The sequence below is a fragment of the Arachis ipaensis genome, chromosome B8, assembly GCF_059453495.1.
Source record: "Arachis ipaensis isolate K30076 ecotype BB chromosome B8, ASM5945349v1, whole genome shotgun sequence".
Classification (NCBI taxonomy): domain Eukaryota; kingdom Viridiplantae; phylum Streptophyta; class Magnoliopsida; order Fabales; family Fabaceae; genus Arachis; species Arachis ipaensis.
In genome coordinates, this window is record NC_142443.1 from 121,550,801 (window position 1) to 121,694,979 (window position 144,179).

Sequence of the window (144,179 nt, forward strand, 5' to 3'; positions counted from 1 at the left end):
ATGATGATAATTGTTGGCAAAGCCTGTAAAAGTTGTATGTGATATGGAGTGATATGTTTAATGGATGATAAGGTTGAGGCTCTTGTTGATGAGCATGAGTTGAAGTGTGATATTGATATATGTGTATGTATATGGTGATTGATGAATTGAATATTTGTTTGGAAATTGAGATATGAAATGTTGATTATGATGTGAGATTTGTTAAATTGAGATTTGGATAAATATGGTAGAATTGGTGGGTTGATGAATGAATGAGGGTTTGGAAATGATTGATGTTGGAAGGGTGAGTTTTGACTGGTTTTAAATGAGAATTGGAAGTGTATGTTTTAAAATTTGGGAGTTTATGAGTTTTGGTAAAAATGGAATTTTGATGAACTTCAACGGATCATATCTTGAGCTATTGTTTTCAGAATTTGATGATTTTTATATTAATTGAAAGATAATTTCATAAACTTTAAAATGGTTTAAATTTGGTAGAAATTTGAATTTTGTGGAAGGAGATATGATCATTGGAAGTTTAGGCCCAAAATCTAAATTCTACAAATTCTACAGAATTTGTGATTTCTGGTTTGTGTGTGCACGCACAGCCCTGTGCGCACGCACACCCCGCGGAATTTTGAACCTGTGCGCACGCACAGCCTTGTGCGTACGCACACGCGGGAACAGGGCTACTGATTGGAGCGTTAGCACGCCCTGTGTGCACACACAACCAACGAAGGTTTGCGAGCTGTGCGTACGCACAGCCCTATGCGCACGCACACATTGGGAATGGCATTTGGTTGATGGTGCTAGCACATTTTGTGCGCGCACTCAACCCTGGAAATTTAACTTTCTGTGCGTACACATAAGCCTGTGCACACGCACACTTTCTGAAAATGCTTCTGGGCATGCGCACGCACACCCCTGTGCGTACGCACGCGACCCTGTTCTTTCCAAAGCTTTTGTTTTCAAGTCTTTCAGGTAGCGTTTGGTGAAGAGACAGAGACGAAAAGACTGAGACTGAGAGACAGAGACTAAGAGACAGAGATTGAAATAAATCTCAGTATTCTGTTTGGTGCAAAATGGGAGACATGAATTAAAACAAGAATGAAACTCTAATTTAATTTGCACAAAAGGTAAAATTGGAATTAATTAATTGAAATAAGAGTATTTTAGGTATAAAATATTATTAAAGTTTCAGTCTCCATTTCTAAAAATTTTAGTCCCCTGTGTCCCTACTTTTTTGAGGTACTGAAATACTGAAATTTTGGAGATAGAGACAGAAATTTTAGTACCAGTCTCTGAACCAACAAACACGACTAAGTCTCAGTCTCTCAGTCTCTGTCTCAGTATCTCAAAACAAACGCTACCTCACATTCCCAACAAGCTTGCGACCTTCCGAGATATTGTTTCATGCTTATAAAATCCCAATTTCATCCTTTAAATCTTAAATCAATGTGAATGCCTAGTAGTTGAGAGGAAGCTAGGGAAGGGGTGACTTGTGAATGAAGAAAGGGGATATTATGATGAGTATGATTAATAATGATGATATGAGTTGTTGAGGAGGATGTTGGAGTGCTGTATATGATATGAGCCAAATGGCTGAGTGAGATATGAGTCGAATGGCTGTGTGCGTGATGATGGTTATGGCTGATTATGAATTATGAGTTGTAAGCCGGATGGCTGAGATGAATGTTAATGTATGGCTGTGATTAAATGCATATATGTTGAATTGTTGATTATTGTGATTATTGCACTCCACCTACCTGAGACACGAGTTTCCTTGGGTGAAAGCAGTGGCTAGCCACCACGTGCTCAGGTGGAGACTCGATACTCTGCTGACCCTATATCGTAAGTGTGGCCGGACACTGTGAAAATTCCGGATGAGCTCGCCCCCGTGAATATACACCAGTGAGGGTGTTAGATATGAATTATGTTTATGTTATGAGATAACTCAAGTTGGAGATGCACGATAGAGGGACAGTCCAATGGTTAGCTACCAGGACTTATCGGGCTGGCTTTATAACCGACAGATGAGACTCATCAGCCACTAGGACAGGCATGCATCATATGCATTATATGTGAATTGTTTGGAATGCCTAATTGATTGCATCATTACTGGCTACTTGCCTAATTGTCTTACTTGCTTCCTACTTGTGCACTCCTTGGGTGATATACTTGTGTTTGCATACCTTTACTCTTGGTGGTTGGGAGGTTTGTAGGATTTGAAAAGGGGATATCTAGTTAGTCTGAAGATCCTTAAGTTAGTCACCTATTTACATTTCTCATGGTTTAGCATGTATATGCACTTTGATTATAATTGGGAGTTCTAGGATTGCCTTCGGTTTTCCCAAGACATTACATGTTAGATATATTTGGGCACTGTTACCATGCTGAGAACCTCCGGTTCTCACCCATGCGGATTTTGTGATTTTCAGATGCAGGACGTGAGGCTCCTCGCTGAGGCATGCCGGAGACTTCTATTTTGGCGAAGATCCTTAGCTCTCGGGAGTGTATTTTGGTTTATATACTTGTTTAGATACTTATATTCTCCATTGTATATGTATATTTTGTACTAACTCCTCTTAGAGGTTATTTTGGAGAAACAGGTCTTGTATCTTGTGTTTGGGCTTTATTTTGGGTAGTTCCTCTATATATGTATGTATACTTATATGCTCGGACCGGTTATCTTCACAAACCGAGTCCTGAGCCTCGATATCTGTATTTTGGTATTCTTGTATATCTTATCATGTTAGCTTATTCTATATTTGTTTCGTTCACGTTATCGATCAGAATGTTGCGCTTTTCGGTTTAACGGTTTTGATTTACCCCTTTTTCTTCAAAGGCTCCTAGTTATAAACATTCTTGCAATACTACATGTACTAAATTTTTTTTAGAGGTCGTAATACCTCGCCACCTCTGTTTTATGACTTAAGCATAAGACTCTGTGTGGTAGGGTGTTACAGCTTTTATTTTGGAGAAAAAACGAATTCATGAAGAATTGACACCTCACTTTCATTAATTGATAATGCATTAAATATTGATTTTATATAATTATAATAAAAATATTTTTCTAAATTAGTATAATCACATTATTCATTAAATGCTAAATTGTAATATAATTATAATAAAAATATTTTTCTAAAATAAATTTAAAAGAGTGAATAGTGCTTTCATTTTGGAGGAAAAATGAATTCATGAGAAATTGACACCTCACTTTTATTAGTTAAGAGAAAACCCAATTTTAGTATATTAAGTAGATAGTAATAGATAGGAGTGAGAATGTTATTCAACGTCTATTGTTTTTTAATTATTTCCATTCAAATTCAATATTGGAGGAACAAAAAATGTGATATATAATTAGTTTTCAAAACTGTGCCTTTCAGTCACTCTCACCAAGACCCTGAGACCCTATTACCCCACTCCTACCCTCTGTTTAGACATGTGCTACTCAGCTACGTAGAGAGTAGAGACTGCTCACCACTGCCCGCCCTTAGCTCATCGTGGTTCAACTTCCTCCATGTCACTCTTCTCTTCGATTTCACTGATTGCTTCTTTCATTCTTGGCGTTCCTCTCTTCGTGTTGTCTTTCTCTTATGTCGTCGCGTTGCTTCCCCACCAAATTTAGCATCTATTCTTGCCTTATCGCGCTTCTCTTATTGCCTAAATGTTTTCGTTGTTATTGTTGCATTGCTGTATGTTTGCTATTACTATCGCTTCGCTGAAGCTACTTGTGTCTTCTGTTCCCCTCTCTTGTGGTGTGTCCTATTCCTACATTGCTTCATTTATGAGGGATTTTTATTTAAATTTAGATATAAAAGAGATTATACTGGAAAAAATAATTACTAATTTAGTTGTTTATATTGCACTGCAATTATTTTTTTAAAAAATAATAAATTTCAATAATTTTAGAGATAAGGAGTAAACAAAGAATTTATTTGGTATATTATAATTTTGTGGTATTGTTCAAAGGTAAAAAAAATTGAAAAAAATAGTGAATTTGATTAATATTACGGACATATTGAGGGGCAACTAACATAGGAAGCAAATTAGGGAATTAAGACTATTTTCATGGTATTGGAAAGAGGAACTAACACAAAGAGAAAAAAAGTAGAAAGAGGAACCAACACAAAAAAATTCAAAAGTGAGAAAAGATATATATAAATGTATTTGTCTCACATACTTAAAGAAAATTTATTTATGTGAGATAAAAAAATATATTATAAAATATCAACATAATGATAAAAATTTATTGTATATAAATTTAATCTGTTGAGATTCAAAAAATCAAATATACTCAAATCAAAAAATAAAAAAATAAATATTACTAATAATCCAACTATTCAAAGCAAAGTGTTGTCTCTCAAATATAAATGATACTATTAGTATTTAATAGTTTTTTTAAAAATTGAATGAGATAACTTTTATATATATATATATATATATATATATATATATATATATATATCAATTTATTTATTTTAATTATTTTATGTAATTTAATTTGAATTTAGTCTTATATATCTAATAATGAGTTCTGTAAAAAAAAACATTTTTAGCAAAATATTATAAAGTATCAATTGTACTATGCGACTAAATGGTGAAAATTTGTTGAATAGTTACTCAATAAAAAGAGAAATATTATTTATACCTATATATAAAGAAAATTGGAATAGTTTCATTTGAAATTTTGTTGCTTTTTTTTTTCCTCAATTTTTTGTCCCTCTCACACAATTATAGTAAAAAATTGAAGTTGATCTATTAGAACTATACTCATTATCGATTCTTTAACGATTAAGCTATAAATTTTTTTTGTATTGAATAAAAAATAATAAATAAAATGTGATTAGACAGATACAGTACTTGAAAAAAAAGCCAATATTAAAAATAAATATTTTAAATATTATCAAAATATTAAAATAAAAAAAATACTCTTAAGTTAATATACTTTTGATATGGTAATTATATTATTAGAAACTTGGTTAATATGTTTTAAATTTTTAATATTTTTTATTATTCTCTTGTAAAATATTTTATGTGTGTCAAAATTAAACTCAAAATAAATATAAAAGAATATGTTGAAATATAGTTTATATTTAATAAAATAATATTCTAGTGGTATAAAAGGGCCCTTAGTAATTAACTTGGTGCAATGCACCTTTCCCTTGATATCATTTGCTATGACCTTGAATTTCAATTTTTTTGCCAGCTATCATGCCTAAATCTCGTGACTTCTATAGCCCCAACCATAAAAATGGCATCGGTGATGGTGGTGCTATCAAGAGCTTTAATATTAGTCTTTCACCTCTTTCTTCACTAAATTTTGCTTGTGATGACACTACCACCAGCATCACTGATTCGCATCACCCATTAATAATCATTGATAGTAATAATAGTGAACCAATGAGTGAAACTAACCAACTTGACCTGAATCAAAAGTTGAAAGAGAAGAGAACAGGAGGATATGATAATAATGATGATCTGAATCCTAATTTCATTCATCATGCATCATCATCATCATCATCATCCACATGTGCAAGTATGAGTGATCATGCAGCAAAAGAGATGCTAAAAACCCATCAAGTTGAACATGCATGTCCAACGAAAGAGAATCTGATTTGGACACAACAAAATCTCAAAAGGTATGATAATGATTTTCTCTTTAAAACAATTGATAGGTCTTCTGTTTATGAAAATTTCTTTTAAAAAGTAGTGTTAAAGCCACAAGAAGGAATATGAAGAGGAATAATAATAGTTAATCACAATAATAACAATAACAATGAACTAATTAGAAACAACATCAATTAGTAGCACCATCACCACGATGATCCAAATAATAATAATCAAAAGAAGGTAATTGACGATGTTATTGTTAACAATGGTGAGTATGGAAGAATCCAGAGCCTTTCTTACAAGAAAAATAGGCCATACACGTGTTCAAGGTGTATGGCGGTGTTCGAAACATCACAAAAGTTTGCGACTCATATAAGTTCTCCCTACAAGCATAAGAGTAAGGCTGAGAGAATGAAGAGACAAATGGCCAAAATGATGCGTAGAAGCAAAACAATGACCGTCCTTGAACATCAGCAACAACATATCAAGATTTTTAGAGGTGGAGGAGGATCTGCTTTGCAGGTGAACGTGGAAGATCAAGCCCATCATAATAATAATTATGATGCTCCTGGTTTTGATGTTCGTTTTAGCATTGGCAAGATCAAGATGGAGCATTTTCCATAGATGTTATTATGTTATGTTCTTCATTTTCTGTTCGCTATTTGAATTCACAGGTTCATTAGTGTTTAGTTATGGGTTCTAATTGTCATGGAGTTATTAATATTATTATTAATTATGTTATATTTTGTTGAATTGTGTGGTTTTACTGATATTATGCATGTATTTGGACATTGGTCTTTTATATGAATTATTTTATTGTGGGTGTGTGCTACTTTATCGTGGATTCGAGTTATGTTTATATGAATGATCAGAATGATATTGATGATATTAATTTTGTTCTTTTGTAACTCTTTAATGGCAAAAATATTGATAGTAGTTTACAGGCTAATAAATGGTAATAATATTGTTATCTCATTAAATTCTCGGTCTTCTTAAAAGATTTATTACCATTTATTAGCTTGTAAACTACTATCAATATTTTCACCATTAAAGAGTTACAAAAGAACAAAATTAGTATCATGATTATTATTCTAATCATTCATATAAACATAGCTCGAATCCACGATTTAGTAGCACACACCCACAACAAAATAATTCATATGAAAGACCAATGTCCAAATACATACATAACATCACTAAAATCACACAATTAAACAAAATATAACATAATTAATAATACAGATATATAACTCCATAACCATGACAATTAGAACCCATAACTAAACACTAATGAACCTGTGAATTCAAATAGCAAACAGGAACTGAAGAATATAACATAATAACATCTATAGGAAAGGCTCCATCTTGATCTTGCCAACACAAACAAACATCAAAATCAGGAGGAGCATCATAATTATTATTATGATGGGCTTGACCTTCCACATTCACCTGCAAAGCAGATCCTCCTCCTCTTCCTCTAAAAATTTTGATATGTTGTTGCTGATGTTCAAGGATGGCTATTTTTTTGCTTCTACATATCATTTTGGCCATTTGTCTCTTCATTTTCTCAACCTTACTCTTATGCTTGTAGTGAAAACTTATATGAGCCGCAAACTTTTGTGATGTTTCAAACACCACCATACACTTTGAACATGTGTACGGCCTATTTTTCTTGTAAGGAAGGCTCTGGATTCTTCCATCCTCACCATCGTTAACAATAACATCGTCAATTACCTTCTTTTGATTATTATTATCTGGATCATCGTGGTGATGGTGCTGCTGATTGATGTTGTTTCTAATTAGTTCATTGTTATTATTATTGTGATTAACTATTATTATTCCTCTTCCTATTCTTTCTTGTGGCTTTAACACTACTTTCTAAAAGAATTTTTCATAAATAGAAGACCTATCAATTGTTTTAAAGAGAAAATCATTATCATACCTTTTGAGATTTTGTTGTGTCCAAATCAGATTCTCTTTTATTGGACATGCATGTTCAACTTGATGGGTTTTTAGCATCTCTTTTGCTGCATGATCACTCATATTTGCACCTGTGGATGATGATGATGATGATTCATGATGAATGAAATTAGGATTCAGATCATCATTATTATCATATCCACCTGTTCTCTTCTCTTTCAACTTTTGATTCAGGTCAAGTTGGTTAGTTTCACTCATTGGTTCACTCTTATTACTATCAATGATTGTTAATGGGTGATGCAGATCAGTGATTGTGGTGGTAATGTCATCACGAGTAGAATTGGGTGAAGAAAGAGGTGAAAGGGTAAAGTTAAAGCTCTTAATAGCACCACCATCACCAATGCCATTTCCATGGTTGGGGATATAAAAGTCACGAGATTTGGGCATGATAGCTGGAGAAAAAATTGAAATTCAGGGTCAAAGCAAATGGTATCAAGGGAAAGGTGCATTGCACCAAGTTAATTACTAAGAGCCCTTTTATACCCCTAGAATATTATTTTGTTAAATATAAACTATGTTCACACATATTCTTTTATATTTAGTTTGTGCTTAATTTTGATACACATAAAATATTTTACAAGAGAATAATACAAAATATTAATATATTAAAAATTTAAAACATATTAATCAAGTTTCTAATAATTTAATTAACATATCAAAAGTATATTAAGTTAAGAGTATTTTTTCTTATTTTAATATTTTGGAAATGTTTAATATATTTATTTTTAATATTGGCTTTTTTCAGATACTATATCTGTCAAATCACATTTTATTTATTATTTTTTATTCAATACAAAAATATTTATAGCTTAATCGTTAAAGAATTGATAACGAGTATAGTTCTAATGGATCAACTTCAATTCTTTACTATAATTGTGTGAGAGTAACAAAAAATTGAGAGAAAAAAGCAAAAGAATTTCAAATGAAACCATCCCAATTCTCTTTATATATAGGTATAAATAATGTTTCTCTTTTTATTGAGTAATTATTCAACAAATTTTCACATTTAATCGTATAGTACAATTGATATTCTATAATATTTTGTGAAAAATTTTTTTTTATAGAACTCATAATTAGATATATAAGACTAAATACAAACTAAATTACATAAAATAATTAAAATAAATAAATGATATATATATATATATATATATATATATATATAAAAGTTATCTCAATCAATAAAAAACTATTAAATACTAATAGTATCATTTATATTTGAGAGACAAAACTTTGTTTTGGATAGTTGGATTATTATTTATTTATTTGTTTATTAATTTGAATATATTTGATTTTTTTAATCTCAACAGATTAAATTTATATACAATATATTTTTATCATTATGTTGATATTTAATAATATATTTTTTTATCTCACATAAATAAATTTTCTTTAAGTATGTGAGACAAATACATTTATATATATTTTCTCTCACTTTTGTATTTCTTTGTGTAGGTTCCTTTTTCTACTATTTTTCTCCTTGTGTTAGTTCCTCTTTCCAATACCATGAAAATTGTTTCAATTCCTTAATTTACTTCCTATGTTAGTTGTCCCTCAATATGTTCGTACCATTAATCGAATTCACTATTTTTTTTCAATATTTTTTTTACCTCTGAACAACACCACAAAATTATAATATGCCAAATGAATTATTTGCTGACACCTTATTTCTAAAATGATTGAAATTTATTATTTTTTAAAAAAATTATTGTAGTGCAATATAAACAATTGAATCAATAATTATTTTTTCCAGTATAATCTCTTTTATATCTAAATTTAAATAAAAAAACCATCATGAATGAAGCAATGTAGGAATAGAGCACACCACAAAAGAGGGGAACAGAAGACACAAGTAGCTCTAGTGATGCAGCAGTAATAGCAAACGACAATGCAACAATAATAACGGCCACATTTAGGGGAGAAGAGAAGCGCGATAAGGCGAGAACATATGCAAAATTCGGTAGCAACGCAACGACATAAGTGAAAGACGCCACGATGGCCCACAGCGATGGACGAAGAAAGGAACGTTAGGAACAAAAGAAGCAATCAATGACATCGAAGAGAGGAGTGACATGGAGGAAGTTGAACCACAATGAGCTAAGGGCAGTGTAACATCCTACCACACAGAGCTTTACGCTTAAGTTGTAAAACAGAGGTGGTGTGGTATTATGACCTCTAAAATAATATATATATATATATAATTGAAAGAACATAGTATATGAGGAGTCTTGAAGAATAGGTAAAGCAAAAATTGTAAAATTAAAAGCACAACGCTCATGAACATATATGTATAGAAAGCAAGAACAGAAGGTCAAGGGTACAGAATAAACAAGCTCCTAACTCAGCCTGCGAAGCTAAGGCTGGCCGGAGAATATTTATATACATACATATAGAAATTCATAACCCAAAATACATAAAGAGACCCTAAGGTTTTCTATTTAATGCTTTAAGGCTTTTTAATCTGAGTGTCGGCGTTCTAGGATTGCCTCTAGCATTCCCAGTACCTTATGTATTATATGTGTGGCACCTTTACCATGCTGAGAACCTCCGGTTCTCACCCTATACTGTGTTGTTGTTTTCAGATGCAGGTCAAGAGGCTCCTCGCTAGGCATCTGGATTCCTGAAGTGGAGTGGTTCCTGGGTTCTTTTGATATTCAGTTTGTGTGTATATGTACTTAGCTTTCTCTCCAAGAAACTTGTTTATTTTGTCCCTCCTAGAGGGTTGAGGAGAGTTAAGTTTTCAGTCATGTATTTTGGCTTTGCGGGATATGTATATATATGTAAATATTCTCCGACCAGCTTTAGCTTCGCAGGCCGAGTTAGGAGCTTGTTATTCTGTACTTTTGACCCTCCATTCCTGCTTTCTACTTAGTTACACCTTTGATCCCTAGGTTTCTTAGCACGCAAGTAATCTCGTTTTCTGAGCGATGCGCTTTTTATTTTGCGATTTTGTTTTACCTATTTTCCAAGACTCCTCGTATATTACTCTTTTTCAGTTACTATTATGTATATATTTTGTTTTAGAGGTCGTAATACCACACCACCTCTATTTTGCGGCTTAAGCATAAAGCTTTGTGTGGTAGGTGTTACAAATTTGATTTTAATTTTTAATTGACTCAATTTGTATCGTAAAATTTTAAGACGAGACTTAAATTTGATTCCAACATATTAAGGCTTTTATAAAAGTCTAAATCAGTGTCTATTTTATAATAGGTTAGGCCAGATCAGACTAAATACAGACCATGTTATTGGCTCCTGATAAGCCGCCTAACCTATTTTCCATCCCTGATGAGGAGGCCTAACATTGAGGAGTTCCTCTATCCACTCCCACGTCGAGTGTTAGTACCATGTCTAAAAGTCCTTAAGCAACCACTCAATGACTCTCCATTGATGCGTAACCTAAAGTGGTACGCCACATTCTACAGAGTGATGGTACACTCATCCTAAGACAAATAGAAATTGTGGGTCTCCGAATACCAACGCTTCACAACTGCAGAAATCAGAGTGTTGTTAAACACAAAGTCTTTGAATTGCACTGTGTCACCAAATTCATCCTCCCTCAAATAAAGAATAATGACATCTAGTGGTGTAAAATTGTGGCTAACTCGTCTAGAAAATAGGAGGCGAGGTCTCTGTTAAAATAAAATAAAAAGATTATTTAATAACATATTTAAAAAATAATTTTTTTATAAATAGATTTATATTATAATATTATTTACAATAACATCTCCATTAAAATGATATTTATAAAATTTAATAGCAAATTTTGAAGTTCATTAATAGTAAATTTAAAGTTTGTTCATTAGTAGTAAATTTAATTCTTAAAAATAGGTAAAAGGGTTACAAAACTAAACTACGAAAGAAAGTTGATCCTAAATTTAATTCCTAAAAGCTCACCCTAACATACATATTACAATAAAATTTATTAAACAATTATTTCAAATATAATAAATCTATTGACATACATTTATTTTTTGAATAAAATATTTAAAATTTATTTAAAAAAAATCCTCCTAATACTCAGTAACACAAGTTTCTAAAAATAGATATCAACAACTAATAGAAACTAAACTAACACCTAATCTTATTATGTTCTTAACACAACATCTATTTTAGTTATATATATTAGAGTAAAACGAATCAAACTATCCAAACTATATGCTTCTTTATTAAAAGAAGAAAATAACAACACTATCTTTAAAGTCGATCCCTCCAGCGATATACTACATCACGTTCAACCTATTAATATTGTCTTCACGTATATTTGCACACACCATAATGTCTAATGAACTCAAATATCGTAAAACAAAAGCCTCTAAGAAGGAGAAGAGAAATGAAAAGTGGTAAAAAAATGACATTTATGCAATGTTGTGGACAAATTCTATAAAAAATGACTCGTTTGAGCATATCTCATTTATAATGTATCCGCAATACGTTCATAGGTGTATATATCTTATCTCGTAATTAAAACATTTATAGTGTAAACGAGATAAATAATAAGATACAAAAATATAAATTAAATCTAAATTACTTATATCCATAAATAAAATATTTATTTAAAAAAATTTGTTATTGTTGGCCAAATTTATTTCAATATTTTAGTCTTATTTTTATTTGTTCAAAAACTTGTTTCAATTTCTATATTCAATCAAGTTCAATTTGTAAATGAGTCTTTCTTTAGTGGAATTAAACATTAGAATAATTTAATTGGGAGATATTTAAACTTCTAAACGTAATAAATTTCAGATTGAATGGATTAAAATTTGTTAGTTTCTTAGAGTAGTGTGTTCACATGAGATTTAACCGTCCTATTATTGTTGCATCATGAAATTAAATAGAAAATAGAGTAATTGAGTTGCATTAACTTCAATCCTTTGTTCCCTTTCCAGCATCACCAAGACACCAGGAAAGTGATGGAGTTCCTTCCTCTGTTTATATGCCCATTAAACATATTTCAGTTATAACTGCCAACAAGGAAAAAGGGGGGAAAGGATATTAAGAAAGAAATGATCTCATTGACACAGGTAACTAACTACCACATATGCTTGGGTAAAGAAGTCCAAGCGAAATAGGCACAAACTAGCTTTTGAGATATATACACATAAACAGCAAAAGATAAACTCATAAGCAACAAGTCTTTCCAATCTCCCTTTTGCTGTGGACTCAAATTTTGCTTCAGATTCTTCCCAAGCTTCTCAAAACCATTGACTAGCTTCAAAAGGATCATCTTTCCTCTTATGTCTTTCTTTTCTCCATGGGTAGAATTGTTGACAGGTCCTCTTCCTTGGGAAGATAGTAGAATAAGAACCCTGGGGTTGTTCCTGTTTCTGAGCTCATTGCTTGGTGCTTGTTTGATACGGCAACATTGCCCAAGAGAAAGAGTTGCCATGGTAATTAATAAAGATCTTTTTGCTCAAATAGATAAATGGTAGTGTGATGAAGTAGTTGCATTAATCTGACACAGTGAAGGAAAAGCAATTTAGTGACTAAATGAGTTGTCTCTTCATGCTAGTGTATAATAATTAATTTTTGTTCAATATTTGTATATAATTTGCATCAGATATTTTTATTTTTCCAAAAGGGGCAATGGTATATGAGTATAGCATGGATAAGGGGATAATGACAAGGTCATTATTGTGTGGAGGAGGCAAACAAGAGGCCCACGTGGAAAGAACATTTCAAAAACAAAATATGTAGGGCAGAAAAAAAAAGATATTTTGTGTATAAAGAGTCCCTGTACCTTTGCCTTTTTGGCTTATGTTTAAATAAATAATAAAAATATATATTTCCGATAAAAACAAAAGTGATATTTTCCATAAATGTGAAACCGTTGTTATTTTTTACTTGTTACGAATTGTTTATAATATTTGACTACAACTGCTTTTGCTATATTATGCATGTTTGAAAATAAAATTAATTTAGTTCATTTTTCTTAAATGCTATGCAAGCTTGTGTTTTGCTACATCTTTTTTTTTTTTCAATTACTTTCTCTTGTTTAGAATGAAGAATATTGTGCACTATTTTCTTATACCTTCACTACGTATTTTATTAAAAAAAAAAAAACATAAATAGTGTTTACGAGCTAGATTATTGTACTAGTCCCTAAAATATAATTTTGTAAACTAAAATTCTTTTTTGAATATAGGTAGCTCAACACAGTAAAGTGGAGCAAAAAAAACTAAGAACAACAAAAAATAAACCATAAATATAAAGGAAAGTTGTAATCCGTTGTCATCTCCGGCATTGCCATCAACAACCAAACGGATCCACTCCACACCATTCCTTATAGCTCAAGAAGGACAGAATCTTAACTCCTTCAACACTTGTCTCTACTCTCTGGAAAACTCTGCTATTTCGCTCCAACCAGATGTTCCAAATAACTGCACAGAATCCTATCAGCCATTTCTTTTGCTCAGACTTCCCACCTGTTACTCCAGTCCAACTCTCAAAGAACTCTTTAACGGTTCCCGGGGTGATCCAAGCTCTATCAGTGAACGTCAACCATGCACACCACACCTGCCACGTAAACTCACAAGCAAAAAATAAATGATGTACAAATTCTATGTCCTTTTTACACAACACACACATATTGTCATGATGATTAATAATGCCAAGTCTACTCAGCCTCTCCTTCGTGTTGACACTGCCTACTAGCACAAACCATGCAAATAGCTCAACTCTTGGAGGAACCAAGCCTCTCCAAATGGAGCTTGTGAAGTTGTAACTCATGATGTCAGTTGAGAGAGTCTCCTGCTGTAGCACCTGCACAAAAGAACTAGTAGAAAAAACACCATTTTTATCAAATTTCCATACAATTGAATTCTCTCTATCAACCGATAATCTCACAACTCGTAACCAGTCCTGAAGTTGATTGAGCAGCTCTAACTCCCATTGGAAGAGTTCTCTCCTCCATTGGAAGTCCCATACCCACTCTAGCCCATCCCAAAACCCACAGTCCCCTATTACAGATCCTTGTTGATTTGAAACAGAGAAGAGTCTCAGAAAACAATCTCTCAAAGAGCCACCTTGTAACCAAGTATCCTCCAAAAAATGAATGTTTCTGCCATTTCCAACCTCCATGGACAGACCCCTGATCATCATATCTCTTGCCTGTTGCTCCTTAATATTAAGCTGGCAGATATCTTTCCATGGCCCCCTCTTGATGGCAGAGGTTGGCTTGATAACATTACAGTTAGGTCCAACTGATTACAAGAGCAAACAACCTTCTTCCAAAGTGGGCAATCCTCCTTTGAAAAGCGCCACCACCATTTGAACAGAAGCGAGGCATTCCTAATTAGAGCATCTCCTACCCCCAAGCCACCTAGCTTTTTCGGCGCTTGAACTACCTCTCATTTCACCAATGGTATCTCGTTATTCCCATCTTCTTTACTCCACAAGAACCTTCTTTGAAGTCCAATGATCTTTTCTGCAACCTCCTTTGGCATCTTGTACAAGCTTAAGTAGTAAACCGGCAGGCTATTTAGAACAGATTTTATGAGGACCAACTTACCCGCTTTGTTGAGAGATCTAGCTTTCCATAAGCTCAGCTTGTCTTTCACCTTGTCTAGGATTGGTTTTCAGGTCTTCACCAACCGAGGATTAGCACCAAGAGAAATTCCTAAATACCTGACAGGTAAAATCGCTTCGGCACATCCCAACAGACCACACATATTCGTCACCCATTCCTTCTCACAGTTGACTGAAATTAGGCTCAACTTCTCAAAGTTGATACTCAGGCCAGACATTAACTCAAAACAACGCAGGAGCCTCTTATAATTCACTAGCATCTCCGTTTCCTGTGGACAAAAAAGAATTGTGTCGTCTGCAAATTGGAGATGCGACAATTCTATGTTGTCCCTTCCCACCAGCAGTGGAGAAATTCTGTCATTTCTAACCGCCTCCCCCACCATTCTGTGCAGAACATCAACAACAAGAACAAACAAGAAAGGGGAGAGTGGATCGCCTTGCCTGAGGCCCCTCTCCATCTTGAACGGCTTGGTTAGTGACCCATTGATTAACAATGACATTGATGCTGTAGTCACACATTCCTTCACCCAGGTCCTCCATTGAAGACCAAAACCCATCTTCTGTAGTACTATATCCACAAAGCTCCATCTCACTCTGTCATAGGCTTTCTGAAAGTCCAGTTTAACAATTGCTGCTTGTTTCTTTCGCAGCTTAAGCCATTGGATTGTCTCACAGGCAATGAGGGCACCATCATGTATTTTGCGACCCTTTACAAATGCAGACTGAGTCTCCCTCACTAGATGTGGCATCACTGATCGCATTCTTCTTACTAGCACTTTGGATATCACCTTATAGACACAGCCAACCATACTAATCGGTCTTAAGTCTTTGATTTTCTTGGCCCCCTCAAAATGATATAATAATTAATGTAGTCACAGTGTAACTGGAATCCTCTCTAATTAAAAAAGAATGTATTATAGTTGATTGGAATCCTCTCTAAAAAAAGGATGTATTACAGTTGATTGGATTTTCAAAAAATTTTGCTTTTATTCAACAAAATAAGAAACAATTTTAAACAAGATTGAAAAGCAAGTAAAGAAGAAAAGAAAAGAAAAAAAAGGAGATAATTCAAAAATTCTTAAGAAATCCTAAATTGGCATTCAACAAACATGGATTGCACAATTATATTAATAATTTTCAATCAAATAATACTATGTAACTAACTTTTTGCGATAAATATCAGTTAACTTTTTAAAATTTATTTTATTTATCTTAAATTCTAAATCCTAATTTATAAATATTTAATCCTAAATTCTAAATTATAACCTAAACACTAAAATTGGCTAATACTAGCTAACTAAAAATTAATTTTCTATACTTTCTCTTTTCAATCAAGAATTATCCTTCATCGTTCACTAAACATATAATAATTGAAAATAAATATTATCACTCATATTAATAATGACAGTTTTTTATTAAATTCTTGAAAATATACAATACAAAAAAATTATATTTACAATGATATTATCAAAAAAAGAAGTGAAATTATCATTTTTCTAATAATTAATCAATAAATATATACCTAATAATTAATTTATCATGCATAAATATCCATAATCATAAATAATCACACACAATAAGCTTACTCTACTTAGATGCCCATATTATTCAATATAAACATACAAGTAAAGGTGAAGAAAGAAAGTGAAAAAAATAATGACGCATTATAATAAAATGAGTTTCAAAGCATCTTCATTGTAACACCACAAATAGAGGTGGCGAGATATTACGACCTCTAAAAATAAAATTTAGTATATATAGTAGTGTGAAAATGTTTATAACTAGGAACCTTTGAAGAAAAATGGGTAAATCAAAACTGTTAAATCAAAAAGCGCAACACTCCGATCGATAACGTAAACGAAACAGATAAGGATAAGCTAACGCGAGAAGAGATACAAAAGAGTGCCAAAAATACATATACAAAGGTTCAAGACTCGGCTTGCGAAGATAACCGGTCCGAGCATAGAAGTATACATACATATATAAAGAAACTACCCAAAAAAATCCAAAAGACAAGCTACAAAACCTGTTTCTCCAAAATAACCTCTAAAAGGAGTCAATACAGTGTATATATATACAGTGGAGAATATAAGTATCTAAACAAGTACATAAAATCAAATAAAGTCCCGAGAACTAAGGATCTTCGCTAAAATAGAAGTCTCCAGCATGCCTCAGCGAGGAGCCTGACGTCCTACATCTGAAAATCACAAAATCCGCATGGGTGAGAACCGAAGGTTCTCAACATGGTAACAGTGCCCGAATATCTAACATGTAATATCTTGGGAAAGCCGAAGGCAATCCTAGAACTCCCAATTCGTAATCAAAGCATATAAATATACTAAACCATGAGACATGAAAATAGGCGACTAACTTAAGGACCTTCAGTCTAACTAAATATCCCCTTTCCAAATCCTTCGAACCTCCCGACCGCCAACAGTAACTTGACATGCAAACACAATTATTTCACACAAGGAAATGCACAAGTAGGAAGCAAATATGACAGTTAGGCAATTAGCAAGTAATGATGCAATCAATTAGGCATTCCAAACAAATCACATATAATGCAAATGATGTATGCATGTCCTAGTGGCTGCTGAGTCTCATCTGTCGGGTCATAAAGCCAACCCGACAAGTCCTGGTAGCTAAACATTGGACTGTCCATTTGTCGTGCAACCCCAACTTGAGTTATCCACAATATAATCATAATTCACATCCAACACCCTCACTGGTGTATATTCAGGGGGACGAGCTCATCCAGAACTTTCACAGTGTCTGGCTACACTTACGACATAGGGTCAGCAGAGTATCGAGTCTCCACCTGGACCACGTGGTGGCTAGCCATTGCTTTCACCCAGGGAAACTCGTATCTCAGATAGGTGGAGTGCAACAATAACAATATCAATAATTCAGCATATATGCATTTATTTTCAGCCATACATTATCATTCATCTCAGCCATCTGGCTTAAAATCATAATTCATAATCAGCCACAAACCATCATCTCATGCACAGCCATTTGGCTCATCTTATACGCAGCCATTCGGCTCATATCATACACAGCACTCCACCATCCTCCTCAACAACTCATAACCTCATCATTAGTCATAACTTCTCATTATATCCCCTTTCTTCAAACACAAGTTACCCCCTTCCCGAGCTTCTTCTCAATCATTAGGCATTTTATATTGATTTAAGATTTAAAGGATGAAAATCGTGTTTTATAAGCTTGAAACAGTGTCTCAGAAGGTTACAAGCTTGTTGGGAAAGTGAAATACTCGAAAACAAAAGCTTTATAAAAGAACAGGGTCGTGTGCATACGCATAGGGGTATGCATGCGTACGTCCAGAAGTATTTTCAGAAAGTGTGCGTGCGCACAGGCTTGTGCGTACGCACAGAAAGTGAAATTCCCATTGTTGAGTGCGCACACGGGGCGTGCTAGCGCCATCAATAGAACGTCCTTCCCAACGTGTGCGTGCGCACAAGGCTGTGTGTACGCACAGCTTGTAAAACTTCATTGGTTATGTGTGTGCACACAGGGCGTGCTAGCGCTCCCATCAGTAGCCCTTTTCCCGTGTGTGCGTACGCACAAGGCTGTGCATGCGCACAAAGCTGTGCGTGCGCACAGGTTCAAAAATCCACGGGGTGTGCGTACGCACAGGGCTGTGCGTGCACACACAAACCATAAATCACAAATTCTATAGAATTCACAGAATTCAGATTTTAATCCCCAACTTTCAACAATCATATCTCCTTCCACAAAATTCATATTTCCACCAAATTTAACCCATTTTAAAGCTTGTAAAATCATCTTTCATTTGATATAAAAAGCATCAAATTCCAAAAAACAATAGTTTGAGATATGATCCGTTGAAGTTCATCAAAATTTTATTTTTACCAAAGTTCATAAACTCCCAATTTCCAAAACATATACTTCCGAATTCATTCCAAACCAACCAAAACTCAACCATTCAACATCAAGCATCTCCAACCTCTCATTCAATCCTCAACCCACCAATTATCCACTTTTAACCAGATCTCAATTCAATAAATTCAATTTATAATCAACATTCCATATCTCAATTTCCCAAACAATTATTCAAGTTCATCAACAAGAGCCTCAACCTTGTCATCAATTAAACATATCAATCCATATCACATACAACTTTACATGCTTTGCCAATAATTATCACCATTCACAATCATCCTATCATTATCCACATATTTTCAACTTAATCCACGTATTCCAACAATCACCTCAACATCCCACAATCCACTAAACACATGCATAACAACACAATTTATCTCAATCAATCAATAACATCAATAGTTCAAATCCTATCTTAGGGTCTCTAGCCTAAGTTTTCACACCACATTACATTTGAGATACAGGAAACCGAAATCATACCTTGGCTGATTCCGGTTCAACTTGGAACATTTCCGAATTCAACTTTCAGGGTCTCAAAGCTTCCAAGATCAGATTTCAGGTTAATGCTCCATTCCAAAGCTTTCTAAAATCATCAATTAAGTCCCAATACACATGTATACACTACCTAAGCCACAATATCACACCGAAACACAATAACTCAACCTCCAAATTACAAAATTCCAAGTATTTATCTTAGGCTTGAGAACCTCACTTTACACAAGGATCAAGGAGGCAAGACTAAGCCTTTCCTTCAAGTTAATTGGATCCTATAACATCAAAACTCAAAAATCTCAACACTTTTCATCCAAAATTTTTGATACTAAGGTCTGGGAATTCGAAGAAGAAAACTTGACTTACCTCAAGAATAAAGTAATGGATTTTGTAGAGCTCGACGCTGCGGTCACGTGGCTGCAAACGGTGCGTCAATCGGAGCTCGAAGCGAAGAGTTATGATCAATTGAAGATTGAAATGATTTGGAACAAGGGTTTTAAGTTTCCCTCATTCCCTTTCAGCATGTGTGTTTGTTTGAGGGAGAGATATTTCTGAACTCTCTTAATCAAGTGAGGTTTGGTTGGGCCTTGGGCCTAACATGGGTCCGGTTGGTCCGGTTTGGCCCGTTCGGCCAATCTTGGGCCGATTTCTTTAAAATTGGTGTCAAAATTCTCGTTTTAATTTTCTCTATCATATTAAACCATAAAAATCTCATTTCTTATTTTCTAGAATATATTTTAATTTATGGGTTAATTAGTCATCAATTAACCGAGTTTTACATTCTACCCACCTAATTGGGAAATTTGCCCACAAAATTCGATTTCAGTTACCTGAGAATAGGTGTGGGTAGTCTGCTCGCATCTCTGACTCAAGTTCTCAAGTGTGCTCCTCAATACCGGCCCAACTCCATGCCACTTTGACTAATGAAACCTTTTTTCCGTGCGACCGTTTAATGCTCGTGTCATCAATCCTGACCGGAGTCACCGGCAGAGTCAAATCTTCATTTAACTGGACCGATTCAGGTTCTAACACATGGCTAGCATCAGGAGTATACTTTCAAAGCTGCGACACGTGAAATACGTCGTGCAGGTTCGAAAGGTGAGGCGGTAGAGCCATTCGATACGCCACCGGTCCAACCCTCTCAAGAATCTGAAATGGACCGATGTATCAAGGATTCAACTTTTTCGTCTTAATCACTCTACCTACTCCTGTTGTTGGAGTAACCTTAAGGAAATCATGGTCTCCTTCCTCAAACTCTAAGGGTTTCCGCCTCTAATTGGCGTAACTCTTCTGACGGCTCTGAGCAATGAGCATCCTATCTCTGATTTTCTTAACTTGTCCAGTAGTTTCGGCTATCATCTCAGGCCCCCAACAAGCTTTTCTCCCCAGCTTCATACCGGCATAGCAGAGATTGACATTTTCTCCCATACAGAGCCTCATACGGAGCCATTCTGATGCTCGCATGGTAGCTATTATTGTATGCAAACTCCACTAGCGGCATGTACCGATCCTAGCTCGCCGGCTGGTCCAAAACATAAGCCCTCGACATGTCTTCTAGGGTTTGGATCATCCTCTCCGATTGACCATCTGTTTGAGGATGGTAAGTTGTACTCAAGCTCAAATGGGGTTCCAAAAGCTCTCTGAAATGCACCCCAGAATCTTGAAGTGAAACGGGGATCTCTGTTAGAAATTATAGTAGTAGGCACCTCATGAAGTCTCACAACCTCTTTTATGTATAAGCGTGCTAACTCCTCAAGAGTATAGTTCATCCGAATGGGTAGAAAGTGAGCCGACTTTGTCAGCTGGTCCACAATTACCCAGGCAGCATCAAAACCGGTCCTAGTCCTCGGCAATCCCGACACAAAATCCATCGCAATACTCTCCCACTTCCATTGCAGAACCTCCAAGGGTTGCAACGTCCCAGAAGGTCTCTGATGTTCAATCTTCACCTTTTGACAAGTTAAGCACTTTGAGACATATTCTGCCACATCATTCTTCATACCAGGCCACCAGAACATAGCCTTTAGATAATTGTACATCTTAGTACTCCCCGGGTGAATAGAGAATCCGGTTTTGTGTGCTTCCTTTAAGATATCTTGCCGCAAAGTCCCAACATCTGGCACAATGATCATACCCTTGAATCTCCACAACCCGTCTTGATCCCATGACACTCTCCACTACTTTCCTTGCTCAATAGCTGGCAACACCTTCGGTAGCACGTCATCGTTTTGATGAGCCTTTAGGAGTTCGGATCTGAAATTGCTTGAGATTTGTAATCGATTCAAACATAGAGTTTCAGACACTTCTTGAACACCAATCTTCAGACTCTCGAATGCCTTGAGCAACTCCTCTTCTCAAAGCATCATCCAAGCAGCATACAACGACTTTCGACATAACGCATCCGCCACAACATTCGCTTTTCCCGAATGGTAATTCAATTCAAAGTCGTAGTCCTTCAGTAACTCCATCCACCTCCTCTGCCTCATATTAAGCTCTTTCTGATCAAAGACGTATTTCAAGATCTTGTGATCAGAGAAAACTCGGAAGTTAACCCCATAGAGGTAATGCCTCCACGCCTTTAGTGCAAACACAACCGCAACAAGTTCCAGATCGTGCGTCAGGTAACCCCAACACAGGTGCGGTAGTCAACTTGTGCTTCAACGCTTGAAAGCTCTCTTCACACTCAGAAGTCCAAACAAATGGTGCGTCCTTGCAGGTTAACTTTGTCAACGGCAAAGCTATTTGCGAAAAGCCTTTGATAAATCTCCGATAGTAGCCAGCTAAGCCTAGAAAACTCCTTATCTCCGTTACTGAGGTCGGTCGCCCCCAATCCATTACCGCTTCCACTTTAGAAGGATCTACTGCTATCCCTTGTTTACTTACCACATGGCCAAGAAACTTCACCTCACTCTTCCAGAACTCGCATTTGGATAGTTTCGCATAGAGTTTCCTTTCCTTTAGTATCTGCAACACGGTCTTCAAGTGTTCTGCATGCTCTTCTTCAGTCTTGGAATAAATCAGTATGTTATCAATGAAGACAACAACAAATTTATCCAAAAATGGATGGAAAATTCTGTTCATATAATCTATAAATACTGTAGGAGCGTTTGTCAAACCAAAAGACATTACAGTATACTCGTAATGACCATAACGAGTCCTGAAAGCAGTCTTAGGGATGTCCTCATCTCTCACCCTTATCTGGTGATAATCGGATCGCAAATCAATCTTAGAGAAAACCCCGGCTCCTTGTAGCTGATCCATGAGATCTTCAATCCTCGGCAGCGGGTACTTATTCTTTATTGTGACCTTATTCAGTTGCCTGTAATCCACGCAAAGCCACATACTCCCGTCTTTCTTCTTCACCAATAACATCGGCACTCCCCACGGAGAAATACTAGGGCGGATAAAGCATTTACTCATTAAGTCTTCCAACTGAGCCTTGAGTTCAGTCATTTCTAAAGGCGACATTTGGTAAGGGGCAATCGAGATTGGCCCCGTTCCAGGTACCAATTCAATTGCAAATTCCACCTCTCGACTAGGAGGGAATTCCTCAATGTCATCCAGAAACACCTCAGGAAATTCACAAACAACTAGGATTTGCTCTAAGTTTTGTTCCTCACCCGACACACTCACAGCTAATAGCATAACACCTTAACATTCTTGCTCCAAACAATTTACTACGACGTAGTTCAAGTAATAGCCATTCACCACAACTAGTCCTTCCGATCCTTCTGGCATGAAATGCAACGATTTCTCAAAATAGTTCAATAAGACATGATTCTTAGACAACCAGTCCAATCCCAAGATAAGATCAAGACCAGTCATCGGCAAGCAAATTAAATCATGGACAAAATCATGCCACTTCACCCTAAATGAAACTTGCGGACATCCTAACCTAGTCACCATGGCTTCATGAGTGGCATTATACACCTTCAGATCGTAGCCCAAGACCACAATCTTCAATCCTAACTCACTAGCTTTTTCAAATACAATGAATGAATACGATGCTCCAAAATCAAACAAAGCATTTAAAGTTTGTCCAGCCATATCACATTTACCTCAGATAAGCGTATCAGACCCTTCGGCACCCACGGCTGAGGTAGTGAACACCCGACCAAGCTGCTATGCTCTCCCAGCACCCTGCCTCAGCTTCTCTGGATAGTTGGAGGCTTTATGCCCCGGCTTACCACATGAGTAGCATAAGCCCCAACCGGCTTTACACGAAACACCAGGATGGTAACTCCCACATCTAGCACAAGCCTGCTCATTCAGAGGCTGCTTCCCAAATCTCCTCCCCGGGACATTATTGTTGTTAGGCCTTCTGAAGTTATTCTGACCCTGAGTCCGCTGTGGTCCAAAGCCTCCTCGCTTGAAAAGTGGGGACCTCTAGGAGCAAAGCTCTTCTTCCCTCAGCTTTGTGGGGATGGTCCCCTATGACTCCCTCTCTCTGTAGGTGCCTTTTTCACACACTCTTCAGCAACCCTGCTCTTATTCACCAACTCGGAGAAGGTCCTGATCTCCATAGGCCCTACCGAACTGAAGATGTCGCTTCGAAGCCCTCCGTCATACTTGATGCACTTCCACTCCTCGAAGTCTCCTGGAGCTCCCTGACACATGCGAGAAAACCTGAATAGCTCCTCAAACTTGTCTATATACTCAGATACAGACATAGCACCCTGCTTCAGCTGCAGTAACTGCCGTCCTGGAAGAATTCGAAAAATACTTCTTATAAAATTCCACCTAGAAGGCATCCCAGGTGATAGGTTTATCATCCTACTGCAGGAGACGTTGGGCTCCCTGCCACCAATGCGATGCTTCCCCAGTGAGTAGATAAGTAGCAAACTCGACACATTGCTCCTCAAATACCAACTGCGCTTGTAGTGCTCGCTCCATAGCCTAAAACCAGGTATCGGCTTTAGTCAGATTGGTGGTCCCCTAGAACTTTGGTGGGTTAACCTATAAGAAGGTCGCTAACATCATCGGACTCTGAGCTCCATTAACGCCATTTCCCCCTATTATTATTATTGTTCATCTGCTGCCCAAGTGCCTCCGCAGTGGCCTGCATAGCAGCAGCCATATTTTGCAACACCGCCATAAAGTCCACCGGGTTATTCTGGTTGGTTTCCAGCCCTTGAGTACCAGTACAACCTCTCCCACTACCTCGACTGCGTCCACGAGGTGCCATCTGGTTCCTATACACACCAAACAATCGATATCAAGTTGATCAGTCTCAATATCGGAAGTCTAGTGCTCAAAGTCCCAAATGCATGCTCATGAACGTTTATGCCAGTTATATCAATCAGATATCCTAATAGCACATAAACACATACATAGAGAATGCATAGAAGCATAGTCAGTCCGTCCCACAGGCTCTACAGGAACGAACTACTCTGATACCATAATGTAACACCACAAACAGAGATGGCAAGGTATTACGACCTCTAAAAATAAAATTTAGTATATATAGTAGTGTGAAAATGTTTATAACTAGGAGCCTTTGAAGAAAAAAGGGTAAATCAAAACCGTTAAACCGAAAAGCGCAACACTCCGATCGATAACGTAAACGAAACAGATCAGGATAAGCTAACACGAGAAGAGATACAGGAGAGTGCCAAAAATACATATATCAAGGCTCAAGACTCGACTTGCAAAGATAACCGGTCCAAGCATAGAAGTATACATACATATATAAAGAAACTACCCAAAAGACAAGCTACAAAACCTGTTTCTCCAAAATAACCTCTAAGAGGAGTCAATACATTATATATATAAACAGTGGAGAATATAAGTATCTAAACAAGTACATAAAATCAAATAACATCCCGAGAGATAAGGATCTTCGCCAAAATAGAAGTCTCCAGCATGCCTCAGCGAGGATCCTCACGTCTTGCATCCGAAAACCACAAAATCTGCATGGGTGAGAACCAGAGGTTCTCAGCATGGTAACAATGCCCAAATATCTAACATGTAATGTCCTGAAAAAGCCAAAGGCAATCCTAGAACTCACAATTCATAATCAAAGCATATAAATATACTAAACCATGAGAAATGAAAATAGGCGACTAACTTAAGGACCTTCAGTCTAACTAAATATCCCCTTTCCAAATCCTTCAAACCTCCCGACCGCCAACAGTAAATTGACATGCAAATACAATTATTTCACACAAGAAAATGCACAAGTAGGAAGCAGATATGACAGTTAGGCAATTAGCAAGTAATGATGCAATCAATTAGGCATTCCAAACAAATCACATATAATGCAAATGATGTATGCCTGTCCTAGTGGCTGATGAGTCTCATCTGTCGGTTATAAAGCCAACCTGACAAGTCCTGGTAGCTAACCATTGGACTATCCCTCTGTCGTGCATTCTCAACTCGAGTTATCCACAATATAATCATAATTCACATCCAACACCCTCACTGGTGTATGTTCACGGGGGCGAGTTCATCCGGAACTTTCACAGTGTCCGGCCACACTTACGACATAGGGTCAGTAGAGTATTGAGTCTCCACCTGGAGCACGTGGTGGCTAGCCACTGCTTTCACCCAGGGAAACTCGTATCTTAGATAGGTGGAGTGCAACAATCACAATATCAATAATTTAGCATATATACATTTATTCTCAGCCATACATTATCATTTATCTCAGCCATCTGGCTTAAAATCATAATTCATAATCAGCCAAAACCATCATCTTATGCACAGCCATTCGGCTCATCTTATACGCATCCTTTCGGCTCATATCATACACAACACTCCACCATCCTCCTCAACAACTCATAACCTCATCATTAGTCATAACTTCTCATTATATCCCCTTTCTTCATCCACAAGTTACCCCCTTCCCTAGCTTCTTCTCAATCACTAGGCATTTTATATTGATTTAAGATTTAAAGGATGAAAATGAGGTTTTATAAGCTTGAAAAAGTGTCTCAGAAGGTTACAAGCTTGTTGGGAAAGTGAAATACTTGAAAACAAAAGCTTTATAAAAGAACAGGGTTGTGTGCGTGGGCACGCCCAGAAGTATTTTACGAAAGTGTGCGTACGCACAGAAAGCGAAATTCCCATTGTTGAGTGCGCCCATAAGGCGTGCTAGCGCCATCAATAGAACGTCCTTTTCAACGTGTGCGTGCGCACAAGGCTGTGCATACGCACAGCTTGTAAAACTTCGTTGGTTATGTGTGTGTGCACAGGGCGTGCTAGCGCTCCCATCAGTAGCCCTTTTCTCGTGTGTGCGTACGCACAAGGCTGTGCGTGCGCACAGGTTCAAAAATCCACCGGGTATGCGTGCACACAGGGCTGTGCGTGCGCACACAAACCAGAAATCACAAATTCTACAGAATTCACAGAATTCAGATTTCATGCCCCAAATTTCAACGATCATATCTCCTTCCACAAAATTCAGATTTTCACCAAATTTAAACCACTTTAAAGCTTGTAAAATCATCTTTCATTTGATATAAACAGCATCAAATTCCAAAAAACAATAGTTTGAGATATGATCCGTTGAAGTTCATCAAAATTTCATTTTTACCAAAGTTCATAAACTCCCAATTTCTAAAACATATACTTCCGAATTCATTCCAAACCAACAAAAACTCAACCATTCAATATCAAGCATCTCCAACCTCTCATTAAATCCTCAACAAGAGCCTCGACCTTGTCATCAATTAAACATATCAATCCATATCACATACAACTTTACATGCTTTGCCAATAATTATCACATTTCACAATCATTCTATCATTATCCACATATTTTCAACTTAATCCACGTATTCCAACAATCACATCAACATCCCACAATCCACTAAACACATGCATAACAACACAATTTATCTCAATCAATCAATAACATCAATAGTTCAAATCCTATCTTAGGGTCTCTAGCCTAAGTTTTCACAACACATTACATTTTAGATAAAGGAAACCGAAACCATACCTTTGCCGATTCCCGTTCAACCCGTAACACTTCCGAATTCAACTTTCAGGATCTCAAAGCTTCCAAGATCAGATTTCCAACTTAATGCTCCACTCCAAAGCTTTCCAAAATCATCAATCAAGTCCCAATACACATATATACACTACCTAAGCCACAATATCACACCGAAACACAATAACTCAACCTTCAAATCGCAAAATTCCAAGTATTTATCTTAGGGTTGAGAACCTCACTTTACACAAGGATCAAGGAGGCAAGAGTAAGCCTTCCCTTCAAGTTAATTGGATCCTATAACATCAAAACTAAAAAATCTCAACACTTTTCATCCAAAATTTTTCAAACTAAGGGCTGGGAATTCGAAGAAGAAAACTTGACTTACCTCAAGAATAAAGTTATGGATTTTGTAGAGTTCGACGCCGCGGTCGCGTGGCTGCAAACGGTGCGCTAATCGGAGCTCGAAGCGAAGAGTTATGATCAATTGAAGATTGAAATGATTTGGAACAAGGGTTTTAAGTTTCTCCCCTTCCCTCTCAGCGTGTATGTTTGTTTGAGGGAGAGAAAGTGCTGAACTCTCTTAATTAAGTGAGGTTTGGCTGGGCCTTGGGCCTAACATGGGTCTGGTTGGTCCGATTTGGCCCGTTCGGTCCAATTTTGGGCCGATTTCTTTAAAATTTGTGTCAAAATTTTTGTTTTAATTTTCTCTATCATATTAAACCATAAAAATCTGATTTCTTATTTTCTAAAATATATTTTAATTTATAGGTTAATTAGTCATCAATTAACCGGATTTTACATTCATGAATCCCTAAAAACCTTGAGCTAACACAATTGTTTAGCCATTCATATCCAACACTTTTTACAAAGCATTATTAAAATAAATATTTGAATTAAAAATAGAAAAATGTGAAATGTTAAAATAAAGCTAAAAGTTGGAGAAACAACTACGGAGAATAAGAAATTAATAAAAATCCTAATATTGCAAGTGAGTAGTTGAAGAAAAATTATAATGAAATAGGACCAAAAAAAACATTAAATCCTAAAAGAAAACTTAGAAAAAAGCTCTCCTTAAAAGGTTTTTTTTATATAAATAAATAAAATAAATACATTTATTTTCGAAATACGCAGGAATCAAAAGTGTTCTAAAAATACGCATGGCCATTTTAAGTTTGGTGTCCACAAATTGGGTTTTGCCTCCATATCAAGGCTGGCAACCACAAAATGGGGCTGACATGGCAGAGCCATTTCTCCTCCAGTGAGCACAAATTGGGGCATTGGAGCCAAGACACCACCAGCGCCCACAAAATGAGCAAATCAAGGGGGCAGGCACAAAATGGCCTCCAAATCATGGGTACTATATGCGAAATGGAGCAAGTTAGGTGTACTACACGCGAAATGGGTTCCGGATTTCGCTATATAAATTGTTGTGGCAACCAGTGTGCTATGATACCTGGAATTCACACTTCTTTTATGGTGTATTCCATATCCACAATCCCTCCTCCACCTTCACAATCTTTCTTCCATCACTTCACTTTGTATATCCAATACGGTAGTTAGTAATTTTGTTGTGCCTATGCCTTCTGAAAACGTCTATCTCATCGTATATCCAAATAGAGAAATTTCTCATACATCTGAAGGTATTACATTTGTTTGTGATGATCTACTTTGGATAATTATCCCGCTACAAACATCGTTGCAAGAGCTGAAAAATTTGATTCTCATGAATACCGGTATGGTTGGAAAGAAGAAAATCACGAAGATAGCTTACAGAATGCCAATTGCAGTTGCAAAATCGTTTGCGTATCAGAAAATGCAAATTAAATCTGACCAACATATTTTGATGATGTTTTCTTATCATCGTAGCATTGGAAGTATCTATTCGTTGGAACTATGTGTGAATGTTCAAGATGTTTGCGGAAGCTCCTCTAATTCTAATAATGTGGAGCAGGTTAGAAATTTTGGATCGGAAGATTTCATGCCCTTTCAAAAAATTCGTAGAGCCCGTAGTCCCACCTTTAACGCCTTTGTGACGCCAGAACGGAATATAGAAAATCGTCATGCACGTCCATCCCCCTCCAACTGCGTTGCATCCCCAGAAGGTATTACGGATGGGTTGGTAGCCACATCTGATGAAGATGACATTCAAGATGACAGCGGTGAAGAAGCAGAAGTTGTTCCCGAAATTCAACCGCTTTATCGCAAGAGGATCTTCCAATTCGTGCTAAATCAGTTGGTATGGTGGGGTGGTGCTGTATCCAACAGTACTCCATGCCACTATCTGTCTTTAAATCATGTAGTGATGAACTCGACTACCGCGGAAGACAGACCTAGCAACTATGCTTTGTCAGGTGAGATGGAGTTAGAGATTGGACTGAAGTTTCTCAATAGAGAAACAGCGATGCTTGCTATCAAGAACTACAACATCTGTAGAAGTGCAAAATACAAGGTGGTAGAGTCTGATCAAACTCGATATGTATGTCGATGCAAGCAGTTTGGGTACCAGTGTTGTTGGACGGTACAGGTTGGAAAGACGAAGTCTTCCAGATTTTGGGTTATTCTAAAATACGAAGGGCCTCATAATTTTTTGTCAAGTTCGATGTCACAAGATTATGCTCAACTTGATAGCAATGTCATTTGCTAGTATATATTTCCCATGGTTTATGCAAATGCGACTATTTGCATAAAGGTGTTGCAAAGATCAGTAGAGTCAACATACAGTTACAAGGTTTCTTACAAGAAGGTTTGTAACGCAAAGCAGAAGGCAATTACTAAAATTTATGGTGATTGGGAGGACTCATACAACCAGCTGTGAAGATATTTCAACAGAAGGTTGGACGGTCCTTGCTTTCCCCTAAATTGACGCAACACTCTGTCGATGTTAAGAATCTCAATCCACCTGAAAAATATTAGCAGCACAACCGCAGTGTAAAAATCTCCATGTGGGTGGCCGAGGAATTCCATAGGAACTCTCGACAGAATACGAGGATCCATGTACGGTAACCACTTGAACTACACACAAAGGTATCCACGTCAACACATGTTAACACGAACATGATAACTACAATTCAATAAATGCTTCCACCTACCTCATCCACTTGTAGATTGTCCAACTTCAGGCAATGCCTCAGAAGGCGTTGCTCAGTATAGTTAGTCATTCTGTTCCTTCTTACTTGCCCACCAAATGAAAAATAATGACGTTGAAATAAGTTGTATACTTAACCTTAAAGCAAAATTCAAGACGTAACATCAATAAACATGATATTCCATATGATACCACACCTTGTAGCTAGCGGAAAACTATACAGGGTGGTCACATTTGGTGCCCAGAACGACAGCCTGTAGTATATTCATGACATAAGCAACGTATGACAACCAGCGATACCTTCGACATTGTAATTTGTTGCTAAGCACATGGCTCGATATAACTAAAAATGAACGGTGCTACTCCAACTATAAGTATTGATGGCATCAAAATCAGCCAAAAGCAGAAGATAACGAACGTGGACCGTGTTGTTGACCTTGTCTAGAAGTAGCACGCCCCCCCCAACAAGTACAAAATGTAACAACGTGCATATTGAATAAGGGAATTATCTGGTAGGTCAAGCGGCATCTGTTGAAGACGAGTCCTGAACCACTTCAACTTTATGTTGAACTTCGTTGTCCCTATATGCCCGACTGGAACATCTCCAAGAAGTTCTTGGCACCATTGCCATATATCTCTCTGGTGGAACCTGCTCCATGATCTTAGAGTACCACTCACAAGCTTGCCATCAATAGGTAACCCTATTTGCATTGCGACATCCTCTAATGTTATGGTACACTCACCCCAAGAAAGGTGAAACGTGTGCATTTCGGGATGCCATCTTTCGACAAAGGCGCTTATCAGTGGATTGTCATACTCAAAACACTTGATTAACGAAGCATAATAAAATTTTGCTCGTCGTAGATACGGTTCAAGCCCTTGCCTCCTAATCTTTATGCTTGGATCCGACGGATCTAACGTGAAAACATCAACAAGTGTGCCATGAGGCGTCAGAACACGTATGGGCTGCAACAAAGAAATAAGAAAAACATAATTAAAATTACTGTAACCAACATTCAATAATAATAAAATTAGTTCTAACAACATTACTAACATAATTGACAAAATATGATCACTGATACTAACCTTGTGAAGCAAATGTGCGATAATATGAATTTCATCCAACCAAAAGATTCCCTTCCACGTTAATTCCGTCGCAGCTCATTTTTGAAGTTTTTTATAATACCACAACAGAATATTATTAACCACACACAATTTTTTCCCTTCCAATGATCTTTTTTTGTCTCTCTTTCACTTCCACCGTATCTGCTCTTGGTTCCCTCCTTCTTCTCCCCCTTTTATATTCATCCCAAGCCCCCACATTTCTACCATGCCATCCTCTTCGCCTAGTGCATGTGCGTACGGGGACTGCTATCACTGGAATTTGCAGCCTTGACTGAATCCCCTCTAATTCATGTGTGCCGCCTCTGCCTTGGTCTGTTTTGTTGCTGTCGAGCCTGAAATGGTTCATTTCGCAGGTGCCTATCACGAGGAGGCCCATTTTGCGTCTGCCGTCGTTGGAGTGGTTCGTCAACCTATGTCAGCACCATTTTATGGATGTCAGCCTTGATATGGAGGCAAAACCCAATTCACGGGCGTGAAGCTTAAAATGGCCATACGTAAAACTATGGTGCCAAAAGAAAAATTGTTCCTCACCTGTGGAAATTTTGTGTACAGGGTCTAAGGGTCACGCGTGTCCCATTTAATTGAATATGATAAAGTGGGTATCCTTGTTGGATTTTTTATTTTAATAAATAAAATAAATATAATAATTACCAAAATAAATAATTTAATAAATATTTACCGATTTAAATTCCCCAGTCTTTTCTCGTTTACACGGTGAACGAGATGACATTTCATGTATCTCATTTACAGTGTAAACAAGATACGCGCATGCTTATCTCGTTACACTGTAAACGAGATAAGGCATGCCCGCGCCTATAAGTAAAAGTCATTTACAGCTTCATTCTGGGCCTCCGTTTGACTTTGACCCTTTTTTACCCTATTTTAGACTAATACGGTGATGGCACGCCAGGCGGGGAACGACGAAGACATCAACAGGCTGAACGAGACATCGCATTACGCCGGGGTGGCCAACTTCGAGGTTAGTTGTGTTCTGTTTGTTTAATCTAAGTAGGTGGCCATTGTTAGGGTAGTCCTGAAGAGGAAAAACGTAGTTAAATGGTTTAGGGATAGGTCTCTAGGACGAATTTAGAATTCTATTTGCTTGTGCAAGGTTATGACATAATTATTAGTTTGAAACTCTGTTTTACTTGTGCTAGGTTGTTAGTATTTATAACGTTCTAGTTAGGGTTTGCTTAGTATGGAATATGTAATTTAGAGACATGTGTAGGCTAGAAATATCGAAGTATGTGCTTAAGTAGAAGTAGCTGTAAGTTAGAAAGAAATATTTGCATAACCTCTAATGTGCTATCTATCATGTTAAGCTGATCTAATTACTAAACCAAAAAAACCAGAATCTAGCTGAATTTTTTTTTAAGCATGAATTTTTTTTATTCTTCAGAGGCCTCACCTTTTACTACCTCGGCGAGAGAGTCATACCCTTCCTCCACCCAATGCCATCGTCCCGTATCTGGTTGAGGCCGGATTCGGTGACACAGTGCCCCTCATAGACTTCACTTTTGACAATTCCCTGATTTCGGCACTCGTGGAGCGATGGCGTCCAGAGATGCACACGTTTCATCTCCCGTGGGGTGAGGTCACTATCACCCTGCAGGACGTGGCATACCACTTAGGCCTACGCACGCACGGTAACCCCTTGGGGGTGCCTCCGTGACTTATGTAGGTGGTACGGCACTAAGACGTAGGCGTTGGTAGAGTAGCTCCCATGCCTCCGGTGGCAGCACAGCAGGCTGCATAGAGATAACTGTATAAATGTATGTTATTAAATGTTTGAGATATACATATGTGTGGTTGTTTATAACTGTTTTACTTTTATTATTTGTGAATTTATTATAAATGATTCCGCTTATCAACCCAAACTTTAGATCAAACTTTCTACAAAAAATACCCCACAAAATAACAACGTTTTAACGATGAATCAGACTTATATAATAAATAATAGCTAAAGTTAAGGAAAGAAAATTGGTAGTACTCAGTTTCTAGTATGATCATGATATACCGAAAGTTGGGTCGTTACACCGAGCAGTTGACCGTTTGGGAGAGAGGAATGATAACAACGATAACAACGACCTGGATATGCTAGACAATGATTGACCTATGACCTTAGCTACTTTTCTGAAAGTAAAGCCACCAAACTTTAAGGGTACGATTGTTGCTATTGAGCCTAACAATTGGTTTCACAGTATCGAGAGATTTCTGTGAGCTCAACATGTTCCAGAAGGACAGTACGTAGACTTTGCATCCTACATGCTGAAAGGGGATGCACAGCCCTGGTGGCAGGGTATGGAGCACCTACTGTAACAAGAGGATGATGAGATTTCGTGGGCTATTTTCAAGGAAGGATTTTATAAAAAGTACTTCCCTAAAGCCACTCGTAATGCAAAAGAGATGGCACTAATGTAGTTGAGGTAAGGGAATATGTCTGTTGTTGAATATACTAGAAAGTTTGAGGATTTGTGCCATTTTTTCAAGATTTATCAAGGGAATCTAGCAGATTTTGAGGAATGAAAATCTTTGAAGTTTGAAGGAGAACTCCGAGAGGAATTGATGAATTCTGTTGTTCCACTGGAAATAAGAAACTTTGCTGGACTGGTGAACAAAAGTGAGCTGGTGGAGGAATGTTTGAAGAAGACGACAATAGCTCAAGCGAACCGTAGAGAGGCCTTACAAAAGGATTTTATTCAAGATCTAGCCCCTCAAGATTGCGACTTTAAAGTTACTGGACAGCCTCAGCGTTGGAATGGAAAATTAGTGGGGTGACGATCTTCTACTTGGCAGTAATGCCAATAACAATAACTATGGTTTGGGGCAGAGACAAGGGAGTCAACCTCGCCAAGCTCAGGATGGTGTAGTATGTCCAAAATGTGGAAAGAATCATGGAGGTAGTGTAAAACCCAGATAAATAATAAATAATTAATTAATAAATTAATTATGAATAAAGGGGTTAAAAATTTAAAATTCATAAATTGGAAAACTACCAGTGAAAATTTTAACTTAGAAAATAAATTGAGCGCAAAAATATAATCTTATTGCCAAAAAACACGCACCAGCGTTAAAAATTACTGTACCAGCTTAAATCTATCCAATACTACATGTGAAAATACTAAAACTGTAAGAGTGATGAGAAAATATTTAAAAAAGAAACCTGATCACTTATCTTAAAGATTTTGGCACTAGATAGGGCCAATGGGCTAAAATTACAAATGGGCCCACATATGGCCCAAGTCCATGACATATAAACCCTCATAACATAACTAAATCACAGCATTCCCCCTATTTTGAGAGAGAGAGCTCGAAGAGATAGAGAAGAGAAAGAAGAGAATGCCCTAAACACTATTCAAGATGATAAAGAAGCATACAAAGAAGCATGTTATGATCTTGGACTTTTACAAGATGATAAAGAATTTACTGATACAATAAAGCGTGCGGGCATCTGCATCTTATATTAGATGATTGTTTGCCATGTTGTTGATGTCGAATAATATAGTTTGACCTGAATTCGTATGGCAACAATGTTGGAAGCATTGTGCGGATGATATTTTGTATTACCAACGAAGGAACTCAACTGAACTTGGTAATTGTATCTATTCTTGTAATCGATGTAGTCAGCTTCAAGTTCCAACATTTTAAAATTGAAACAAATTATATTTGGTTATGCTTCTGCTTGTTATCTTCTTATCGTTTTGTTATTGAATTTTGTGCTATTATCATTAACATCTTTTTCATTTTTTGGTGTAGATATTCATCTTTTACTTAAGAAGTTGCTACCGAACAATGGTAGATTTCTTGAAGAATTTGTTGATATGCCAGTTCCTGATGAATTTAATAAAATTGACCTTCATGACTCTCTGCTTCTTGATGAGCTCAACTTCAATAGGGACGAGTCGTTAACAATGTCTATTGATTTTGTTAACCAATTAAATCCTTACTAGAGGGCTGCATATGACACAATATTGTGCAGTTTACAACAATAAGTGGATTATTCTTTGTTTATGGATACAATAAAACTAGTAAGACTTTTCTTTAGAATTCATTATCTGCTTCAGTTAGAGCGAATGGTCAGATTGTTTTAATGTTGCATCAAGTAGTATTGCAACGTTGTTATCTAATGGACGAACTGCTCACTCGCGATTCAAAGTTCCTTTAAGTGTTAACCAAGATTCAATCTGCAATATTAAATAAGGTTCACCTTTGGCACGTCTTATTTCATCTGCAAAATTAATTATATGGGATTAAGCACCTATGTGAAGTAAATTTTGCTATGAAGCATTAGATAAGTGCTTGAGGGATGTTCTTCGTTTTACTGATGGCTTTAATTCCAATGTTCTATTTGGTGGCAAAGTTGTTGTTCTTGGTGGTGACTTTCACCAAATATTGTCTGTGATTCAACATGGTTCTTAGGAGGACATTATACACGCATGCGTCAATTCTTCATTCTATTGCATTCTTGCCATGTCTTGCAATTAAGGGACAACATGAGCCTTTCTAGAGAAACTTCAAATTGTTGCGCTCAGGATTTAGAGATATTTGCTAAATGGTTGCTTCAGTTAGGCAATGGTTTAGTGGGAGATAATATTGATGGTGAATCATTGGTGAGAATACCAGACAATTTTCTCTTACCTTATGATTCTCCTTCATTGCAAGATTTGGTTATGTTTGTTTATCTTAATCTCTAGCTCAACATTTTAATGTTAAGTATTTTAAAAATAGGAGTATCTTAACCCCCACTCTTGACATTGTGACAGAAGTTAATAGTCATATCATGTCATTACTCCCTGGAAATGAGAAGTTTTATTTATGTTATGAATCAATCTTTAATGAGGATGTTAACATGGAATCTAAATTATACATAATGAGTACATAGATGTTGAATTCCTTAAATTATTCTGGTATTCTACAGCATAAATTAATTCTTAAGATTGGTGTTCCGATCATGCTTTTGCGTAATATTAACCAATCAATTGATTTGTGTAATGGGACAAGATTATAAGTTAGATGACTTGGTGATCATATTATTGAATGTGCGATATTAACTAATTGTATTATTAGTCAAGTTATTTTTATTCTCTAAATAAATATGATTCCTAATCATGAAACATTGTCGATAAAATTTACAAGGAGATAATTTTCAATTGTATTATGTTTTGCTATGACAATAAATAAATCACAAAGACAAATCTTATCAACTGTTGGTGTTTATCTTCCTAGACCCGTATTTATACATAGTCAGTTATATATTACGCTATCCAAAGTAAATAATTGCTCAGGACTAAAGGTCTTGATCATGGATAACAATGGTAGAGTATCAAATCACACAATAAACGTTGTTTATTATAAAGTGTTTAACAACTTGCTTCTTGATGTTAATCATTATCAGAAGATTTTGTGGTTTACGATTTGTATTAAGTATTAACTTTTTTTCCCTGTTTATCCAAGTCTAGATTGATTCATTGTATTAATGTGTTCATCTATGCTTTGCACGGATCTTAAAACTAATAAAGTACTAATGGTCTCCTTATTAATAGTTATAGAAAAAGAGTAATACTACATGTACAAGAATAATTCTATGAATATAGAATGTAAGACATGATATAGAACTTATCATGTTGCCTCTTGAGATTAGATATAGAAGGTTCCTTTTATAGGCATAGAATTGATGAATGATATTCATGTTATGACCGTTTGGTCATTAAGTCGGTAATGAAAGTTTCGGTTACAAGTAAAGAATAAATGATAATTAACGCCGTGTTATAAGGTGACGGATCATAGCCCCCAATCTTTGTCTGCTGATCATATGATCCAGGCTAAGCTTAGAAAATAAAATGATTTATAACTCGGTTAAAAGATAAGTGAATAATGATATGGTAAGCCCCCAAGCTTAGTTGGGTTATTATGTCGGCACTTATTCAAAAAATAATTGAGTGATAAGAGTCATTCAATCAAGATAGTTGTGTGGGGGATACTTTTCCGCTTAAGAACAATTTTAGCATTTGATTGTATGTGAACTGAAAAGTTCAGAGATGGATATCCATTGACGGAATCAATTGTATGATCTGAGAATATAATGATTAATTGTCTTAGGAATTTTTCCGGCCCACAACAACTTATTGATAAATTTTTCGCTCAAAGCAATTAGTTATTGAATATTTACAATTTATAGTGAAGGTCTAACATGAATAAGATAAATTGAGAAAATGAATAGGTATAAAGTCGCAACATATATTGAATAATATATATTGTAAAAGTAAAATAGTTCAAAGTAAAAAAAATATACCTTGAAAGTTGATATTGTAGAGAAGAAGACGACATATATAAATGTCATACATGCCAAATGTGAATATCTGAATTTTTGTTTTGTAGGACATGCTTTAATTTGATAATAAAGCAATAAGATAACAGTTATTAAATTATACATTTAGTATAATGTTTCTAGAAGTTACAGTATGACGAAGGATATTCCTCGTGCAATAATAGTAAATTTTGAATGTTTGCATGTGTTTTTGTTTAACTTTTTGTATTAAACAAATAGTAACATAAAAATTAATAGCATAAAGTGAATAGTGTAACAATTGTATACAATTGATATACAATTAATTTTTTATGGAATCCAATTTTAAGATTTGAACTCATCATTACTGTCATTTAATTGTATAAATGAAATCATTAAGCAATAAGAATATAATACATAATGAAATAAAAATGCAATTGACATGGTTGTTATATGTCATTACGTATAGAACATATATTGAGGTTTGAATATAACTAATAAATCAGTAAATATTAGTTACACAAAATATAAATGCAAAAATATGTGTGAATAAAATATATAATTTTACTTGTGTAAGTAAAGAACTTTGAAAAAGTTAGCAAAATTGATAGGTGAGTTTGTACTTGAATTGAATGAAAACCGAGTTTTTTTTTTCGGATTGGTTGAAAGCTGAGTTTGTTCTCGGATTGATTCATTGATCGATTATGACATGTGAAATATTATGATACGTTAGATTAAAATTTGATCAGAGGTATTAAATAAAATCTTAAACAAGATTGTTGAGATTGGTTCAAAAATTTGAATGTAATTCAAGTTTTATGAACCTGAGGGGAGTAGGAATTATTTTACTCACTTCCCACAGACGGTGCCAATTGTTCTTGCTGAGTTTGGCCGGTGTATAACTCGTCCGCCGGTGAATACTTGTAAGCTCTCCGTCAAGATGAAGTATACGTCGGCAATGAGAGAACAAGGGGGTGGGTACCTGCAAAAGATACTCCGACGCTCAAGTCAATAAGTGTTTAAGAGGTATAAGAATAATTCTATGAATATAGAATGTAAGACATGATATAGAACTTATAGAACTTATCATGTTGCCTCTTGAGATTAGATATAGAAGGTTCCTTTTATAGGCATAGAATTGATGAATGATATTCATGTTATGACCATTTGGTCATTAAGATTGAAGTGATGGTCATTAAGTCGGTAATGAAAGTGTCGGTTATAAGTAAAGAATAAATGATAATTAATGCCGAGTTATAAGGTGACGGATCAACCCTTTTAATGCAGCTGTCAATTCCACACATTGTTTTTATTGCCATGCGTACTCTAAATAAATAACCGTGCTTTCTTCTTGGCTTCCCAATCCGTGTTAACAACCGAAAAAAACAATCCGTGTTAAACCCATTTCACAAAAAAATTAAGCCAACCATTATAAACATGCGATTATTCACTAATCATCAATACATCACAAAAACAACTCTGAAAAATGACTTTTCACCGCTGTCGAGGACTTATTGCGCGGCCCATTCTTTACAGACACATGTCAAAAGCTTGGAACACACTCATGTGCATCTACACACTATTGGATGTTTTTAACAAGGGAGCCACTTAGATAAAGACGTCTAAAATATTTTTTTTAAATATTTTTTAGTAATTAAAATTTAATACATATAATCGATTAAACTGTGTTATTATTGTCAAAATTAAGTTAGACAAATTAATTTGATTGAAAAAATAGTGAATCAAATCTTAAATTGGTTTAAATTAATATTATTTTTTATAAAAAATGACTACAACATCCTTATTATAGAAAATGACTAAAATATTCCTATTATATATATTAATTTACTAAATTACAGCCCTTACTTCTCTACCGTTATAAGGTTAGGATTTAGAAATTTTTTATAATAAGGGTATTGTAGTCATTTATATAAAAAATAATATTAATTTAGATCGTTTAAGATTTGATTCACCATTTTTTCGGTGATTAATTTGTTTTTTGTTTACACCAAAGTATCCATCAGGTCGGAAGCCCAATGACTAATCTCTCGGGTACTGCAAGCAAGCAAGCTCCATTCTCATCCTCCAGTGAGTATCAAACCTGGAGAGATACCATATAGCGTATATAAGAGAACTGCTGCATTTTAGGGTCCCAAAAATTTCATAAAAGAAGAAAGCTCTTTGCGGATTGTACCATAGAAAGCGACTTGAATCACCTAGTAGTTTGTCGAGATTGGGTTGGTGTTCAGTGTGGGATGTCTCCTCTATCAAATTAGTAAGAGAAAGAGAAGGAAACGGGAAAGAAGCGGGGTAGAGGAATTGGTCAACTCATCAGGCTCATGACCTAAAAACTGCAGGTTCGAATCCTTCCCCCCGCCTAATCATCTGAGGCCGTAGTCAGCCTCAATCCTTCTGATTCGTAAGTAACTCATTGAGTGCTTTCTAAGAAGAAAGAAAATGAAAGAAGAACAACCGCACAGGTCGTACTATCGACACATAAAACGTGTTTCATGTTTTCACGGTTTAGAATTTCCCTTTTCAGTAGTTTCGCAGTAAGAAGTTTTGGGTTAATTTTGTTTTATTGGATTTCTCTCGATTTCATACTCTTGTTATTTCACATAGGACCATTGGACTTATTAGTCGCTACTATAGGCTTGCAACCTCTCGACTTTGGTTGGACATGCCATTTTGACAATGGTGCTGGCAGTTCCAATCTTCCCGCCTTGATTCTTCCGAAGTGGGTGTGGGTTCACACGAAGGTTCTAGCTCGGGGTGGACCTCTTTCGACCTCGACGTTTTAGCAGAAGAGGAAGATGAGGTTGCCCGCCCCCTTCCAAATCCGATCGACCCGGGGACGGAGGACCGCATTTATAGAGCAGTTGATGCAATCAATACAAACTGCAAAAATGAGGATGCTAGGATGGTGGAAAGAGCACGTGAAATCTTTCTCGGCAAAAGGCGTTTTTTTTTATATAAAAATGACGATCAAGATATCGCGTGTGCCATCAACATGGCTCTCTACGATGCTTGGGAAACAGACATCGATAGGTGGCTAGAGCAGTTCCAAAGGATACGACGCTTCTTAGGGACAGGTAACTGTCCTGTTTGGGATGATTTTATTGATTATCTGATTTTTTTAGGGAATCAAAAATTTAACGACCCGATGTATAAAAAATAGGAATGTTTCTATCTTTTCTTAACCAATATCTATTTAAGATAAGTAGAATTTTTTTCTATTCGAGATGGTCCGCCTCAGGATTTCCAGGATTCGTGATCCTCCTTAATAGACAGGACAGTTGAATTAGCACTTTTTTTTTTTCAATTGGATGAGATCGGTCGAGTGTTTTCTGGTTATTTAGTAGAAAATGGTAAATTTCCCCTCATTAGAAAGGGGGGGAGGTGTGCCGAGATCCTGGGCAATGGGAAGATCGACTAAAGACAAAAGAGATATTGGTTCGAGTCCAATTCATGATTCCAGTTCAGAAAGACTTCATTCAATAGAAATTATATAACCCCTATCTGTACCAACTTGCTTGATTATTGCTTAGACGTCTTTATTTGAATCGCTCCCTTTTAATTCATAAAAACTAAACATCAAACAAATGATAAAATAAACTTTCATAGCTAATGAAAATAAGAAACAAGAAATAAAACGAAAACAAAACACTCTAAATTTGTAATTTCTTTTCAAAATTGTTTTATCCAGAAAATTGTTTTATCCAGAAAAAGCTAGATGTACTTTTAGAAAAAAAATAAAAGTAAATCCACAATTCATCTACTAAAAAATCATTTTAGAAAAAATAAGAGAAAAACTCAAATCAGCCCCTGACAATTACTTCGAAAGACAACGAGGTCCCTGACAAAAAAAAAACCCCAATCCAGCCCCTGACAAAAAAAATAAACCCAACCCGACCCCTGACAATTACTTCGAAATGACAACGAGGCCCCTGTGCCAAAAAAAAATAAATGTTATTTTTTTTGGCACAGGGGCTAATCTGTCCCAAAAAAAATTTATCAGGGGCCGGATTGGGTGTTTTTTTTTCTTGGGGGTCTCGTTGTCCTTTCGAGATAATTGTCAGGGGCCGGATGGGGTATTCACTCAAAAAATAAAAGTAAAATCCATAATTTACAACCGGGTTGCAGAGACAAATCAAAGTTTACATGCATTTTCCATTTCCTGGTGAAAAAAGGAATGAAAAAGTACAAGAAATTTAAATCAAGCTGTTCCGCGAGATACAGAGACAATACAAGAATGCATGCGTCATGCATTGTGAATTCTTAAAATCAAGCTACACATGCTTCACTCATCACTAATCTTCATCTTCAAAATCAGAGAAATCCGAAGCATGTTCGTCAGCAGAATCATCCTTGTCATCACCATCATCATCATCATTGCTCTCGGATTCACTCACCACGTATCTTGCTTGTGTACGATTGGCCCTCTGAGGCCTCGCTCTTGCCGCTACCGGCGCAACCTCAACCACCTCCTCCTCCGTAGTGCTAGGAGAGTTTGCCGAAGCCGAACCTTCACTCGCGTTTTGATCTTTCTCAGCAAGCCGGCCAAGCAAGGAGCCGCTCTTTTTGTTAAACGGGGATGGCCTCATCCTCCTAACTTTCTTCTCCGGCGATGTCTCCTCCTCCGCCGGCTTCAGCATTTCAGTCGATAGTTTCTGAGATCGCTTGCTGCCTAAGTTTCTCTTGGTGGCTGCAGGTGCCTTCGCTGCCTTATGAGCTGCAGGCTTTCTCCCTCCCTTCTTTTTCCCTGCTTCGGAGGCAGCCTGGTCCAGTATTTCAAAGTCATCATCCCCGTCATCTTCGTCTTCGACATTATCGCTGTCTGAAGAGTCCAACAGTATGGTACTTGACGATTTCTTTTTGGCACGACCCGTTTTGCCTTTCCTCGCAGCAGGTGCCTCGGGGGGCGCTTCAGCTTCCATGGCTGTGGTGGTGGAAGCAAAAACATAATTAAATACTAACACAAGACGAAATTCAAGAGGTTTAAGAAAACATCATTTAAAGCATTTTTACCTGCTGATGATTGATCACTAGATGCTCCAAAGTTATATGCAGCTAGGCGTTCTTGAAGAGATAGAATTTCATCTTCATCGACAACCTTCTTAGCAGGAGCTTTCTTTGGTCTGCCTTTTGGTTTAGCAACCTCAACATGGTTCTCTGATCATGGAGAAAATTAAGTCACATCACATGGACATGGAAAATTCAAAATATATTACTTAACAGTGCTAAATTCATACCAATTTCCATTGAAGAATTATCATTCTCTGGCTCAGCTTTTGTCGCCTTCTTAGTATTCTTTCGTGGCTGTGGCGGCTTCTTTGCTGCTGCCGCTGCTGAAATACCGCGATTAGATGTCTTTCTGTTTCCTTGACTTGACCTCTTTTGTTGTTCCTCAGCAGCTTTGCTATCCATTTCCTGATATATATACAGACAATGTTATTAAAACCAAATATTCAAATATAAACTAAACAAAATAGGATGTTAATTAATAATGCCTACATCAAGTTTCTTCTCAAGCTCATCAAGATCCTTCATCCACATAGATGTTGGTGGTGTTGCCTTCAAAATCTCAAACTCCTTTTCCTTTTCATCCTTTTCAGCCAGCAGCTTCTGAACACTTTCAATCGTTAAAGTTCCAATGGGCAAGGACAACAGATATTCATAGTCGCCGCGTTTTGCTCCTTCAACAGTGGCAGTTTCCTCTCTGGTGGTGTCATCATCTTGTTCTTCTGAAATGTCATCATTTGCCCCGGCAACTTGAGGTTCTGCAGATTTTCCCTTCCTTGGCATGGGAGTGAAACCTTTCTGCTGCAGCTCCATCAACAAATCAGCCTTTTTCCTGTTGCTCACAATAATTTCTCCATTCACCACCCCTAATATGAACCTGACTTTGTTGTCCAGTATCAACAAAAGCCGTTCGAGATTGTTCAGTATATGTTGCTGCAAAGCATAACAATCAAATTGATTTTAGTTCTAACTCAAACTCAAGAAAAAATGAACCGTTCGGATTTACCACAATAACTCACCTTTCTTCTCCCATAATACTCTAGCCGAAGTGGAAAGAACTCTTCAAGGACTGTATAACACATGACATAAAACAGTGAACATGAAGACCCATATGATCATAAATAAATAAATAAAACTTCTCTAAGTACTAATATACCTTGTTCCGGGGTGTCGTATTTCTTAATTTTCCCTTCTGCATCAAAAAGATGCATGTTACTTGTGCTGATAGTGCTGGTCAATTTAAATTTTTTAAGTAGACCCTCTTGCATGATCATTGCTATTTTGTCAAGCTTCAATCTGACTTCTATGTCTACAATTGCATCATCACCATTCTGTCTGAAATCCTGCAGAGAGAGCAAGAGAGAAAATACCATGTTTCAGTTTCCGTAAAAATGATACAATTTAACCCGCTGCACAACTTGTTATAAGGTGTTTAGGCCAGTTACCTCGATTAGAGGATCCTTGACGTTAGGTGATCCATCAGTTACAGATTCAAGGAACTGCTTATAATCTTGAGTCCATCGACGAATAGGCAACTCTGTGATCCTGAAAACTTGCTCATCTATTTCCTCTGTCATACCATTGACTATATAGCCACCTTCCTTGGCACTTTTCTCAATGACTCCATGGAATCCTCTATACCATGGATCCATTGGCAGCATTGCTTCACCACTCAACATTCGCCTAACATTGGCAATAACTTCCCTAGGATTATAATTGGGAATGTAAGAACTCCAGCCTGTTCCAATACCTTCACTACCATTGACAAGGACCAATGGGATAATTGGTATGTACCTGTGACCAGAAAAGAGAATTTGAATAAGTTCTAGGCATATTGGATTGTTGAAACAGGAGATAAGATTGTCCAAAAAGCATAATTAGTTACCAGCTCGGTTCAATTGACCTCCCATCCTCATTCAAGTATTCAAGAAGCTTGTCGTCATCCTCATGAAAGAGGCAGCGAGTAATAGGATTCAGTTCAGTGTAGATGTATCTAGCACTTGCATGATCTTTGCCTCCCTGGAAAATTTAAGGTTATAAAAAGCACACACTTATATAAAAACAAAAGTAGTGTTGACAATGTACAAAGTGACAGGTTTCAAAAGTCATTGACAGGATCATCTCACCAAGTTACGAGTACCGAATTGACCATTCGGTTTAAGAAGATTGATGTTGTTGCTGCCCACGAAATCCTGTGCCATTCCAATTATTGTGCTAGCAAGACTTTGCTCACCATGGTGATAAGCAGAGTGCTCAGATACATAACCAATAAATTGGCCCACTTTTATTTCTTTGAACAACTTTTTCTTAAATGAGCAGAAAAGAATCTTCCGTTGTCCAGGCTTGAGGCCATCAACCATCGAGGGAATGGACCTTTGAAGATCTGCCCTGGAGAACAGTATCAGCTCTTTGTTGACAAAGTCTCTGTAGTTGATATGTTTCATCATATGATCGCGGCAAGTGCCAGGCTGCAACAGCATAAAAGGCCAAGAATTTCAATTATTAACATATATTATATATTATATACACTTCCAAGAATTAAATATATAAGACTACTAAAGTGCAAATTATTCGCACACCTCGAAATTTCGAATCCAGGTTTTCCTATCTTCAGTTTTTTTCTTGCTGAATGCCAATTCTATTGCACTTCCATCCTGGTCATCATCCCAGACAAAGTCCTTTCTATGCTTATCAAGATCTCTGAAGTACTCTCTCCCTTCTTGAGGAGTACTTGTACCCAGACCCTAGAGAGACCAAAAATAAGAAAGAGTTCAGAATGGTAAATTCAAAATCTAGTGAGTTCATCTATGGTTACCAGTTACACCAACAAACCTTATAGTACTTTATCTTCCAACCAGTTGCATTGTTCCCCAAGTTTTCTCTCCATGATTCATACTCAGGCATGGAATAAAATGATAATTTTGTCCCATTTGAATGAAAAGCCTGGGTAGACAAGCAAAAGAAATGTATGAGTATGATGTTGAAGAGGAAGTTCAATAAAATAGTATATAAACTTAAGTACTTAATAATACTAACCCTTATTATGGGAGTGGTGAATTCAACCATAAAAGAAGGAACTTTCAGCAGTGATGGCCAGAAAGAATGAATAAAGTTGATCAGTAGCCCTTTGATGTGGGAACCATCATAATCCTGAACATTTTCAAACAGTTAAATCTTGCTGAATAAAAATTCAAAAGAGAATGTTTTAGTGGACTATGCTGTTTAAATAGCTCACCTGATCAGCCATAATCATTAAATGACCATATCTCAGAGACTTGACACTTGAGTATTCTTTGTTTTGCTGCAATCCAAGAATCTTCTTTATATTTTGAATCTCTTCATTCTCAAGAATCTGTTTGCTGCTGGCTTCCCGTACATTCAGCAATTTTCCTCTCAACGGAAACACACCATAATGGTCTCGGCCGACAACAGAGAGACCTGCCATCTTCGTACATAACATATGATGTCAGGAATTTTGAATAAAACTTGTTATGAAAATATTTCACTGTTAACAAACAGCATAGCCGCCAGTGTTTACATCACACCATCTTTATGGTTACAAATTACAACAGATATTAAACTTTTTCAATTCAGATTGTTGAAGTATAGACATAAAAAAATTTAAATTGATTTCACTAATGCTTGCATAGTCAAGAACTTACTGCAAGTGCCTTGGCAGAATCTCCCTCTGTTAGTATCAGGGTACATTTATCAGAGTTTCTTCCTCCAGCTTCATTGGCGTCTTCGAGCTTCACAATCCCACGAATTCTTTGTGTCTTTGTTCCATCTGACTTCTTCAGATCTTTGCTTTGTTTAAAATCTGCCCATGATAAGAGGATGTCCACTATTCCGGAATTTGAAACTGCAAAGGTTTGAAAGTATAAGTAAAAGCAACATTTCATTTTACTCAGTTACAGGCAAAAAATATTGTAAGCATGACAAACCTTCCTTCAGCATTGATTCCGGAACATCACATTTAGAACCAAAACTTGCTTGCCTAGTTGTCAGGGTTTCTTTAGTTTGGGAATCAAAAGCAGGGTTGTCAATAAGGGCATTGACAAAAACCCACAAATGATTCTTCACATTGTGTGCTTTGACATTGGCATCCTTTTTCTTCTTATTCACTTTGCTCATCACATAGCTTGTGATCTGATTGGTGATATAGTCAACATGAGTCCCACCCTTGATTGTAGCAATGGAATTAACAAAGCTGACCTGTTTATAACAAATTCAAGTCATGTTAGAGAGAATAACAAAAACAACAACAATTACCTCTCCTTAAGGTACTTATAATTCTGCTTTGTAAATTACCTGTTGAAACTGTCCATCACTTAGACTCACACAAATCTCCCATCTATCACCAATTTTGGCAAAGCTCCTAATAACAACGAACATGAAAATTAATTAGTACAGAAAATTTCTCAAGAATATTAGATAATTTCCCCAAAACCAAACTTCAATAAAGAGAGACAAACCTAGGAAGGGGTGCTGGTTTGGATTTCTCTGCGGATTTCAGGTAAAGATCGGCATAATCGCGGAAGGATTTCAGTTTAATCGCCTTGCCGTTGAGTTCAACCTTGACCGTCTTTCCAAGGCAGCCAGCCATGTCAACCACCCGTTTTTTCATCAAAACAACGACATCTTCTTCAAGCTCCGCCATCTTGAACTTTTCCAAGTCTGGCTTAAAGGTTACCTTGGTCCAGTTCTCACCTTCTTTGCATTTGGTAATCACGGGATCAGACTTTTTTCCCATGTTGTCTGAAAACACCTATAGCAACAACCAAGCAATACAATAAGCATTCCCCTCAAAATAACTACATTCAGCTTCATAAATGTACACGGAACATGAAATTTCAACAAACACGAAAAAGGTTTTAAAAGAAGAGTAAACAATTTAACAGAGAGGACGATATGCTGAATCAACTAAACTCTCAGTTCAGTTCTAAAGCTCCATATATGCAGGTAAAACAAAACCTATGAAGATCCAAAATTCACAAATTCAATTCATACACGCAGATAAAAGTTAGGGTTCAGAATTATAAAATTAAGTAAACAAATTCATAAATCACATAGAACATAAGTCCAAAAAAATAATTAAATAAAACAAGCTGACATTGTGGAAATGTAGACATTCTAAGAACGACTCCGATCTCAAAAACAAGCCTCAAAAGTCGACTACAAATTCACACATGCAACACAAAAGGAACATTCACAATCCAAGAACTTTACCAAGAACAGAAACATTTACAGAACCAAAACCAATCAAGGATAAAGAAAAGTCAAAAATAAAATAAAATAAAAATCTTGCAAGAATCCAATACCTGCTTGTACTTCTTCTGGCGCTTCCCATCAGCAGTCTCGATGACAAACTCTGTAGAGAAGATGTTCGTGAGCTTTGCGCCGTATCCGTTACGGCCTCCAGTGGTCTTCTTCACGTTGTCATCATAGTTACTGCTGGTCAGCAAGTGCCCGAAGATCAGTTCGGGCACATACACCTTCTCCTCCTGGTGGATCTCAACGGGGACGCCATCTCCGTTGTTGAAAACAGAGATGAGGCCCCGCTCGGGATCAATCACCACCTTCAGCGAGTCCATCGAGGGATCTCGCTGCTTGTTGTCGGCAGCATTAACGAGAATCTCGTCAAAGATCTTATAGAGCCCCGGGACGTAGGTCACAGGGCGATACACCATTTCATTGTTGATGTCATTGTAGACCCACAGGGTCTGCGTGTGTTTCTCGATTGAACCCACATAGGTGTCGGGCCGGAGAAGGATGTGCTCGAGCTGGGTCTTCTTCTGGTACATTTCTTCAATGGTCTTCCCCGATGCCGGTGCGGTTGACGCGGGGATGTTCACGGCAGTGCTGGTATGAAGAGGGCGTTTCTTCTGGGTTTCCATGGGGGAGGAGTGAGGAAGGAAATGAAACAAAAATGAAAAGAAGGAAGACACGGAGATGGTGTCTTTTTGGTTGGGGGTGAAAGGGTTGAAGAGAAAGTAGAGAACTATCAGGAAGGTGCAGTGCAGAGTGAGACCTCGTGCATCTTATTGAACTTGGGTTTGGGCTAACGGTCGAGTGGGTGTGTTTGAAATTTGAATTTGAAAGAGGAGGAGCCTTGAGCGGGAATGTGAAATTTGATGGTTGAGATTCGGGTTGCAGGAATCTAACGAATGGGATTTGTTAGAATTTTGTATTAAATTTTTTAATACTTTTTAGTATTTTGGTGATTAAATTTTACTTTTTAGTATATAACATATAGTTGTCATGACCATAATCGAACTGGTTAAGTTATTGGTTTATTAGTTTATTGGTTCAATCAATGAATTACAGGTTGAATCAACGGAACTGATCTTACGTAAATAAAAAATATAAAATAGTCAAAAATCTATAATTAAAATTTAAAATAAATATATCTTTTACTAATATTTTAATAACAATCAAGTTTTAATAAATTATAATCAACAAGTTATAATTTGGTTATTATTAAATAAATATATATTCTAGTATTTTTTATAATAAAAATTTTTTAATTTTATTTTTATATTAAAGTAATTATTTTTTATTTTATTTTTATTTTTATAATAAAAATTTTTTATTTTTACCAAAGATAAGGTTAGATGAGTATAAGAAAACTATACCATTTAAGTTATAACTCATTAGCAATTTATATCATTATATACTATATGTATTTATTGAAAAATAATATTAATAAATATCATACAATTATAAAAAAAATTATAATGTAACTAATAAAAATATTTGATATTTTTATTTATACATATTTAATTATATTTAAATTAATAATTATGAATAATAAAAAATATAATTAATTTAAATATAAGTGAGTATAAAATTAAAATAATATCTAAAAAATTATTGTATGTTTTTACTATATAATTAATAATTAACATTTAAAATACCAGAGAATAATATAGTTTAGTCGCAAAGAGAGCATTTGGGCATAGAGAAGCCCCAAGTTCAAATCATTTCTTCATCAAAATATAACTCAAAATATAGTTTAGAATTTACAACTATGATATATATATATATAATAATAATAAAAAATATAATTAATTTAAATATAAGTGAGTATAAAATTAAAATAATATCTAAAAAATTATTGTATGTTTTTACTATATAATTAATAATTAACATTTAAAATACCAGAGAATAATATAGTTTAGTCGCAAGAATAAATACTTGTTTCTCTAAGAGTTCTTTGCTTGTATTTATTCTTCCTAAAATATTATAGTCATTTATAAATCTATTTCATTCTTCTTAAATTTTATGTAGTTCCTTCGTACATAAATTCATTTTTCTTAAACTTTATGTAGTTCCTTTCTTCCTGACAAGTATACAAAGAACAAATAAATTTTATGAAATAAAATAAATTAATATAAATAAAATAATAATATTTTAACTTAATATAATTGAACATACCGTACATAAGTCTCGCCATACTTCTTTCCAAATATTTACTTTATTAGATGCAATGTCCCATGTAATTCTTGTTCGAGCTAGCAAAGTTGAAAACTCACCATATTCAATGCTCAATTAATTATACTTTTTCTTTAGCCTAACTACACCATAATGTTCCCCAACAATTATAGCCAGTTCTTGCAAATGTTGAACATTACAGCTGTTCATTCTTTTCGCTCATATAATATGCCGATAAAAATCTTTGTATTTTCATTGGACTATTGTTTGCTATCTTCAGTTTCAAATTTTCCATCTTATGCTAATAAATATCAACTACTAATAAATATCATTTTTATTCCCAATGTATGGGATAAATTTTAAAATTATCCTTAACATTTTAAAATTGACTCAATATTATCCTTAACATTTCAAAATTACATGTAATTATTAACCATAAGAGTAGCAGTAAAACAAAATTTAGACTCTTAACAAAAATCAGCAGAATGCTAAAAAAATTCTAGAGAAACCAAAATTTCCAAAATGTTATTTCGTAGACAGATTAATTTAAAAAAAATACTAAAAGAAAAGTGACATGAGGCAATAATAGGCTTCGAAGTGAGTCAAGTTGAGCCGAACTAGACCAAACTCAAGTTAGGCTCACAAAAATTAAGCTTGATTCACGGCTCGACTCATTAATAATCAAGCCTATTTTATAAGCTCAAGATCAACTCAACGAAAGCTCACAAGCTCAAATAATAAGAACATAATTTATAATTCTATATCAATAAACTATAACTTATATATATTAATATTAATATTAATTTATAATCCATGGACGATTAGTGCGGCAACAGTCTCGGATTAAGGCTGCAATAGTAGATTTCTATAAGGAGTTGTACCATCAGGAGCCATCACCAAATATAGGATTTCGGGAAGGTCTGGTACGACAAATAACTGAGGAGGAGGCAACAGAGCTGGAGTTGATGCCGAGTGCCGAAGAAATAAAGTCTGCAGTGTGGGATTGTGAGTCAGCAAAAGCACCAGGGAGTGATGGGTATAACATGAATTTTATAAAGAAATGCTGGGAAGAAGTTGGGCGGGAATTCACGGAAGCAGTGATGGGGTTCTTCCAATCAGCTGTGTTACCTACAGGGTCGAATGTCACGTGGGTGGCGCTGGCACCGAAATTTGTTGGAGCTACAAAGATTAAAGACCTTCGACCGATTAGTATGGTGGGTTGTGTCTATAAGATCATATCTAAGGTGTTGGTTCGGAGGATGCGGAAAGTGATGCCAGCTCTAGTGGGCGAGACTCAGAGTGCATTTGTGCAAGGCAGGAAAATTCACGATGGGGCTTTGATAGCTTGTGAAAAGTGCACTGGCTAAAGGCACGAAAACGGAGATCAGCGATAATTAAACTGGATTTTCAAAAGGCTTACGATAGGGTCAAATGGAGCTTTGTGGATATAGTGCTGCAGAAGATGGGCTTTGGAGATCGGTGGCGGGGGTGGATTAAGGAGTGTGTATGTTCTGCATCTATGTCAGTTCTTATAAATGGATCTCCCGCTAAGCCGTTCAAAATGGAAAGGGGTCTACGACAGGGAGATCCTTTATCTCCAATTCTGTTTGTCCTGGTTGTCGATGTGCTTCATAGAATGATCGGGGAGGCGGTGAGGAATGGGCGCATATCGCCGCTGTTGGTTGGTAGAGATAACATCGAGTTGTCGCACTTAGAGTTTGTGGATGATACTATACTTTTTTGCCCTCCAGAGGAAGAGACCATAAGGAATTACAAGCGCCTATTGCATTGCTTTGAGCTGATGTCTGGCTTGAATATTAATTTTGAAAAGTCCAATTTCATTCCGATTAATTGTGAACAGCAGTGGACGAGTAAGATGTGTCTCTTACTGGGATGTAAGGAGCAAGTACTCCCTGTCCGGTACCTTGGGATCTCTTTGGGAGCAAATCTGAGGCTAGTTAAGACGTGGAAACCAGTGCTTGATAAGGTGGAAGCAAAGCTGAGTCTGTGGCAAGCAAAGAGCCTAAATAAAGCGGGTAAGCTGGTACTCATTAAATCTGTCCTTAATAGTTTGCCTATATACTACCTCAGTTTGTATAAGATGCCAAAGGCAGTAGCGAAGAAGTTGATCTCCTTACAAAGACGGTTCTTATGGAGTAAAGAGGATGGGCGGGTTGGGCTGCCGCTAGTGAGATGGGAGGTAGTGATGGCCCCTAAAAAGGCGAGTGGATTGGGAGTAGGCGATGCAGTGGTTCGGAATACAGCTCTTCTGTTTAAATGGTGGTGGCGGTTTTTGAAAGAGGATTGCCCCTTATGGAAAAAAGTAGTGTGTTCTTGTAATAACTTGAATCCTTCTGAGATGCTACGGGGTCAACCTGTTCCCCTGAGAGGGGGCCCGTGGAAGGATATTTGTCAGTTTCAAATAAGAGAGCCACAAGTCAGGGAAAAGATGATTAGTGGCTTGTCAATGGAAGCAGAAAACGGGCAGAACAATCCGGTTTTGGGAGGATGTTTGGGTAACTGGTGGTGTCTTGAAGGAACTGTTTCCAAGACTTTTCTCGGTCTCAAACCTTAAAGGATCTGTTATAGGGGACTGTGGGTTTTGGGATGGGCTAGAGTGGATATGGAGCTTCCAGTGGAGACGGGAGTTGTTTCAATGGGAGTTAGAACTTTTGAACCAACTTCATGTCATCCTACGCTTAGTTACGCTAACAACTAAGAGAGATGATCGGGTGGTTTGGAAATTTGATAGAAGTAGTGTTTTTTCTACTAACTCCTTTGTGCAGGTGATGCAGGACGCAGTACTCTCGGAGGAAATAACAAGCTATAGTTTCACAAGTGCTATCTGGAGGGGTTTCATCCCGCCAAGGGTTGAATTATTTTCTTGGTTTGTTTTGATTGAGAGGGTGAATACTAAAGACAGATTGTGCAGATTAGGTGTCATAGACCAGCTTGATAATATGTGTGCTTTGTGCTGCAAGTCTGTGGAGTCTGCTTTTCATCTCTTTCTTGGTTGTGAGCTCACTTGGCAGGTGTGGAGTGCTTGACTGTTCGCTCTGGGAAGAGAATGGTCCATTCCAGGTACACTGAAGCAACACTTTGAGAGCTGGACGAATGCTTCACAAAGAAAGTATGAGAGGAAGCGGTGGTTGATTGGTTTCTTTGCTGTAATTTGGGCAATTTGGCTTGAGAGGAATGATAGGGTGTTCCGTAATCAAGACTCAGGTGTGGTGGAAATCATTAACAGGTCCTTTATGCTATCTGACGAATGGATTAGTGGTACTACTCTTGGTTGTTGATAGCAATGCCGAAGATGACTAGGGGTTATTTACCATGTTGGGTTGTTAGTGATGTTTTTAATTTAGTTGTACTTATGTTTATTCCTGTTTGCTCCACCGGTGGTGTAGAGCCTTTTCATTCAAAAAAAATTAATTAAAAAAAATTTTGTATATTGTCTATTTATCAATTATAAATTTTTTGTTTATGTCCTACATCAAAATTATATATTTAAAATTACTATAAAATTTTAAATAATTAATATATATATATATATATATATATATATATATATTAAATTATTAATACGCATATTCTATATGCATTTAATCTATACTTTTAATATTATATATATAATTGAGTCATCTCACGAGTTAATGAGCTAAACTTATCCAAGTTCAAGCTCGAGTATAGGTATGTGCATGGCCCGGCCCGGCCCCAAACATTTTAGGGGCTATTTTTGTTTGATTTCACTGGGTCTAGGACCGGGTAAGGGTCTCAAAAATAGACCCGGTCATTATTTCGGGTCGGGTCCGGGTCATGGCTCGGGTCACCCGAAGTTGGCCTGGTGGCCTGGTCATCATACACAATTAATATTTTGTGTTATTAGTGATGGATGATGGCTATTTTTATGTGGAATTTAAGTATTGTAAACCTTAATATTTTGTGTTATTAGTTATTATAAGACTATAAGTTAATATTTTATGTTTAAAATCCATAAGATTTTAGACTAATGCATAATATTGTGTTATTTGTATTGATTTAAATATTTGGTGTTATTAGACAATATTAGTATTGATTATGGTTATACTTTAATTTTAGAGAAGAGTTGGTTCTTGTTATATTTTTCTAAGTGAATTTTACAATGTCAAATAATGGTTGGAGTCTTGGAAATTTGGATATTTTCATATGCTAGCTTATAAGAAGGTATCAAAGTAATGTAATGTTGACGGCCCGGTTTTCACCCGGTTTTTACTCGGTATAATCGTGGCTCGAAAGCGTATAGGTTTCATCGGGTCTAGGGCCGGGTTCGGGTCTAATAAATAGGCTCGGTATATATTTCGGACCGGGTCTGGGTCACATCAAACCCGGTTTCACCCGACCCATGCACATCCCTACTCGAGTCATTTAATTTATGAGCTCAATTTCAAGCTCAAATTCGGCTCACCAGCGCACAAGTAGGGATGTCAATGGGACGAGGCGGGGGCGTGGGATGCCTCCCTGCTCCCCGTCCTCGCTCCCAGAATTGATCCCCATCCCCGCCCCGATCCCCGCCATGGGGGGATAATCGTCCCCATCCTCATTTTCCACGTTCCCCGTGTTCTCCGCGGGGTTCCATTCCCCATCTCTCTATGTTGAACATTTATATGAAAATTATAGTAAAGAATTAAAAACAAAACAAAAAACAAACTACAAAACATTATTACAAACATATCTTATCCAAGATTATAAGTTCAGAAATACAACATAGCAAATCATAGTCCATAAGGGGGTAAGCACTGAGAAGGAAGAGTGGCCGGTAGCGACTGACGAGGGGGTATGCTGCTATGGCTGTGACTGTGGACACAACTATGGGGATTAGGAGTTTTGAACTTTTCTGGAAAGTTGGGGTTTAGAAACGGCGCTAAGTGGAATAGTAGGAGAGAATGGAAGACATTCAATAAGGTAGGGTTAGGGTTTTCAATAAGCAAAATTACGAAAAAGTCCCTATATTAGAAATAAATTAAGGATATTTAAATAAACTCAAGAATTCGGAAAATTATTGGAGACGGGGCGGGGATCCCCGCTTGGATCCCCGCTTGGGTCCCTGCGCTTGTCTCGGGGGGGTTTTAGTCTCCATCCCCATCCTCACGGGAAAAATTCCTCGCCTTCGGGTCCCCATTCGAGGCAGTCCCCGCAGGGAACCCCGTGCTTCGGGAAATTTTGACACCCATACTCACAAGTTCAGCTTATCGAACTATTAATGAGTCGAGTTCAAACCGGCTTATGAGTTAACTTGACTCACTTCCAACCCTATACAGTATGAAAGAGAGCAACGACCAATTTAAAAAAAAAAAGCATTTTCATTAAAATCAAACTAACATATTTTTATTTTTATTTTTTATTTTGAATGAAAATAAAAACTGAAAATGCTCCAATGAAGCACATCCAATTTCCGATTTATTTTTCCTCCATGAACATGCGTATTTAATATTCATTATTTCTTGTTTGTTAGTCGTGGCATTGACTTCCAAGTCCATTGAAACTGCTATTGATATCTGTTTGGCAAAGATCAATAATGTTATGTATTACGTCTAATTTCATATCCACACTTAGCTCATCATCCACAACACAGAACAGACAACGCAACTCAACAACTGCTTCTGCTGCTTCCTTTTTGATAATATCTAAGGTATGGTAGTTTCTCTAATTATTAACTATTGTGCGTGCGTTTTATTTTGTTTTCTTTCTTTTTATTTTATTTTTTTAATAATTCAATTGAATCATTGATGTGCGTTTCCTTTGTATAGAGTTATATATGGTTGAACTTCGTAATTTGATGACGAAGCATGGAATGATTGAAATCAAACCTAGTTCCTTTCTTGACATCAGTTAGATACTTTCATTATTATTATTATTCCAAGGATATGGAAGGAAAAAGAAAAGACATCTCATTGAATTTAGTTGTGTTGTAATTTGAAATTTTAATAATTCAAATAAACAATAAATTACAATGTTGAGTTCTTAATTTTTTATTATTTCTTCATTCACTAAAACATCGTATTCATTATAATGTTAGAACACTGTCAATATATTAGAATTTATTTACTAAAACAAGTCAGACTTCTGGTCATTTTCAAAATTATGTTTGAATAATATAGGATGGATGCGTTTGCTGGAAAGATCATTGAAGGGATTGCTTCTCTGGCGGTTGAAGAGTTCAGATTCATATGGAATCTCAAAGCTGATCAAGAAAGAATAAAGAGGATCACCACTTCAATAAAAGCTGTTATCTTGGATGCAGAAGCAAAAGCTACTAACAATCAAATTAGTAATTGGTTGGAGGAGCTGAAAGACGTACTATATGATGCAGATGACTTACTGGATGATTTCTCCACCGAGGCTTTAAGAAGCAAGACGATAAAAGAGGTGAAAACTCTCTTCTCTTGGAAAAACAAAATGGCCTATGCTCATAAAATGGGCCGTAAAATGAAAGGAATCCGGAAGAGGCTAGATGATATTGCAAATGATAGGCACGTGCTGCAACTGAGAGATTGTTCGATTGAGCCTCCAGTTTCATACAGAGGACGAAGGCAAACATACTCTTTTGTGGGTGAAGATGAAGTCTTTGGGAGACAGAAGGAAAAATTGCTTATTAAAAGTTATCTACTGGGGAACAATTCTGTGACAAGTAACCTTTCAGTGATTCCCATTGTTGGGATTGGAGGATTAGGGAAAACAACTCTTGCTCAGCTAGTGTGTAATGATAAGGCCGTTCGGAACTATTTTAAGCTAATAATGTGGGTGTGTGTATCTGATGAATTTGACATAAGGCAAATAGCTCAAAAAATGATCGGACACAATAATAAGGATTGTGAGGTTGAGGAAGTCCAACAAGAACTTAGGAAAAAAATTGAAAGGAAGAAGTATCTGCTTGTGTTGGATGATGTGTGGAGTGAGGATCGCGAGTTGTGGCTCCAACTGAATAGCTTACTGATGGAGGGAGCAAAAGGGAGTATGGTAATAGTGACAACACGCAGTCAAAAAGTGGCAAAGATCATGGGCACAGAGCCACCCCTTTTCTTGAAGGGTATGGATGTAGAAACATCTTGGAAATTGTTCTGTCGGGTTGCTTTTGATCGGGAGAAAGAACCAAATGATTTGGAGCTGGTAGCAATTGGAAGGGACATTGTTAAAAAGTGTTCTGGGGTTCCACTTGCCATAAGGACTATTGGCAGCCTCTTGTATTCGCGAAACTTGGGCCGCAGTGATTGGATATATTTCAGGGATGTTGAGTTTTCAAAAATTGATCCACAGAAGGATGAAATCTTTGCAATTCTCAAACTGAGTTATGATCATCTTCCCTCCCCTTTGAAGAATTGTTTTTCCTATTGTTCATTATTTCCCAAAGGTTTCATGTTTGAAAAGAATACCCTCATCCAGTTATGGGTCGCGGAAGGGTTCATTCGAACAACAGATGACATTCGCTCTGCAGAGGATATCGGCCATGAATACTTCATGAATTTGCTGTCAATGTCTCTGTTTGAAGCTGCCACTACCAATGACTGTGGTGATGTAACTGCATATAAAATGCACGATCTTATACATGATCTATCACTGCTTGTGGTTGGGAGAGAATATGCTGTTGTTGGTGAAAAAGAAGTAAATGTAGGAAAGAAAACACGTTATCTGTCATATAATATCCCATTGTTTTCTGCAGCTACATTATCATCTTATTTGCTCAATGGGGACAAGTTGAGGACATTTCATGTTCCTAGACAACCAATTCATTCAAGTAGAGACTTGGTTTTTTCTTTTGGTTCACTTATAAGCCTTAGGTGCTTACGTGTGTTAACGCTTTGCGCGCTGGACATAACAGTAGTTCCAAAAGGCATTGAAGAGTTGAAGCATTTGAGATACATTGATCTTCAAGGGAATGTCAATATTCAAAGCCTTCCATCAGAAATTACCAGCCTATATAACTTGCAGACTCTAAAACTTTCAAATTGTTCCAACCTCAAAGAATTGCCAGCAGATATCAACAAAATGATGAGTCTTCGGCATCTTGAGTTGGATTCTTGTGCGAGTTTGACATGTATGCCACCCGGGTTGGAACAGTTGACTGGCCTTCAAACACTAACACTTTTTGTGTTAGGCCATGGAAGCAAGCTTAGTTTAAGTGAGCTGAATGGGCTAAACAATCTAAGAGGGAAGCTAAAAATTAAAGGGTTGAATTCACTCCGAGGCATCGCTGCGAATGTTGAGTCTGCAAAGGTACTTCTTCAGAAGCCACATCTTCAAGAATTGGAATTGCAGTGGCAGTGGCAGTGTGAAGAGGAGGCTATAAGTTTGGTGAAGGATCCTCTTTTCAACAGAGGTTTCAAAACAACAATACAACAAGAAGAAGATGGTTTGAAAGATGAGGTGATTTTAGAAGGCTTGCAGCCACATCAATCAATTAAAAGACTAGTAATAAACGGATTTTGTGGCAAGAAACTACCAGATTGGATAGGGAACCTCACAGAACTCGCGGTTCTTGAAATCAACAATTGTGATGGTTTGACATCGCTACCTGAAGGACTGCGTAACCTCAAATCATTACAGAGACTCTGCATTTATTCTTGCTCACAGTTGGAGGAAAGTTGTGCACGAAATCACGGTGACGAGTGGAATAAAATTTCTCACATTCCAAAAGTTCTGATCTTACCCTTACCACCTTCTCTACTCAAGTATATAAATTGAGACTTTCCCTTGGTAATGGAGTTCGTTTATGATTCTACGTCTTTCTTCAAGTTTCGGAGTATTCTCTCAATTATATGATACCTAATCTCTACAATCTCTTTATGCAAATGGTTTTTAATTACGTAATCCACCCTTAAATTGTGTTTTGCACTTGGATAGTTTCATAAAGCGATTCTGTATTTCGCTTCTTTTGGAATGAGTTAAAATTGTTGAAATACCATTTGGTATTCTTATGTGTCGAACATTATTTTCTGGCAGTAACTTGCTGCTCTGTATTGCTTGTCGCTAAAGTAAGTTTCTATTTGATGAGTTGCTCTCTAAATTTTCTTTGAAACTATGAATCTGTTCTCACAATAAAGTTCTCTTAATTTTGGTTTCAATATTTATTGTGATGCATGGATCCGCCCAAAGTGAAACCAGGAAAAATGTCTCGTAATCATTTTCAAAATTTTAGAGTTTTGGTAACGTTTTTTAAAATTGAAAATGAAATGGATAGCTAAACACGTTTTCTGTATCATTTTCTATTTTCTGGGAAAATGAAAACAGAAAATGGCTGAACCAGAGAGACCCTTTTTTCTCAGGTTGGTTTGGTGGTTTTGTTTGAAGAAAGGGATGTTCTATGGGAACGTTAATTCCTTCTGTCCATGTTGAATGCTCTAATTAACAAAACAGCGTGAACGAGAAAAACCCAAAATAGCCCTGACAATTATCTCGAAAGACAACGAATTCCTTAACAAAAAAAACTCAATCCGCCCCTGACAATTATCTCGAAAGGACAACGAGGTCCCTATACAAAAAAAAAAATTAATGTTGTTTTTTTTTTTCACAGGGGTTAATCAATCCCAAAAAAAAAAAAGATCAAAGGCCAGATTTGGTGTGTTTTTTTTTTTGCCTCGTTGTCCTTTCGAGATAATTGTCAAGAATCGAGTGGGGTATTCACTCTAATTTGCTAATTACTCTAATACTCTTTTATGTTCTTTTTTCTTATAATTGTTTTTTGGTGGACTAAGTTTTTTCTTGTATGGGAGTCAAACTTTGTTGACTGATTAGATCGAGCCTATCATTGATTGGGCAAAATTTTCTTTTTCTTGTTTAACGAAGCTCCTAATTTAAAACATAAGAAACAGATGTGATATAAACAAAGATAATAGTATAATAGTGTAATATCATCAGAATCCAGCTACGACTCGTAGAGTTTAAATCGACTAGCCAAATACAGCCCAAAAAGAACCAGACAGTCAAAAACAACTTATACAAGTTTTGTTCTCTCAATTACAAGCTTTTAGACAAAACAAAATACAAAAGTGAGAGATGTATACACAAAATAAATCAAAAGACTCAAAAGGTATCTGGATCCTCCACTTCTGTCACCAACCAGGCAACTCAACGAGGTGGGTTGCGACCTGCATCTGAAAAACACAACAGAAATATAGTATGAGAACCGGAGGTTCTCAGTATGGTAACAGTGTCCAGTGATGTAGGATATAAGACCCCGGGACGCCAAAGGCAATCCTAAGCTCCATATCCATCGCAAGATTCAAACTTAAGGCATACTAAAACAGTTAAGCATAATTATATAAACCTTAGTATAAATAAACAGGGTATTCTATCTTAAGGGATTTCTATTTTAGTCAGACACCGCTGTCCCACAGCCTTCACCAACCTATCCTCCCTGCGATCCCATCGCCACCGCCTTCCGAACCTCCTCAATCCCAGTAGAAATCACAATTATATACAAGGCAAGTAAATCACAAGTAGAAGAATATAAGGCAAGTAACTCAAGTAGCAATTAGACATGTTATACAAATAGGCAAACCATTTCAAGTAGGCAAAGCAAACAAACAGATAGAAAATGCATATGATGAATGCCTGCCCTATTGGCTGTGATATCACATTGTCAGTTCAACTGCCAACCCGACACATTTCCATGGAGATGTCACCCTTCGGAATCATCAATGGGAACCCCCGAGATATAGTGCTCGGATCACTGTCCAGGGTTTTACACTTGCACGCTCTATTGATCCGAAAGGATGCGAGCGGGATTCTCTTGTCTCAGACCTCACATCTCAACGTAAGCGGGATTAACCACCGTCCCTGCTGGGTGCATAGCGTCTCATAATCTCAGTACAAATCAGTACTTCAATGGTTTTCAGAAAACATTTTCAATATACATGGATCTAGGGGTGTATGGGCCGCGCCACACCGGGTTTGGCTTAACCTAGACCCAACCCGAAATATAGACCGGGCCTAATTTTTAGACCCTAACCCGATCCTAGACCCGATAAAACTTACGCACCTTCGGGCCGGGTGAAAACTGGGTAAAAATCAGGTGAAAACCGGGTCTTTAGCATGTAAAAATCACCTAATCTCCAACCATTTTTTCACAATTCACATAGTAAAATTCACTTAAAAAAATATAACAAGAACCAACCCTTCTCTAAAATTAAAGCATAACCATAATCAATACTAATATTGTCTAATAACACCAAATATTTAAATCAATATAAATAACACAATATTATGCAGTGGTCTAAAGTCGTATGCATTTTAAACATAAAACATTAACTTATAATCTTATAATGACTAATAACACAAAATATTAAGGTTTACAATATTTAAATTCTACATAAGAATAGCCATCATCCATCACTAAGAACACAAAATATTAATTGTGTGTGATGACCGGGCCACCGGGCCGAGTTCGAGTGACCCGAGCTATGGCCCGGACCCGACCCGAAATAATGACCGGGTCTATTTTTGATACCCTTATCTGGCCCTAGACCCGATGAAATCACACTAAATTAGTTCCTAAAGTGTTCGGGGGCGGGCCGGGTCTTCGGGCCGGGCCGGGCCATGTACACCCCTACATGGATCCATCATCCCATTCAGAGTCCTCGACTCATCTCAACCACCGTCAATTCACATTTCAGTTTCCAAACATCAACAGTTCATCATTCTTCAACTCATATATTAATCATCTTTCACATGACGTCAAACCATCCTCAGTACACCCGAAACCTACTCCTCTGTTTGCTAATTTTTCCAAATAATTATCCTTTAAATCCCTTAGACGTTTCCCATGTTTTAAACATCCAAGACTAGGCCCAAGAGTCTTAAAATGGTGTTATAGAAGCTTACAACCTTATTAGGAAGGTAGAATAGTTGAAAACAAAGGAAAATTTGAGAAACAGGGCATGTGCGGCCGCATAGGGATGTGCGTGCGCACGCCCAGGAAGATTTTAAAAGTGTGCGTACACATAGAGGCGTGCGTACGCACAGGTGTCAAAACTCTCAATGTCTGTTCGCTCGCACGACCAATGCCAGTGCCTCCAACAGACTGGCCTTCCCAACGTGTGCGTGCGCACAGGACTGTGCGTACGCACAGGTTGCAATTCTCCCTTAGGTATGTGCGCGCACACGCTGTGCTAGCACTGCAAACAGAACGCATTTCCCTGCCTGTGCATGCGCACAGGTCTATGCATCCACACAGATTAAGATTTTCGCAGGGTTGTGCGTGCGCACATACCAGAAACCTCAAAATTATGCAACTTAGCAAAATTTCAGATTTTCAACACCAATTTTGAATGATCATAACTTCCTCTACAAAAATCTAAATTTTACAAACTTTATATCAAATTGAAGGGTTTTTAATAAGCTTTAATTTTAAACCAATTTCAACCGATTTTTAAAACCGACGCAAAAGTTATGATCAAACAAAGTTCACCAAAAACTCACTTTTACCAAACTTCGCAATTTCCACAAATGCTTATAAAACACAACCAAAACCATACTAAACCATTCCAAACTCCATTTCTCATCAAAATCTACCCTTTGTATCATACTACATCAATCATACCACATTTTCTTTCACATTTCATTATCCACAACCTCAATTATCACATATACAACATATCCACCAATCATCATTATATCATTATCAATTTTCATCACCAACTCAACCATGATTGAAATTAATATTTAACAATACTCATTCATCCACATCCATCATATCTCAACTTCATCATTTAATCACAACCACAACATCAAATTGTTATACTTCATCAACACAAACAATCATCAACAACATAGAATTTCCAAACCTATCCTATGGGTCACTAGCCTATGTGTCCATGAATATTATATACTACATAGAGGAAATCGAAACCATACCTTGACTGATTCTCTATATGCACCAAAATCCAAAATGAGCACAAGCAAGCTCTCAACTCCAAACCAAGCTTTCAATTCCACTTCAACAAGCACCAATATGTTCCAATAGCTCCCAAACTCACAATAATCAAGCTATATACATATAAATCACCACAAATCAACCTAGGATTCAACATAAACATAATCTCACAAAGGTTCAAGAGCTCTTACCTTTTCCAATAGCTTTGGAAGCCAAAACCCAATGCAAAGCAAGGATTAGAGTGAACTTAAACATCCAAAATCACAACAACTCACTTAATCCCAAAGCCCTAAAACCGAAATTTTGGAGAAAAGAACTGAGAGGGATTCGAGATTTTTCTTACCCGTTTCTTATATGAGTTTTGTAGAGCTCTTCACGAGGAACGCGTAGCAGCAAACGGTGCGACGATCGGAGCTATGTGGCTCAAGATATGAACTAGGGAAGATTGAAGTGAATAGTGCTCAATCTCTTCTCCTCTCCCTCTTTCAATTCTGATGTGTGTGTGTTTGTGAAAGGGTAAGGTTCATTAAATGAACCTTATATATGTTGGGCTTGGGCCCAACTTGGGTCCGGTCCAACTCGTTAGCGTTTTTAGCCCGTTGGCCTAACTTCGGGCCAAACCTTTAAAATTAATGCCCGGTTTTTCATTTCTAATGTTTTTCTAAGGTTTTTTACTGTTTCCACTTTTTCTCGCGCAGCACCGGGAAGACTTGAACCGATTCAACTGCCGGTTTGTAATTTTTCGCAGAAAACACATTTTCTGACTTAGAAAGACCTACTGAGTCCAAAAATCACATTTAAATCCTCAAATTCTCAGGCTAATATTTCGAAACCTATTTTGGGCAATTAATTACTTAATTAACCGGTTAATTAGTTGCAGTTGTTACAAAATCACTCTCATTAAAAGAGCGTGTACACGCGCCGAAACCCCAAAAATGTTACCTGTCTCTTCGCCTTCTAATTTGAAAAACCATTCATATCTCCTACTCAAAACTGCAATAAAGGAATTTGAAATCTCTCTCAAAATCTCTCAAAAATCTTTCAAATTCTCTGTGGAAACTACTGCAAAATCTGGTGGTGCATTTGAGATCATTAACAAAAAACACAGAAAAAGATCAATATAGATTCCTCAAGGTACTAACAAAACTACTTGTTATTATGTTTAGTTTCTAATTCTCCTTCACATTTCTCGCAATTCTCGCATTTCTACTAGTTCGTTTTAAGGTTTAGTGGATCGAGTTTGTTCATTTAGTAGATCGAGTTTCTCTGATTCAATTTTTTCTTGTTTTTCTCTATAACTGGGCATCGAATCAAATTGTGTTGGTATTTTATTGATTTTGATAAATAATTTGGTTCATTTCTTAGTTTAATTGAGGTTCATTTAGATCCAGAAATGTATTGGATGTGTTTTTGTTGATGATTGAGTCTTTATGACTTCTTGTTCAAATCAGAACCAATTTCAGTTCATTTGTGAATTAACCAAGGTTCACTTGATGCTGCTGTTAAATATTGACCAAATTTTTTATTCCTTAAGAAATTTTGGTTCATTTCTTAGTTTAATTTATGTTCATTTGGTTTTGTTTCACTTGAATTTGTTGAACTTGTTCATGTGTGGTTGTTTAGTTTATTTTTGTTCAAATATGAACTAATTTTGGTTTATTTGTGAATTAATTGAGGTTCACTTGATTATGCTCTTAAGTATTGACCAAATTTTTTATTCCTTAAGAAATTTTGGTTTATTTCTTAGTTTAATGTAGGTTCATTTGGTTTCGTTTCACTTGAATTTGCTGAACTTGTTCATGTGTGGTTGTTTAGTTAGTTTTTGTTCAAATCAGAACTAATTTTGATTCATTTGTGAATTAATTTAGGTTCGCTTGATGCTGCTGTTAAGTATTGGACAAATTTTTTTATTTCTTACTGCCAAAATGACAAAGAAGACTATCTTAAAAAAGGAGAAGCCAATTTATGATATAAGCATATATACATTAAATTAACTCTATTTTTATGTTATAAATATATCACATAACATAATGTTTCAAATCCTTGCAGAAAACTCACGATTTGAGATGCTCAACAAGATGGATAGCTAACGTATTCGCCAACATGAGTGAATGAAAAAAATCTATCATCGAGGAAATGAGATTTGGTGCCTTGAGAGATATTCCATCATTGAATATCTCGCACAAACTCTTGAGGAAATTGATACTTTTCTTTGATCTCTACAAAGATTCTTGGAGACGCACTATGGAAAAATCTACATAACCCCTGCCAAAATAAGAGATGCATTAGGCCTAAATTCAAGCAGTATTATACCTTCCAGTTTTTACATTTGTATTTTTTCTTTTTGATCTTTTTGTTATTTTTATATTAATTTTTTTATTTTAAATTATTTCGATGCTGGTGCTATTGTAGGGCTAATTTTTCTGAAAAAGTTAAATACAGCAAACTGAATGAGCAGTAGAAAAAAATTATTGATAGCTTTAAAGGTGCTACTTTGGTGTCTTTGACAAAATCTGTGATCGAGATGAGTGTTGAATGGGAGAAAAATCTTCTGAAATTCAAGAGGATGTTCATTGTCTTCATCTAGAAATGCTTTTTGTTGCCGACAACAATAAGCACAGTCTCCCTAATCCATAAGCCACTTGCCCTTCATGTGGAGACAGCCCGAGAATAGAATTGGGCATATCATGTGTTCATCTTCTTGCTCAAAGGGAACAAAGCCCAGAAAATAGGAGAGAAACTTTCAGTTGATGGTTGTGTCTTTGTATTAATGATAATCTATTTCCATGAATCGATGTTCACTGATGCAGCAGAAGATGATGCTCCCGGGCCACCATGGGTCACGTACTGGACAAGGAGAAGGCTGGTCGACAGGATTGCCTTTTGAGGCAAAGAATGAAATGGTAACTAAAAAAGATCATTTTCCTTAAAATTTCAGTTCAGTTGCTTCTCAATTATTGTGCTAACTAAATAAGTTTCTATTTTAGGGCCTCATAAAAAAGAGCAGAGCTTAAGGGGGAAGAGAAAGAAGAAAAGAAGGAAAAAATAAAGGAAAAAGAAGAAGAAAGAAAGAAAAAAAAGAAACCTATCATTCTGCATTCGTCTTCGGAAGAAGAAACTGATTCTGAATATAAGTATACTTCTCACCATGACTTAACAGAAACTATCTACTTATTTAAAGTTATATATTTTTATTTTAACAATTTTTTATATGTATTGCAGAGAAGAAAAAAAAATGCAAAAAACACCACCTAAGAAACGAAAACAACCACAAAGAGTGGCAAAGAAACAAAACAAAAAAAGGAAGATTGTTCAACCGGATTCATCTTCGGAAACCGAAACTGAATCCGAAGATGAGTACGATTCAGAAATAATTATTTTATTGTTATAAATATATATTCTGTTTTTATTAATTGAGTCTTTTTGACTGCTTGTTCAAATCTGAACTAATTTCGGTTCATTGGTGAATTAATTAAGGTTCACTTGATGATGTTGATAAGTATTGACCAAATGTTTTATTCCTTATGTAATTTTGGCTCATTTCTTAGTTTAATTGAAGTTCATTTGGTTTAGGTTTACTTGAATTTGCTGAAATTGCTCATGTGTGCTTGTTTACTTAGTTATAGCTCTGATATTTGTCAGCTGTATATATTCAATGTATTTTCGGTGATGATTGAGTCATTTTGACTGCTTAACTGAGGTTCGCTTGGCTGCTTATTTCTCTGCTTGTTTTCGAACATGGATTGTATGTTGCAATCGTTTAAAAATTTTGGTTCATTTCATTTTGAATTAAGGTTCATCCTGATTTTAAATCAAAACTTTTTGTATGAATTTTTAGAAGCGAAGAAATAGAGGAGATAAGTAAAAAAAAAAAGAAAAGAAATAGAAAAAAGAATGAAGAAAAAAAATGACAGTCCTGCAAAAAGAAAAGTTGCTCAGGCTGAAACACAACAAAATGACTGTAACTCGACAGACGCGCACTATGATTCACCACACACGTAAGATCTAGTTTCTTATATAAAGTTCTTTTTCTTTCTCTGCTAAGTTTTCCTAAAACCTTATATAATTTCTTTGGTTTTACTGAATATTTATTTTTTTGCTTAGACTGCCAACTATAAATTTGTGCAGTGAAAATGAATCTGTGTTTCAAACACAGACAAGCTTGGAACAGTCTATAAACGCAACGAGAAATACCATGTAATTTCTCTTAATATTTATTTACTTCTTCTGCTTTTAATTAGAATATCTTGGTTGATGATTTTAATTTCGTATCTTTTTTATTAGAAAAAATACACCTGAATCCTCGGTTAGACTATTTACAAGAAAAAGATGGCATGAAAAAAAGGAAAAACATAGTTTACAACCTGCAACTATGTAAGTTGACATACTTACATTGTTCTATTAAATTTAGCTAATAATAAGTTTTTTTTTTAATTATTGACACGAAATTTTATTTACTATGAGTAGCCCAAGAGCATATCGTGAAGAACAAATCCTTGTAGTTTGACAACAAAGTCAGTCTGAATCTCTGGATATGTGAGTTTTTCAATTTACTTTTATATTCTAATCAATGTGCAGATTTTTAATTTACTTTACTACATTTTAACTCCTTTTCTGTTTACCTTCATTAGAGTTCCTATTGCAATTGCTCTTCTAAGTTCTCTTAAGGAAGAGCTAAAACAAGCAAAAACATTTACCTTTATCCCTTTACAAACTCAAACAGAAGAAGCTTTTGTTAATGAGTAAGTTCTAGTTAAAATAATTTTTATTAGTCTTGATGCTATATCATAATAATTTTGGTTCATTTTAAAACACTTTACTGTGTAATCAAACCGCCCTCCACAATAGCAAGCTCCTGCAGAAACTTCGGCAAGGGAATCAGAGCAAGAAGCTTCTGTTAATGAGTAAGTTCTACTTAAAATTCTTTTTATTAGTTTTGATGCTATATCATAATAATTTCAGTTCATTTTAAAACACTTTACTGTATAATCCAGCTACTCTCCACAACAGCAAGCCCCCATAGAAACTTCGGCAAGGAAATCAGAGCAAGAAGCTCTTATTAATGGGTAAGTTAAAGTATATTTTTTGTCCTGAAGTTTGGCAAAAGTTTCAAAAATACTCCTAATTTTTATTCTATTTCAATTTTGTCCCAAAAGTTTTCGATTTGCATCAAATATATCCTCGACAGCTAAATTTTCAAAAAATTTAAGACTAATCTAACAATAATGCATGAAAATTATGCTTGATTTATTTGTATTGAGAGTTTTTCTTATGAAATTGTTGATCAATTGGTCTTAAATTTTTTGAAAAATTAGCCGTCAGGGTTATATTTGATGCAAATAAAAAACTTTTGGGACAAAATTGAAACAAAATAAAATTTAGGAGTATTTTTGAAACTTTTATCAAACTTCAGGGACAAAAAATATACTTTACCCTTCTTTTTATTAGTTTTGATGCTATATCATAATAATTTCAGTTCATTTTAAAATACTTTATTGTGTAATCCAACTGCCCTCCACAACCTTAACAGCAAACCTCCACAGAAACTTTGGCAAGAGAATCAGAGCATCCTGATAATGAGTAAGTTCTATTAATTAATTAAAATTTTTAAAATAAATACCAAAATATATTAATTAAATGATAATCATATGCTTCTGCATCTTAGAAGATAGAAGTATAGAACTTGAGATGGAGGAATCTCAAAAATAATCACATAAATATAGTCAAACTGAAAAGAAAAAAATTGAGGTTATAAAAGTTAATAAGCTTCCCACTTTTGAACTTGAAAAAATGGTAAATGGCACAAAAAAATATAGATTTAATATCTAGTGATTAAAGATCATATCTTTTAAAAGTTTGGTTTGGGCTATATTAAAAATAATAAGGAGAATTTTTTTTGCATGTATTGTCAACTTGGACATGACACTAAAACAGTGTTACTGGTAAAAGAGAAAAATGCTGAAGATTCTAGTCCATAAATCCTATGAAACTATTGAAATTTTTTTAAAAAAACTTCAGATTTAAGAATGTAGGAAGGGAGGTTCATTTCCTTTCTTTACATGCTGAAGACACATAGAAAGGCTACTGGAATGACACGCGTTGAGAGAAAAACTAAGGGAAAGGCTAATTCTCTGCTTTGTAGCAGAACATGGGTCCCACATAGCTTTGTTTGTCGGTTACTTTTTTTTTTCACGGTATCTCCCAACTGGTCAAGGACTAATTCGTCGCGAATCTGAGCTCCATTTAAGGGTCTGTCGCTGGCCAATGGATTGCTGCATGCACAAGACTTATCCAAGTGCTTATGATTATAACGTTGGGTTAACTAAAGTGTTAATTCTTTTTGTAACTAATGTTAAAACTTAAAAGTTATTGAAAAGCTGTGATGGGTTATTTTACAAAAAAAAGAGTGACTTGGATTTAAGAGGACTAACAGGTTTGGGTTTAACAAAAAAAAGACCTTAGTCTTATTACTAAGAGTGGATTGTAAGACCACAAAAAAAAGATTGGATTGGATTGAATTGACCCAAGAAAAAAAGAAGGTATGCATATCATGTTACAAAATTTTTTGTTTTTCTGAAAAGTCTTAAATAAAAATGTTATAAATAAAAAACCTATAAAAATGTGTAATTTAATAATTAAAATTGTAACCATATTTGTTGGCGAGATAAAAGATCAATAACAATCACCTTTATTTACTTGTAACGTAGAGAGTATGGTACTCTTAATTATTTTATTACTCAATTTCCTTATCGCTACATTTATAATTTTTATTTTTTCTAAATTGTTAATAATTTTAATTAACATAAATAAGTGAATGAAAATACAAATAAAAATAAAAAACATAAGTATGAGGGAAAAAAAAGTAAAAATAGAAAGATTATAAAAATAAATTAAAATAAAAATACGAAGGCTATGAAAATAAATAATCATAAAATTAAATAATTAGTAAAAATGATTAATATACATAGTATGGCTTATAACAGAAATAATAATTGTAGTACATATTATGTATATTAATAATTATTATTTCTATTATAGGCCATATTATGTATATTAATAATTTTTATTAATTATTTAATTTTATAATTATTTATTTTCATAGTCTTCATATTTTTATTATAATTTATTTTTATAATCTTTTTATTTTTACTTTTTTTCCCTCCTACTTATGTTTTTATTTTTATTTGTATTTTCATTCACTTATTTATGTTAATTGAAATTATTAACAATTTAAAAAAATAAAAATTATAAATGTAGCGATAAGGAAACTGAGTAATAAAATAATCAGGAGTACCGTCCGTACTCTAGTTACAAGTAAATAAAGGTGATTGTTATTGACAATTAATTTTTAAGAAATGCTCTTTAATTTCATAAAAAAAATTAATACTTCATTTTCAATTCAAAAATTATATTATCACTATCTTTTATCTTGCCAACAAATATGGTCACAACTTTAATTATTAAATTACACATTTTTATAGGTTTTTTATTTATAACATTTTTATTTAAAGCTTTTCAGCAAAACAAAAAATTTTGTAACATAATAAGCATACCTCCTTTTTTTTTTGTCAATCCAATCCAATCTTTTTTTTGTGGTCTTACAATCCACTCTTAGTAATAAGACTAAGGTCTTTTTTTGCTAAACCCAAACTTGTTAGTCCTCTTGAAACCGAGTCACTCTTTTTTGTAAAATAACCCATGACAGTTTTGCAATAACTTTTAACATTAGTTATAAAAAAAAATTAATACTTTAGTTAACCCAATGTTATAACACTTGGGTAAGTAATCGACAAATAAAACTATGTGGGACCCATGTTTTGCTACAAAACAGACAGTTAGCTTTTCTTTAATTTCTCTCTCAACGCATGTCATTCCAGCAGTCTTCCCATGTGTCTTCAGCATATAAAAAAAGGAAAAGGTTTTAACATAGTAGAATCTCCCAGATAGAAAACGTCAAATAGAGTTTTCATGGACTAGCCAAGAAGGGCTCGATAAAGTTTGGGTATCTAAGACAAAGATTTCTAATATTATAAGTGTATTTGAAGTCTCAAAACATCCAAAAATCAGAAGTGGTACGTAAATAATAGATGTTATATCAGAAGTGGTACCTAAATACTATTTCAATCATCTCAAATCCAAGACTAGTGATTCGGTTAAGTTTACCAACGGTATTCAAGCCAAAATTTTTGGTATTGCAAATGTGGGTTAGGATAATTATCACGTGCTTTTAATAGATGATTTAACTCATAATCTATTGAGTGTTACTTAATTCTATAACTAATGTGATAGAGTTGTATTTAATGCATACGAATGTAAAGTTATTAATAGAGTAAAATTTTTTCTCGGTTCTTAATCATTTTGTAAATTTCATTCCATTCCATCATTAATTGAAAAATGATATTGCAGTCTTTAATTATTGTCTTTGTTAAACCTTTTACTCCCTCTATTAATGCTACCGTCTAGAATTAACGAATGTTGTCTATGTGTACTGTTAACTCAACACATGTCAAGCAATTATTTAAGAGACAAATTATCCTTTGATGACTTAGCAAAATGTTGCATTTTAGAGAGGTCAAAAATGCTTTACTTCTTCTTTCTTTTGTTGTTCAACCAGATTTCTTGGTTTGCAAAAATTTGTTGATTTACAAAAATTTGTTGTAGGTGAAATTGAAACCATAAAAGCCAGATTTAAAAACTGTAGAGCCTCAAGCTCAACAAAGTGAGCAAACAAGTAAGTTCTTAATTTTGATGGATCTCTTTTACTTCTTTTTGCCTCTCAGTTTTTTACTGCATATTTTCTGACATTCAGATTCTAATGATTGAAATATATTGTTTGTAGATGAATCAAAATATGTACATGTAACATTTCAGTTGCAAAAGAATTGCTTTTTTGGCAAACACTTTCTAATAGTTGGAGATGATCCTATTCTTGGTTCTTGGGACTCTTTAGAGGGATTACCAATGATTTGGTGTTACGGGCATGTGTGGGCCATGAATTTGGTGAGTATCCTCTTCAATACATAAAACTATTCTAAAAGAAGAAGAAGAAGTAAAACATTTTTGACCTCTCTAAAATGCAGTATTTTACTGAGTCACTAGAAAATAATTTGTCCTTTAAATAGTTGCTTTGTAACACCCTACCACACAAAGCTTTACGCTTAAGTCGTAAAACAAAGGTGATGTGGTATTACGACCTCTAAAATAAAATAAGTACATATAATAGCAGAAGAGTTATAATATGCTAGGAGCCTTGAAGGATAGGGAAAATAAAAATCGCGAGATAAAAGCGCAACGCTCAAGGAACGAGTTAACTTACGTGCTAAGAAAACCATAACTATCAAACATAAGCTAACAGAAGTAGGAATAGAGTGCCAAAGATACAAAATAACAAGCTCCTAACTCAGCCTGCGAAGTCAAGACTGGCCGGAGAATATTTACACATATAAACATACATATCCAAAACCCAAAAGTACATACACACAATCCTGCCTCTCCATAAACCTCTAAGAGGATCAAAAAGGACAAGTTATGCGGAGAGAAAGCTAAGTACATATATATACATCACTGTACAAGAAAACTATACAACAACACTATCCAGTAACCCCTCCGCTTTAAGAGTCCAGACGCCTAACGAGATGGCTCCCGACCTGCATCTGAAAAACAACAACATAGTATGGAATGAGAACCGGAGGTTCTCAGTATGGTAAAGGTGCCTCACACATAATATATAAGGTCCTGGGAATGCCAGAGGCAATCCTAGAACGCCGACACTTAGATTGTAGAGCTTAAAGTATTAAACAGAAGCCATAAAAGGTGGTTTCCTAAAAATATTTAATTATAACTTAACTTAACCTTAAATCTAAGTCCTATACTGCCATTCCTCCATACCTCCAATTCCATCATGCATTTTCACAGACAAATAAACAGATAAAGGCAAACACAAGAAAGTTACAACTACTGCAGGTAACAAATACACATTTAGCATGGCAAATACAGATAGGCACACCCAATTAGAGCACAAGCAAGTAATTCAAGTAATATGCATATGATGCATGCCTGTCCTATGGCTGATGAGGCTCATCTGTCGGTTATCCAGCCAACCCGACAAGTCTGAATTGTCCTTAGACTGTCCCCCGACGTGCATCCCCAAGAGTCTATGCATAGATTTTTCTCAAATAATCAATATTGCTCACTGGGGGTAACATTCCCGGGAATTTATATAGTGCCCGGTCACACTTACGTCGTAGGGTCAACAGAGTATCGAGTTTTCAACCTGGTACACGTGGTGGCAAGCCACGGCACTTAATCCAGGGAATCTCGTATCTCAGATTATTCAAATTCATAAGCCATATAAATAATTCAATTATAATTCATCAACATTCACATCATTCTCAATTGCATCTCATTCATCATCATACATTAAACATATTCAATCCTTATCCTTCATTATATCACCTCCCATTCCATTCATCAATAGTTTCAATTCAAAACATAATTCATTCTTTTCTAAGAATCAAACTTCAAACTTAAAACATACTCACTTTCTTAATAACTCAAAATCAAACCATATAACCTTTAAATCTAAATCTCTTTTAAATAATCATCTAAATAAAATCTCTAATTTTTTATAAAATTTCGGCAGCATCTCCTCTAAAACTCGGACTTTGCCACCCTTTTCGGGTCCAAACCTGCTTTCTTTTCAATTCAACATACCCTTCCTCATCATCATAACAATCACCACAATAAATCTACTTCAAATCAACAATTAAACTCATACAATATTCAAATCCAACAACCAAAATTCAACTAAGAATCATAGTTCACAAATCCTAGGCTTTTAACACAAATACCTCAAATCAATAATTCACCAAATCATTAGTTAATCAACAAGCACCAAACTAACCATGTTCATCAACAATAACATTCAACATCCAAAATTAATAACTAATTATCCAATAAACTTCAACCAATTATATTCATCGACAAATTACTAAATATTAAATATACACCTGCATTCCAACTTATCCTATGGTCATCTAGCCTAAGTTTTCACAGAACATTATATATTAAATGCAAGAAACCTAAACCATACCTTGGCCGATTTCCACGTAACGACCAAAGCTATTTATTCAAAACCAAGACAACCCCTCAAAACTCAACTAATCCGCTTCCTCCAAGTTCCAGTATTCACAATTTCAAGCTCCAATTATTTATTTTCAACCTAATACACATTCATAATACATATATACCCAATTTAATACTCAAAGCTCAAATTTAATGAAATTAAAATAGAATTATCGTATCCTCACCTTACCCAAGCTTCACATAAGCAAGAGTGAACGTTTCTCTCAAGCTAATTGGATCCTAAAACATCAGAAATCAAAGAAATTCAATATTCCCACTTAAAATTCGAAAATTGGGGGAAGATGAAGCTGAGAGTGAAATAGCAAGTTACCTATGAAATTGTTCCGGTAGAAATGTAGAGCTCGACGCGGTGAACGCGTGGCCGCAAACGGTACGGCGATTGGAGCTCGGATCGGAAAGTTACGGTAATTTGAATTTACCGTAAAGCGTTGGAACGTTTTCTCGTTCTCCCATTCCCTTTGCTCGCTGGAACGTGTGTATGGAGAGAAAGAGGAAATGTTTGGTTTCATTTAATGTCCTTTTGGGCTGGTTTGGGCCCACGGGCCCGGTTCGGGCCCGGTTCGGTCCGTTCGGTCCAATCTTGGACCGATTTTTTTGAAATTGGTGTCAAAATTCTCGTTTCGATGAGCTCTATCCTAATTTAATATAATATTCACATTTCTAATCCTCCTTATTAAAAACTAATTTATTAACTAATTATCTACTAATTTAACCGGGGTTTACATCCTACCCACCTAATAAAGAATTTTGCCCTCAAAATTCAAATATAGTTACCTGAAAAGAGATGTGGATAGTCCTTTCGCATATCTGATTCGAGTTCCCAGGTATGTTCCTCGATACCAGCTCGTCTCCAAGCTACTTTTACCAATGATACTTCCCTTCCTCGTAATCGTTTAACACTGGTGTCATCAATCCTCACCGGAATTACTGGGAGTGTTAGATCTTCTCTCACTTGAATTGGTTCTGGTTCTAGAACATGACTTGCATCAGGAGTATACTTCCGAAGCTGTGATACATGAAATACATCGTGCAAATTCGAAAGGTACGGCGGTAAGGCAATTCTATAAGCCACTGGTCCAATTCTCTTCAGAATCTCAAACGGTCCAATATAACGGGGATTCAGTTTCTTGGTCTTAATAGCTCTTCCCACGCCAGTGGTTGGTGTAACTCTCAGAAAGACATGTTCTCCCTCTTCGAATTCCAAAGGCTTTCGCCTCTGATCAGCATAGCTCTTCTGGCGGCTTTGGGCTATAAGCATTCGACTACGAATCTTCTTTATTTGCTCAGTCGTTTCAGCTATCATTTCAGGCCCTAATAAACTCCTTTCTCCAGTTTCATACCAACACAACGGAGACTGACATTTTCTGCCATACAGAGCTTCATATGGAGCCATTCCGATGCTCGCATGGTAGCTATTATTATAAGCAAATTCCACTAATGGCATATATCGATCCCAGCTCGCCGGCTGGTCCAAAACACAAGCCCTTAGCATATCCTCCAAGGTCTGAATAGTTCTCTCTGACTGACCATCTGTCTGAGGGTGATATGCAGTACTCAAACTTAACTGAGTCCCGAATGCACGCTGAAAAGCTCCCCAGAACCTTGATGTGAAACGAGGATCCCTATCAGATATAATGGTAGAAGGCACGCCATGCAACCTGACAATCTCTTTAATATACATTCGAGCCAATTCCTCCATTGTGCAACTTATTCGGATAGGAAGAAAGTGAGCTGATTTTGTTAGTCGATCCACAACCACCCAAATAGCGTCACAACCAGATCGGGTTCTAGGCAAACCTATCACAAAATCCATTGCGATACTCTCCCATTTCCATTGTGGAATCTCCAAAGGCTGAAGGGTCCCTGATGGTCTCTGATGCTCAATCTTAACCTTCTGACACGTTAAACATTTAGATACATGCAATGCCACATCATTCTTCATACCTGGCCACCAGAACATCGCTTTCAGATCCTGATACATTTTAGTGCTCCCTGGGTGAATTGAAAACCCGCTCTTGTGAGCTTCCTTCAAGATACTTTGTCGTAGGTCTCCAACATCAGGCACAATAATCCGGTTCTTGAACCTCCATAAACCATCCTGACCTTTTGACATTCTCCACTGTTTTCCCTGTTCAACTGCTGGTAATACCTTACGTAACGCTTCACTATCTTGATGAGCCTTCAGAAGTTCTGATTTAAAATCACTTGAAATCTGCAACTGACTCAAACACAAGATTCCAGATTCTTCTCTAACTCCCAAATTCAAACCTTGAAATGCCTTCAGTAACTCTTCCTCCCGTAGCATCATCCAAGCTGCATATAAAGACTTCCGACTCAAAGCGTCCGCCACAACGTTCGCTTTTCCTGGATGATAATTCAATTCAAAATCATAATCTTTCAGAAGCTCCATCCACCTCCTCTGACGCATATTCAACTCTTTCTGCTCAAAAAGATACTTCAAACTCTTATGGTCTGAGAAAACATGAAACTTAACGCCATAGAGGTAGTGCCTCCAAATCTTTAAAGCAAACACAACAGCAGCAAGTTCTAAATCATGTGTCGGGTAGTTCATCTCATGCGGCCTTAACTGCCGTGAGGCGTATGCTACAACATTCTGGTGCTGCATCAAAACACACCCCAAACCTTTCAGAGATGCATCACAATACACTTCAAACGGTTCACTTGGTTCAGGTAATACCAATACAGGTGCAGTAGTCAACCTGTGCTTCAATGCCTGGAAACTCTCTTCACATTCCGGAGTCCAGATAAAAGGTGTATCCTTCCTAGTCAACTTAGTTAAAGGTAAGGCGAGCTGTGAAAATCCCTTAATGAATCTGCGATAATACCCTGCCAAACCTAAGAAACTCCTGATCTCTGTCACTGAAGTTGGTCGCTCCCAATTCATCACTGCTTCCACCTTAGCAGGATCCACAGCTATCCCCTGCTTACTCACCACGTGGCCGAGAAACTTCACTTCACTCTTCCAGAACTCACATTTAGATAGCTTAGCATATAACTTCCTGTCTCTCAGAATTTGCAGCACAGTTCGCAATTGATCAGCATGTTCCTCTTCAGTCTTAGAATAAACAAGAATGTCATCAATAAAGACAATAACAAACTTGTCCAGATACGGTCGAAAAATCCTGTTCATATAATCCATAAATACTGCCGGGGCATTAGTTAACCTGAAAGACATCACTGTATACTCATAATGACCATAACGGGTTCTGAAAGCAGTTTTCGGAATATCCTCGTCTCTAACCCTTATCTGATGATATCCGGATCGCAAATCAATCTTAGAAAATACACCGGCACCCTGTAACTGATCCATTAGATCATCGATTCTAGGCAACGGATATTTATTCTTCACAGTGATCTTATTCAATTGCCGATAATCGACACACAGCCGCATACTCCCATCCTTCTTCTTTACCAGTAACACTGGCGCTCCCCACGGAGAAACACTTGGTCGGATAAAATGCTTACCCAACAGATCTTCCAGCTGAGCTTTCAGTTCAGCCATTTCTAAAGGCGACATCCTATAAGGAGTAATTGAAATTGGACCGGATCCAGGTACCAACTCAATTGCAAATTCAACCTCTCGGTTAGGTGGGAATTCATTAATATCATCCGGAAACACATTTGAAAATTCACATACAACCGGAATTTGCTCTAAACTCTGATCATCACCTGATACTCCCGCAGTTAATAACATAATACCCTGACATTCGGTTCCAGAACAGTTTACTATCATAGAGTTCAAATAGTAACTATTCACCACAACCGGTGCTTCTGACCCTTCTGGCATAAACTGTACTGACTTCTCAGAACAATCAAGCAAAACATGATTCTTGGATAACCAATCCAATCCCAAAATGAGATCAAGACCAGTCATAGGCAAACAAATCAAATCATGCACAAATTCACGCTGTTGCACTCGAAAAGGAACTTGTGGACATTCTATCCTAGTCACCATAGCTTCATGAGTAGCATTATATACTTTCAAATCATAACCTAAGACCACCATTCTCAATCTTAATTCATGGGCCTTTTCAAATGCAATAAATGAATGACTTGCTCCTGAATCAAATAAAGCATTTAAGATTTTACCAGCCATTTCACAATTACCTCTAATCAGTGTCTCAGATCCCTCAGCACCAATGGTAGAAGTGGTGTATACTCTCCCCGGCTGCTGCACCCTACCAGTCTCATACTTCTTCTTCTCAGGGCAATTACTGGCTATATGCCCGGGCTGTCCACAGGAATAGCACACTCCAAGTCCTAGTCTGCACGGAACTCCAGGATGATACTTTCCGCACTTCTGACAATTCAGATCTTGCTGTGGCTGCTTCCCAAACCTTTTTCCTTGATTAGCAGTAATATTCGGCCTTCTATAATTACCCTGACCCTGAGTCTGCTGCGGAACAAAGCCTCCACGCTTGAAATTCCTACCTCTCGGAGCAAAGTTCCTCCCTGAAGGCCTCTGAAAAGGCATCCTCAAACTCCCTTTCTCTGCTGCCGCCTTCCTCACACAATCCTCAGCCACCCTACTCTTATTCACCAATTCAGAAAATACCCTGATCTCCATTGGGGCAACGAAGCTCAGAATATCGCTCCGAAGACCTCCCTCATATTTAATACACTTCCATTCAGCAAAATCTTCAGGCGCACCTTGACAGATACGAGAAAAGCGACATAACTCCTCAAATTTGCTGGTATACTCAGCAACAGTCATCTGTCCCTGCTTTAACTGCATTAATTCAAGTTCCTTGGCATTTCTAGCTGAATTAGGAAAATATTTCTTATAGAACTCTGTCCGGAAAACCTCCCAAGGAATCGCAGCACCATCAGGCTGCAGGATACGTCGTGTTCCCTGCCACCAATACTGAGCTTCACCTTGCAACTGATAAGTCCCAAATTCAACCCATTGCTCTTCAGGAACCTGCTGTGCCTGTAACGCCCTTTCCATAGCCTGAATCCAATTATCTGCATCAGTGGGATTTGAGGTTCCCCTAAAAGTTGGAGGGCGAACTTTCAGAAATGTAGCAAGTGTCATAGGACCGTCCTCATCATTATTGTTCCCATGATTACCCTGACTTATCTGATTACCCAGTGCCTCAGCTGTTGCCTGCATAGCTGCAGCCATATTTCCCAAGGCAGCCATAAAGTCTACTGGATCAGTCCCTGTGGGTACAGGAGTAACGGTGCCTGTCCTACCTCTACCTCGCCCGCGACCGCGTCCGCGAGTCGACATCTGGTCCCTATACACACCAAACAAGTGATATTAAGTTGATCAGTCTCAATATCGCAGGTCTAATGCTTTAAGTTCCAAATGCATGCTCACAAACGTTTATGCCATATATATCAATCAGATATCCTAATAGCACATATACACATATACAGAGAATGCACAGAAGCACAACCAGTCCGTCTTTCAGGCTCTATAGGAACGAACTGCTCTGATACCATAATGTAACACCCTACCACACAAAGCTTTACGCTTAAGTCGTAAAACAAAGGTGATGTGGTATTACGACCTCTAAAATAAAATAAGTACATATAATAGCAGAAGAGTTATAATATGCTAGGAGCCTTGAAGGATAGGGAAAATAAAAATCGCGAGATAAAAGCGCAACGCTCAAGGAACGAGTTAACTTACGTGCTAAGAAAACCATAACTATCAAACATAAGCTAACAGAAGTAGGAATAGAGTGCCAAAGATACAAAATAACAAGCTCCTAACTCAGCCTGCGAAGTCAAGACTGGCCGGAGAATATTTACACATATAAACATACATATCCAAAACCCAAAAGTACATACACACAATCCTGCCTCTCCATAAACCTCTAAGAGGATCAAAAAGGACAAGTTATGCGGAGAGAAAGCTAAGTACATATATATACATCACTGTACAAGAAAACTATACAACAACACTATCCAGTAACCCCTCCGCTTTAAGAGTCCAGACGCCTAACGAGATGGCTCCCGACCTGCATCTGAAAAACAACAACATAGTATGGAATGAGAACCGGAGGTTCTCAGTATGGTAAAGGTGCCTCACACATAATATATAAGGTCCTGGGAATGCCAGAGGCAATCCTAGAACGCCGACACTTAGATTGTAGAGCTTAAAGTATTAAACAGAAGCCATAAAAGGTGGTTTCCTAAAAATATTTAATTATAACTTAACTTAACCTTAAATCTAAGTCCTATACTGCCATTCCTCCATACCTCCAATTCCATCATGCATTTTCACAGACAAATAAACAGATAAAGGCAAACACAAGAAAGTTACAACTACTGCAGGTAACAAATACACATTTAGCATGGCAAATACAGATAGGCACACCCAATTAGAGCACAAGCAAGTAATTCAAGTAATATGCATATGATGCATGCCTGTCCTATGGCTGATGAGGCTCATCTGTCGGTTATCCAGCCAACCCGACAAGTCTGAATTGTCCTTAGACTGTCCCCCGACGTGCATCCCCAAGAGTCTATGCATAGATTTTTCTCAAATAATCAATATTGCTCACTGGGGGTAACATTCCCGGGAATTTATATAGTGCCCGGTCACACTTACGTCGTAGGGTCAACAGAGTATCGAGTTTTCAACCTGGTACACGTGGTGGCAAGCCACGGCACTTAATCCAGGGAATCTCGTATCTCAGATTATTCAAATTCATAAGCCATATAAATAATTCAATTATAATTCATCAACATTCACATCATTCTCAATTGCATCTCATTCATCATCATACATTAAACATATTCAATCCTTATCCTTCATTATATCACCTCCCATTCCATTCATCAATAGTTTCAATTCAAAACATAATTCATTCTTTTCTAAGAATCAAACTTCAAACTTAAAACATACTCACTTTCTTAATAACTCAAAATCAAACCATATAACCTTTAAATCTAAATCTCTTTTAAATAATCATCTAAATAAAATCTCTAATTTTTTATAAAATTTCGGCAGCATCTCCTCTAAAACTCGGACTTTGCCACCCTTTTCGGGTCCAAACCTGCTTTCTTTTCAATTCAACATACCCTTCCTCATCATCATAACAATCACCACAATAAATCTACTTCAAATCAACAATTAAACTCATACAATATTCAAATCCAACAACCAAAATTCAACTAAGAATCATAGTTCACAAATCCTAGGCTTTTAACACAAATACCTCAAATCAATAATTCACCAAATCATTAGTTAATCAACAAGCACCAAACTAACCATGTTCATCAACAATAACATTCAACATCCAAAATTAATAACTAATTATCCAATAAACTTCAACCAATTATATTCATCGACAAATTACTAAATATTAAATATACACCTGCATTCCAACTTATCCTATGGTCATCTAGCCTAAGTTTTCACAGAACATTATATATTAAATGCAAGAAACCTAAACCATACCTTGGCCGATTTCCACGTAACGACCAAAGCTATTTATTCAAAACCAAGACAACCCCTCAAAACTCAACTAATCCGCTTCCTCCAAGTTCCAGTATTCACAATTTCAAGCTCCAATTATTTATTTTCAACCTAATACACATTCATAATACATATATACCCAATTTAATACTCAAAGCTCAAATTTAATGAAATTAAAATAGAATTATCGTATCCTCACCTTACCCAAGCTTCACATAAGCAAGAGTGAACGTTTCTCTCAAGCTAATTGGATCCTAAAACATCAGAAATCAAAGAAATTCAATATTCCCACTTAAAATTCGAAAATTGGGGGAAGATGAAGCTGAGAGTGAAATAGCAAGTTACCTATGAAATTGTTCCGGTAGAAATGTAGAGCTCGACGCGGTGAACGCGTGGCCGCAAACGGTACGGCGATTGGAGCTCGGATCGGAAAGTTACGGTAATTTGAATTTACCGTAAAGCGTTGGAACGTTTTCTCGTTCTCCCATTCCCTTTGCTCGCTGGAACGTGTGTATGGAGAGAAAGAGGAAATGTTTGGTTTCATTTAATGTCCTTTTGGGCTGGTTTGGGCCCACGGGCCCGGTTCGGGCCCGGTTCGGTCCGTTCGGTCCAATCTTGGACCGATTTTTTTGAAATTGGTGTCAAAATTCTCGTTTCGATGAGCTCTATCCTAATTTAATATAATATTCACATTTCTAATCCTCCTTATTAAAAACTAATTTATTAACTAATTATCTACTAATTTAACCGGGGTTTACATGCTTAATACGTGTTGAATTAACATTATACGTAGACAACATCCGTTAAGTCTAGATGGAGACATTAACAGAGGGGACAAAAAATCTTATAGAGACAATAGTTAGGAGTTACAATATATTTTTTAATCGATAAGGAATAGAATAGAAATTTATGAAATAGTTAAGGGTTGGAGTGAAATTTTACTCTTATCAATAAGGCAACTAAATCTACCCTAGCTTCTTTGAAGTGGATAACATATATTTGTTGTACTTTGAGGACCTAAAATATCAGAATATAAGATGATTGTCTTCAATCATTAATAATAAATGATTGTAAAACAAGAAGTTTGGTTATTCTCGCAAAAACACTCATTTATGAGTTATCTTAAAAGGAAGTAAAATATTTTTTTGAAATCTCTTACAAAAACTATTCTACTTATGATTTATGTGAAAAAAAATAAGATAAAATCTATCTTCACCTCTTCATACTTCACATAAATTCTCTCATCATTTGTTCTCTTTAAAAATTATGATGGCTAAATCTTTTATATATGAATATTTTAGTGTAAAACACAAAAATATTTAACTATTTTAGTGTTTTATATGATTATAATAAAAGTACAAAACATTAATGTAACAAAAAAAATTTAATTATATAAAGATAAAATATTATTGACGTTTTATAAAAAAAATATTATTTTAATTATAAAAAGACAAAATATTACTCACGTTCTATAAAGATCTACAACAGTATATAACATATAATTTGAGTCATTTTTTAAAAATTTACATCTAATAATTCAATATAAAAAAAATCAATTTTGGTAACACTTACAATGTATATCTAAAATTAATGTAACATATTATTTACTATTCTACAAAATTTTTTAATTTTATCACATTTTATATTTTTATTTTTTTTAAATTAAAAAAAGTCGATAAAAAATGAAAAATATAATCATTATTTTATCTATATATTTTAAATTTTACCAAAAGTTTACACCATTTTAGTTGTGGGTAATGTTAGCGTTACTTTCATGGTCTTTTGTGAGGGTATTTATTAAAGTTATTTAATAAATATTTGAATAAATAACTATTTGTATCCATAAAAGATAAAAATACTGATATATGTACCCATACTAAATTAAAACTAAATTTGTACTCACATAAAATATCTACCAGTGTTACAAAAATACCTTCATGAGTTACAAATTTAATTTCAATCTAGTGTAGATATATATATGTGTAACTCAATTTCAATCTAGTGTAGATATATATATGTTTTCATCTTTTATAGATACAAATAGTCATTTATTAAATATTTCAGTCAAAACTTTTTATATTTACATTTTAGAAAGACACTTGATCATACACTTTTATGTATTAGTCTTGTATAAAGATAGTACTTTTAATTTTTCAAACGAACTCTTAAAAATGAATGGATTGCCTGCAATATACGATGCCAAATTCCACTATGCATATACAATGAAATGTTGCTCTGGAAAGCTCTGTGGAACATCCAATGAAGTTAATTACAAGAAGAGAAAATAAATTAAACTCAGAGAAATACAATTAAAGAGTTTAATATTAACAAAAAAGAAAAAGTAAAGTAAAGGTTAATAATTGCAACTTGCTGCAAAGTGTAAACCCTCAACCAGTACATACAACTTCAATACACAAATTCCTTTTTCCTATGATGTTAAACAAAAATGAAAATCAAGGAAGAAAATTAGCCATCATCTATATAAAAAAGGTTCTAAAATTATCCCAAAAGAAAAAAAAAAAAGGAAATTTTCTGTTTCCTTTGTTTTGTTTTTCATCATCTCAATAGAGGAATCCTACAACTACTAAGGTTTTCAACATCTACAACCCTTCTAGGATCTTCTTCGCCTTCTTCCTCCTCAACTTCTCCAATGTCACCGCAATCGTACATAGATCGAACCAAAAGAAGCTGATCCTCCAGGTACCTATGAAGAAGCCCTTTTTCTTCTTCTTCTTCCTCTTCGCAGCCGCAACCGCATCTCCCTTCCTCTTCGTCGCGGATTAGCTTCCGCCACAGGCGACGGCGGAGGCAGAGCTCGGCGGCACATAGAAACGGGAGGACGGCGCAGAGGAGGACGAGGAGGAGTGGCGAGCAGAGCAGGAGGAAGAGGTACCGGATCCGCCTGTTGTGGAGCCAGGAGGATGCAGCGGCTGATACGGCAGCGGTCACCATGAACCGCTGGGAAATCGCGGCAGTCCAGGAGCAGCGGTGGCGACGATCATGACGGTTATGATGATTATAGGGTTGAAGGGTGGGGAAGGAAACGACGTCGTATTTAAGGGGAGATGTTGGATGCGGTGGTGGTGGATGTCCACATGGGTTGGTGGTTTTATGCATAAGAGAGAGTTTGGTGGAGGAGTGATGAGGTGGGGAGCATGTGATGTTGACTGCGATGGAGAGTGCGTGTATGTGTGTATGTAATTTCGCTTTCTTTTGGAAGCAACCTCGCCTCCCTCTTTAAAACTTCAACCGTTTTCCCTGTTTACTTTGACTCATAACTCATATTGTGGGCTCTTCTATAGGCCCTCGCTCTGGTTCTTTACCCGTTAACTACAGTGTATTTCCGGCCCAATCATTTTTGTGGTTAGTAATTGCATTACTTTCTAATACCAAAAATTGATTACAATCTTTCTGGTCCCGTGCCCCGTTTTCATTAAAAAAGAAAATACAATACTTTCTGAATTCTAACAAACCAGGAATTTCAATTCTTTCCAAGCTTTTGAGAATCGAACCAGCTATTGACTTATTGTCTTATTGAACTGCTCTACTTTTGTGATTTAGCTGTTTAGAAGTTCAATCTAGATCAACCTAAATAATTAAATTATAATAAATTTTAAAACTATAATAAACATATAAAATATAAATATATTTTAATATAAATTTTAAAAATATACACATTAAAAGAAATATATATAAAATTAATAAGAGAATTTTGGATAAATATAATTTAGAGTAATTACCCATATCAGTCCCCAAAAATTTTAAAATCGGACATTTTAGTCCTCAAGAAAAATTAATACACAGATCAATCCCCAAGATTTTACTCCAGCAGACAAATCAGTCCCCAGTTCATTTTCCGGCAAAGTAATTATCCATATCAGTCCCCAAAGATTTTAAAAATGGACATTTTAGTCCCCAAAAAAAATTAATGTACAAATCAATCCCCAACGTTTCTCTCTGTTAGACATAACAGTCCTCCGTCTAAAAATAAAATAAAATAAAATTATTATTATTATTATTATTAATTGTACAATAATACTGTACTATATTTTTTGTATTTTTTGGATAAAAATAATAATAAATTTATTAATTAGATTCTTTTATATATATATAGAGTCACTCAATAATAATAATAATAATAATAATAATAATAATAATAATAATAATAATAATAAAATTATTAGAGATTATTCTACAAAAACATCCAAGGTTAAAACCATTTGATATTTTTGTATTTAATATTGTACAAGATGTCTCTGGTACGGGTTAAGAGATGGATCGAGAACTTGCGGGTTGAGGCAGATGCCGGATCACTTGACTGGAGCAATGGGGTGGTACCTGTAAAGACACTCCGACGCTCAAGTCAGAATGGATCTAAGAGGTAGAAGATGTGAGGAATGAATGAATACCTAGAGGGACCTGGGTCCTCTATTTATAGGTGATGGTAGTAGTCTTATCTTATCTTGTTTGGCTAAGATAAGGAAGACGTTTGAATTTGAAAGTCGGTTGGGAATTCTAGAGGGCCGGCTTCGGACCCTCTAGAAGAGCGAGGTGGGTAGGACCCAGGTAACCGGGTTTGGGTTTAATCCCAGGTCATGGATCCGTGGGCCGGATCCGTAACAGTTGCCCCCGCAGCGGGAGAGCGAGCAGGGTCAGTCTGTCGCTGGGAGGTGTGGCTTTGACCGTGAGCTGGGTCTTTAGTTCTTCTCGGGTAGCCGTTTGGCTTTTTGGAGGGGAAGTCGGTGTCCCGGACCTGGCTTTGATGGTCGTGCCAAAGATTGGCCATTCTGGTTCGACGCGATCCTTCCGTGTTCAAAGCGTCTGTTGCGTTCTTCGAGGCGTGCTTTATTGTTTTCTTTTTCCCAAGGGGGCATTTAATACGAGGGGACGTTTTCCTTCATTGCCCCAACGCACCTTTATTATTTAGGGCTATTTGTGTCTTTTGCTACCCCTTTTGAAAACCGTTTTGGCTTTTCTCCTTGCTTCATTTCGTTTCACTTTCGCTCTCTCTTCTGAAGGAAATTTTTCTTTTCTCTGTAGTGTTTTTTGGTCTCTTTGAAGTTGAACTTCAGTTTTCCTTTCAGGCTCTGCTATTTCTGCATTATCAGGTTGGTATCCTTCTATTTCTTCCTGCTCTCTGTATGATTTGTGCTTTGCTTTCCTTTGCATTAGACGTTTTTGTTCCTGTTTTAGTGTAGATTGGAATTGTCTCTGTATGATGGTTTTGTTCGGTGGCAAACATTTTCCCTGGGGTAGTGGGTTTTATGAGGGGATGAGCGCCACTGTGTAGTTGGTAGGGTATAGTGGTGTCTATTTAGTTTCCTCCACCGTTTTCTGCCGCGAGGTTTGGCTGACGGTGGTGCTCATCGCTGTTTTAGGTATGGCTCATCAAAGGACTGAGGGTGTGAGTAGGGATGGAAACAGGCCAGGCCAGGCCAGGCTTTGCTCTTAACAAGCCTAGCCTGTCATACAGTTGATTGGCCTGAACCTGGCCTGCAGCCTGTTATAGGCTCTTTATAAAGTACTAGGCCTGACCTGTTATTCAGCCTGGCCTGGCCTGAAGCCTGTTAAAAGGCCTGCTAATTTTTTTTTACAAAAATAAAAATATTATTTAAAAAATTTATTTTTTAATAAAAATAGTTATATGTAATATGTCATATATTTAATATTTGTAAAAAATTTTAAACTTTTAACATATTTAAAATATACAAAAATATTTATAATAAAATATAATAAATTTAAAATATCTCATAATTTTATTAATAATAAATAATTATTTATATATTTAATTATATTTTAATAGGCCTAGGCAGGCCTGACAGGCCTATAAGGCTAATTAGTGAGCCTGGGCCTGGCCTATTAATGTATTAAGGCTTTTAAAAGAGCCTGGGCCTGTACCTATTTTATAACAGGCCAGGCCAAACACAGGCCAGGCTGCAGGCCCCTGGCAGGCCGCCTGGCCTTTTTCCACCCCTAGGTGTGAGGGCTCCAGTGGCCCCTGCGGGGGGTGTCCCTGACCTTTTTTCTTGGGTTACTAGTGATGTATGGGGGACGCCGTCGCGGATGACGGAGGCGGACCTCCAGCGGCTCCGTGATCAGGGGGCTGTTTGTGGGGGTGGCGACGCCGAATGCCACTACGAGCTTTCACTCTCTGGGATTGACGAGAGGGTTTGCTATACCAACCTCGACTCCCCGACCGTTCCGGACTGGATGTGGGTGTACGAGGCGATGTTTACCCGACTTGGTGTTCGGCTCCCCTTTTCCCCATTTGTTCAGCAGTTGTTCAGCCGGTGCTCCGTGGCGCCGTCCCAACTGCATCCGAATAGCTGGGCGATGATACGGTCTTTCGAGTTTGTTTGTGAATTTCTGGAGCTCCCTGCCTCGGTGAACGTCTTCCTTTTCCTCTTTTTGTGTACCCTTCCGACCAAGGAGGAAAAGCACAAGAAGGGATATATGTCTTTTAGAGCTCAGCCTCATCGCCGGGTCTTCGGGTTGTATGAAGATTCTTTTCACGGGTTTAAGAGTGGATATTTTAAAGTTCGTCCTGCAAGGGGGCATCATCCGTTCTGGTTGACTTTGGAGGGTGAGAGGCGGTTCCCCACATACTGGAATTTTAGGGCGGGGCCGTCTGTTCTTACTCGGGTGTCGCAGGATTTTTTGACTGCGGAAGAGCGGGATGTTGCCCTCGTGTTATGGCAGTTGTTTGGGGAGCGCCCTCTGAACCCCAGGGATGTGATGGGGGACCCGATTACTTGTCGGACTTATGTTGGTGTGTGATTTTTTTTTTGGAGGTTCCGAGTTTGGTACTTATGCTTCTTATTATTTCGCAGTTGAGATGGCTGGAGGTTTGACGACTCTTGCCCGGTTGAAGGCTCAATTGTCTTAGGGGACTTCTTCTGGCGGTACTCCTTCCACTCCGAACTCGCGACCCACTGATGGTACGAGAACCGTTTCTGAGGATCTCGTGTTGACTGAAGGTGGTACCGAGGGGTCGGGTCGGGGTGTGGAGGCTGATGATGATGTCGTTGTGGTGTCGCCAGAGGGTGCTTCCCGGAAGCAGAAGAGGTCGGAGGATGTTGAAAGCGAGAATATGGTGGAGGGAGAGGGTGCGGTTCCGTCAGTGATGGATCGCCGTTTGACGCTCCTGCCTTCATTGACGAGTACCTCATGCCGGGCACGAAAGATTTCTTTCGTGAGTGTGATGTGACTTTTCAGGCTAAGTCCCTTTATTGATCTCTTCTTCGCTCCGCCGTGATTGTCCGGAAGGCTGAGCCTGTGATGGCTCAGGTGGGCCTTCTGGATAAGAAATTTCGTCAATCTCAGGCCGAGGTGGCGAGGTTGAAGGGGTTACTTGCTGATGCCGAGTCAACGAGGGAGCGAGCGGTAAAGTTATCCGAGGAATCTGGCGCCGAGGTCCTTCACCTTTCCGAGGTTGAGACTTCTCTTTTGTCTCAACTTGGGGAAGAGCGGAGGAAGGCTTCGGATGCCGAGTCTCGGGTAGCCGTGCTCTTGGCGGATGTCGGTACGTTGAAGGATGAGGTGGCCGGCTTGAAAACGGAGGCTGTGGTTTTAAAAGAGGAAAAAGCTGTGTTGCTTGCCGATGTGAAGGAAGCTGTTGCTGCTACCAAGGAGACGATGAGGGCTCAAGCTTCGGTGCTGGCTCTGGGTGTGGATGTGTCCGTGATGGGGGCTTTCAAGGCCGTCCGTGATGGCCAGATTGTTGACCTTGAATAGTTTAATTGTAACTTTGTTATTTTAGTTTGTTTTAAACTGTTTTATTTCGGATGTTTGGTTGGCCATGGGCCGTGTAACCGTGGATTCGTAGTTTTTGAACTTCGGTGAATGACTTTTGGGCCGTTCGGGCCTCTTTTTGTGTATTCCGTTTTAAGCTATTCTGTTTTTTGTTTATTTGTTCCCTTTGTTTGGGATGAGGGGACCGTCGTGAGGTCGGTTTTTCGTGGATATCCGTATTTCGGGCCCGAGGGGTGATCGGTCCCCCGGTTGTGGCCATGTTCTTGTTCTGTATTTGGGACATTTAAAAAAGGAAAAAGAAGATAGAAAATAGCTCAATAGAATTTTATTGATGGTTGGGCCTCGTTAAAACCCCCCGTCTATGGCGGGAAAGAGTACCCGAAATTGACACTTAAGCGAATTTTAAAATTTAAAATTGAAAAATTGTAAGGGGGAAGGTAGGTAAAGAAAAGACATAAAACAAAGAGAAAAGGGGGTGACCTGGGGAGGTCGGTCTAAGTGTAGTAGCATCGTAAGTTGGCGGCGTTCCATGTCCTCGGAATTTCATCGCCGTTGAGTCGTTCGAGCTTGTATGCTCCCCTTCCGATTGTGGCTTTGATTTGGTATGGTCCTTCCCAATTGGGGGTGAGTTTTCCTTCCCCTGGGGTCGGGGCTCCAATGTCATTTCGTCGTAGGACGAGGTCGTCGGGTGCGAATTCTCGTTTGATGACGCCATGGGTGTATCTTAAGCTGATTCTTTGTTTTAGGGCTAGCTCTCTGACATGAGCTATGCTTCTTTCTTCGTCGATGAGGTCTCGCTCTGCTTCCTCGTCGTTACCTCCGACCGTTTTTCTGGGGCTTGGGTCTCCAATCTCCACTGGGATGACGGCCTCCACACCGTATGTTAATCGGAAATGTGTTTCTCCTGTGGTCATTTGGGGTGTTGTTCGGTATGACCATAGGACCGATCCGAGTTCGTCGGCCCATAGTCCTTTGGCTTCGTCGAGCCGCTTCTTGAGTCCTTTGACGATTACTTTGTTTGCGGATTTCACCTGTCCGTTTATTTGGGGGTGTTCTACCGAGCTGAAGCGGTGGGATATACGTAGTCCTTTTAGGAATTCTCTGAACTTTTTGTCAGCAAATTGGGTTCCATTGTCCGAGATGACGATCTCAGGGATCCCGAATTGGGTGATGATCTGCCGCCAGAGGAATTTTTGGCATTGGGTTGCCGTGATGGAGGCTAGAGGTTCGGCCTCGATCCACTTAGTGTAGTAATCTATGGCGACGATGAGGTATCAGAATTGTCCGGGTGCCGTAGGGAAGGGTCCGACAAGGTCGATCCCCCAGGTGCCGAATGGCCGCTCTGCCGATATGATGCTGAGCTGGTGCGGGCAGCTTGGTGGATGTTGGCGTGCCTTTAGCATTTATCGCAGTTTTTTACTAACTGCATGGAGTCCTGGATAACCGTGGGCCAGAAGTATCCGGCCCGGATGACTTTTTGGGCAAGGGTTTTTCCTCCGATGTGGTGGCCGCAACAACCTTCGTGGATTTCGCGGAGTATGTACTCCGTATTCCCGGGTTCGACGCATTTGAGCAGGGGTTGCGAGAATCCGCGTTTGTATAGTTGTCCTGCGACAACCGTGTAGTTGGCGGCTTCCCTCTTTGTCCGTTTTTCCTCTTTGGGGTCTTCAGGTAGTGTTCCGTCGAGGAGGTATTGCAGGATAGGGTAGGTCTATGATCCTTGGTTGGAGAGTGTCAGGTGAGTGTTAGCCGTTGTTGATATGGACGGTGATTTAACGACTTCTTGAATTAGCGATTTGTTGCCGTGTCCTGGTTTGGTGCTGGCTAGCTTGGAGAGGAGGTCTGCTCTGGCATTTCGTTCTCTGGGAACGTGCCATATGGTGATGTGAATGAATTCTTCCTTTAGTTTGTTCACCTTGGCAAGGTATTGTTGAAGCAGGGGATCTCGCGTTTGGTAGTCTCCGTTAATTTGGGAACTGACTACTAGCGAATCGGTATTTATTTCCAGGATCTTTGCTCCAACTTCTTTGGCCACGGCTAGGCCTGCCAGGAGGGCCTCATATTCCGCTTGATTATTTGAAACTGGAAATTCATATCATACTGAATGTTCAATTACGACTCCGTTCTGACTTTCGAGAATGACTCCGGCACCTCCGGAGGTGACGTTCGATGAGTCGTCAATGTGTAGTTTCCATGATTCGGGGGTGGAGTTTCTTGGGGTCATCTCGGTGATAAAGTCGGCCATGGCCTGTGCTTTGATTGCGTACCGGGGTTCGAACATGATTTGGAACTGGGATAGTTCGATGGACCACGCTAGCATCCTTCCCGCTAGGTCGGGTTTTTGTAGTACCTGTTTGACCGCTTGGTCGGTTCGAACTGTTATGGGATGGGCCTGAAAATATTGTCGCAAATGTCGGGAGGCCGTGAGGAGTGTGAAGGCTAGTTTTTCCAGGCGGGAGTAGCGAGTTTCCGTGTCTTGTAGGACTTTGCTTAGGAAGTAGATAGGTTCTTGTTCCTTTCTCTCGTTTTCGCGGATGAGTGCCGCTGCGAGCGCTTCTTCTGTTATAGAGAGGTATAGGTACAGGGTTCCCCCTGTCTGGGGTTTAGCGAGAACCGGTGGTTCTGCTAGGACTCTTTTGAAGTGTTTGAATGCTTCTTCGCATTTTGCCTCCCAGTTGAAAGGGGCCCCCTTCTTCATTAACTTAAAGAAGGGGATTGCTTTTTGTGCCGATGCTCCGAGAAAATGGGATAGCGCCGTGAGCCGTCCGGTGAGCTTTTGGATGTCGTTAAGGTTTTTAGGGTTTGTCATTTCAAGGATGGCACGACATTTTTCTGGGTTGGCTTCGACTCCGCATTGCGTGATCATAAAGTCGAGGAACTTTTCTGCCTCCATTCCGAAGGCACATTTTGTTGGGTTGAGTCGCATCTGGTGTTTCCGTAGGGTGTTCATTATGAGGTTAAGGTCGCTGACAAGTTGTTTGCCTGACTCAGTCTTGGTGAGCATGTCGTCTATGTAGACTTCTAGTTTGCTTCCGGACAGATTCTAGAATATCTTATTGACGAGTCTTTGGTAAGTGGCTCCGGCGTTTTTCAGGCCGAAGGGCATTACCGTGTAACAGTACATCCCCTCTGGGGTGATGAATGCTGTTTTTTCTTCGTCAAGTCGATGCATCGGTATCTGGTTGTAGCCGGAGTATGCATCCATGAAACTGAGGTATCGATGGCCGGATGCGGCATCTACTAATCCGTCGATGTTTGGTAGGGGAAAGGCGTCTTTTGGACAGGCTTTGTTGAGGTCCGTGTAGTCGACGCACATTCGCCATTTCCCGTTAGATTTCTTCACCAGCACGACATTGGCTAGCCAGGTCATGTAGGGGAGTTCCCTGATGAAGTTGGCTTCGAGTAGGGCTTTGACTTGCCTTTTGACCTCGGCGGCTCGGTCTGGTGACATTTTTCGTCTCCTTTGTGCTACTGGTTTAGCTTTGGGGTCCACGGCTAACTGGTGGGACATTAGGTCGGGGTTTATTCCCGGCATGTCGGCTGGTGTAAATGCGAACAAGTCTCTATTTTGTTTCAGGAGTTGGGAAAGATCCTCTTTAAGATTATATGGGAGGTTCCTGTTGATGAAGGTGTATTCCTCTTTGGTTGGCCCTATTTGTAGTTTTTCCATGTCGCCTTCTGGCTCTAGCCTGGGTTGGCCGTCTTGTCGAGCGTCCAGGTCGGCTAGGAATATTCTGGCTGCATCCCGGGATTTCTTCCGTAGGGCTAGGCTGGTGTTGTTGCACTCTGCTGCGACCTCTCTGTCTCCGTGGATAGTGCCGATGGAGCCGTCTTCGGTTGTGAACTTCATGAGGAGGTATTTGGTAAAGATGACGACGGAAAAGTCATTCATTATTTTTCTTCCGAGAATGACGTTGTAGGCTGTGGAGTCTTTGAGGACCACGAATTCGGATAGGATTGTCTTCCTTTGGTTACCTGTCCCTATGGTGATGGGGAGGGTGATCGAGCCGTCTGGTTTGAGGAAGTTGTCTCCGAGTCCCGTGACACCGTTGCGGTGTGTTTGGAGATTTTCTTTGTGGAGTCTGAGTTTGTCGAAGGCTCCTCGGAAAAGGATGTTTGAGTCTGCACCGGTGTCCACCAGTATCCTTCGTACTAGTCCTGTTCCGATCCTTGCCGAGATGATGAAGGGGGCGTCTTCAGCCGAGGTGCCGTGCTGGCAATCCTCAGGTAGGAAGGTTATCGTATTGTCAGCCAGGGTGGTAGGAGTTTGATTTCTGACAGCCATGACTTTGAGATCTTTTTTCAGTGTTGATTTTGACTTGCCCGATATGTCTTTGCCTGTGATGACGTTTACTATGATTGTTGGGTCTTCCTCTGGGCTTTCCCTAGGGGGTTGTTTTTGCGCTCTTGGGTTGTGCCCTTCTCTTTCCGGTGACCTGTCTCTTTCTGCATGTTTTGGTTCGCTGATGATTTTGGCGAACTTTGGGAGCTTGCCGTCTCTTATGGCTTGTTCGAGGGCGTCTTTAAGGTCGAAACAGTCTTGTGTTCTGTGCCCGTAACCTCGGTGGTAGTCGTAGTAAAGGGTTTTGTTGCTGCCCGTTCTTTCTTTGAGTTGTCCGGTGATAAACCACTATTTCATGGTTTATCTTGTGCTCAATTGAGTGGTTTTATCAACTCTTTACCCACTTATTCATACTATTTGCATGGTTTTACATTTGCCTTCCTAATTATGTGCTTTGATTGAAAACATGCTTCTTTGGCCTTAAGTTCCCTATGTTTAAACCTCTCTTATTATCATTAGATGCCTTGATATGTGTGTTAAGTGATTTCAGAGATTACAGGGCAAGAATGACTCAGAGGATGGAAAGGAAGCATGCAAAAGTGGAAGGAATACAAGAAGTTGGAGAAATTGCTAAGTTGTCCAGCTTGACCTCTTCGCACTCAAACGGCTATAACTTTAGCTATAGAGGTCCAAATGACGCGGTTCTAGTTGTGTTGGAAAGCTAACGTCCGGAGCTTCGATTTGATATATAATATACCATAGTTTCTCTGACGCTAGGCGATGCGGTCGCGTGATTCACGCGGATGCATCGCGGTGGCAAAAAACCAGCGTGGCAGATTTCTTCTCCAGCGATTTCTGGGCTGTTTTCGACCCAGTTTGCGGCCCAGAAAACACAGATTAGAGGCTATAAAGTGGAGAAATGCATCCATACATGAACATGCTCTCATAATTCACAATTTTAGGAGTAGATGTAGTTTTTAGAGAGAGGGGTTCTCTCCTCTCTCTTAGGATTTAGTTTTAGGATTTAGGATTATTTCTTCTTCATCACAGGTTCAATGTTCCTTTTATTTATTTTTCTAATTTAATTTATAAATTCTTCTATGTTACAGATTATTCTTTGAATTAATGTTATTTGAGGTATTTCAGTTTATGATTGCTCTCTTTTATTTATGTTATTGTTACTCCCAATCTGAAGACATTTTTATTCCAATAGATTTACTTTTCTCCTTTTGGTCTTGGTTAAGAAATCAGTAACTCAGGAGTTATCAAACTCAAATATGATTGATAATTGTTATCTTTACTAATTGAATTGAACTTCAACAATCCCAATCTTTCCTTAGGGATTAACTAGGATTTGAGGATCTAACTAATTAGTCACTTGATTTTTCTTTGCTTTAAGTAAAGACTAACTAAGTGGAATTAAGATTCAATCTTCATCATCATTGATAAGGATAACTAGGATAGGACTTCTAATTTCTCATACCTTCCCAAAAGTTTATTTTACAGTTATTTATTTACTTTACAGTCTTTTACTTATTTCAATTGCAATTCAAATTACTTGCTCCTCATCTTCAAAACCCCGATTTACAATCTTCATAACCAATAATAAGAATATACTTCCCTGTAGTTCCTTGAGAAGACGACCCGAGGTTTAAATACTTCGGTTATCAATTTATTTAGGGGTTTGTTACTTGTGACAACCAAAACATTTGTAAGAAAGGTTGATTACTTGGTTTAGTAACTATACTTGCAACGAGAGTTTACTATAACTTCTAAACCATCAATCTTCAGTTCTTCACTTTTGGAATGATGCCTTGATCTGCAATCTGGTGGTATATCTCGGTAATTGGTGTTGTCAGGGGCGTGTAATTAGAGAATTTGCCGATTCTTGGTGGTCGGTTTGTGTTTGTTAGTTTGGGGTGGTCTCTTTGATTTTCTCTTGGTGGTGGGTTATGTCGTGGTGTCGGGTTGCTGTGTTGGGTGTGGTTGTGTTGCCGTTTATTGGCAGCAACGACCTGGCTGACCTCTTCGTCATTTATGTAGTCTTTGGCGACGTTTTGGATCTCGTGCATGGTCCACACGGGTTTGGTGGTGAGGTGTTTGCGGAAGTCTTCGTTCATGAGCCCGTTGGTTAAGCAAAGGCTTGCGACTGAATCCGTGAGCCCGTCGACCGTTAGGCATTCGTCGTTGAAGCGGTCGAGGTATTTCCTTGTGGATTCGTCCTGTTTTTGTGTGACCCCTAGCAAGTTGATGGGATGTTTAGCTTTAGTGATTCTGGTCGTGAACTGGGCCATGAATTTTCGTGTGATGTCGTGGAAACCAGCTATGGATCCGTTTGGGAGGGCGTTGAACCATTTGATTGCTGGCCCGGCTAGGGTCACTGGGAAGGCCCTGTATCGGACTGCGTCGACCGCTCCTTCTAGGTTCATCCTGGCCTCGAAGGCCGTTAGATGTTCTTGGGGATCTTTAGTTCCGTCGTACTTCATGTCAGTGGGTTTATCGAAACCTTTGGGGAGTTTTGCTTTCAAAATCCTTTCCGTGAAAGGTGTGGCTCCCATTATTGTGTGGTCGTTTCTTGTGCGCTTGGTTTCTCGGTGTTGCCGATCTTCGTCCGAGTCGTGCTGACGACTCAGATCTCGGGAAGCGCTGCGGTTGTGCCTTTTGCTGTATCGCGGTTCTTGCGATTTTTCTCGCCTGTGGTCGCGCGAGGTGCTGCGATCGTCTCTCCTATCGTGTCGTCGAGTTGGCGATCTGCCGTGGCGAGATTTTGATCTGGAAGTTGCATGGATCCTGTGTTCGTTATTGTATCTTTCCTTAGCGGCCAATCTGCCTTCGAGTTCCTGGACTCGGAGGCAGAGATCTTGGATGATTTGTGCCGCTTTGTCCCCCGTTTTCTCAGGGTGTCACGGTTCCGTGACGATGTGATCATTTTCCTTATTCTGTGTGTGGTGGATGGTACTTGCTATCCTTCCTTGGTTTGCGACCTCCTGGTGTTCTGGGGTCGGATTCTTTGTTCGAGAGTCATCCCGGCTTGAGGAGGTTTCTTCGAGTACGTCCCCCATTCCGGCTTAGTCGGTGCAAGTTCCCCACAGACGGCGCCAATGTACAAGATGTCTCTGGTACGGGTTGAGAGATGGATCGAGAACTTGCGGGTTGAGGCAGATGCCGGATCACTTGACTGGAGCAATGGGGGATGGTACCTGCAAGGACACTCCGACGCTCAAGTCAGAATGGATCTAAGAGGTAGAAGGTGTGAGGAATGAATGAATACCTGGAGGGACCTGTGTCCTCTATTTATAGGTGATGGTAGTTGTCTTATCTTATCTTGTTTGGCTAAGATAAGGAAGACGTTTGAATTTGAAAGTCGGTTGGGAATTCTAGAGGGCCGGCTTCGAGCCCTCTAGAAGAGCGAGGCGGGTAGGACCCGGGTAACCGGGTTTGGGTTTAATCCCGGGTCATGGATCCGTGGACCGGGTCATGGATCCGTAGACCGGATCCGTAACAAATATAATTAAAACATGTGCTATGTAAAAAAATATGTTTGTTTTAAAAAATATGTATTAAAAGAAAATATTTTAATTTATATTTATTTTTTTAATACAAACATATTTTTTAAAATAGTATATCTTTTGATTATATTAAATACAAAAATATCAAATGATTTTAACCTTGAATTTCTTATAAAATAATCTCTAATAATTTTATTTATTTATTATTATTATTATTATTATTATTATTATTATTATTATTATTATTATTATTATTATTATTATTGAGTGACTATATATATATAAATACATATATAAGAATCTAATGAATAAATTTATCATTATTTTTATCTAGAAAATACAAAAAATTATGGTACAATATTATTATGTAATTAATAATAATAATAATAATAATAATAATAATAATAATAATAATAATAATAATAATAATAATAATAATAATAATAATAATAATAATAATAATAATAATAATAATCAATAAAATTATTAGAGATTATTTTACAAGAAATTCAAAGTTAAAAGCATTTGATATTTTTGTATTTAATATAATCAAAAGATGTACTATTTTAAAAAACATGTTTGTATTAAAAAAATATGTATTTAATATAAATCCAAATTAAAATATTTTCTTTCAATACATATTTTTTAATACAAACATATATTTTTTTTTACATAGGACATCTTTTGATTATATTAAATACAAAAATATCAAATGGTTTTAACTTTGAATTTCTTGTAAAATAATCTCTAATAAATTTATTATTATTATTATTATTATTATTATTATATCAATAATAATAATAATAATAATAATAATAATAATAATAATAATAATAATAATAATAATAATAATAATAATAATAATAATAATTTAATGAATAAATTTATCATTTTTGTCCAAAAAATACAGTACAATATTATTATGCAATTAATAATAATAATTATTTTATTTTATTTTATTTTTTGATGGAGGACTATTATGCCTAACAGAGAAAAACATTGGGATTGATCTATACATTAGTTTTTCTTGGGGACTAAAATGTCCGTTTTTAAAATTTTTGGGGACTGAACTAGATAATTACTCTGCCGAAAAATGAACTGGGGACTGATTTATCTGCCGGAATAAAATCTTGGGGATTGATCTATGGATTAATTTTTCTTGAGGATTAGAATGTCTGATTCTAAAATCTTTGGACTCTGATTTGAGTAATTACTCTATAATTTATTTAGATTTTTTATTATTTTTATATATATTACTTTTAGTGTGAATTAAATTAAATATATGACTTTATCAATGAATTGGACTAAATGCTGAAGTTACAATAAAATACATACATTAACCAAGTCCAATGCACATCATGTAAGTGCATAGTTGTTAGAATCGAACTAGTGATTGAATCGGTTAAATGACTAGTTAAATTGGTAAAAATAGTATTATGTAAATAAAAATAATAAAAAATTGAGTAAAATAATAATTAGGTCCTTGAAGTTTTCTACTTCAGATTAATTAACCCTTAAAAAAATTAAAGTATTAATTTAGACTTCTACGAGTAGATAGTGGATATGTTATGTCCCTCTATCAATTTATCATGTAAAATTTAACGATGATGCTTATATATACCGTTAACTACTGTGAGGTATCTATGAAAGATTATTATGTAGATAATAATTTTTGGAGCAAAATTTTACCTGTTTTAATAGGATTTGTAATAAATAGAGAGCAGTTGATAAATGTCATATGAAAAAATTCAAAAGATAATGAATACTTCATTATCCAAAACTACATCGTTTCTATGCTTATATGACAACAACAAGACATGCATCATTATAGATAACGAAATACATGAATAATTTCGTTTTGTTTTGCACTATCTATTAATACAAGGATATACATGTTCACTGTTTATTATCGTAGAAGACCTAATTAATATTTTTTTCTTCAACGACTAATTAATCATATTCTTGTATGGATACCTGGAGGGAGATCTCAGTCTCTGGGAGTCGACCCCGAGCTGTTAATCCGAGCTTTACTCCAAGAGGGTGTCCAATCGCGTAGAGCTTTGAGCAAGAAACAGGGGGGAGTGTACCTGCAAAGGCACTCCGAAGCTTAAGTTAGTATTGAGAATTCAATGTATCCTTTGAAGATAAAATATCATACCTTTATAGGTGAGATAAAATAGGTCGATTACGTTTCTATTGATCATCTGAATTGAAGAGCAATTAATAGGTTTTAATAAGTGATAATGTTTGGTCGGACATTTTTATTCCAGGATGTAGTTCGTTGAGTCTGATTGTAACGTATAACGCCGAGTTATAACGTAAAGTGCCGAGTTATAGTGCATAATGCCGAGTTATTGTATATAATGCCGAATTATAATATCGGATTTGTAACGGCCGTATCAAATTCTAAGTCGAAATCCTTAAAGGCCTAATTATCAATTTACTCTAAAAAATTTAAAATAAATATCTTCATTAACATTTTAATACGTAAATGTAAATATGTATATAATATATATAATAATTAACATATATTACACCAAAGGAACAAATAGCATGGTGGCATGATATGTTGGAATGTAGACAGAACACAGAAGACATGAGTTCGAACCTTCGTCCGGTTCACGGATCGGATCGAATTGGATCCGCGAATATCACTAGCAAATTTGCGATCCAATCCTACCATAGTGCGGATCGGATAATATCCGCAAAATTCGGATCAGATGCAAATAATTACCGCAGATATGCGGATATTATCCAATCCATGTGCAGCCCTACAAACTATCCGATTCTTGGTGGTTTAATTGCGTCATTAGTCCAGGCTTTCAACCAAATGGGCCATACTACCGGTTCACCGATCTTACAACTATGTGTAAGCATTTTTGTTTACAGGCCTGCCATACATACAAGCCTTTTTGGCTTACAAGCTATACAAGTTGGTCCAAGTCCAAGAAAAAAAACACGCGCACCACTCTTTTAGAATCGAGCGTCCAACGCACGGGCCTTAATCACCCTTCCACAACACGTTCACTATTCCTCTTCTTCCGAAATCAAAACGCAAACCTTCAAGATTCAAGCGACATTTGAAACAAACTACGATTCTGCAGAAACGTTCCAACTCCTCGCGAAGAGTAGAAGAAATCAAGAAGAAAAGATACAAATCTCCATAAAAAATCACCAGAAAAACGAAGAACCATTATTCAAGGTACTGTTTTACTGTTCTTCTAGGTTTTTTTCTAGATTGTCTCTGCCATGTGCCTCATCCTTAACCAGCAAAACATTAAAAGATCTCAAGAAGAAATATACTGTCTCCCCCCATGTTTTGGGTGTATTTTTTAAATTTTTTGGGTGTATTTCTGTAATCCTTTGGGTGTATTTCTATAACCATTTGGGTGTATTTCTGTATTCCTTTCTGTAACCGTTTGGGTGTATTTCTGTAATCGTTTGGGTGTATTTCTGAAGTTCCATTATCTTCAAAACGGTTTCAAAGTTTGATTTCAGAAACCATGAAAATCGAAAAAAAAACAAAGCAAGAATATAGAGAGAGAAAATGTACGTAAATGACGAAGAAGAAACCAGTGATAAACTCAGGTAAAACAACGAATGAAAAGGCAAAGAGAGAATGCACGAAGAAAATCCAACAAATTTGGCAAGAAACTCGAAAAAAGAAACGAAATTTTTTGAAAAATGGAAGTTATATATTTGCGCGTTAATTGATTTGAATTGATTTAAAAGTCTGTTAAAGAGGCACGTAACATAAGCAGCGCGTTTAATAGATTTTGTTTTCTTCATACTTGTAAAGCTTGTAATCGCAAAACACGTAGAGATTTTCTCTTTTGTTTTTCATGTTTAAATAATAATAATGCAGCTGAGGCTTGGACAAATGGTTTTGAAAATTGGATTGGACCAGCTGGTCGGGCTGATCCGATTGTGAACCAACAGCTTCAACGGTTGGTTTATTGTCTAAAATTGTTCAATTAAAAACCGGATGTGAGTCATTGAACCGGACAGGAACCGGCCGGTCGAACCGGAACCAGAACCGTCCGGTTTCAGTGACCCGACGCCGTTTCGTGAAAAAACAGAGCGCGATGCCAACCCTTAGGGCTTGTTTGGGTGAGCTTTTAAAAAAAGATCTTTTTTCGAGTTATCTTTTTTTAAAAGATCTTATAGAAAAGTAAAAGTAATTTTATGTTTGGATATCTCATGTAAAAAGATCTTTTTATCTATCAATTATGTTTGGGTATAACAATATAAAAGTACTTTTTTGTTTATTTATTACATGAAAAACATCTTTTTTTTAAGGAAAAAAGATCTTTTAAAAAAAGATGTAAATTACAGCTTCTCAAAAAAGATCTTTTTTTGATTTTACTAGTGCTTTTACTTTTACTACTAGAAATTTGCCAAACACGTTAAAAAATAAAAAAAAGATCTTTTTTCATTGAAAAAAGATCTTTTTTTAACAAAATAATGGCACCCAAACATGCACTTAGCCTTGTGCCCAACCCCTTCCTTCAGAATTCAGATTTCAGATAGCAACAACAACGAACTGCTGCCCGCAAGCCTAGCCTCCACCACCGCCTTGTGCCTCTATTGCTGCCGCCCCGTCCGTCGCACCGACCCCTGTTCGCTCTCAGACTCACCAGTCGCAGGCACGCTGTTTCTTCCTCGAGCGTCCGTCGTCTTCGTCTTCTTACCGTCATGCTAGCCGTCGTCTTCGTCTGCTGACTCTGCTCGCCGTCTCAGACCGAAGGTCAGTGCTCACGGTCACCTGTTCTTCATTTTTTTTAATGATCTGTTCGGAAATCAAATCACAGGATGATTGATTATTGAATGTTTTGTGATTTTATTGAAGAAAAACCCTTCACCATTCCAATCTGCTTCCTTCGAGTTCAGAGAGCAGAAGCTCAACCAAGGAAAAAACCTTTCTCCATTCCAATCTTGTCGCCGTCTGTCTGAGTGAGAGACTGCTGTTGCCGCCTCCGTTGCACTCAAGAACTTCCGTCTTCGTGCTATCGGCGTACGCTACTTCGCTCCATTCCAATCTAGTGCTTGTTCTTCGTGTTTCTTTTATTGTCTGTTCAGAAATCAAACCCTCTTCATGCTTGTTCTTCGATGGTCAGTTATCGGCGTTTTTTAATGCTCACTGCTGGTGTTTTGTGCTTTCATTGATTGATGATTATTGATTAAGTAATGTGTTGCTATTTTTTTTTTTTACTTTGTGCTTGAGTTAATTGGATGCTCTGTCAGTGCTTAGTGCTTGTTCTTGGTTGATTGGCTTTGCTCACTACTCTGGCTCGTTCTGGCCTGTTCTTGACTGATTAACCCTGTAACTGGCTTATTTTGATACTAATAAATTGATTACTGGCTTGTTCTTGCTGATTCGTAACTTTTTTTTTTTTGTCTTAAAGTTTCTTGATTTTGTTGTTAATTATTGTGCTGAGCTTGTTAAAATTTGGTTGAAAACTTTGTTAATCTTTGTTAAAGCATGTTAATTTTTGTGTTAACCTTATGAAAACTATGTTAAAAACTTGATGGTGCATCTTTTGGAGATTGATGTATAATAGGTTGATTTCAGACTATCGGTGATTCTCATAATATTAGAGTTTTTGTGAGTAGTCTCTGATGATTTATTGATTGTTTTTTACTGTGTTGATGAGAGTTAGTTCTATAATTTATTTATTATTTTATTCTAAAACGGTTTTTTTGATTGGACTGGTTAGACCAGTAAATTAGTGAATCAATGACTAGAGCGATTAGATGACCGATCCGGTTATCAGAACCTTGGTTAGTTTTGATTATTAGATTATTAGTGTTGGGTCTGCTCGTTTCTCCTCGCTCCTCTTCTCCTCAACGTTGCACGAAGGCATGCTTGGAGCTGTTGGCGTCGCTGCCGCGAAGGGCTGCTCCGTCGTCGCCTCTGCTCGCCTAGCCATTCTCCACCGCGAGTGACGTCTGCTTGCTTCTTCGGTTCTGCTTGCTTCTTCGAGTGATGTCGCCGTTTTGCTCATCTCTTTGCTACGGTTGTGCTTCTGTTCTTTACCCGTTTTTCCCACCTTTTTTTATGATTTTATTTATTTTATTTCTAAAATCATAGGTTAAACTAAAATAATTTTGTAATCTGATTTTGTGATATTGTTCATTTGATTGCTGATAAAATAAAATTGATAATCAGATTTGTGATGTTTATTGCTGGTTGTTAATATAATAGTAAATTAAGTAACAGTAATAATGGAGTTGAAGGGAAACAAGATGGGTTTAAGATGTTTAACAATATGAAAGTGTTGAATTTTTTTGAGAGATTTGATACTAATTGAATTTTTTATTATAATGAGTTGCCAATGTTATTGCTGATGAGTTAATAATATTGAACTACTGATTTGTTAATTTTTTATTATTCTGAGTTGTTATTTTCTGCCATAACGATGATGCTGGTTTTCTGATTTTCTGACCGAGTTAATTTTATTGATGGAACAATTTTTGTTGACTGTATATTAAAGATCTTGAAGCACTTAATGATGATTATGATTTTTTATGATTAGTGTTTGTTTAGTTGTTGTTTCTTTTGGTGGTAGAACATTATGTGTTTGTTATTTATGTGTTTTGATCTACTTTAGTTATAGACTTTGATGTTTGAAGTTGTTTGTGAATTTTTATTGATAAATTATGGACAATTTATTATGTGTTTTGAATTTTATTAGGTTAGAAATTATTGAATTTAAATATTTAAAATTATATATTGAATTTTGAATAATGTTATTTAATATTTAATTAAACCTGTTGAACTCCGGTTGAACCATTAAACCACTGAACCAGTTGCTTCACCAGTTCTCGCAACCTTGATTGGTGCTAATTTTTTTTGTGAATTATGATAATTATGCAGTTTTAGTTCAAGTGACAACACTCACTTTGGCGACATAGAAGGAGCAATACGTTACTTTTTTTGAATTAATTGAAAAACTGAAAAATCAAAATTGGTTTGGTTTGAAGTTCCAAATTCTGTTTTTGTTCTGTTTTTAATTTGTTACTGCAGTTTGATTTCTTAGTTTGTTTGTTTGTAAGTTTAGTAATTAGCGCTGTAATTCTGTTTGCAAATTTAGTGGTTAGTGGTTATTACTAATTTGTGGGTTAGTTTTGATTATTAGATTGTAAATTCTAATTAATTGGTGCTAATTTTTTTTGTGAATTATGATAATTATGCAGTTTCAGTTCAAGTGACAACACTCACTTTGGCGACACAGGAGGAGCAGAAGGTTACTTTTTTTGAATTAATTGAAAAATTGAAAAATCAAAATTGGTTTGGTTTGATTGGTCTTAGTTAAAAAATCGAACCAAACTAAACCGAAAAATTCATATAAAATTAGATCGGATAATTTTTTCTTAAAAAATCGAACCAAGAGATATTTGTCTCGTGGATGAAAACCATGATGATAAGTTTACGTTGGTAACTATTAACAACAAGCTCAAGAAGCTAAAGCTATTTCCACTGCCACTCTATGCTCTTTCCCCACCGCCACCACCATCACATTAACATTCAACTTTGTTTTATTTTTCCACCATTTTTATGTGATGGCTCTTGTTCCCACTTGCAATCTTCACCATTTCTTTGATTCCTTCAACACTACCCCCAAGCTCCACACTCTTTGCTTCTTCAGGTACTCTTCTTATTCTTTTTCTTCAATTCACTGCTCTGATAAGCTCACTTTCTGCTCAACACGGAACTGGGTCTTGTGCCATTCAATTAATGGAACAATACCCTCTAGGAATTCTAGTCTTTTTGGCGTGAAAAATAATATAATATTTCAATGTAAGGGTTTGTGTAGTGATAGTTGGTTGAAACATTGGAACGAGCCTAGCAAGTACACTCGTCCAAAACAGCCATGTGCTCTTTTGGATTATCAAGGTTCTGGAAATGGGCATTCATCAAAATCTGGTTTTGTGAGTTCTGATGATGATTATGATTATGATGATAGAGGAGGTGATGGAAGCAGTGGTGGTAGTACTATGGATAAGATTGTGGGGAAATTGAAGAAATTTGGGTATGTTGATGATGATAAGATTGAGAAGCAAGATAGAAGGGAGGAGAGGGTAATAAAAAAAGGATCTGTGGAGGATATATTTTACGTGGAGGAAGGGCTATTGCCCAATACACGAGGCAGGTTTTCACCAGAGTCTCCATTTGGAATTGGAAACTTTGTGAGTGATAGGGAGGTGAGGTTTCCATGGGAGAAGCCAATGGATAAAGAGAAAGAAGAAGAAGAAGAAGAGAGGTATAATCGAAGGAGGGAAAGTAAAACTTCTCTTGCAGAACTGACTCTTCCAGAGTCGGAATTGAGGAGGCTGAGGCACTTGACTTTCGAGAAGAAGCATAAGACCAGAGTTGGAGGTGGTGGGGTTACTCAAGGTCTTGTGGACAAGATTCATGAGAGGTGGAAGGATTCGGAGATTGTTAGGCTGAAATTCGAAGGGGAAGCTGCACTTAACATGAAGAGGATGCATGAGCTACTGGAGGTTTGCCTTCTACCTTTAGCTTAGTTTCATATATAGGTCTTCTATGTTTAGTTTAGCTTCATTCATAATTTACAATGATAATTAGATTCAAATGCAATAGTGTATTGAAGGTAACAGTGTCTTTGTGAAGCATAGGTAAACTTGTCTTAGATGAATTGAATAGCATTCTATAGACACCTTCCCTTTCTTGGTGTTATAGTTGGACATCCAAGGTCAAATCTGTTCTTATGACATGTTTTGATATTCTTAAAAGGTTTTGATGTAAAACATGATATTTCTTTTTCACAAATTTTTTCATATAGTGATGAATTCTTGTGACATTTTCTAGAATTCGAGAGAATACTTCCTCTCTTTTGGATTTGGATACATTTCTTGATCAACCACATCTCTTGTTAGAATAATCCCAATTATCCTTAGGGATTTGTTTGAATGTTGAATGCTCTATGATTACATGTTCAACTTGCTTCTTCTGACTGCTGTTGTTTTGTTTGTGTTTTCTTTTCTTTTATATTTTTGGGGTGTGGATATATTCTTCATTGGTCATCGCCTTATTCTTATTCTTGATTATTTTAAAGTCGCGTTCAGAGAAAAACTGGTGGTCTCGTGGTTTGGAGGTCTGGCAACTCTGTTTCCTTGTACAGGGGTGTGAGCTATGAAGCTCCTTCAATACAACAGAACAAGTGGATATATAGGAAAAGAGGGAGTTCTTCAGTGCAACAGAACAAACAGATATATGGGAAAAGTGAGAATTCTTTTAAGTCTCTACCAGCACCACCTCATCGTTCATTGGAAAAGCATTCTGACATTGCTTCTAATTTTGGGACAATTTCACATTTGGAAAAAATGGAAGCTACTGATGACCAAAAGGAAAAAAATTTGCTTCCAGAAGTTACTTACGAAGATGAAGTAGGCAAATTTTTGGATACTCTAGGCCCTAGATACACAGATTGGCCTGGGAGTGAGCTGTTGCCAGTTGATGCAGATATGCTTCCGGAAACTGTTCCTGGTTATGAGCCTCCCTTCAGAGTTCTTCCCTTTGGAGTGAGACCCTCGCTTGGTCAAACAGAGGCAACTTCTCTACGAAGGATTGCAAGGACCCTTCCTCCACATTTTGCATTAGGTTAGCAATTAATTCTCTTGTGCATGTGAAGTATAAATTAATCATTGTGTATATAGTTTCGTGCTGATTATAAATTAATCATTGTGTATAGGCAGAAACAGACAACTTCAAGGGTTAGCTACAGCCATGATTAAATTATGGGAAAAAAGTTCTATTGCAAAGGTGGCACTCAAACGCGGTGTGCCACTAACTACAAGCGAGAGAATGGCAGAAGATATCAAGGTGATAAATGATAAATCATGTCTTTTCCAGTTCCACTTGTAAAAATATTGACTTTCCTCCAATTTTTTCTTCAATGTTATTTTTATTACAAATGCCATTTCATAATGAAAAAACTTTTCCCATGTTAAAAAAATATACTGTTTTTTCCCCATAATTTTTGCTAATGGCAGCTTCCTTTAGTAGACATGAAATGTCTTTAAGGGGTCGAGACTGCTCCACAACTTATGTTTGTAACACTTGAGGGATTCAACTCTTATAGGTGGAAGTCTGGCGCTGGATTTGTATCTCTAACAAGTTTAAGTGATATCAAGTTATTTTGAAGTTATCACATTATAAAGGGATTTTGGAAAAATATAGATATTTAATAAGTTAGAATGTAAAATTATGAACTAACTGTATATTAATATATAGAAGTTAGTCAGATGGCCTTGCAAGTTGCATTTAGATTAGTGTTGGATGGACTTTACATGCATCAACGAATCTAGTTAGACAAATACTGAAATAATAATAAATGGTTGCCTGTTATATGCTGTTGATAAATTATTACTTTTTTTTCCCCCAGAAATTGACAGGTGGTGTACTGCTCTCGAGGAATAAATATTTCTTGGTCTTTTATCGGGGAAAGAATTTTTTGTCAGCAAAAGTCACACAAGCCTTGAAGGAGAGGGAAAGAATGGCAAAAGCAATGCAAGATGAGGAAGAACAAGCAAGATTGAGAGCGTCATCTTTGATCTTACCAACAATTAATAATTCAGAGATATCTGCAGAGGCTGGGACCCTTGGTGAAACTTTGGATGCTGATGCAAAGTGGCGAAAGACCTTGGACGAACATCACAAACAAAAAATAATGAGAGAAGTAGAACTACGACGACATACCAAAGTCGTTAACAAGTTAGAACGGAATCTGTTTCTGGTAAGTGAATAGAAATCTCTTATCAACTTGCTAATGGATTTCATGTTAAGTCACTTTCATGATTGAGAAAAATGATAGTTCCCTAAGGGTTTTCTTAAAGGCAGTAAAGCAATGAATAATGAAGGCAATAGACCAAGTTTACAAGGAGAAAAAAATATTTATTACTTATTTTGCACCTGACACAAATCCATACATTATCAACAAGTTTAAGCACTTTTTATAACCGCTAAGCTTGTTTAATTTCCAAACGTGCTTAGTATGACTCTAAATAAGGCCTTATCACCAATGGTTATAGATATTATGTTTGATGTGTAAGTGCTTTGGAGCTTTTTACATTCTTGTTGTCTTCTTCGATGACCTAACTCCACTCTAAGATTATTTTCCAACTTGGCATATATATAATTGTGATTGATCCTGGGATTTTCACTTATACCAGGCTGAAAGAAAGGTAATGAGAGCTGAACGAGCCTTGATGAAAGTGGAGTCATCTTTGATGCCATCGGAACCCAAATCAGACCCTGAAAGCATAACTGACGAAGAGAGGTTTATGTTTCGCAAATTAGGATTGCGGATGAAAGCCTTCTTACTTCTTGGTAAGAGCATATAAAATTGTCAATTTATTTCAGGACCATTTTGGTTCATTTCACCTTTAGCAAAGGGTGGAAGGAAGAAATCAGGGTGTCCTTGGTTAGAGAGTAAGGGTGGGATAGTAAATTTGATTAAAACTGCACATGATGCTTATCCATAAAACAAATTTGATTCAAATTTGTTTTATAGGAACCTGATTTTTGGTGTCAGGTAGACGTGGAGTTTTTGATGGTACCATTGAGAACATGCACCTGCACTGGAAATATAGGGAACTGGTTAAGATAATTGTGAAGGCTAAAACCTTTGATCAAGTGAAAAAGGTTGCATTGGCACTCGAAGCCGAGAGTGGAGGCATTTTAGTTTCGGTTGACAAAGTTTCAAAAGGATATGCTATAGTTGTTTACCGGGGAAAGGACTACCAGCGACCTTTAACTTTAAGACCAAAGAATCTTTTAACAAAGAGAAAGGCTCTGGCACGGTCAATTGAGCTCCAACGACGTGAGGTATTTATACAAACTTTTGTTTCGTGATATCTGATATCAATCTTCTTGCAAAATCCAAAAACACTTGTAGGTCTCTCTAATTAATTGATCATTTATCCTAATTTTCTTCTAGTATTGTGCTTACTAGTACAATGCATGCTCTTTTTTAATTTCCCTTTTCCACTGATAACAGGCTCTCTTGAAGCATATTTCAAATCTGCAAAAGAAAGTGGAGAAGATAAGATCTGAAATAGTATGTACCTACCTTCTGATCTTATATCTTTAGCATATTGCAAGCAAAATTGTATTATGGGAAGCAGACTGTACTCATATTTTGCTTATTTCACTTTTGATAGAAACAAGTGGAGACTGTAAAGGACCATGGAGATGAAGAATTGTATGACAAATTAGAATCTGCTTATGCTAGCAATGATGATGACTCCGAGGTCTCTCTCTCTCTCTCAACCTTGTTTTATTTTTAATTTTTAATTTTGGTTAATATGTTATTTATATATAGGTGGAAGATGGCGAGGAAGGAGATGAGGCATATCTTGAGACCTATAACAGTGAAAGCGACGGTGAAGACAATGAAAGTGATAATAATTTGTATACTTCAACTGAGAAATTTGCATCACAAAGTTAAAAGGTAAAAGGACATGTCTGAACTCTTAAGACTATTTCTACCATTTATGGAACAGTATACATTGAACACATGCTGAATGTGGATAAACATAATAACTCTTTCTGATCAAGCCACTAAAGAAAAGACTTAGTGCCATGTGTGTCAAAGGACATGTTATGCAGTCATGATAAGAATCGAATTAGACAAAGAATTATTGAAAATTGTATGTACGTACTTTTTGTTCATAATGGAGCGCTCTGAGTTGAATTAGTTAATAGATCCTTTTTTTTTTTTTTGCATGCATCTATATTATTAGCTACCTTATGTTTTCTACATGCTGATGCAGCATCTATAGTAATGAGTTTCATTTTTTTTGCCTTTTATTGTGATTGTTAAGATGTATAAGGTGTGGATCAAGTAATGTTTTCTGCATGCTGAAGCTGCTCCTGGAGTATGTAATGCCTTAATTTATTTTTGGTATTTTGTTAATATGTTTAAGTGTCAAGTAGAAATTGGGTACATAGCATTCATTTATGAAGAAAGTAATTTTGGGCGTTTACTAAGAAAAATTTAGCCTTTCAAAGATGTACTAAAAGTTGAAATACATGTTTCTCAACAACAATTGAGAAATTTAGGAATCTTGATTCACCTTACAAAGTGATCTCATTCAAGTTAAGAAGAAAATAGAGAAATGCTTATAAAAGTCAAGAAAATTCAGTGGACAAATCTTAAGCGAGATTGATTTAATAGAGAAATGCATATAATCTCGTAGGACATTTTTTTTTTTGGTAATGAATCTCATAGGACATTAACTAATCCATATAGAGGCTTAGTTGTTGTTTATTGATTATACTGAAAAAGCAACAATGACAAGGCATTGCCAGGCAAAAATAGAAAAGAACAAGAATCACTACTCACTAACTATAAAACTGCAATCACTACACACAGCAAGACCAACAGCTCCGTATCATTCAATTATATGCATTTTTTTAATGGTACATCGTATTCTAGTAACCAAATCACAAAAAATCCTTCATATAATTTTAAATTTAATTGGGAGAACAATATAATTTATCTGAAATAAATCCGGGTTCACATATTTTAGTAGAGAAATAAGGTTTTATTATAAAAGTCATTTTTCTAGTTTTAAATATTGTTTATCAGTATAATGAAAAAGTAAAAATAACAATAACTAGTTACATAATTAAAGTAGAGCATACTAATACATACATAACATTAGAGACATAGAGAAGTCAATTTGTGCAATGAGACTGATGATGTGAAAGAGTACTTACGCAAGAGTAAAGTAGAACAGAGACTGATTAAGTTGGAGAAGAAGCTTGCTTATCTAGAGAGGAAAAAAAAAAAAAACTAATCTGTTAGTTATTTTTGTGTGTTTGTTAGTAACTTGTGTTGCTGTTATTGTAAGTAAGTCTTGAAAAATAAACAATTAAAGAAGCTATGCATTGTTGTTAACTTGTGATGAACTATGGTTTGAGTTCACATAATTTAGTTATGTTTATGCATTAATGAATGATAATATTTTGTTGCTGTTATATTATGTGTTTAAATGGCTATATACAATGTCTTGTTAATGGTCTATGTGAACTAAATTAAATATTTTGGTTCATTAAACATCCAAACATAAGATATGACAAGTTAAAAAGGTTACAATCTTAACAAAATAACATAATATAGTAGGTCACCACATGAGCACCAAAAGTTTGCCAAAAAATTTGCCCTTGAAAAGTAGTTCCCATGATGGAAAACAAAAATATCAAATACATCATTCATTTGCAACATTTTTTAACACACAAAACAACACAAAAATCATACATAGTTAACAATGATCCAAATTTTTCAATTCGGTAAGTCCTAAACATTACCCTAAACCTCACTAACCCCACATAACTAATTAGCCACTACCCTTACAGTCCCTATAACCATCCTAGGACATGCATAACAAATAAAAAGCAGGAGTACAATAAGTTTCAATACGACGGATGCAGCTACAACAACAAAGCTTCACTAAAGCTGCTTCACAGAACACCAATGGCGACATGATGAAGATGAAACATTGTGTTTTTTGGAGAAAAAATGTCAGTGCTAAGGCTTCTTGTAATTGTCTATGGGCATCCTTGGTATTGCATATAAGTACAGGAACAACTACATTTTTTGAAACGTCGTTTTAGAGCATAAGGACCCATCTGTCTCATAACTTTTTATAATGGACCAGGCCAGTCCCGTTAACAACACCTTAGTGACATGTACACACACTCTATATCACATAAGCGCCATCTAATTTGACTCTGTTACGTTTAGCCAACTATATTGAACGTAAGGACTCATATGTTAAGCATTTTGAATGGTCAGGGATGCTTTTATATTTTTAAATTATGAGAGACTAAAATATTGTCGAACGAAAATTCAGAGACCTATTTGTCTTTTTTTTTTAAATTAAAATATTAAAATATATTTTTAAAAAATTACAAAATTAATAATAATTAATTTTTTATTTTATTAATTTTTTATTTTATTAATTTTAGGTAGAGCTCAAGGTTTGCGTCGCGTGTGTATTCGCATACGCATGTCCAGCAAAAGTAGTAAAAAGCTGCTAAGTCTGCAGAATTCAAATTTTGTACACCAAATTTCAAACGCGTATAACGTTTTTGTTAAAAATAATTTTTAGTTCGTTCTTCGAATAGTGTAAACTTCACGGACCCAATTTTCATTTGAAATAAGTTTGACAAAATTTAAGGGTCCAGAATCCAAGTTATAGCCCGCTAAATTTGGTCAAAAATCAAGTTTTACCAAAAATATCAAACCTCTATTTTTACCAAAACTCTCATTTCAAAACCAATGACTCACACCCCCCAAAACAACACCAAATGAGTCAAACAATTCTATATCCATTCCATCTCTTTCACATTATACTATTTACTCAATTATATTCATTTTCATCCCAAATAATCCAAAATCAAGATAACAAAACTCATTATTCATCAAGCTACCATCATCATAATTCATTATCATCATCAATCATCAAAATCATCAATCATCAACTCATTCTCAAGATAACTCAACATTTTCATCAAAGTTACTAACCCTTAACATACTTACATAATTCAACCTATCATATGGTCATCTAGCATACGTTTTCACATGACATTATATATTATCTATGAGAAACCAAAACCATACATTGGCCGATTCCTCCCTAATGCTCGGACACCTCAAAATGCCTCCGTTCCACAAGCTTCAAAGCTCCAATTTCTCACCAATAATCAACTCAGCTCCCAAGATTCAATCTCAAGCCTCTAATACCATCAATTTAATCCCAACACATTTAATTTAATCTAATACGAAACAATATCACTCAAAATCAACATAAGGTTCATTATTATCAATGATTCACAAGACTTAGTAGTTTCTCACCTTACTCACGGTTGTTTGGGACAAGACCCAGCAAGTTCCCAAAGCTAATTCAATCCTAAAGCACTAAAATCACATAATCTCTCAAAATCAAAATCTAAATTTTCAAAATTGCAAGGAGGAAGGATGAGTAAGAAATAGCAAGGTACATACTACTTTGTTTGGTGGGTTTTGTAGAGCTCGACGTGGTGGTCATTTGGCCGCAAGCGGTGCGGCAATCGGAACTCTGGATTGAGAGATAAGTAGATTTGAATTTGGAACTAGGGTTTGAGGTTTCTTCTCTTCCCTTTCAGCGTGCTTCCATGGAAATGAGAAAGGAAGATGGCTAAGTTTGGTGTTTTATATGTTGGTCCTTGGGCCCAGTTTGGGCCTCGTCCAACCGGTTCGGCCTGTTGGTTCGGTGTCGAAATTTGTATTTTTAATATTTTTATCTCTCTGGATTAATAAAATTAAATTTTCTAATTTTTTTTATTAATATTAGTTTATTGACTAATTATTCATTAATTTTGTAGGGTTTACATCCTACTAATTAAGAAATATGCCCACAAAATTCAGATTCAGTTACCTAAGAACAAGTGTGGATAGTCTTTTTTCATTTCGGATTCAAGTTCCCAAGTATGTTCTTCAATTTTAGCCCTACTCCAAGCAACTTTAACTAATGAACCTTCTTTCCTGCGCAGTTGCTTAATACTGGTATTGTCAATACTGGTTCTAGAATGTGGTTGGAATTAGAAGTGTACTTCCAAAACTGCGAGACGTGAAATACGTCATGCAAGTTCGAAAAATGTGGTAGTAGAGATATCCGATATGCCACCGGCCCAATTCTCTCCAGAATTTGAAACGGACCAATGTAATGAGAATTCAACTTCTTTGCTTTGATCGCTCTACCCACTCCTGTTATTGGAGTAACCCTTAGGAATACATGATCTCGCTCATCGAATTCTAAAGGTTTCCGTCTATAATAGGCATAGCTTTTCTGGAGACTTTGAGCTGTAAGCATTCTATTTCGAATTTTCTTGATCTGTTTTGTGGTTTCAGCTACTAACTCAGATCTCAACAAACTTGATTCTCCAACTTCATACCAACACAGTAGAGATTGACACTTTCTCCCATATAGAGTCTCATACGAAACCATTCCGATGCTCACACGGTAACTATTATTGTACGCAAACTCCACTAGTGGCATAGACCGATCCTAGCTCGCCGGTTGATCCAATATGCAAGCCCTCAACATATCTTCTAGGGTTTGTATCGTCCTCTCCGATTGGCCATCGGTTTGAGCATGGTACGCTGTACTTAAGCTTAATTGAGTTCCAAATACTCTATGGAAAGCTCCCTAGAATCTCGAAGTGAAATGAGGATCTCTATCGGAGATTCTGGTGGTAAGAACACCATGCAGCCTTACAATTTCTTTAATATATGCGTGCTAGCTCCTCCAAGGTATAGTTCATCCGGACGGGCAAAAAGTGAGATGACTTCATCAGTTAATCCACAATAACCCAAACTGCATCAAGCCCTTCCCGAGTTCATGGCAATCCGAACACGAATTCCATTGTGATACTTTTCCACTTTCATTGCGGAATTTCCAAAGATTGTAGGGGTCCCGGATGGTCTCTGGTGCTCAAATTTTACCTTCTGACAAGTTAAGCACTTAGAAACGTGCAACGCCACATCGCTTTTCATTCCCGGCCACCAAAACATTGTCTTTAGATCATGATATATTTTGGTACTTCCTGGATGGATAAAAAATTTACTCCGGTGAGCTTCTGTTATCACATCTTGCCTCAAATCTCTCACGTTCGGTGTATAGATTCTTCCCTTATACCTCCATACTCCTTTTCTTTCTTGTGTTACTTCTCCTAGTTCCTTTTGTTCAACTGCTTGCAACATTTTTCGCATTCCCTAATCATTCAGCTGAGCCTTCTGAATCTCAGCTTTGAAGTCACTAGAGATATGCAACTGATTCAAACATAGATTACCTGCTACTTCTCTGACGCCCATGTTGAGGTTCTCAAACTCTCTCAATAGCTTTTCTTCCTTAACCATCGTCTATGCAACACATAAAGATTTTTTACTCAAAGTATCAGCCACGACGTTAACTTTTCTTGGATAGTAATTCAGTTTGAAATCATAGTCCTTTAGTAGCTCCATCCACCTTCTCTGGCGCATTTTCAAATCCTTCTGATCGAAAAGATATCTCAAACTCTTGTGATCAGAGAAAACTTGAAATTTAACCCCATACAGGTAATGCCTTCAGAATTTCATAGCAAACACAACCGTAGCAAGCTCCAGGTCATAAGTCGGGTAATTTACTTCGTGCAGTCTCAACTGTCGAGAAGCATACGCCATGACATTACGGTGTTGCATCAGCACACACCCCAGACCTTTCAATGACGCATCACAATATATCTTAAAAGGCTCATTAGGCTCAGGTAACACAAGTACAATCGATGTAGTCAGTTTCTGCTTCAAGGCTTGAAAACGCTCCTTATATTCTGACGTCTAGACAAACGGCACATCCTTTCTGGTTAGCTTTGTCAAAGGCAACGCAAGTTGTGAAAAGCCTTTGATAAACCTCTGATAATAACCTGCCAAACCTAAGAAGCTCCTGATTTCAGTCACTGATGTTAGTCGTCCCTAATTCATTGCTGCCTCAACCTTAGAGGGATCCACAGGTATTCCCTACTAACTCATCACGTGTCCTAGAAATTTTACCTCATTCTTCTAGAATTCGTACTTAGAAAGTTTAGTGTACAACTTCCTTTCCTTCAGAATTTGTAGCACGATCCACAAATTTTCTGCATGCTCCTCATCGGTCTTAGAGTAAATTAAAATGTCATCAATGAAGACGACGATGAATTTATCCAAGAAAGGACGGAATATCCGATTCATGTAATCCATAAACACCATCGGGGAATTAGTTAATCCAGATGACATTACAGTATATTCATAGTGGCTGTATCAGGTTCTGAAAGCGATTTTTGGAATATCTTCATCTCTTACCCTAATCTGGTGATAACCAGACCTCAAGTCAATCTTAGAAAAGACTCTAGTTCCCTGCATTTGCCCCATCGAATCATCGATTCTTGGCAACGGGTTTGTTTTTCACTGTACTTTGTTTAATTGTCTATAATCTACGCACATCCGCATACTTCCATCATTTTTCTTCACCAGTAACATCGGTGCTCCCACGAAGAAATGCTTTGTCGGATAAAGTTCTCTCTCATTAATTCCTCCAGATGAGCTTTAAGTTTAGCCAGCTCCAACGGCGACATTCGGTAGGGCGCAATTGAGATTGGTCCTGCCCCAGGCACCAACTCAATTGCAAACTTGAATTCTCGATAAGGAGAAAATTCAGGTATGTCTTCAGGGAATACTTCTGAAAATTCGTTCACAACCAGAATCTGATTTAAGCTTTGTTCCTTGCCCGATACATTTGTGGGTAACAGCATAAAACCCTGACATTCACTTACACTACAGCTTACCACAACCGATTCAGATAGTATCCCTTCACCATTATCGGTCCTACAGATATGAATTGCATTGACTGTTCAGAATAATCGAGCATTACATGATATTTTGACAGCCAATCCAATCCCAGAATTAAATCAAGGCCAGTCATCGGCAAGCAAATTAGGTCATTGACAAATGTTTGATGTTTAATTCGGAATGGGACTTGATAACAACCTAACCTAGTCACGATAGTGTCAGAGGAAGGAGTATGCACTTGAAAGTCATAGGCTAACTCACCAGCTTTCTCAAACGATATAAATGAACGTAATGCTCCAGTATCCAATAATGCAATTAAAGTTTTACCACAAATATCCCAATTACCTCTAATAAGTGTGTCAGACCTCTCAGCACCATCAACCGACATAGTGAATACCCGTCCTTGCTGTTGAGCTCTCCCAATATCCTACTTCTTTTTTTATGGAATATTCCAAGACAAATGCCCGGCTCCATCACAGAAATAATACAAACCCAGTCCAGCTCTGCACAGAGTTCTCGGATGGTAACTTCCACACCTGTTCCAAGTCATTTTGTTTTGAGACTGCTTCCCAAACCTTCTTCCCTCATGGTTATTGGTATTAAATCTCCAGAAGTTGTTCTGGCTCTGTGGTTGTTGAGGAACATAACCTCCATGCTTGAAAGCCCGACCCCAAGGTGCAAAATTCCTTCCTTGATTCCGTTGAAAAGGTACTCTGTGACTTCCCTTCTCTAATTCTGCTTTCCTTATACAATCCTCGGCAACTCTGCTCTTATTCACTAGTTTAGAGAAGGTCCTGATTTTCATCGGTCCTACTGTGTCCAGAATATCACTCTGGAACCCTCCTTCATATTAGATACACTTTCACTCCTCAAAGTCTCCTGAAACTCCCTGACAAATCCTAGAAAATCGACACAATTTCTCAAATTTGTTTGTGTACTCAGCTACCGACATTGAATCCTACTTCAATTGGAGTAATTCAAGCTCCTTTGTCGTCCTGACTAAGTTGGAAAAATACTTTTTATAGAATTCAGATTGAAACACATCCTAAGGTATCACAACATTATCATGCTGTAGAAGGCGTTGTGTCCCTTGTGACCAATATTGAGCCTCACCCATTAATTGATAAGTCGCAAACTCAACGCATTGATCTTTAGGCACCTGTTGTGCCTGTAAAGCTCGCTCCATCGCCCGAAACCAATTGTCATGCTCTATGGGGTTCGTGGTTCCTCTAAAGGTCGGTGGATTTACCTTCAGAAAAGTTGCAAGCGTCATCAGCCTAGTATCTCTATTACCGCTGATGAGCGGATAATTTATACCCTTTTTGGCATTATTTTTACATAGTTTTTAGTATGTTTCAGTTACTTTTTATTATATTTTTATTAGTTTTTATGCAAAAATTACATTTCTGGACTTTACTATGAGTTTGTGTATTTTTCTGTAATTTCAGGTATTTTCTGGTTGAAATTGAGGGACCTGAGCAAAAATCTGATTTAGAAGCTGAAAAAGGACTACAGATGGTGTTAGATTCTGACTCTCCTGCACTCGAAATAGATTTTCTGGAGCTACAGTAGCTCAATTGGCGCGCTCTCAATTGCTTTGGAAAGTAGACATCTTGGGCTTTCCAGAAATATATAATAGTCCATACTTTGCCCGAGATTTGATGGCTCAAACTGGCGTCTAAACGTCCACCAGTGACCCTTTTCTGGAGTAAAACGCCAGAACTGGCACCAGAACTGGAGTTAAACGCCCAAACTGGCACCCAAGCTGGATTTTAACTCCAAGAATGGCCTATGCACGTGAAAGTTTCAATGCTCAGCCCACGCACACACCAAGTGGGTCCCGGAAGTGGATTTCTGCACTATATGCACTTAGTTATTCATTTTCTGTAATCCCTAATAACTAGTTTAGTATAAATAGCCCTTTTTACTATTGTATTAATGGATTATGATATTATCATCCTTGGACTTGGAGGCTAGCCACACGGCCATGCCTAGACTGTTTTCTTTTATGTATTTTCAACGGTGGAGTTTCTACACCTCATAGATTAAGGTGCAGAGCTCTGCTGTTCTTCATGAATTAATGCAAGTACTATTGTTTCTCTTTCAATTCACGCTTACTTCTTCTCCAAGATATACTCTCGTACTTAATTCAGTTAAGTCAGAATGAAGGGGTGACTCGTGACAATCACCCACTATCTCGTTACTCGCTTAGCCAAGATCCGCGTGCCTGACAACCACAAGCGGTCTACATGATGTTTAACGTAGTCATTGGACGACAGTCGGAGTATATTCTCTTGGGTCTCTAAGCCACAATTCGCATCATCTCTCCTGACAACAGAGCATTCGAATCCGTTATTAGAACCTTCGTGGTATAGGCTAGAACAATTGGCAACATTCCTGAGATCCAGAAAGTCTAAACCTTGTCTGTGGTATTTCGAGTAGGATCTGGGAAGGGATGACTGTGACGAGCTTCAAACTTGTGAATGTTGGGCGCAGTGACAGTGTGCAAAAGGATAAGGGTCCTATTCCGACGATAGTGAGAACCGACAGATGATTAGCCGTGTGGTAGCTGTACCCGGTATTTTTCATCCGAGATGAGAAATCCTACAGTTGATTAACTGTGCAGAGATCGTACCTGGTATTTTTCATCCGAGAGGATCATACAGCTTGCCATGGAAGGGAGCACGCATGGTTGGAAGAAGACAATAAGAAAGCAGAGGTTCAGAAGCAACAAAGCATCTCCAAACGCTTATCTGAAATTCCCACCAATGAATTACATAAGTATCTTTATTTTATTTTATGTTTTATTTATCTTTTAATTATTAAAACCTCATAACCATTTGAATCCGCCTGACTGAGATTTACAAGATGACCATAGCTTGCTTCAAGCCGACAATCTCTGTGGGATCGACCTTTACTCACGTAAGGTATTACTTGGATGACCCAGTGCACTTGCTGGTTAGTTGTGCGGAGTTGTGAAAAGTGTGAATCACAATTTCGTGCACTAAGTTTTTGGCACCGTTGCCGGGAATTGTTCGAGTTTGGACAACTGACGGTTCATCTTGTTGCTTAGATTGGGTAATTTTATTTTATGATTAAACTTTTTATTTTTAATTTAAAAAAAAAACAAAAAATTTTAGTCTTCGAAAAATTCATAAAAATTTTTAAGAATGAATTCTAAAGCTTCTTGAGGTATGTTGAAGCCTGGCTGGCTGTTAAGCCATATCTAATCTTTTGGATTGAGGTTTCCACTTTCCATTGTAGAAAGGACATGTCTGTATTTGTCTGCTAAAGCTTGGCTGGCCATTTGGCCATGTCTAATTCTTTTGGACCGAAGCTTTAGACGAACATTGCACGAATCCTGGAATTCTTATTAAAAATTTTGAATTTCTTTATTTTCTTTTTCCAAAATAATTTCGAAAAATATACAAAAAATTAATAAAATCATAAAACCAAAAATTTTTATGTTTCTTGTTTGAGTCTTGTGTCAAATTTTAAGTTTGGTGTCAATTACATGTTTTTAATTTTCTTAAATTTTCGAAAATATATGCATTGTGTTCTTCTTTGATCTTCAAGTTGTTCTTGATGATTTTCCTTATTTGATCTTTAATTTTTCTTGTTTTGTGTATTTTCTTATTTTTCATATGCATTTTCGAATTCATAGTGTCTGAAGTTTAAAAAGTTCTAAGTTTGGTATCTTGCATGTCTTTCTTTTCCTAAAAATTTTCAAAAATATGTTCTTGATGTTCATCATGATCTTCAAAGTGTTCTTGGTGTTCATCTTGACATTCAAAGTGTTCTTGTATACATTATTTGTTTTGATCTTAAATTTTTATGTTTTGTGTCATGTTGTTATTTTTCTCTCTCTTCATTAAATCAAAAAAATTCAAAAATAATATCTTTCCTTATTTTACTCATAAATTTCGAAATTTTGGGTTGACTTAGTCAAAAAATTTTAAAATTTAGTTGTTTCTTGTTAGTCAATTCAAAATTTCAATTTAAAAATTTTATCTTTTCAAATCTTTTTCAAAAATCAAATCTTTTTCATTTTTCTTTCATGTTTTTCGAAAATTCTTCAAAATAAATTTTTCAAAATCTTTATCTTAATTTTAGTTCATAATTTTCGAAATTATTACTAACATTTAATGTTTTGATTCAAAAATTTCAAGTTTGTTACTTTCCTGATAAGAAAGGTTCAATCTTTAAATTCTAGAATCATATCTTTTAGTTTCTTGTTAGTCAAGTCATCAACTTTAATTTTCAAAATCAAATCTTTTTAATTTCTTTTTCAAATATTTTTTAAAATAAATTTCAATCATATCTTTTTCAAAACTTAATTTCAAAATCTTTTTCTAACTTCTTATCTTTTCAAAATTTATTTTCAAATCTTTTTCAATTAACCACTTGAGTTGTTTGTTTTAATTTTAAAAAGTTTACTATTTCATATCTTTTTCAAAACCACCTAACTAACTTTCTCTTTCTCTCTCTAATTTTCGAAAAATAACCAATCACTTTTTCAAAATTCTTTTTAATTAACTAATTGTTTTAAATTCTAATTTTATTTTATTCTTAAATTTCGAATTCTAACTTATAATTAAAATAAAAACAAAAATATTTTTCTTTTCTTTTAAGCAAAATTCGAATATACTCTCTCCCTCATCTCTTTCTATTTATTTATTTACTAACATCCCTCTTCTTAAAATTCGAACCCTCTCCCTCTCTCTGTGTTCGAATTCTTCTTATTCCCTCTCTACCTCATCCTTCTATTCTTCCATTCTTCTACTCACATAAAGGAATCTCTATACTGTGACATAGAGGATTTCTCTTCTTTTCTATTCTCTTCTTTTTCATATGAGCAGGAACAAAGATAAGAACACTCTTGTTGAAGCTGATCCTGAACCTGAAAGGACTCTGAAGAGGAAGCTAAGAGAAGCTAAAGCACAACACTCTGGAGAGGACCTTACAGAAATTTTCAAAAAAGAATAAGACATGGCAGCCGAACCCAACAACAATGGTGGAGATGCAAAGAAGATGCTTAGTGACTTTACTACACCATCTTCTGACTTCTATGGAAGAAGCATCTCAATTCCTGCAATTGGAGCAAACAACTTTGAGCTTAAGCCTCAATTAGTTTCTCTAATGCAGCAGAATTGCAAGTTTCATGGACTTCCATTGGAAGATCCTCATCAGTTCTTAGCTGAATTCTTGCAAATCTGTGACACTGTTAAGACCAATGGGGTTAATCCTGAGGTCTACAGACTTATGCTTTTCCCCTTTGTTGTAAGAGACAGAGCCAGGATATGGTTGGACTCACAACGTAAAGAAAGGCTGAACTCTTGGGAAAAGTTGGTCAATGCTTTCTTGGCCAAATTTTTTCCACCTCAAAAGTTGAGCAAGCTTAGAGTGGAAGTCCAAACCTTCAGACAAAAGGAAGGTGAATCTCTCTATGAAGCTTGAGAAATATACAAGTAATTAATCAGAAGGTGTCCTCCTGACATGCTTTCAGAATGGAGAATCTTATGTATATTCTATGATGGTCTGTCTGAATTGTCCAAGATGTCATTGGACCACTCTGCTGGTGGATTTCTTCATCTGAAGAAAACACCTACAGCAGCCCAGGAACTCATTGAAATGGTCGCAAATCAATTCATGTATACTTCTGAAAGAAATCCTGTGAATAATGGGATGACTCAGAAGAAAGGAGTTCTTGAGATTGATACTCTGAATGCCATATTGGCTCAGAATAAAATATTGACTCAGCAAGTCAATATGATTTCTCAGAATCTGACTGGAATGTAAGCTGCATCCGACAGTACTAAAGAAGCTTCCTCTGAAGAAGAAGCTTATGACCCTGAGAATCCTGCAATGGAAGAGGTAAATTACATAGGAGAATCCCATGGAAACACCTATAATCCTTCATGGAGAAATCATCCAAATCTCTCATGGAAGGATCAACAGAAGCCTTAACAAGGCTTCAATAATAATAATGGTGGAAGAAATAGGTTTGGCAATAGCAGGCCTTTTCCATCATCTTCTGAACAACAGACAGAGAATTCTAAGCAGAGCCTCTCTGACTTAGCAACCATAATCTCTGATCTATCTAAGACCACTCTCAGTTTCATGACTGAAACAAGGTCCTCCATCAGAAATCTGGAGGCACAAGTGGGTCAACTAAGTAAAAGAGTTACTGAAATCCCTCCTAGTACTCTCCCAAGCAATACAGAAGAGAATCCAAAGAGAGAGTACAAGGCCATAAATATAACCAACATGGCCGAACCTATAGAGGAGGAAGAGGCAGTGATTTCTAGTGAAGAAGACCTCAATGGACGTTCACTGACTGCTAAAGAGTTCCCTAATGAGGAACCAAAAGAATATGAGGCTCATACAGAGATCATAAAGATTCCACTGAACTTACAGTTGCTATTCATGAGCTCTGATGAGTATTCTTCCTCTGAAGAAGATGAAGATATTGTTGAAGAGCAAGTCGCTCAGTATCTAAGAGCAATCATGAAGCTGAATGCCAAGTTATTTGTTAATGAGACTTGGGAGGATGAACCTCCATTGCTCATTAAGGAACTGAATACCTTGGTTCAGCATAAATTACCTCAAAAGAAACCAGATCCTGGAAGGTTCTTAATTCCTTGCACCATAGGCACCATGACCTTTGAGAAGGCTCTGTGTGATCTTGGTTCAAGTATAAACCTCATGCCATTCTCTGTAATGGAAAAACTAGGGATCTTTAAGGTACAAGCTGCAAGAATCTCACTAGAGATGGCAGACAAATCAATGAAACAGGCTTATGGACTTGTAGAGGATGTCTTAGTGAAGGTTGAAGGCCTGTACATCCCTGCTGACTTTATAATCCTAGACACTGGGAAGGATGAGGATGAATCCATTATCCTTGGAAGACCCTTCCTAGCCATAGCAAGAGCTGTGATTGATATGGGTAGAGGAGAGTTAGTCCTTCAATTGAATGAGGACTACCTTGTGTTTAAGGCTCAATGATCTTCTTCTGTAACCATGGAGAGGGAGCATGAAAAGCTTCTCTCAATACAGAGTAAAACAGAGCCCCCAGACTCAACTTCTAAGTTTGGTGTTGGGAGGCCACCATTAAGCTCTGAGTCTCTGTGAAGCTCTCTAAGAGCTCACTGTCAAGCTATTGACATTAAAGAAGCACTTATTGGGAGGCAACCTAATGTTATTTAATTATATTTATTTATATTCCATTGTTATTTTATGTTTTTTTAGGTTGATGATCATGCGAAGTCATAAAAATAGCTGCAGAATTAAAGCAAAATAAAAAATAGCACACCCTGGAGAACAGGCTTACTGGCGTTTAAACGCCAGTAAGGATAGCAGAATGGGCGTTTAACGCCCAGTCTGGCAGCATTCTGGGCGTTAAATGCTAGAATTGGTAGCTAGACTGGCGTTAAACACCAGAAAAGGGTGTCTGATGTCTGGCTGGCGTTAAACGCCAGAAATGGGCATCAGCCTGGCGTTTAACGCCAGAAAAGGTAGCAGAGTTGGCATTAAACACCAGAAATGGCACACAGAGGGCGTTTAAACGCCAGAATAGTGCAGGGAGCAGAATTTCTTAACACCTCAGGATATGTGGACCCCACAGGATCCCCACCTACCCCAACTCACTCTCTCTCTCCTCTTCACACCTCTCAATACCTCTTCCCCAAATACCATTCACCTATTAAGTCCTACTCTCTTCCCCCATAATCTCTTAACCACTCACATCCATCCATCATAAAACTCCACCTACCTCACCATTCAAATTCAAAATATTTCCCTCCCTATCCAACCCCCTTTTACACGAATTCCCCCTCTCTCTTACCCTATAAATACCCCTCCTTACCACCTTCAATTTCATACATCATAAACACTTCAAATCCCCTTGGCCGAATTCATTACTCCCCTCTATCTCCTCCATTTCTTCTTCTTCTACTCCTTTCTTTCTTCTTTTGCTCGAGGACGAACAAACCTTTTAAGTTTGATGTGGAAAAAATCTCTACTTTTTATTTTTCCATAACCATTAATGGCACCTAAGGCCAGAGAAACCTCTAGAAAGAGGAAAGGGAAGGTAATTGCTTCCACCTCCGAGTCATGGGAGATGGAGAGATTCATCTCAAAAGCCCATCACTAAAAAGAGGATGGAGCAAACAAGAGAGCCCACTCATGGACCTCAACAAGAGCATGAGAAAGTTCCTTATCAAGAAATCCTTGAGATGCCTCAAGGGATGCATTTTCCTTCACACAACTATTGGGAGCAACTCAACACTTCTTTAGGAGATTTGAGTTCTAACATGGAACAACTAAGGATGGAGCACCAAGAGCACTCCATTATCCTCCATGAAATCAGAGAGGACCAGAAGGCCATGAGAGAGGAGCAACAAAGGCAAGGAAGAGATATTGAGGAGCTCAAGCACTCCATAGGATCTTCAAGAGGAAGAACTAGCCGTTGTCACTAAGGTGGACCCGTTCTTTAATTTCCTTGTTCTTATTTTTCTGTTTTTGGTTTCTATGCTTTATGTTTTGTCTATGTTTTTGTCTTTATTACATGATCATTAGTGTCTAGTGTCTATGTCTTAAAGCTATGAATGTCCTATGAATCCTTCACATTTCTTAAATAAAAAATGTTTTTATTTACAAAAGAACAAGAAGTACATGAGTTTCGAATTCTATCCTGAAATTAGTTTAATTATTTTGATGTGGTGGCAATACTTTTTGTTTTCTGAATGAATGCTTGAACAGTGCATATTTTTTATAGTGAAGTTTGTGAATGTTAAAATTATTAACTCTTGAAAGAATAATGAAAAATGAGAAATGTTATTGATAATCTAAAAAATCATAAAATTGATTCTTGAAGCAAGAAAAAGCAGTGAAAACAAGCTTGTGAAAAAAAAGGGCGGAAAAAAAAAGAAAAAGAAAAAGCAAGCAGAAAAAGCCAGTAACCCTTTAAACTAAAAGGCAAGGGTAAGAAAGATCCAAGGCTTTGAGCATTAATGGATAGGAGGGTCCAAAGGAATAAAATCCTGGCCTAAGCGGCTAAACCAAGCTGTCCCTAACCATGTGCTTGTGGCGTGAAGGTGTCAAGTGAAAAGCTTGAGACTAAGCGATTAAAGTCGTGGTCCAAAGCAAAAAGAGTGTGCTTAAGAGCTCTAGGTACCTCTAACTGGGGACTCTAGCAAAGTTGAGTCACAATCGAAAAGGTTCACCCAATTATGTGTCTATTGTATTTATGTATCCGGTGGTAATACTGGAAAACAAAATGCTTAGGGTCACGGCCAAGACTCATAAAATAGCTGTGTTCAAGAATCAACATAATGAACTAGAAGAATCAATAACACTATCTGAATTCTGAGTTCCTATGGATGCCAATCATTCTGAACTTCAAAGGATAAAGTGAGATGCCAAAACTGTTCAGAAGCAAAAAGCTACTAGTCCTGCTCATCTAATTGAAACTAATCTTCATTGATAATTTTGGAATTTATTGTATTTTTTCTTATTTTTATCCTATTTTGTTTTTAGTTTCTTGGGGACAAGCAACAATTTAAGTTTGGTGTTGTGATGAATGGATAATTTATACCCTTTTTGGCATTATTTTTACATAGTTTTTAGTATGTTTTAGTTACTTTTTATTATATTTTATTAGTTTTTATGCAAAAATCACATTTCTGGACTTTACTATGAGTTTGTGTATTTTTCTGTAATTTCAGGTATTTTCTGGCTGAGATTGAGGGACCTAAGCAAAAATCTGATTCAAAGGCTGAAAAAGGACTGCAGATGTTGTTGGATTCTGACCCTCCTGCACTCGAAATGGATTTTTTGGATCTACATAACCCCAATTGGCACGAGCTCAATTGCATTAGAAAGTAGACATCTTGGGCTTTCCAGAAATGTATAATAGTCCATAGTTTTCTCAAGATTTAATGGCCCAAACTGGCGTCTAAACGCCCACCAGTGACCCTTTTCTGGAGTAAAACGCCAGAACTGGCATTGGAACTGGAGTTAAACGCCCAAACTGGCACCCAAGATGGCGTTTAACTCCAAGAATGGCCTATGCACGTGAAAGCTTCAATGTTCAGCCCAAGTACACACCAAGTGGGCCCCGGAAGTGGATTTCTGTAATATCTGCACTTAGTTATTTATTTTCTGTAATCCCTAGTAACTAGTTTAGTATAAATAGCACTTTTTACTATAGTATTAGGGGATTATGATATTATCATCCTTGGACTTGGAGGCTAGCCACACGGCCATGCCTAGACTATTTTTTCTTATGTATTTTCAACGGTGGAGTTTCTACACCTCATAGATTAAGGTGCGGAGCTCTGCTGTTCTTTATGAATTAATGCAAGTACTATTGTTTCTCTTTCAATTCACGCTTACTTCTTCTCCAAGATATACTCTCGTACTTAATTCAGTTAAGTCAGAATGAAGGGGTGACCCGTGAGAATCACCCACTATCTTCATTACTCGCTTAGCCAAGATCCGCGTGCCTGACAACCACTAGCGGTCTACATGATGTTCAACGTAGTTATTAGACGATAGCCAGAGTATATTCTCTTGGGTCTCTAAGCCACGATTCGCATCATCTCTCCTGACAACAGAGCATTCGAATCTGTTATTAGAACCTTCGTGGTATAGGCTAGAACAATTGGCATCATTCCTGAGATCCGGAAAGTCTAAACCTTGTCTGTGGTATTCCGAGTAGGATCTGGGAAAGGATGACTGTGACGAGCTTCAAACTTGCGAATGTTCGGCGCAGTGATAGTGTGCAAAAGGATAAGGGTCCTATTCCGACGCTAGTGAGAACCGACAGATGATTAGCCGTGCGGTAGCTATACCTGGTATTTTTCATCCGAGACGAGAAATCCGACAGTTGATTAGTCGTGCAGAGATCGTACCTGGTATTTTTCATCCGAGAGAATCATATAGCTTGCCATGGAAGGGAGCACGCATGGTTGGAAGAAGATAATAGGAAAGCAGAGGTTCAGAAGCAACAAAGCATCTCCAAACGCTTATCTGAAATTCCCACCAATGAATTACATAAGTATCTTTATTTTATTTTATGTTTTATTTATCTTTTAATTATCAAAACCTCATAACCATTTGAATCCAACCTGATTGAGATTTACAAGATGATCATAGCTTGCTTCAAGCTAACAATCTCCGTGGGATCGACCCTTACTCACGTAAGGTATTACTTGGACGACCCAGTGCACTTGCTGGTTAGTTGTGCGGAGTTGTGAAAAGTGTGAATCACAATTTTGTGCACCAACCGCCATTCCCATTATTGACTTTGTTTCCCAACACCTCGGTTATAGCCTGTACAGCCGTAGCCATGCTCTCCAAGGCAGCCATAAAGTTTCCGTCGTTTCAGGTTCTGTATTACTAGTCCTACCTCTCTCTCGGCCGCGACCGCGTCCACAACTTACCATCTGGTCCTTGTTCACACCAAACAAGTGATATCAAGGTGATCAGTCTCAATATCTCAAGTCTAGTGCTTCAAAGTCCCAAATGCATTCTCATGAAAAATTATGCCTCGTATATCAGTTAGATATCATAATTCAGCATATATAGACATCCAGAGCATGCCCAAAAGCATAGTCAGTTTGTCCCTGAGGCTCTACAGGAACGAATTGCTCTGATACCATAATGTAACACCCTACCACACAGTGTTTTACGCTTAAGTCGTAAAATAGAGGTGGCGAGGTATTACGACCTCTAAAATAAAAATACGTACGTATAAATATAGTTGAAAGAAAGTTCGTAACGAGGAGCCTTGAAGGAAGGTTTATGCAAAATCGCAAAAAAAGAAAAGCACATTGCACATGCAAACGAAAACTCGGATAGGAAGAAAGGTAAAGATATATACATACAAAGCGGAATACCGAAAGATACAGAATATCAAGCTCCAGAATCGACCTATGAAGTCAAGGCCGGCCGGAGAATATATACATACATATATATACATCCCAAAATATCCCAAAAATGCATAAAGCGAGCACCTATTTCTCCATAAAAGCCTCTAGGAGGATCAAACATAAAGTATATAAAGTATATACAGAGGAGAATATATATATATATATATATATATATATATATATATATATATATATATATATATATATATAGCATAATAACAAAGTACAACATCCTAAACTTCGTTTGCAGTAGAAAACTCCAGATGCTCACCGAGGTGTCCCTCGACCTGCATCTGAAAAGCAACAGTATATGTATGGAATGAAAATCGAAGGTTTTCAGCATGGTAATGGTGCTAACATAGGTAATACATAAGGTCTCAGGAAGGCAAGAGAAAATCCTAGAACTCTAACACTCAGAATTTAACTTAAAGGAATATACTAAGCCATAAATGGGGTAAATTATCTAAGGTATTCACGTTATAAACCTAACTTAAACTCAACACTCCAATCTCTGTCTCCTCCAACCCTCTGAAGCACTAATGGAACTACCCTCATCACACCTCCGTCAGACGAAGGATCTCTCAGTTGCAAAGATATAAAGCACAGACAAAGAAAACACATATAGAATGCAATTACAACAAGTAGAACAAATAGCAGGTAAGCATGGTTAATCACATAGACAATCACAAGTAATGCACACTCCTACAAAAACATACAAATGTATATGATGTATGCATGCCCTATGGCTGATGAGTCTCATCTGTCAGTTATATAACCAAACCCGATATATCCGGTAGCTAACCCTGGACAGTCCTCCGTGCACGCATCTCTAAGAATCTATGCATATAATCTCAATCATTAAATATTCATCTCATTGGAAGAATTTTCGGGGAGTTAAAGTGCCCAGCCATATCTTGTAACGTAGGGTCAACAGAGTATCAAGTCTCAACTTGGAGCGAGTGGTGGCTAGCCACTGCATCTACCCAGAGAAACTCGTATCTCAGATAAATAGAAGTGCACATGCCAATAATAATTTAAATTCAATTAATCATTATTATTACAGATGTCATTCATCACATATTCAGCATTTTTGCACTTTTTAAACATAAATCATTACTTTAAAGATCTTTCTTTACTGCCAAGTTAACTCATTCTCTAAGTTCACCCCTCTTCCTATGACTAGGGATTAGGTATAGGAGCTTAGAAGGTAATTATAGAAGTTTAGAAGTTCGAAAATAGGTTTAATTAATAAAAATAACTTTTCCAAAATAGGAGTTCCGCGTATGCATGTCATGTTTCGCATACGCAGCGGTGCCATTTGTCCATTTCACGTACGTGACCCTTGTCCGCGTATGCAAGCCCTTTGGACAGGGAAGCCTTCCCGCATCGCGTGGTATTGCTCGCGTACGCGAGCTTGTAAATCTTCCCATTCTGCGCACGCATACACACTCCCGCGTATGCCGGATGCCTGGGTAGAGCCTAGGTCCGCGTCGCGTGTGTATTCGCGTACGCATGCCCAGCAAAAGTAGTAAAAAGCTGCTAAGTCTGTAGAATTCAAATTTCGCACAACAAATTCAAATGTGCATAACTTTTTTGTTAAAAATTATTTTTAGTTCGTTTTTCGAATGGCGTAAACTTCATGGAAGTTTGACAAAATTTAAGGGTCCGGAAGTTAAGTTATAACCTGCCGAAGTTTGTCAAAAATCAAGTTTTACCAAAAATACTAAATCTCTATTTTTACCAAAACTCTCATTTCAAAACCAATGATTCACACCCCAAAACAACACCAATTGAGTCCAAAACAATTCTATATCCATTCCATCTCTTCCACATTATACTATTTACTCAATTATATTAATTTTTATCCTAAACAATCCAAAATCAAGATAAGTTAACTCATTATTCGTCAAGCTACCATCATTCCAATTTATTATCATCATCAATCATCAACTCATTCTCAAGATAACTCAACATTTTTATCAAAGTTACTAACCCTTAACATACATAATTCAACCTATTCTATGGTTATCTAACCCACGCTTTCACGTGAGATTATATATTATCTAGGGTATAGTATACTTTTTGTCCCTAAAGTTTGGCAAAAATTTCAAAAATATCCCTAAATTTTATTTTGTTTTAATTTTGTCTCAAAAGTTTTCGATTTGCATCAAATATACTCTCAACGGAAAAAATTTAAAAAAATTTAAAACCAATTTAACAATAATGCATAAAAATTCTGCTTGAATTACTTACGTTGAGGAATGTTTTTATGAAATTGTTGTTGAATTGGTCTTAAACTTTTAAAAAAATTAGCTGACACAAGTATATTTGATGCAAATCCAAAACTTTTGGGATAAAATTAAAACAAAATAAAACTTAAGGGTATTTTTGAAATTTTTGTCAAACTTTAGGGACAAAAAGTATACTTTAATACCCTAGATAATATATAATTTCACGTAAAAACGTAGGCTAGCTTATCTTTCTCTCTCTCTCTCTCCCACACACATAATTTGCAAAATTTTTAATTAGATTCCTATACTTTTTTTTCTTTTTAATTGAGTCCTTGCACCAAATTTTTTTTAATTGAGTCCCTACGTTTTTTTTTATTTGAGTTCCTGCACCAATTTTGTTTTTAGTTAAGTTCCTATACAATTAAGCCAATTATTACCAAGAGGACCTAATTAAAAATTTTGCAAAACTATAGGAACCAACAGGGTAATTAAACATATATATATATATATATATATATATATATATATATATATATATATATATATATATATATATATATATATATATATATATATAGGGTAGATCTTTGGTGTCCAAAGTTACAGTGGCTAAGAATGGCTAAGTTTTGATTGACTAATGAACACATGACATATGAAAAGTTGGGTGAAAGTTGGTAGTTAGAGTGATGAGTCTATTGTTAGTAATTATTAAAGGACAAAAAAATAAATAAACTGACCAAAATGATGTGTATATCATATATAGGGTAGATCTTTGGTGTCCAAAGTTACAGTGGCTAAGAATGGCTAAGTTTTGATTGACTAATGAACACATGACATATGAAAAGTTGGGTGAAAGTTGGTAGTTAGAGTGATGAGTCTATTGTTAGTAATTATTAAAGGACAAAAAAATAAATAAACTGACCAAAATGATGTGTATATCATGTGGGCTTTTTTTGAAGGAAAAAAAAATCTGTTTTTGAGTGGATAATTCCAAAACTTTAATGATTGGGCCTTAGTGTGAAAATTTATTATAATGTTGGATCAATAAAAAATCATGAACTATTAATGATGAGAATAATTTTAAAAAAATAAGAACTAAATCATGTAATATTTATATGAGCTCTTACTATTAATATATTTGTGACATGAATTATATGAGAATATAAATTTATAAAGTATTAAAATTTTATAATAAAATATTTTTATTTTGAATAAAAATAACTATTAAATAGTATTGTTGATTTTATCATAATTATTATTTTTTTTCTTGTTATTATATATATTATTATTATTATTAAAAGAGAAATAATAATTTTATTAATGCTATGCCCTAATATTTTTAGAGTCACATTGTATAAATCTGGTTAGACTTTTATAAATTTTTTTATTATAATTATTTTTTATTTTAAAATTTAAAATGTAAAAAAATTATACTGAAATACCACATTAGAAGGTTATATATAGGTTATTTTTTTCAAAAACAAAATTTATGGTTTAAATTTATATGTTTGTAGATATGCAATTTTATTTGAGTTGCAGTCAAATACAAAATGTGAATTGCAGTTTTTATTCATTTTTATTCTGTTTTTATCTTTTATTGTAACATGTAGGAGACAGTTAAACCTCGACCATCTAAAAATTTTAAAAAACTATGTCTACATATGGGATATATGTCTAAGGAAATAAAAAATATTATGTAATTTAGTAGCTTTATATGTATTAATTTTTTATTATGTAATGGATTTATATCTTAATTATTTAGATCTCTAGTATTTTTTAACCAATTTAATATCATACACTCAAATTTTTGTACTTATCAAAATAGTTTTTATATATTTATCTCTATATCTATTTTTAAGAAAAATTGTTTGTTCTTTTAATAATAACATATCTAACATTTATATTATTATATAAAATATTAGTAAATGACTTACAGAATTATGTTCTGGTAATTATATTGTGTATCTTAAATATTATTTTCTTGTAAAAAAATACTCAATTTTTCGTTTAATTTTACATAAAAAAAAAACAAAATAAACCTAACTTTTTTTTATCTTAAATTATTTAATTTCAGCTATCATTTTATTTTAATATTCATATCTTATATTTGATAACAGTATTATACTTTTCAAGTAATTAATAATTTATAATTTTTTTAAATAATTTTAATTAATAATTTTTGTAACTAAATACACTATAAATTTTTTATCATTATAATTTTATAACATATTATTGATATTGTTGTCTCTTTTATGTAATTTTCATATAAAAAATGATATTATAAAAAATAATTTATAAGATTTTTTCTTTATATTTGGATAAAATTAATTCAATAACTATATATTATTCCTAAATTACATTTATGTAATAAAAAAATCTAAAAAAGAAGTTAAAAAATTTGTCTATAATTCGACCCTTCCATATTAAAAATACTAGATCCGTTTTTGGTAATCTAAATACAAAAATATTTTGTACACTATTATGATTAAAATATCTTTTACCGTAATTTTACATGAATATCCTAAAAAAATACGAGTGACTCTTTTTGTTTTATATTTTTACGTTTTCTTCTTGTCAATGCCCATTTCTTCTTTAGTTTTAAAATTTATATCATAGAATTAACAAATAATATGTATAATCATGGATATACAAATTAAAAAACAAAGAATTTTTAGTTAAATAAAAATTAACAAATTAATATCGTAAAAAACCATAAACGTTGATAAAAACTAACAAATTTACTTCATAAATCATGGTAGTTTTGCAGATTTTATATTTGTTTCTTTAAAATTTTATACAAGGACCACGTTTTATATAAATATTAAGAAAAAAACAAAATTAACAGTGAATTCAGTTTTAAGACAATCTGGTATAATTGATTTTCAACTAGTTTATTTAAATAAATTATAGAAGGTATGACATTATGAATTTAAGATTTACGGATGCAGCTTTAGTGGATTCACAAAGTAAAAAGAGTAAATCTTATTAATAAAACTATTATGAAGATTTTTAATAAGAGCAGTGCTATATGACTAACAAGTATTATCATTTTTTGTCCACACTTAATCGGTAATAATTTGTACTTATATTTATAGAGATTTTGTACACAATAAACATACAATTTACACATATGTTTATTAAAATTATGCACATACACATAATTCATTACCATTTGCACTCAAAATTTTTAGAGTTTGAACATATAAATTAATAAAATTTATCTGTTAAAAATAATTTAGTATTTTTATTCACCAAAAAATGAACAAAAATACTAAAAATTACCAATTTTCAAAAATTTCTCTTTTAATAATAATAATAATAATAATAATAATAATAATAATAATAATAATAATAATAATAATAATAATAATAATAATGTTTAATAGTTATTTTTATTCAAAATAAAAATATTTTTTTATAAAATTTTAACACTTTATAAATGTATACTTTCATATAATTCATGCCACAAATACATTAATAGTAAGAGCTCACATAAATATTGCATGATTTAATTTTTATTTTTTTTTATTACTCTCATTTTTTTTTGGTATTTCATCGGGGTCTAGGCCCTTTTTATTACTCTCATTATTAATATATAGTTCATGACCTTTTATTGATCTAACATTATAATAAATTTTCACACTAAAGTCCAACCATTAAAGTTTTGAAATTATCCACTTAAAAAATACTAACACATTTTTTTCCTTCAAAACAAAGACTCACATGATATACACATCATTTTGGTCATTCTATTTACTCTTTTGCCCTACTACTCACTAACAATAAGGCCTATCACTCTAACTAACAACTTTCACCCAACTCTACACATGTCATATATTTATTGGTCAGTCAAAATTTAGCCACTCTTAATCACTATAACCTTGGCCACCAAAAAATTACTCATATATATATATATATATATATATATATATATATATATATATATATATATATTTTTTTTTTTTTTCAATCTCCGACTCTAAAAACAGTTTTGTGCCATAATTAATAATCAATTACAAAGAGCTCGAAAGTGAAACCAATCTGCATATCAGGTGCAGAAAATTGAAGCTAAATGAGTCAGAAACACATGCATTTGGGATCAACATATAATAATAGCGTGCTCCTCATAATATGGGGACAAAAAATAATAGCAGTGAACTGCAATTTTAATGGACCCTTATTGTGGTGGATAACTTAGAGAAATGGCGCTAAACTGCCAGGCAGTATCATACATAATTACTTTAATTTTGATCTAGGTACACGAACCTACTTTAAAATGAATATATTAATACGATTTTGGAAACAGGTGGTCCCAAGGAGATCAAGGAATCCATGTGACATGTAGCCACATCTTGACCTTTGTGGTTTGAATTTTGAAATTGGAAATCACACCAAAGACGAAATAACCTTCCTTAGTTTAATTTTAATTTTAATTTTCCAGCTCAGTAAACCAATACTTATCGATCTTTTGTTTCATAATTAGCATTGACTTCCAAACTTGTGGTAAGCATCACATCTCCTACGCGCAAATTTGTCGCCTCCGCAAATCTAATCAAAATAAAATTTAAAGTATTATCTAATTAGTTGCAGTTAGATCCTGGTTTGGATATGCCTATTATCTAAATAAAATTTGTCGCCTCCGAATCTAATCAAAATCAAGTTCAAACTACACATCCTTTCGTTACTATGGACTATGTTGTGAGCAAGCTTAGGAACATGAGACACTACATAAAAGGAAAGTTCAACCACATTGATCAAGAAGTCATCATTCAAATGTATCAAGTCCAAGAAAGGCAAGGAGAAGCAATTGATTACTTCTACGTATTTGGCATTACCACCAGAAGAGGAATCATACCAAGGCCAACAAGGAATGAAGATCAAGATGAAAATTGATTATTTTATGGCAATTTGGCATTGATGAAAATTTTATTGCTGAGCAATGCTACATTACGAGCAAATATTATTATTTTTAGTCCGTACTTAGTCAGTAATAATATACATTCATATTTACAGATAATTTGCACACAAGACGTGTGTAATTTACACCTATATTTACTAGAATTTTGCACACATGAATCAATACAGTTTATACTCATGAATTAATACAATTTTTACCCATGTTTTTCAAAAGTTGCACACATAAATTAATAAAATAACAATTTAGTGTTTGTACTAAGGTTGCGAGAACTGGCTGGTCAGTAAACCGGTAAAGTCTCACTGGTTCAATGATTCACTGATTCGATCGGAGTTCAACCTAGGTTTAACCGGTTTAATTAAATATGAAGTTCAACATCTTCAGTCACTTTGTTACAAACTTTAATTTATCCAAAAATTTTTGCTAGATAATACTTCATTCTATATATCCATCTTCCATTATAAGTATTCAAACAAAAAATGCATGTATATTGTGCTTTGTTATTTTTGTCATATTTCACAGTAAAATATTGTCAAGTTGGATCAGATTTCTTTCGAGAAGAACCAGTTTGAAATTCTTAGACAACATTGATAGCATTGTCCTGTGGCTAGTGATCATTTTGTGATTGTTCCATCTTTAACATACAACAAAGAAAAACTAAAATCAGCAAACTCCACAGTAGAATCAACAAACTCCATAGAAAATTATGAACAAATTAACAAACTAGAATCAGCAAACATACAAAATTAGCAAACTCAACAAACTCCACAGCATAACTAACTCAGCAAAATAACTCAACAAACTGAATCAGCAAACAAAATTAGCAAACTCAGCAAACTCCACAACATAACTAAATAAGCAAACTCCACAATAAAACTAAATCAAAAAAAATAAAAAATAATTCAGAGAAAGGGAACATCGGACACAGAGGGAGTGACGAATTAACTCAGCAAATTACAAAGCATAACTAATTAACTACTATCACAGTGCTTACCGGTAGTAAAGAGGAAGGGAAGTGACGGCGATGACAAAGGAGACGACGCGACACCGGCGAACAGAGAGAGAGCGCGCTTGAACAGAGAGAGAGCGCGCTCGAACAAAAGAGAGGAGATACGGTGGCTATGGGTTCCGTGGGGCTGTGGGGATGCAGGGCTGCGGGGGTTACGGTGGGTGCGGGTGCTGCGGTGGGTGCGGTGGCAGCGTGCTACGAGACTGGGGGCTAGTCCGCTAGGGTTCTTCTCTTCATCTTTTGTTTGTTCTTTCAAGTTTCAATTTTGATTTTTCGAGAGAGGAGAGGAAATGAGTGGGACTGGGACAAGTATGAAATGATCATTAGATTCTTTAATGAAAAGAGTTGTACATGTAGTTCTCCTTTGAAAGCCATTTTTCAACAAGAAAGAGCTAAGTCTTTTATTTATACTAAGTTCTAGGAGCTTGTCTCAAACCATAAAGTGCTTTAAAGAGTTTAAAAACATGGTTTAGAAAATCCTTATTTTCAAAACCGGGGGATTGAGCTACGTATAGCTCTCTATCAATAAAACCACTCAAAAAGGCATACTTGACATCCAATAGAAAAAGCTTGAATCCTTTGTGGGCTGCATATGCAAGCAATAATCTTATTGCTTTCATTCTTGCAACCGGAGCAAATGACTCATCAAAGTCAATGCCCTCCTCTTGGTCATACTTTTGAGCTACTAATCTAGTTTTGTTTCTAATAATACTACCATCTTCATCCAATTTATTTCTAAAGATCCATTTAGTATCCATTACCTTCTTACCATTCAGATAAGGCACTAGTGACCAAACTTCATTCTTCTCAAATTGGACCAATTCTTCCTCCATTGCCTTTATCCAAGAAGGATCGTCAAGGACTTCCTTCACATTTTGAGGTTCCACTTGAGATATGAGAGCAAAATTATTATGTTCGGCCCTCTTTCTATTTGAAGATCTTGTGATAACTCCTTGTGATAGATCTCCAATGATAAATTCATGTGGATAGTTCTTCAAGAACTTCCATTCTTTGGGCTTTGGTGAAGTAATTTCAGATTGAGTATCATTCAGTTCTGTGGTGTTCTGATTTTCAGAATTTTCTGCTTTGGTAGGAGACAAAATAGAATTATCTCCTGTATTTTACTTCTGCAGAAATAGGGACAGCTTTTTCCAAAGAAGGTTCTGATTTGTCTTGATCATGAATCCTTTCAAAACTAGGTTCAATTTCAATTCCTGCATCATTTTTCTCAATAACACTTGAAATGGTGTTAGAATCACAAAAGGTGACATGTATGGATTTCTCTATTATTCTATGTTCCTTGAGGTAAACTCTATATCCTTTATTAGTGGTTGAATAACCAACAAAGATACCTTCATAAGATTTTGGATCAAAATTTTGAAGATTATCTTTAGTATTTAAGACAAAGCATTTGCATCCAAAAACATGAAAGTACTTAAGATTGGGTGGTACTCCTTTCCAAAGCCCATATGAGATTTTTTTAAAACTTTTTGAATGATGGTTCGGTTCAAAATGTAACAAGTTGTGTTCACAGTCTCAACTCAAAGGAATTTTAGAATTTTAAGCATTGTCCTAGTAATTTTTTGAAGGCTTCTATTTCTCCTTTTCATGATCACTTCTTATGGAAACTATTTTCAATTTTTTTTATTTTGAATCTTTTTGCATAGAGTTGAAAAAGCAAGAAAAGCATCATTCTTATGAGTTAAGAAAAGAACCTAACCCAAATTAGACTTGACTAAAAACTCACCCTAACTTTCAACGACAAAGTGCTAATCCAACTTGTAAGGAAATTCCCTCAAGATCATGACAACAAAACAGAAACACTTACAAAGAATTTCTAAAATAACTATGGCTTTTTCTCCAAGTCTAACTCTCTACCTTTTTCCACTCAATGACTTTTATATATAAACCTCACCAATATGCCTTTTACCATTGAAATCCAAAAAGATTAAAGTGGGAAAAAGAGATACTCAATGAAAACTATGAAGGAGATGAATAAACAGCTCAGTGAGCTATGGAAACCCAAACATTGTGCTCTTACTCCTTACTTCAATCCTTGGCCGTTCATCCCTTTAATAGAGGAATGAAGCTTCCTAGACTTGAAACTTGCTTCAGCACCTTGTTTGACTTCTTCTCCAAAATCAGATGTAGTAGCGGCATTCACAGAGGAGAGAGAGGATAGAAGCAGTGACTGAATCAAACATGCAACTATACCTTCAATCTTCTCTTTCAACCTTTTTCATCTTACCTAGTTAGTAACTAAGTGGAGTGAATGAATTTGGGTGTAGACCACCGTTTGGACTTATGTTGGATTTGGGCAGATTTCTTTCTTTTCTTCCTTGTTCAGATTGCTTGCTTTCATTTCCATTCATCATATGATATGAGTGTTTTGCTTGAATCAATATTGGGGCAGATGCAATATGAACTTGTTTTTTATGTTTCTTGGGTCAAGGGTGATTAATTTATTTTTTGAACACTAAACACAATAAATCACATAAATAATTTTGCTATTAATTCAATTTATAATAATTTAGTCATCATCTTTAAATTATATTATTTTTTTAAACTCAACAAAAATAATTTCATACATAATTTGAGAGATATTCAAATTTTTGTTCATAAAGCTTAATTTGTAGGGATGGCAACGGGTCCCCATGGGGCGGGGACATGCCCCCCGCCCCGTCCCTGCCACCCATAATCCGTCTCCGTCCCCGTACCCTCTCCGTCCCCACAACGGGTAACAGGGATCCCATATCCGCCGGAGATCGAGATCTCCACGGATATCTACAGATTTTTAAATAAAATTTTTAATTCAATTTCAATCTATTATACAATTATGTAGAACAATAAAATAATTTGAATTACATCATAATCAAACCAGATTGGTTACTGATTTTTATCTATTCGAAATCATCTTCTAGCAAAATATATACAATTCACAGTATAATAAAATCAAACATATGCATATATTATATTCATAAAAAGGTACACAAAAGATATATAAATCAATCATTAACAATATGTATAAATCAGAATAATATTTTACATAATTATTGGGCAAAAAAATCAAAACTTTTTGAATGATTATATAATTAAAAGAATGCAGACAATTTATTGACCATTGATAATAGCAGATCTGAAGAAGATGGACGCAGAAGCATAGCTAGTGATAACAGATCTGAAGATGCTGGTGATGACAGAGGCATGGCTGGAACAGCTTCGTCTTCGCGAAGTAGAGGCGGCGACGTGGGTGCACGCGGCGACGGAGGTGCAGGCGGCGCCAACGTTGTGAGAAGCAAGCACGGAGCGACACCGGCGACTCAGTGAGAGGAAGAAGATGAGCAGCATCAAAGGAGGAAGGAAGAGGAAGAAAAACGGAGAGGATGAGACCTGAGACACAGTCACGCGATTTAGGTTGGGGTGTGAGACTGAGAGTGAATTGATGAGAGAGTGAGGGAGTGAGGCAGAGGCGGTGTGAGAAATTGGGGATTAGATTTTCTGATTCCATCATAACATATATATATATATATATTTATTTATTTATTTATTTATGTAATTTCAGTTACACGGATATTATGTAGGTATCACGGGGCGGATATCTCTCTCCCCGCCCCCGCCCCGTTTATTAAATGGATACCCGCTCCCGTCCCGCGAAAAAAAAAAAAAGTTCCAAATCTGTCTCCCGACGGATAAATCCCCGCAATATCCGTCCCGCCAAGAGAAATTGCCGTCCCTATTAATTTGTATTCATTCAACCAGCAAGAGACTTCTCACAATTAGTTTATTGAGATTATAAGAGAAGAGTTGTACTGTGTGATTTAGACAATGATTTTTTACGTTGTGATACTTTTATACAATATAATACCGCGATGTATATTAAGTACTCAAGAATAAAAATACTTGAAGTTGAGATTGCTCCAAGTTAGAGCTGGTGTTTCTAACTGAAATATGACTTAATATACTGATGATGAAGGATATCACGATGTATAATAAGTGCTCAATAATAAAAAAAAAAAAAACAAAACCCTTAAAATTGGGATTTTTTGAAGTTTTTGAAGTTGGTGTTTCTAAGTGGAGTGAGCCTTACTGTACTAATAATAAAGTTTTTGTGAGGTGTATAAAAGTGTTCATTATTGTTATAGCTGTTTATAAAACACCCATTGAAACTTAGTCATTGGTAAAAAAATCTTCGACATAGTTATAGACTTATAGAGAGGATTGAACATAGGACAATGACTAAACTAGAATAAAATTCACCAAGTGATATTTCTCTCTTTATAATTTTTATATTTTTTATCATTTATATTTTAAAGCAGTGTGAACAATATAACTCTTTACATAGTATTTAGAGTTCGCTTGAAAAAGTACTAATACATTATTATTTACATTTTACTTTAAGTTATATAATTCAAGTGATATAAAAAATATTAAACATGTGGTTTAAATGATTGAAATTCGCTTATGACCATAATATATATATACTTATTACAAAAGAAAAAAGGGATAACACACCAAAAACAGGTGCTACTATGTTAAAACTAAATGGGAATAAGATAAAAAAATTTAAAAACTCAAAGACTAAATTAAGAATAATCTCTTTCATTTAAAGAAGAAAAAGTAAACAACTTAATCAACTAGAAATGGTGCTAAAACATTTATTATTACAAATGCTAACTTAAAACGTTATTATTGCCAATCTTATAATCTTCTCCCGCTCCCACATTGCATCAATGCATCCCGAGATCGATCAAATAACGTAACCACACCGACATAATAAAATAAGGATATTGCTTTTTACTAAAAGTTTGTAATAATAATAATAAATTTAATTATTCATAAATGAATAACATTAACTTAGTATTTAAAAAGATAATTTTTGTATACAAAAGTGGTATTAAATGTTAATTTTATGCATGTATAAATCTATTAGCGTTCTCAATTGTAATGGATAAAAATTGAAGCTTTCTCATTTTTTGTATGTACAAAATTACTTTTATTTATTCATGATTCAATTAATGATGAGTTCTCTAAACTTTCATAAATACAAATGTTAATTTATTTATTTTGTGCACAATTATTATAACATCATTTTATATATGTATTTAACTATATATTATTTAATTAAATAAAAAAAATCCCTCAAAAAATTTAGTAACTTAAATATATTAAATATGTTAAACACACAAATTATATGAAATAATAAATAAAAGTTGAAGATGATAAAAGGAGTAAGAATAGTTTGAAAAATTAAATAATTTTTAAGGGAGGTCTCAAAAATATAATATTTGAGTGCTTTTGTAAAAGGAATATTATCTTTTATGAATAAATTATTATAAAAAATATTAAATGATTATGAGAATTTATTATTTTTGATCATTAATTAACTATCAATATTTAAAAGTGTAGGTTAAAGTATGTTATTGGATTTACTAAATTAAAAGAATTAAGTTAATAACTAAAAACAATGACAAAAAATAATAAATTTTAATGATTCTCTAATTTTTTTCAATTATTATTTTTATATTTTGTAATTAGTTTTTTGAACAAAAAATAATTACTCTTATTATTATATTTTTTATTTATTTCTAAATGCCTACAGCATGATTGGTGGAGAAAAAGCCGGTTAAAAAATTTCAACTTTTTTTTGGAAAGAATTCATGTGTCCCCAATGGGCCTTCCAACGTGATTGTTGCTAAGTTCTGTTCATACTCCATACTCCATAGTTTTACCCGTTTGGTCCTTCTCACTTTCCAACTATAAAAGCAACTGAAGCTCCTTCTACTTCTTTTCAGTCTTCAACACCAAGCTCTGCTCTCTTCTAGAGCAAGAACATACACTTCTTCAGTTCTTCCTCTATCTCTTTCGCTTTAGACCCCAGATTCTGTAGTTAAAATGGCAGTGACACTTGTATCTACACTTTGTTTGGCTTTGTTCGTTGCTGTTTCAGCTTCTGCTGTTATTCAGCCAAGAGTACCTGAAGGTAATGCTCCCATCTAAGTCTCTTCCAAAGTGAAACACTAGATCTATGTTTTTGTTTTGTTTTGTTTTTTATAGTAGAGTCTGTGCTTCATTTTCCTTTTCTCAATGTGTCTGATGCTTCATTTAAAAATATTTTCCTGTTCAGCGTTACGCACTCACACTTCCATACTGACCACTGTTGTCTAATGTTATTTCTACTCCTTCAATAGACCAAAAAACAAAAGAAAGAAAAAAAATACCAAAAAGGTGATGGATCCGTCACTTTTAAATTTTCAACACCCACCACTATTTTTGTTTCTATAATGAGACTTACAGATAATGACAATTTTAAGGGAAAAATGTTTTTTGGCACTTGACCAAACTGAAAATGAACTTTTATTTTTCCAATCTTCACTTAACAGTAAATACTGGCTATGTGCTTGGATTTGATAAGTTGGACAGACTGATTGAAACTGCGTTTCTGGACAGCTTACCTTCAAAATGGAAATTTTGAGGAGCAACCAAACCCCAAATCCCTCCAGAAAACCAAACTCATTGGAAAATTTGCGTTACCAAAATGGGAGATCAATGGTTTGGTTGAGTATGTCACCGGAGGTCCACAACCCGGAGGCATGTTCTTCCCAGTGACTCATGGCATACATGCTGTAAGGCTTGGCAATGAAGCCTCAATCTCTCAGACCATCAAGGTCAAACCTGGCCAATACTACGCGCTCATTCTCGGCGCGTCGAGGACTTGTGCACAAGACGAAGTCCTAAGGATCTCTGTGCCTCCACAGACTGGAGATGTTCCTCTGCAGACACTGTATAGCCTCAATGGTGATGTCATTGCTTGGGGATTCAAGGCCACTTCTAATGTCGCTAAAGTTACTTTCCACAACCCTGGAGTTCAGGAAGATCCGGCTTGTGGTCCGCTTTTGGATGCCATTGCTATCAGAGAGTTTTACCCTCCATTGCCTTCAAGAGGTAATGAACCTTAACATATTTGAATTTTATAACATGCTACCAGTGTATGAATTGTTAAGTATCTTGCTAATTTGTTCTTCATATGGCATTATTTTTGGGGTAACGTTATTTGTATCAAGAATGCTGCTTGCACACCAAAATCAGCTACTAAAATCAGTTACTATGTATTTATATATAAATATTTGTATAGTTTAACCTTTTTTTAGTATATATTTTGTATTTCATTGTATATTTTATACTGGTAGTTGATTTTGATCGATGATTTTGGTGTACACCTAGCATAACAGTATTTGTACACCAAATATAAGTGTCTATTTAGATATGA

The 144,179-nt window shown here is 36.2% G+C and overlaps 10 protein-coding genes and 2 long non-coding RNA genes across 17 annotated transcripts in view; 4 read left to right on the forward strand and 8 right to left on the reverse strand.

Annotated features, from left to right (window-relative positions):
* The first annotated feature begins 29,027 nt into the window (after window positions 1-29,027).
* LOC148549449 (uncharacterized) lies at window positions 29,028-30,095 on the forward strand. Its single transcript, XM_088495745.1, has one exon. The coding sequence runs from the start codon at window positions 29,028-29,030 to the stop codon at window positions 30,093-30,095; it is 1,068 nt and encodes a 355-aa protein (XP_088351871.1).
* An 11,953-nt stretch (window positions 30,096-42,048) lies between these two features.
* LOC107613041 (DNA topoisomerase 2) lies at window positions 42,049-48,984 on the reverse strand. 2 transcript variants are annotated; one of them, XM_016314875.3, is made up of 18 exons: window positions 48,291-48,984; window positions 47,445-47,737; window positions 47,281-47,347; window positions 46,914-47,184; window positions 46,632-46,831; window positions 46,205-46,414; window positions 46,006-46,119; window positions 45,802-45,912; window positions 45,549-45,713; window positions 45,096-45,437; window positions 44,855-44,988; window positions 44,415-44,763; window positions 44,126-44,312; window positions 43,989-44,038; window positions 43,462-43,902; window positions 43,200-43,377; window positions 42,976-43,119; window positions 42,049-42,886 (listed from the first exon to the last, which is right to left on the reverse strand). In XM_016314875.3, the coding sequence occupies exons 1-18, from the start codon at window positions 48,864-48,866 to the stop codon at window positions 42,258-42,260; spliced, it is 4,461 nt and encodes a 1,486-aa protein (XP_016170361.1). In that variant the 5' UTR covers window positions 48,867-48,984; the 3' UTR covers window positions 42,049-42,257. The 2 variants fall into 2 exon arrangements, with proteins under 2 accessions (XP_016170361.1, XP_016170360.1); XM_016314874.3 differs by having other exon boundaries at window positions 45,802-46,119; window positions 48,291-48,977.
* A 6,912-nt stretch (window positions 48,985-55,896) lies between these two features.
* LOC107614393 (putative disease resistance protein RGA1) lies at window positions 55,897-59,430 on the forward strand. Its single transcript, XM_016316604.3, has 2 exons — window positions 55,897-56,071; window positions 56,541-59,430. Exon 2 carries the CDS (start codon window positions 56,542-56,544, stop codon window positions 59,119-59,121), a length of 2,580 nt encoding a protein of 859 aa, XP_016172090.1. The 5' UTR covers window positions 55,897-56,071; window position 56,541; the 3' UTR covers window positions 59,122-59,430.
* A 13,229-nt stretch (window positions 59,431-72,659) lies between these two features.
* Window positions 72,660-74,915, reverse strand: LOC148549450 (uncharacterized). Its single transcript, XR_015896042.1, has 4 exons — window positions 74,766-74,915; window positions 74,620-74,674; window positions 74,403-74,531; window positions 72,660-72,963 (listed from the first exon to the last, which is right to left on the reverse strand). It is a non-coding gene; the product is annotated as an uncharacterized LOC148549450 (long non-coding RNA).
* A 49-nt stretch (window positions 74,916-74,964) lies between these two features.
* LOC148549451 (uncharacterized) lies at window positions 74,965-79,709 on the reverse strand. The gene is made up of 5 exons (XM_088495746.1): window positions 77,446-79,709; window positions 77,138-77,403; window positions 76,734-76,819; window positions 75,670-75,920; window positions 74,965-75,034 (listed from the first exon to the last, which is right to left on the reverse strand). The coding sequence occupies exons 1-5, from the start codon at window positions 79,707-79,709 to the stop codon at window positions 74,965-74,967; spliced, it is 2,937 nt and encodes a 978-aa protein (XP_088351872.1).
* Window positions 79,710-80,147: 438 nt separating this feature from the next.
* Window positions 80,148-82,403, reverse strand: LOC148549452 (uncharacterized). The gene is made up of 4 exons (XR_015896043.1): window positions 82,254-82,403; window positions 82,108-82,162; window positions 81,891-82,019; window positions 80,148-80,451 (listed from the first exon to the last, which is right to left on the reverse strand). It is a non-coding gene; the product is annotated as an uncharacterized LOC148549452 (long non-coding RNA).
* Window positions 82,404-84,100: 1,697 nt separating this feature from the next.
* On the reverse strand, window positions 84,101-85,147 carry LOC107612910 (uncharacterized). Its single transcript, XM_016314695.3, has one exon. It carries the CDS (start codon window positions 85,023-85,025, stop codon window positions 84,465-84,467), a length of 561 nt encoding a protein of 186 aa, XP_016170181.1. The 5' UTR covers window positions 85,026-85,147; the 3' UTR covers window positions 84,101-84,464.
* Window positions 85,148-92,703: 7,556 nt separating this feature from the next.
* LOC148549453 (uncharacterized) lies at window positions 92,704-96,500 on the reverse strand. The gene is made up of 3 exons (XM_088495747.1): window positions 95,967-96,500; window positions 92,975-94,290; window positions 92,704-92,869 (listed from the first exon to the last, which is right to left on the reverse strand). The coding sequence occupies exons 1-3, from the start codon at window positions 96,498-96,500 to the stop codon at window positions 92,704-92,706; spliced, it is 2,016 nt and encodes a 671-aa protein (XP_088351873.1).
* Window positions 96,501-101,961: 5,461 nt separating this feature from the next.
* Window positions 101,962-110,538, forward strand: LOC107612909 (CRM-domain containing factor CFM3A, chloroplastic/mitochondrial). Of its 5 annotated transcripts, none has more exons than XM_088496571.1 (12): window positions 101,962-102,198; window positions 102,301-102,465; window positions 104,649-105,956; window positions 106,542-107,076; window positions 107,168-107,298; window positions 107,861-108,211; window positions 108,648-108,804; window positions 109,010-109,302; window positions 109,475-109,534; window positions 109,638-109,727; window positions 109,799-109,927; window positions 110,301-110,538. In XM_088496571.1, exons 3-11 carry the CDS (start codon window positions 105,015-105,017, stop codon window positions 109,922-109,924), a joined length of 2,685 nt encoding a protein of 894 aa, XP_088352697.1. In that variant the 5' UTR covers window positions 101,962-102,198; window positions 102,301-102,465; window positions 104,649-105,014; the 3' UTR covers window positions 109,925-109,927; window positions 110,301-110,538. The 5 variants fall into 5 exon arrangements, 4 of the variants coding, with proteins under 4 accessions (XP_088352697.1, XP_020965359.1, XP_020965357.1 ...); XM_021109700.2 differs by lacking the exon at window positions 110,301-110,538 and having other exon boundaries at window positions 106,542-106,698; window positions 106,807-107,076; window positions 109,799-110,180; XR_001613873.3 differs by lacking the exon at window positions 110,301-110,538 and having other exon boundaries at window positions 109,014-109,302; window positions 109,799-110,180.
* A 3,452-nt stretch (window positions 110,539-113,990) lies between these two features.
* On the reverse strand, window positions 113,991-114,521 carry LOC148549454 (uncharacterized). Its single transcript, XM_088495748.1, has one exon. It carries the CDS (start codon window positions 114,519-114,521, stop codon window positions 113,991-113,993), a length of 531 nt encoding a protein of 176 aa, XP_088351874.1.
* Window positions 114,522-116,502: 1,981 nt separating this feature from the next.
* On the reverse strand, window positions 116,503-117,212 carry LOC148549455 (uncharacterized). The gene is made up of 2 exons (XM_088495749.1): window positions 117,028-117,212; window positions 116,503-116,860 (listed from the first exon to the last, which is right to left on the reverse strand). Exons 1-2 carry the CDS (start codon window positions 117,210-117,212, stop codon window positions 116,503-116,505), a joined length of 543 nt encoding a protein of 180 aa, XP_088351875.1.
* A 25,388-nt stretch (window positions 117,213-142,600) lies between these two features.
* LOC107613688 (protein TEEBE) overlaps window positions 142,601-144,179 on the forward strand; it is a 2,800-nt gene continuing 1,221 nt past the window's right edge. Inside the window, exons 1-2 of the mRNA XM_016315795.3 lie at window positions 142,601-142,892; window positions 143,360-143,854. Of these exons, the coding sequence (XP_016171281.1) occupies window positions 142,805-142,892; window positions 143,360-143,854 (583 nt within the window). The 5' untranslated portion in view covers window positions 142,601-142,804. The remainder of the gene's footprint in view (window positions 142,893-143,359; window positions 143,855-144,179) is intronic.

Excerpts from the sequence above, each read along its gene's own strand:
- LOC148549455 (XM_088495749.1), bottom strand. The coding sequence starts at position 117,212 with ATGTCGGTTGATGGTGCTGAGAGGTCTGACACACTTATTAGAGGTAAT. Across the intron at positions 116,861-117,027 it reads TCTGACACTATCGTGACTAG|GACCGATAATGGTGAAGGGA; the intron begins GTTAGGTTGTTA and ends TCATATCTGTAG.
- LOC148549449 (XM_088495745.1), top strand. The coding sequence starts at position 29,028 with ATGCCTTCTGAAAACGTCTATCTCATCGTATATCCAAATAGAGAAATT.
- LOC107614393 (XM_016316604.3), top strand. The coding sequence starts at position 56,542 with ATGGATGCGTTTGCTGGAAAGATCATTGAAGGGATTGCTTCTCTGGCG.
- LOC107613041 (XM_016314874.3), bottom strand. The coding sequence starts at position 48,866 with ATGGAAACCCAGAAGAAACGCCCTCTTCATACCAGCACTGCCGTGAAC. Across the intron at positions 47,185-47,280 it reads GTGATGGACAGTTTCAACAG|GTCAGCTTTGTTAATTCCAT; the intron begins GTAATTTACAAA and ends TGTTATAAACAG. Across the intron at positions 44,039-44,125 it reads ATACGACACCCCGGAACAAG|TCCTTGAAGAGTTCTTTCCA; the intron begins GTATATTAGTAC and ends TGTGTTATACAG.
- LOC148549451 (XM_088495746.1), bottom strand. The coding sequence starts at position 79,709 with ATGTCGACTCGCGGACGCGGTCGCGGGCGAGGTAGAGGTAGGACAGGC. Across the intron at positions 75,921-76,733 it reads GGGAGGAAGAGTTACTGAAG|CCGGCGAGCTGGGATCGATA; the intron begins GCATTTCAAGGT and ends GTTTTGGACCAG. Across the intron at positions 75,035-75,669 it reads AAGAGCTATGCTGATCAGAG|ATTGGACCGAACGGACCGAA; the intron begins GCGAAAGCCTTT and ends AATCGGTCCAAG.
- LOC107612910 (XM_016314695.3), bottom strand. The coding sequence starts at position 85,025 with ATGCATAAAACCACCAACCCATGTGGACATCCACCACCACCGCATCCA.
- LOC148549454 (XM_088495748.1), bottom strand. The coding sequence starts at position 114,521 with ATGCCACTAGTGGAGTTTGCGTACAATAATAGTTACCGTGTGAGCATC.
- LOC148549453 (XM_088495747.1), bottom strand. The coding sequence starts at position 96,500 with ATGGGAGCCACACCTTTCACGGAAAGGATTTTGAAAGCAAAACTCCCC. Across the intron at positions 94,291-95,966 it reads ACTACATAAATGACGAAGAG|TGGTTTATCACCGGACAACT; the intron begins GTCAGCCAGGTC and ends ACCATGAAATAG. Across the intron at positions 92,870-92,974 it reads TCTAACGGGAAATGGCGAAT|TTTCATGGATGCATACTCCG; the intron begins GTGCGTCGACTA and ends TCGATACCTCAG.
- LOC107612909 (XM_088496571.1), top strand. The coding sequence starts at position 105,015 with ATGGCTCTTGTTCCCACTTGCAATCTTCACCATTTCTTTGATTCCTTC. Across the intron at positions 105,957-106,541 it reads GGATGCATGAGCTACTGGAG|AGAAAAACTGGTGGTCTCGT; the intron begins GTTTGCCTTCTA and ends AGTCGCGTTCAG. Across the intron at positions 108,805-109,009 it reads GAAAGCCTTCTTACTTCTTG|GTAGACGTGGAGTTTTTGAT; the intron begins GTAAGAGCATAT and ends TTTTGGTGTCAG.